This window comes from Muscardinus avellanarius (genome assembly GCF_963383645.1).
Source record: "Muscardinus avellanarius genome assembly, chromosome: 1".
Lineage (NCBI taxonomy): Eukaryota > Metazoa > Chordata > Mammalia > Rodentia > Gliridae > Muscardinus > Muscardinus avellanarius.
In genome coordinates this window covers 225,105,769-225,249,947 of record NC_137786.1, presented here as the reverse complement: position 1 = coordinate 225,249,947, position 144,179 = coordinate 225,105,769, and the positions used below count along the sequence as shown (strand labels likewise).

At 38.6% G+C, this 144,179-nt stretch overlaps 5 protein-coding genes and 1 pseudogene across 6 annotated transcripts; 5 read left to right on the top strand and 1 right to left on the bottom strand.

The window, feature by feature from the left end:
* Nucleotides 1-9,476: 9,476 nt before the first annotated feature.
* Nucleotides 9,477-10,386, top strand: LOC308279693 (olfactory receptor 5B21-like; annotated as a pseudogene). Its single transcript has one exon. The product of its transcript is annotated as an olfactory receptor 5B21-like (transcript).
* A 22,738-nt stretch (nucleotides 10,387-33,124) lies between these two features.
* On the top strand, nucleotides 33,125-34,069 carry LOC308279672 (olfactory receptor 5B12; the record flags this gene model as incomplete). Its single annotated transcript, XM_080719790.1, has 1 exon — nucleotides 33,125-34,069. The coding sequence occupies one exon, from the start codon at nucleotides 33,125-33,127 to the stop codon at nucleotides 34,067-34,069; it is 945 nt and encodes a 314-aa protein (XP_080575916.1).
* Nucleotides 34,070-42,719: 8,650 nt separating this feature from the next.
* Nucleotides 42,720-43,664, bottom strand: LOC308279673 (olfactory receptor 5B12-like; the record flags this gene model as incomplete). The annotated part of the gene is made up of 1 exon (XM_080719791.1): nucleotides 42,720-43,664. The coding sequence occupies one exon, from the start codon at nucleotides 43,662-43,664 to the stop codon at nucleotides 42,720-42,722; it is 945 nt and encodes a 314-aa protein (XP_080575917.1).
* An 11,487-nt stretch (nucleotides 43,665-55,151) lies between these two features.
* Nucleotides 55,152-85,648, top strand: LOC308260304 (olfactory receptor 5B2-like; the record flags this gene model as incomplete). The annotated part of the gene is made up of 3 exons (XM_080691610.1): nucleotides 55,152-55,937; nucleotides 64,958-65,095; nucleotides 85,517-85,648. 3 exons carry the CDS (start codon nucleotides 55,152-55,154, stop codon nucleotides 85,646-85,648), a joined length of 1,056 nt encoding a protein of 351 aa, XP_080547736.1.
* A 260-nt stretch (nucleotides 85,649-85,908) lies between these two features.
* On the top strand, nucleotides 85,909-104,726 carry LOC308260293 (uncharacterized protein; the record flags this gene model as incomplete). Its single annotated transcript, XM_080691599.1, has 4 exons — nucleotides 85,909-86,823; nucleotides 100,961-100,994; nucleotides 101,076-101,166; nucleotides 103,775-104,726. The coding sequence occupies 4 exons, from the start codon at nucleotides 85,909-85,911 to the stop codon at nucleotides 104,724-104,726; spliced, it is 1,992 nt and encodes a 663-aa protein (XP_080547725.1).
* A 14,292-nt stretch (nucleotides 104,727-119,018) lies between these two features.
* Nucleotides 119,019-119,953, top strand: LOC308279704 (olfactory receptor 5B3-like; the record flags this gene model as incomplete). Its single annotated transcript, XM_080719818.1, has 1 exon — nucleotides 119,019-119,953. Exon 1 carries the CDS (start codon nucleotides 119,030-119,032, stop codon nucleotides 119,951-119,953), a length of 924 nt encoding a protein of 307 aa, XP_080575944.1. The 5' UTR covers nucleotides 119,019-119,029.
* Nucleotides 119,954-144,179: the final 24,226 nt, after the last annotated feature.

The window sequence follows — 144,179 nt, the reverse complement described above, 5'->3', positions numbered from 1 at the left end:
CTAAAGCTATTTGAGTACCAGATTCTTGCTGAGCCAAGTTTCTCACATGGTGAGTACAACACACTAAAGGTCTCACTCAAACAACCACACTAGCAATATTGCTGAACTGCTTTTACACAGTTACTACACAGCCTCAGGAAACCTTTTACTGTTTGAAATTAGAGGTCTTCAGAGAAGAAACAGATTTTTCTATTTTTATCAGACTTCAAAAAATCTGATTGTTGAAGTACAATTCTGAATTAAGATCTCATAGTTCCCAAGGACACAGGCATGTTTTCCTTGACATTAAAAAAAAAAAAAAACAGCACTCTTCACACTGTGGGTAGAAATAATGGGTTTACATGGGAGAAAAAGGATCAGAAGTGGTAAAAAAAAAAAAAAGACCTTTATGTTGTTTTTCTGGGAATCAAACCCAGAGGCATTCTACCTCAGAGCTACACTCTCACCTCTATTTTGTTTTATATTAAAACAGGTTCTTCTCACTAAGTTTCTGAGGGTCCTGCTAAGTGTAACATTGAAATCGAGTCAGGAGTCACAAAGGAGTTAAAATCCAGCAAAGGAGTGTGAGATCAGGCCCCTTTTATTAAATTGTCATCCCCAGTCAAGGTCTGCAAACTGAAACTGGGTATCCGTCAGCACAGTTGTGACTAAAAAAGGAAGTGAGGGTATTTAGGTAGCTGGGGACTTGGGGGTGGGAGCTAGCAATCCAGAAGAATGCTGGTCCTCTTGTGACATCTGGAGTCTGCCCTATCTCTTCTTCTGGCTACTGGGGTTCTACCTCTTGTCCCAATCAGGATCCCATTATGGGAGGAGGAGGGATTCAAACTATTATCTCAGACTTTTGGTGATATTTATTGATGACCTAGTCAATAGCTACTTCCTGCTGTCAGAGAGAACATAGTTATAGGGGCCCCTTGGCCAGGAGAGGTAAGGTCATCTGGAAGTGGGCAGGCGGGAGTTGATTGAAGGTTACCCTGGACAGCTTGGTAATGCACATTTGAATGGACTTTAACAGACAAGGGGCTATAAAAAAGAAAAAGCAAATCATGATAACGGGTCCTAGGAGGGGAAGGAGCCAAGCAGATACTGGCCCTAGAAATCATTCCAGATATGAGATAGACTGTCTATATTGTGTTTTTAGATCCTTGCTTAACCTGGTCAGAATTTGGGCATTTTCCTCCACTAGACCAGATTCATTAATATAATAGCAGAATTTTTCCCTGAGAAAGAGACAAACACCACCCTTTTCAGCAGTGAGTAAATCCAAAGCCTGTCTATTTTGGAGGGCTACCCTAGCAAGGTAGTAATTTGCTGAAGGGAAGCCAAAGAATTGGTTGTAGATTCAAGAGCCACTTGAAGTCACCTCTATGTGGGTTAGGCAATATGGGTCAGTTTGGTCAAATGGAAAACATGCTAGAAGTCACCTCTATGTGGGTTAGGCAATATGGGTCAGTTTGGTCAAATGGGAAACATGCTATTGGGTCAGGAGCATCAGTAATAGATTTTAGAGAGAGTTCAATACTTATGGCTATCTGGCATCCAGAGAGAGAGAGAGAGAGAGAGAGAGAGAGAGAGAGAGAGAGAGAGAGAGAGAGAGAGAGAGAACTGCACTGATCCTACCTTGTGGTTGGTCCAACATTTTGTGTGTGTGGGGGAATAGGTCTTCTGCATGGTTAATTTCCAGACATAAAAAGCAGGTGGACCTGCTGAAATAAAAGCATTAAAGAGAATTATGCTGATCTTAGTGGGCCCCAAAACTGTATAAGAGAATTTGTCTATGAGGCTGTTGTAATGGAGCCCATTTTAGCCAAGTTAGGTGATGCCAGTTAAGGTTACCCAGCAGTTTGGCCACAGTAGGTGTGGTGAGGATCATTGTAAAGGGCCCAGTCCACCATGGTTAGAAGCAGCTTGAGGAGGACTTGGTCACCCAGCTTAAGGACCTTGGCTGCAGGGTGTGAAACTGCTTCTTCAGTCCCAGGTTGGGGAAGATATTGGTCAGCATGTTCCCAAAGGAGATGCCTGAGGAAAGACAAATAAGGGAGATAGGAAGCCAAGGGAGAGGGATCTGAAGGGAAAGAGTGATTAAGCAAAAAAGGTGACTATACAACAATTCAAAGGGGCTCATGAAGGTGGGGCTTTTAGAGGTTGTCTGTACGTGGGCCAGAGCCAGTGGTAGGAGTTCAGGCCATGATACCTGCAGCTCTAGGGAAAGTTATGTTAGATGGTTTCTAAGAATCCTATTCATTTTTTCTGCCTTTCCTGATGACTGCAGTCAATATGGGATGTGGAGCTTCCAAAAAATGCCAAGGGCCTATGCCACCTGTTCAGTAACCTTAGAAATAAAAGCTGGTCCATTATTAGACTGTAAGGAGTTAGGGAGTCCAAACTGAGGGATGATGTCTGAGCATAGAGCATTGGCCACCATGCTGGCTGTCTTGTCCTTTGAGGGGAAAGTCTCTACCCAACCTGTTATGGTGTCAACCATGGCAAGAAGATATTTTAGTTTTTTGGTGAGAGAGCATATGAATAAAATCAATTTGCCAGTCCTGCCCTGGCAAATGTCCTCTCATTTGGTGGGTAGGAAAAGAGGATGTAGGCCTCCTTGGGGAGAAACAGCACTGCAAGTAGAACAGGAAGCACTACACTTTACTAATTAACTGTTGCAGGAAGAGAGAATCAAACAAGGGATTTAGGAAATGTTTAAGTGCTGTAGCTCCAACATGTAGGGAATTATGTATTAGGTTAACGACCACTTTGGCCTGAGCCTGGGATAGGGGAATTTTGTTCTGTATCATAAGCCATGGGCAGGAGGGCTTACCATCGATTCCCTGTACTGAGACTGGAGAAGAAAAACTCGTATCCCCAAAAGATGGAAGAACTGAGTAGGTAGTATCTATGTCAACCAAAAGGGAGTTTGACTTATCTACTACCTTGACTTACCCTCGGCTTGTCAAGGGTGATTGGGATTGACGAGTCTGGGAACTGTCAGTCTCTGACCAGGCTGAGTAGGGCCATCGGCAGAGCTTGGTCTGGAAGTGTGGTGCCCCTGTGTTGAGGCACCTGAGGCTCACCACTATTCCAAGGACAATCACTTTTACAGCAGCTCTTATGGCCACATTCTGGCATAGGCTGGTTGTTGGGCATGGCTGAGGGCAGTGTTTAGCTCAGGGTCCTTCCTTGCCACACTTGAAGCAGGCTCCTGGAGGTAGTTGTCACTGTTGTCCTCCACCCTTAGGTGATGCTCATCATCCGGAGAGCTGAGCCACCACCACCAGCCGCAGGGCTGCTACTAAGGTGTGGGCTTGCAAATCTACCTTTTGGTGGAGCCAGATTGTATGCTCCACTTCAGCCTGTTTCCCTTGGGAATTAAAAACTTTAAATGTAATTTTTAGCAAATCTCGAATAGGGATCTGAGGGCTGTCCTCCACTTAACAAAAATTTTTTTTGAATGTCAGGGATTGATTGCCCAATGAAATGGCTGCCCACCCACAGATCCCACCTCAGTAGATGGATCTAAGTGAATATAGAGGGGGAAAGCCTCCTGAAGCCAGTTAAGAAAAATGGCGGGGTTTTCATCTGGACCTTGGGTGATTTCATTAAGTTTATCCTAGTTAACTGCCTTATGGGCAGCAGCCTGCATGCTGTCAAGGAGGCATAGGATCATATCATCTCTATTTTTTAATTCCTCATCCCCACTGTTTGGGGCTGGTTGGTAATCCCAGTGGGGATCATCAGAAGGTACCACGGCCACTCCAGCAGGGAGGGCAGGGTTAGTCAAAGGGGCCTGGTTGGCTCGTTCTTGGGGAGCCTTTGAGATACGATCCCGTTCATTAGGCATTAAGGCAGAGGTTAAAATAACATGCAGATCCCCCCAATGTGAGACTGTACACTTGAATAATATTGGAATTCCTTAATAAAACTGGATGGATTGGCAGAAAAAGAACCCAGTTTTCTTTCAATTTGAGCAACGTCTGGGAGGGAGAAAGGGACATGGATATGGAGCATGCCCTCTACACTGGCCGCCTTGTGGAGCAGGGCCAAGAGAGAAAGAGGATCCTTGGAATGGGTATGAGAACTAATGGGGGAGAGCCAGAGGGAGGTAAGGATTGGTCCCTTAAGGGAGGATGGCGGGGGGATAGCGGGTTAGAGTGAGGGGCTGTCTTAGGGTAGGGTGTTGGTCGGGGCAGTGAGGAGAGCAAGGGTGGAATCAGAAGATGGTGCCTGTAACTCGGCAAAGTCACAAGATGGCGACTGTGACCCAGCAGATTTAGAAAATAGTAGCTGATGGGGGAGACTTGGGTGGTGGAACAGTGGGAACACAGGGAGGGATGGATGTGTGGGAAAAAGAAAGCCTGAATAGAAAGGACTTCCAACCATTTACCAGACCGCTTACACAAGTTGTTGAGATTGGTCAGGATATTAGAATCCAGAGTTCCGTTTCTGGGCCACTGAGACCCATTGTCCAATTTGTACTGAGGCCATGCTGTATTACAATAAAAACAGAGGCGCTCAGGGCATAAATCCTCTGGTAGCCTCAGCATCCAAAGATTAGTGAGGAGACAACCTAGCGGGAACCTGGGATCTATTTTGGAATTTTGACTTCCCATTTCTGGTCTGTGGGTGAGAATGAAGAACAGGAGACAAGTGTCCCCATTATCCTGGTCAATGACTGGGAATGGGGCCATGAGGATGGGAGGGACATCTCCATTCCCTTCTTAGGGCCAGAGGAGCCAAGAGGATGGGAGGGATGTCTCTACTCCCTTCTCAAGGCCGGAGGACAACCTGGTTGTCCCAGGAAAACTCTGATATAGCTGTGTGTTTGGACAAACAGAGGAACCAGAGGTGAGAAGCCGGAGGTGATGGCCCACTGACCAGAGGAAGGGAAGAGAACCCACCCTGTCCAAGAGTGGTTAGTCCAATTAAGGGTCGGAGAGTCCAGGTTCCTGGGAGTAAAGAGGAGGGCTCCCCTCAGGGGCCTGGTGGAATCACTGGGGAGTTATAGGGGCTCAGGGAGGGGTAAAAAATAAAATAAAAAATAGAAAATAAATAAATCCTCCTGAGTTCGGCACCAGATGTAATGTTGAAATTGAGTCAGGGGTCACAAAGGAGGTAAAATCCACCAAAGGTGTTAGATCAGGTCCCCTTTATTAAATTGTCTGTTGCTCCCAGTTGAGGTCTGCAAACCAATATGGGGAGGCTATCAGTCAGCAGAGTCATGCCTGAGAAAAGAAGTGAGGGTATTTAGGTAGATGGGGTCTTGGGGGTGGGGGCTAGAGATGTGGGACAATGCCAGTCCTCTCGTGTAATATGGAGTCTGCCCCATCTCCACTTCTGGCTACCTGGGTTCCTCCTCCTGTGCTGGCTGCAGGATCCCATGAGGAGAGGGAGAGGGACCCAACCTATCACTAAGTTGCTGAGGCTGGCTTTCTACCCTGTGATTCTCCTGTTTCAGCCTCTGATGTACTGGGATTACAGTCGTGTGCCACTGCTCCTAGTTTCTCACCATTTTTAATTTTTTACAGTACTGGGGATGCTACCCAGGGATATTCTACCTTCAAGCTACACCCCCAGCCCTATTTTTTATTATCTATTTTGAAACAGGATCTTACTGAGTTGCAAAGGGTCTCACTAAGTAGCTGAGGCTGTCCGTGAACCATGATCCTCCTGTCTCAGCCTCCCAAATGCTGGGATTACAAGCATGCGCCACCACGCCTGGCCTCTCATCCTCTTTTAATAGAAGGAATTTGACTTGCGTATAGTTCTAAAGCAAGTAAGCATTAAAGTGATTATTCCAACTCCACTGCTGAGATTCTGATTCATTAATTCACTTAGCAGATATCTAAGTCTGTTGCCTACTTTCTGCTGGCTGAGGCAGTGATAAGAATATATGAAACAGTTACAAACGAAATATACTTATCTCTTCCTTCATGGAATTTAGTCAATCCATTGACAATTTCCTTTGGAACTCACAAAAGGGAGTGTGATGGCTGGGAGTGATTCTTCAAATCCCTTTAGAGGCAATTTTAATGAAACTTTTTATCTGCAGACTATCTGGATAGTTAAGATGCCTTCTCCTCTCATTCTAATAATAATCTCTTAAATTGTAATATCTTGGCCAGGCACAAGGCCCCATGTCTGTAATGTCAGTACCTGGGAGGCAGAGACAGAAGGATCCTAGGTTCCACGCCAAGCTCAGCAACTTAGTAAGACCCTGTTTCAGAATAAAAGTAAAATAGGGCTGGTGGTGTAGCTCAGATGTAGAATGCCCCTGGGTTCAACCCCTGATACAAAACAAAACAAAAACATGGTTCTCAACTAGGGGAACTGTTACCCCTCAAGAGACATTTGGGACATTTTGCAATGTCTGAAGACATTTTGGTTGTCTTAAATTGGTGTAGATGGTGGTGGTAGCGGAGTTTCTAGGAGAGGCCAGAGAAACTGCTAAATATCTCGTAGCACACAGAATAGCTCTTCTGTAACAGAGAACAGTCCAGACCATGGTGTCAACAGTGCTTATGTTGAGAAATCAGATCCTGGAAAAGTTTATAGACATCTAGTGAAGTAGCTCTGTAGCTTTGGATAGAAGGGCACTGTGTATGTAGGATCAGGAGACTGCAGAACATTGCTGAATTAGAGGACACAAACCTGTCAAAAGTCAAAAGAAAAAGAGTCAAAACGACCGGATACATTTCATGGAAAGTGCAGCTGGTTGGATGGAAATCCACAAACAAGTGAAAAAGGCTGAAATAGCCGGGCATGGTGGCGCATGCTTGTAATCCCAGCATTGGGGAGGCTGAGACTGGAGGATCGCACTTTGTGGACAGCCTCAGCTACTTAGTGAGGCCCTTTGCAACTCAGAGACCCGGTTTCAAAATGGGTTTCATCCCCAAACCCACAAAAAAAAAAAAAAGAAAAGAAAAAAAGAAAAAGGCTGAAAAGCTTGAAATTCTAGGAATTTGTTCTAAGGGACAAAAAAGTCATGAGAAGACATCTAGGGTAGAAATAGAGCATTGTTTATAAAGATGAACAACTAGAAATGAGGGTCTCTGTCTCATGGGGCTCTACACGCTGTTTGAGATGATTCTTATAAAATCAGACTATCCCTTGCCTGGCCTTCCAAACAGGAGAAAAAAGGCAGGTGGACTTTCTCTCTCTCTCTCTCTCTCTCTCTCTCTCTCTCTCTCTCTCTCTCTCTCTCTCTCTCTCTCTCTGTTGTGAATAGGGGGCTGCTCACCAATTTTCTCTCTCAGCAAGCAGAGACCAAGCAGAGCAGAAGTCTTGTTCTCCTTCTAATTCCTGTTTCTTTCTTTCCCTTCTCACTTCACACAAATGTTCCCTGTCCTGTTCCCTGAATCTTCTCTTGCTTGCTGTGCTACCCCAAGGAGGGGGGTAATAGGGGAGACAGAATCCTCTGAAAAGAGGCTTGAGCCTCTCTCCAGGCCTGAACATCTCCAAACAAATGAATACTTCTTAATATTACTCATACTGTAAGTCTAAGGAAATATTTTGGCAGGAAGTGTGGACCAGCTAAAAAAGAGAACAATAGAGTCTGTTTGCTTTGGAATTAAGTAGCATGAAAAATATTTCAATAACTTGCCACTGATGTTCTCTTCAATTCAGCAAATATTTATTTATGTGTGCAAGGCGCCATGGTAGGCTGGGCGAGTCCAGAAGGAATGGACGAATACAGTCACTGTCTCAGGAGCTCAGACACCATTGAGGAGCTGGGAGATTGTCGAGGTAATTGCGCAACAATCAACCAGAGAGCCTCGAGGGTAAAAGAAGGGAGGACTTAATTGTAAGCAAGATCAACTACATCAACTACACAACTTCAAATAGAAGGTGTGTGTGTATGTGTGTGTGTATGTGTGTGTGTGTATGTGTGTGTATTTATATTCATTTTTTGTACTGGAGACTAAACCTGGGGTGTTCTACCTCCTAGATATACCCCTAGCCCTTTTTATATTTTATTTTGAAATAGGGTCTCCTTAAACTGCTGAGACTGGCTTCAAATTTTTGATCCTCCTGTCTTAGACTCCCAAGAAGTAGGATTACATGTGTGTGCCACCATGCTCAGATAAATTGATAATTATATAATAAATATATATGGATATCTATATCTCTACATATTGCTGTATATAAATACATAGCATAGTACTTCAGCTGAACCACTGAGGAGGAATACATTTGCAAAGACATTAGAAGTTGTGGTTAACATCTCTTGATTTTGTATCAAATAGACCAAGGTTTTCATTCCACCTCCAATATTTACACATTATGTGAATTTTGTTAATAATCACTTAGCTATTATTACTGCTATTTTATAGTAATAGCTCTCCAGTCCTCATGAAAAGCTACACAAGTTTAGGAGAAAGTAGCATGAAAAACGAGAGTAGGTATGAAAGTTACTATCGACCAAGAATAACCTAAAGTAAGAAGGATAAATACTTATTTACACATTTTATGAAGGTAAAATAAAAATTGGAAATGAATGAGTGGAGTGTTATATATACAGTTTTTTTGTGTAAAATGAGTAAAATAATAGGATCAGTCTCAAAGTGTTGGCATGAAAATTTAATGAGTTACATGCGAGTAGAGCATTATCTGGCATATAGTAAAGATATTATCATTCAGATAATTAATACTGCCTAGTTATATGTACACATAGAATTTCAAATAATCTCTGATGAGGCTATATTATTGATGTGGAATAAGGAAGGCAAAAATAATGAATTTATACTTTTTACTTTGTAGTTTTTGATTTTTAAAAATTTGATTAAAGTCTTAAAACTATGTTGCCAGGCACATCCACATAATAATTTGTACTTATATGATGCAAATATATAGAATAATTCATGCTCCTAGTGCATGAACTTTGGTTTAGAAATATGAAGGAATAAACTTTGGTTTTTCTCATCTAATATTTAATGTTGTTTAACATTAAGTTCATGATTCTTGACTTTCTTATCTATAAAACAGGCATAACAATACATGTCTTGTAGGATTCAATGCTATAATAAAGTGGAATGGTCTAGCATTTTTCTTATACGTAGTATATTATCAGTATATGTTAGTTTTCTATTTAATTATTTATGTTTTTCAGTGCTGGGGATCAAATCCAGTGTCTCACACATGCTAGGCAAACACCCTACCACTGAGCTATATCCCTAGCTCATTTTCCTTTCCTTTCTTTTCCTTTCCTTTAGATTGAACCCAGGGATATTTTACCTCTAAGCTATACCCCCGGCCCTATTTTATCTTTTACTTTTAGAAACAGGGTCTTCCTAAGTTGCCGAGGCTGGCTTTGAACCTTTGACCCCCCTGTTTTAGCCTCATATGAACTGGAATGACAGGTGTGCACCACCATGCCCAGATCCCTGCCCAGTTTTCTCTTTGAGTATTCATAGCACCATCCTTTTAAATTACTTCACCGGCTCTTTCTCTTTACTCACCAGGTGAGATCCAAGCTGACTTCAATGGAGAACAGCACCGAAGCAACGGAGTTCATCCTCTTGGGATTAACAAATGACCACAACCTTCAGCTTCCTCTGCTCCTGGTGTTTATACTCATCCACCTCATCACTCTGGCTGGAAACGGGGTGATCTCCATACTCCCATGTACTTCTTCCTTGGTAGCCTCTTTTTGTAGACCTGGGTTATTCCACATCTGTGGCTCCCAAGATGGTGGCTGTGCTGCATTCTGGAAACAAAGTCATCTCCTACAATGGGTACGCAGCTCAGTTCTTTTTTGTGGGTTTTGCCACTGTCAAATGCTACCTCCTGGCCTCCATGGCATATGACCACCATGCTGCACTGTGTAGGCCCCTACACTACACCACCACCATGACAGCAGGGGTGTGTAAACTCTTGACCATCAGTTCCTACACCTGTGTCTTCCCCAATGCCTCAATCCACGCAGCAGACACCTTCAGACTCTCCCTCTGTGGGGCCAATGAAATCAATCGCTTCTTCTATGATATGCCCCCCTCCCCCGACCTCCTGGCGTGCTCTGACACATGCATCAGCAGGTTGGTCATCTTCTACGTGTGGGCTTCACCATCTTTTTCACTGTCTTGGTCATCCTGATCTTCTACTTCTTCATATCCATTGCTATTTAAAACATGTGCTCTGCTGAAGGACGCAAGAAGGCCATCTCCACCTGTGTGTCCCACCTCACTGCAGTGTCCATCTTCTACAGGACAATCATCTTCCTGTACTTACAGCCCAGCTCTGGCCAGTCCATGAACATGGGCAAAGTCGTGTCTGTCTTCTGTACTCTGGTGATTCCCATGCTGAACCCCTTAATCTACAGCTTGAGGTCAAAAGTGCTCTCTGGAAAATACTCAACAAACTTTTCCCCCATCTTCAAGTGTGAGGAGGAAGTAGGCAGCTTACTATGGGGTGAAGCTTCTCTCAGACCAACCTGCCCTCATGGCCTTGGAGGGAGGGAGGTTTGGAAGATTCCAGTTCTTTCTTCCCCAAGAACAGTGGTTACTTACATTGTGCAGAGAAGTTGTAAAAAGCAGCGCTTTGAAATGTCTCACTTGGGAAGATAATCTTAGGTTTAGCAGACAACGGGGGGCATTTAGGCCCTTCTTCCATGAGTTTCTTGATGTAGTTTAAAGCAGAAGGTAAAATCCTATGGCTGAATGTATTGAGCTTTTCCTCCCTGTCTTTTACTGTAAGGTAATTTCTACTTACTATTAAATTTGGTGTAAGGATTACATCTTCATTTATGATATTTGTTAAGTGGAATGCATAGTATTATGTTTTGTATTTCTTTGGTCCAAGGATTTGAACGTTTTCCTCTCTTTTCTTTTCTTTTCTCCTTTCCTCTATTTTCCTTTCCTTTCTATGGTAAGGAGATTGAACCCAGGGGAATTCTACCTCTTTGCTGCACCCTGAGCTCTGTTTTATGGTTTTGTTTTGTAACAGGGTCTCACAAAGTTGCTGGGGCTGGCCTTGAGCCTGCGATCCTCCTGTCTCAGCCTCCCAAGCACTGGGATGATAGACATGAACATCATACCTGGCTCTTTCTTTATTAATAATTATTTTAATTGTATGCATTTATGGGTTACCATGTGATAACTTGATAGGTATATACAATGTGTAGTGATCAGATGAGGGTAGTTATCATTTTCATCTCCTTAACCTGCTATTCTCATACCTTAGCCCCCCAAGTACTGGGATTATGGGTGTGTTTCCATGCCCAGACTGAAGGTCATAATTTAAAGACTAGGGCCCTGGACCAAGAGTCAGGCAATCTGGGGTTGAATCCTTCGAGTCCTTCGCCGCCCACCCCCACTCACACTCACTAGCTGTGCACCTCCTATCCTCCACCTCCTTCTGCTAAAGTGCTAAGATAACTTTGGTATAAAATAGGCTGCCTTGAAAATAAAAATCAGATGCTTCCCCTAAGCAGCAAAAACTAGGAGAAAAGGGGCAACAGGCAGAGGTCGAGCTATAGAAAGGGCCCTATAGTGAAGCGATTAAGGTGACCAATCAGAGGGTTTGGAATAGGGGAGGATGGAGCCTCTTTAAAACGCAGGAGGTACATAAACATATGTATCAAAGTTAATCACCAAACAAGCATGGGATCGAGGGAGGGGGAGGGAACGGGATGGGGGCTGGATGAGGGCTAATTGGATGATGTGTGCTTGTATATCCTCTCAAGTCTTGTATTCCAATGTGATGTATGATTACAATGCACCAATAAAAAAAACAAAACAGGCTGCCTTGTATACAGAAGGCTGGAATAGTTTCAGTAGATGAATTGTTTAAACTTTAACCTGAATGAACATACCTTTCTTTAGGGAGCCTGCACCCTGTTCTATGCTTTTGGTTTCCGTCTAAAATGATTATCAAAGCTTGTAGAAGATTTGAAGGGGGAGGGAAAAAAAAGTTATTTTCCTAAGGCCTTTAAAAGGAGATATTTTTCTCCTGAATAAAATAATTGCATTTCTCAGCACCCTTAAGTTTGCTGAATTTATTAGGGATACATATGCTCGCTCTCTAGGCCGTCTTTGATTTTAGTTTTTCAATAATTTAGCTCACCTCTAGGTGCCTGTTGCATTTGGATGCTCTGTATCGGAATTAAAACAACAGCAACAACAAGACGCCTGGACACTTGCTTCCTGAGTCAGGAGCGGTGCGCGGATGCACGGTGCTCTTTCACCTTCCCGTCTTGCTTCCTGTGCGAAGTGCTGTGAGAAATGTGTGCACGTGGGAAGAGAGTGGTGATTAATTCTGCCTCTCACACATCAACTGCTCGATGGTGTTTATAGCAACAATTAGTCCAGGTCATCATATATTTATGAATTCAATGTCTCAGAAAAAAAAAAAACCTCCCAAGGAAAATCAATTTTTACTTTAAATATGAGACCCACAAATCTTAGTTGTCTAAATCGGATGGCTTAGAAGATCAGCTTGGTTTCGAGACTCTCAAACACCAGCATGCACAGGAAAGCCTGTGCATAAATTACAGGCCTTCTGGAGAAAAAAGAAAAGAGGGACTTTTGGAATAGGGAGCCAACAGATAGAAAAAGTATTTTTCTAGCACATGGCTGCCATCAACTGGAAAGACCAGGAGCTTCTGAATCCTTGGCCTGGATAACCCACACCAGCCTCATCTGTTCTCCTGCCTCCTTTCTTCCTTAGCAGGGAGCCCCGTCCAGCAGTGCACATGGAAGAAGAGCCTTAAAGGCCAGGATGCACCGCACACAGGAGGGCTTCTAGTGACTTGCAAAAGTTACAAAGCAGAAGAATACAAGATTCAGAGATGACTCTGTAAGCAGCTAGCCAGGCACCCAGTGCATTCCACTTTGAGCCTTTCCGCCCCCCCCCCCTTCATATGGTTGACTTGTCTTCCTCTTCCTTTCTGTGTGTGTGTGTGTGTGTGTGTATGTATGGTGTGTGTGTTTACTGGAGATTGAACCCAAGGGCATTCCACCTCAGAGCTATACACTATTATCCTTTTTTAGATTTCTGTTTTTTTTTTTTTTTGTGGTACTGGGGTTCCTGGAAGCCCTTCTACCTCCGGGCTACACTCCCAGACCTATTTTTTTGCATTTTTTTATTTGGAAACAGGGTCTCCTAAGCCAGTGCGCGGGGCTAGCTTCGAACCTGCGCGATCCTCCTGTCTCTGCCTCCCAAGCGCGGGGATTACAAGCGTGCGCCACCACGCCTGGCTAAAGATTTCTGTTTTGAAACAAGATCTCACTACATTGATGAGAATCTCGCTATGTGGCTGAGGCTGGTTTTGAACCTTCAATCCTGCTATCTCAGCCTCTCTAGTATTGGGATTACAGATAAACAGATGTGCCCATCATGCCTGGCTCCTCCTCTTTTTCGTCCTTGTCTTCTCAATCTGTTTATATGCTTAGCCCAAGAAAGAACTTTCCTTGTCACTAAGCCATCAGTTCTCTATGAAAAGAAACCAAAGTCTAGAATCCATTTGTCACAACCCCCTGTGGGGCAGAGCAAGGTGAGTTTCTGGGTGTGCTTCTTCATGTCCTTCACCCAGAGGAGGCAGAATCCTAAGTGTGGCCTTTCCGAGAGTGAGAGACCTAATGCCTACATGGGTCCATTTTCTGTTGAAATCACCTCGAATAGGGGCAGCGTTTCACTGTGAATGGATGTACAAGAGTGCAGACTCTAGTATCAAGATACGGATGAAAATCCTGACTCCTCTTATCAGTTATAGGATCTCAAGGAAGTAATTTAATTGTTCTGCATCCGCTGTTCAGAACAAACTGTGAGGAGAACATGAAATCAAGCATGTGAACAGACGCGTCACAGTGAGTGTAGGATTTGTACAGCTGAGATCCTTGCGTCGGCCCTTTGCCTAGCTGTTCTTTTATCTCCCACGTCGGCTCAGATCTCTCACTCTGTCCACTCTATCCAAGCCCACTCCTTCTATTCTTCTCCCTCCCTCCTTTTCTCTCCCCCTTTTTTCTTTGGATTAAACCCAGGAGGCATTATACACCTGAGCTACACCCCCAGCCCTATTTTATTTTTTATTTGGAAACAGGGTCTCACTAAGATGCTGAGGCTAGCCTCGAATCTGTGACCCTCCTTTCTCACCCTCCCAAGCACTGACTGGAATTATAGATGTATACCGCCACACTTGGCCCTTTACTTTCAGCCCCCGTTTAACTTCCTGCTCTTGAACTTCCCTGTACTCTAGTAGACACAATTTAGGCTGGCATTTACATGAGTATTCATTTATGGAAGCTACTCAGGAGGAGATCGCACATTATCCTCGAGCAGTCAATAGAGAGAGTACACATTACCACGGGGAGCTTTTCACTTCTATGTGGGAAATCTATCACACAGAGACTAAGTGCCCATTAGGTTATTAACAACACCCACCCTCTCCCTGCAGGAGCGATCTGATGAATGAGAGACACCCTTGTGGCTCCAAGCAGTGCCAAAAAGGCTCAGGCAGACTTCCCATAGGAAGTGTTCAAAACAGGAGGCGAAAGCGCTACATCAAGGCAATTCTTTATATCAGGGTGGATGGTTCTTTTGAAAAAAGATTATGGCTTATTTTAAATCTGAGCCTCTCCATGTGCATTAGATAATTTGTTTAATATATCAGGGATAGAAAATTAAAACATCAGAATTCCAACTGGAGATGGGATGGCAGAGTCATAGACTCTAACAAGCATAATTATTATGCCTCAATTACAGATACAATTCTAAAAATGTATAACAAAAAATTTCAGTCAATCTTCACAGTTTACAGTTGAAAACCCCGAGCCTTTCAGTTTAACTTGCTTCAATGCACAGAGAGAGACACAAATCTTGGTTGAGTCCTTTTAATGTTCTATATTGCTTACAGGTATAGATAAATCAAGAGACATTCTTATCCTAGGTATAGTGGTGCACACCTGTGATCCCAGTAATTGGGAGGCTGAGACAGGAGGATTGCAGGTTTGAGGCCAGTCTCAGCAGTTTCTCCAGACTTTCAGCAACCTAAAGAGACACTGTTTTTTTTTGTTTTGTTTTTTTTTTTTTTTGGTGGTACTGGGGATGGAACACAGGGGCATTCTATCTCCAGGTTAAACCCCCAGACCTATTTTATATTTTATTTGAAATCAGGGTCTCATAAGCCAGCTAAGGCTGGCTTTGAAACTGTGCGATCCTCCTGTCTCAGCCTCCCAAGCGTGGGGATTACAAGTGTGCACCACCATGCCTGGCTGAGAGACACTGTTTTAAAACAAAAATTAATAAAAGGGCTAGAGGGGAGCTGGGCGTGCTGGCGCACGCTTGTAATCCCAGCTCTTGGGAGGCTGAGACAGGAGGATTGCACAGGTTCGAAGCCAGCCTCAGCTACTTAGTGAGGCTCTCAGCAACTTAGTGAGACCCTGTTTCCAAATAAAGTATAAAATAGGTCTGGGAGTATAGCCTGGAGGTAGAAAGCCTCTGGGTTCCACCCCCAGTACCATTAAACAAACAAACAAACAAACACAGGGGGCTAGAGGATGTAGCTAGAAAGAATTATCATGGGTTTAATCCTCAGTAACACACACACACACACACACACACACACACACAGATATTCCTCTTTTTTTTCTTTTTTTAAATTTCATTTGTTCACCATAAGATAGGTTTTGGGACTTTAGTTTTGCAATTTCAGTGGAGGTCTCACTTGAGGTACAAATCACTTTGGACACACAGTTTTTCATGAGTTCCTACCTTGTAAAAGGTGCTCTGGAGAATACAAATAAATGTAAGATCAAAAGATATAGTTCCACCTCACTATGATATATATTTACAATATACAAATTTAAAAACTGTACTCTCTACTTCAACAAAGCAGAGCCTCCTGCATATAGGTTGACTGATGTAATGCACGTTGAGGGTAATGACTCTGTTCAATAACCTTGCCAGCAGGAATTGTTTTCTTCTTCTTCTTTTTTTAATCCCCAGAACATGGTGGATCAGGGCACATTTATTTGCAGTCTTGATAGATAGTTGGAGTTGACTCTTTGAATGCTGCAGCCCACAGAAATTGCCAAGCCCCAGCCAATGTTCACTGGCACAAGCTGCAGGAAAGACCTGGTGTGAGATCTGTGAAGGAACAAGTGATATACAACTTTGTTCCTGCTTCAGGAGCAGCTTATAGATAATGCAGTGGGACAAGGCACATATCTTCAGATAGAAAATAGTTTCAGGCAAGCCAGATGTAATGGTGCATGTCTATAATCCTTGTACTTGGGAGGCTGAGACAGGAGGATCACAGATTTGAGGTACTATTCCTCAAGTCTCTTGGGGTCTTATGAAATAAAGGGTAGGAAATCATTTTGAAAACTTCTACCATCTTCCTAACTATAGTATTGCTTTTGGTAATAATATAAACAGAGCTGAAAAGGGAGTTTCTACCCAACCACTGGAACCCAGGTATGCGATGGGACTGCACCTGGCATGTTAGCAGGAACTTGTTAGAAAGTAGATCACACAGATGAGAAGTGAGTGGACCACTGATGTCTCATTTCCTTACTCCTAGAGGCAATTGAGACTTTTCCATCAAACTAAATGAAGAGCCCAAGAGCAAGCACATCCCTATAGAGAAGTCACACTGGTATAGGGGAATTTCTATACTATCTATCACTCAGCTTTGAGGCTCCAAGCCCAAGGATCTGACCTCCTTTTCATAACAAAAGATTTCTCAGTTGTTTGTGATTATTTCACAGGGCCTCTGTGGTGTGTGTGTGTGTGTGTGTGTGTGTGTGTGTGTGTGTGAGAGAGAGAGAGAGAGAGAGAGAGAGAGAGAGAGAGAGAGAGAGAGGATATTTGTAATTTATTTAAACGGCAGAAATTTAGTGTGCATATACATGCATGCACATACCTGTGTGTCTATATATAATAAATATCATATATATTACTTCCCTCAAATCAATAAAAAATAGGCAACTCAATAGTAAAATGTAAAGTTTAGTTATTCAATCTGTTATTCTTGTTTATTTAGTTTATTTCCAATTTGGAGTAATGATGATCGGTGCTGATGTGAACATGTTGAACATGTTGGTCGTATCTTGGTGCATGTATGCATCCAATTCCCTAAGATATAGCCTAAGGTATATTCATGGAAGTAGAACTGCTGAAGAGTAGGGAATACATATGCTTAACTTTACTAAATAATAAAATATTATATTCCAAAGTGGTGGTACCAATTTATATCGTCTGGATATCGTGTAGATAGATATTAGTGCTAGAGGCAAGATCCTAACTACTCTGGGAGAATATTTGGAATAGCTTACGCACTTATATTAAGATGAAGCACTTGTTTCGTGCTTTATATATGAGCATATATCCATTCAAAAAGTGATTTGAGCACCCACAGTAGTAGACATTGGTCATTATTTTGTTTATCCAGAGTCCGATCCCCTGAAATTGGAGAGGGAAGAGTTTCTGAGGCCTCTCCTAAGTCCATGGAAGCCAAGGCCAGGGGCACCTTTCCTTCCCTGCCGCCTGGAGGGTTCTCTGCAGAGGAACACATGGGGATGCATAGACAGGCAGGCTCAAGTCCTAAGCTCAGCTCAGGGAAGTCATCACTTCTCCACATTTGAATCTGAAGCAGAAAAAGCAAAGAAAGATGAAGGCCTGGAGCTTATTAGCTCCTGCAGCAGGACTTCTGTTTCTCAGTCCCCTTGAAATGCCCTCAGTTTCTGACTTTTCCCAGTTTTCCTTTGCTTCCTAATGGCCTTTCAAAGTCTCCTTATTTTTTCTCTAGGTGGTATTGAGGATTGAAACCCAAGAGTATTCTACCTCTAAGCTACACCTCCAGGTCTTTTTATTGATGTATTTTTTGTTTTAAAACAAGATCTCACTAGGTTGCTGATAGTTTTGCTAAGTGGCTGAAGCTGTCAAACCTGAGATCCTTCTGTCTCAGCTTCCCAAGTACTGGGATTATAGGCATGTGCCACCAAGGCCGGCTACTTTATTTTCCTTCTCCTTCCTTCTCCTCCTCCTCCTCCTCCTCCTCCTCCTCCTCCTCCTCCTCCTCCTCCTCCTCCTCCTCCTCGTCCTCTTCTTCTTCTTCTTCTTCTTCTTCTTCTTCTTCTTCTTCTTCTTCTTCTTCTTCTTCTTCTTCTTCTTCTTCGTGGTACTGGGGATGGAACCCTGGGGCTTCTACCTCCAGGCTACACTCCCAGACCTATTTTATATTTTATTTGGAAACAGGGTCTCTTAAGCCAGTTGAAGCTGGCTTCAAACCTGTGTGATCCTCCTGTCTCAGCCTCCCAAGTGTGGGGATTACAAGCATGTGCCACCACGTCCAGCTCTACTTTATTTTCTTTAAGATGCATTGGTTTCTATAATAAAACTTGACCAATGTCTCTAGGTGTAAGAAACACTCTTCTACAGTCTCAATAGTAAACAAGAGATGAGTCACTGACCTCATAAACTGAAAATATAAAGAAATAAAACAGTAGAAATGTAAAATGTTAAAAGAGTAGGAGGGAAATCTTCAACAAATACAAGAGATATCTATAAATTCTCTAAGTAAAAAATCAACAGGAAAGTTAAAAAGAGAAAGCATTGCTACAAAATTTAACTTGGCAGAAAATTAAGTAATTACCAAGGTGTCCATCTTATAAACATTTTTTTTCCAACAGTGGTAATAAAGATCTGAACTTATTGGTGCATAACGAACAAAGAGAACTTTGGGTACTTTTGTCCCACTATCGCATGTTACTGAGAAGGAAGTTGAGGCCTAGGGAGAGGAAGTGGCCTACAAAAGTTCCCCGCCCAGGTCCAGGAAGTGGCTGAGCCAGACGTTGGCCTGCATTCCACCACTGCACACTGCTGCACACACCACAGCTGCTCTGGCTGGTGGCTGCCACCCATTCTGTGCTTGTGAGCACTCATTTGGTTTGCTTCTCCCTGGATGTTTCTGACAGAGTCATCCTTTGTCTTTACAAACATGCTTGATTCTCTGTTCAGAGAAAGGCCACTTCCTATCTGAGTGATACTTGGGCCTGGCCGGAGCCAGGAGAAGTCATGTCCAGCAGGAAGTATGCTGCTTTACACAACCAGTTGCAGCAATCTCCTTTCTTTAGGTCCCTAGGTAGCTGTTCTTCACACTTCCCTTCTTTAATTCCAAGTATATCTTACATCTGTTACAAGTGTCTCCCACAGTGGATGCAGGATGGGCCAGCTGGATCTCACAACTAAACTCCTTCCAGGAATTGCATTCAGTTAAAGGGAACCACCTGCCCCAGGTTAGGCACCCTCCTTCAGCAACTGGTATCTAAAACTGGTCAGCAAGGGGTACAAGGGCCTGGTTCTCTTGTCCTGTTTCCTCGAGACAGCTCCTGAGGGCTGTCTGGGCTCCCAAACTCCCCAGAAGATTGTCCAATGTCTTTGTTGCCACTGCGTCTCAGCCCGATTTCTCTCTCTGTGGCTGCCATCTTTCCCTCACAGGTGCTGTTTCTGAGAACACACCTGGTAAGCCATCTGTGATCACAGTCTGTGAGTCTGTTTCCCAGCGAATCTGATCTAAGAAGTTTCCTTGCCCATTTTCAATTCTACGGGAGCATCTGATATTCAAATAATATTGCTTATGTCCTTCTGGATTGTGACTTGTGTTTCTGCCAATCTCAGAGGTGGGTGAAATCCTAAATCTCTAGATGATTTTTGAGGTTAGCAAAAAACAGTGGCCCTGGGGTTAGTGCACACCAACTTCTCATTTCCCCGGGATGTGAATAGCCTTAGAAGCTACCCCCTTTCCAAAATATTTCCCAAGTGCTTGTTGTGAGCTCTGCTAGGCATTATTAATTTTGTTTTTCATAATTTTCCCATTATCATTTTAGTCATTATTCCACTTTTATAGTTGATAAACCTGAGGCTAGAAGTATAAAGTGACTTAACAGAGACCAAACAGTTGAAGACATATGACCAGTTTCTACTAAATGATAACCTGTGCTTTGTGTGTCAAAGCACCCATTTTGCAGATAATGAAACGGATACTCAGCTACGCAGCTATTAAGTGGTCAAACCAGGATTTCAACCCACTCTTTGGTTAGCCCTGTAAGCCTTCCACTCTATCCTGATTTTCCTACCATCTCATGGTTTTCAGATGGAGAAATTGAGGCAAAAAAATCCTAGCATACCTATCACCACATCACAGAGCTGGAGGAACAACATTGAGTCTAGCCTCTAGATTTTTTCTCTCCTACACTACAATGTCAGATAGCTGTCCTGCTCAGCATGCCCGGATTCGGTAAGATTCCAGCTGTCTTATTCAAACACAGTTGGTGGGATGGTGTTCTCACTTAGATTGCAGAACTCCCCACATATAAGACTGAAAATGTAGGCCACCTGCCCATGTGAATGTATTTCATAACTTAGAGCTAAAAAAAGCTCTCAGCTTGCTTGCCCTGTAGCTAATGTATTGAAAGCTCATATTCCAGATCACTCAGTTCTTGGATTCGTGTTAAGATGACTGCTTTCTTGGCTCCTTTCTCTCACTTCTATCTCACCCAGCAGGGAGTGGATTATGCTTGTTCACAATGTTTTCCTCATGAATAAACAGCTCAAATTTTCAAAGACGGATTTCATGATTCTCATCTACGCTCTTTGCTGCACCTGCAGAATTCATTTTGGAAGGCAGGAGAGGGAAGTGGGTAAGAACATAGTTCTACCCATGGAAGGAGACTGTGCATCCTTGGGAAAGATATGAAACTGTTCTTTTAACTTCCTCACTTGTGAAATGGAATCAAATCATACCTATTTCCTGTGATTATTGTGGGTATTAAGCAAAAATATATCACAGCCCAGTGTTTGTTTAGTGCTCTGGGAGGGGGAGATAGAGAGAGAGAGAGAGAGAGAGAGAGAGAGAGAGAGAAGAGAAGAGAAGAGAAGAGAAGAGAAGAGAAGAGAGGAGAGGAGAGGAGAGGAGAGGAGAGGAGAGGAGAGGAGAGGAGAGGAGAGGAGAGAGAGAGAGAGAAATTGTATAAGTAAAACAAAAAATCAACAACTACAAAGGCATTACTACTTGTCAGCATGACCAACTTGTCTTGGTAGCCTGGGACTTTTTGATTGTAGTACAAAGTTCCAAGTCCCAAGAAACCATTAAATCTTGGGTCGGTTGGAAAAGTTGATAGTTACTTTATTCATCCTCAATGAAATGAACAAAAAGTTCTACGTCACTCATTTATTCAAGATACATGTATTGATAACTAATACATTCCAGACACTTTGAGCATACTTTAAAGGTGAACATGACAAAAATGTGCCCTTGTAGAGCACTCCAGTGAATGAAAGCGTCACAAAAGTGGGAAAATTATGTATGGGCTGACCTGAGAGTTGGCACAAAAAAATGCTCAAAAATATCAATAACTTTGAGATGCAATGCTTCCAAAGGAACAAATTGTAGAAAATTTGTGCCCTGCATACATCTGTCTAATACTGAATTTTTCCCTAAGCACTAATGTTATGGGGAGTTAATAGGGTCATATAAAATAGCATTTGCATAGCAGGTAAGTAAAACAGCTCACTGCTACTTTACAACAGAATTCTCAGCATCTCCAATAGAATAATAAACATTTGATTCTCTAGGAAGGGAGCATTTCAAGTATTGTTTTCAAACTTAAAAAAAATTACTTTGGGAACTCTTTTTTGGTACTGTAGATTGAACCCAAGGGCATTCATTCTACTACTGATCTACACCCACAATTCTTTTTTTGTTTTGCTTTGAAACAGGGTCTCACTAGGTTGCTGGGATTCTTGCTAAGCTGCTGAGGCTGATCTTGAATTTGTGATCCTCCTATCTCAGCCTTCCAGGTACTGAGATTTTAGGTAGGCACTACCATGCTCAGCTAGTTTTGAAACTCTTAGTAGTACCAACATTGCATAGGGCTTTGACAGAGAGAAAAATCTGAGTGAATCCTTGGCATTGAACGTAGAAAGCTCAGATTAGGAAAAAAAAGTGTCAAACTCTCACAGATTGAAGAAGAAGGCATGCTTCAGCCACAGTAGCTGAAGCTGAGGGTCTTAACCATCTTTTGTTTATGAACTTCCTTTCAGAATTCAAGAAACACACAAACGCACAGAGGATAAGAGGTTTCTTTCACAGAGCACACTGGAGAGAGGCTGTCTTCTTAGGAACTGAGAAATCTTATCCTTTAAGTGAATTTTGAGCCCTCATATTAGCTGAGATGGAACAATTCTGCCAATACTGAAATAAATTCTGACACGAGAAAGAAATACCCATTTGAGAAATAGCTTAGGATAAGGATAGTGGAGAATACACAAAAGCAATACTTTGACAAAATAACAGTAATCACTTCTATGTATCGAGTGTTTGCTATTACAGGTATTATCTTATTGAATCATGGTAATTTAGCCTGTGGCTTGTGGAATCAGGCTCCAGGGCTTTGGATATTATTTTTTTATCATTTCCTAAAATTACTGTAGGTCTTATAATTTCCATCTATAAAGTGGCAATCATGATCATATCTTTTTCAAAAGGCTTGCAGAATTCAGATGACAATTGTCATAACCTAGTTCCCGATTCACAGTAAAGCTCAGCACAAATTAGCAAATATTAATATTGTTGTCTGGTGGGTATTATCATTTTCATTTCACTGAGGAGGTAACTGAGGAAGCAATGATCTGTGGTGAATTCATTTACCAACCACACTGACCCCAGAGAGAACCAGTTTATGAGCAGGAGGAGCTGAAAAGCTGTGTCACATATTGTAGCCTTATATTTTTTTTTGTCCAAAGAAATATTAAACAAAGTCTTTGGTCTCTAAATTATTTTTTTCTGAGTCATCACTTCTTACCCACGTGAGGGATATTGATAGCTCTGTGTATCACATTGGGCTCATGTGAGCTGTCTGCTTGGATCAGGTGGCCTTTAAACATGTCTGTTCACTCTGGGGACAGAGATGCTCTTAACAAGAGATATATCACCATGAGACACTTTCTCCTGATTTAGGAGGCATTGCCCTATTTCCAGGAACTGCTGCTGAAGTCATTTCTCAGAGGTTTAAACTCCCTCTGATCTCTCTTGTGCCCAGCCTACACAGCAACAGGAGTGAGAGGGAGGGAGAGACTGTTGGACACCCTTGCAACTCTGGGCTACAAGTTATCAGCCAAAAAGGTCCAGATACGCTCCCCAGATATGATTTACCTGGGCTACATCCTTCAGGATGGAAAGAGATGGCTGTCGTTTGCCAGAAAACAAACTGTCCTCAGTATACCCTCCCCCACTAGCTGGAGAGGGTTGAGGGAATTCTTGGGCTCAGCTGGATTTTGTAGACTCTGGATACTGGGATTTGCTGAGCTAGCCTGGCCCTTATATGAGGGCACAAGGTGCATAGAGGAAACTCACCTGGACGGAGGAGCAGGAACAGGCCTTTCAAAGCATTAAAAAGGCACTTTTAGAAGTGCTGGCCTTGGACCTCCCAGACATCTTTAAACTCTTTCAAATCTTTATAGATTAAAAACAAGGAATTGCAAAAGGGTCACTAACTCAACAATTCCGACCTTGGAAGTGACCTGTTTATCAAAAACCTTCATCTGGGGAAAGCAGGATGGCCGGCATGTCTGTGAATCATTGCTGCGACGGCACTCCAGGTAAAGGATGCTGTTAAGCTGACCTTGGGATAGCCTCTTACTGTCACGACTCCCCACTCTGTGGAGAGGGTCCTTAAGAACCCCCCAGACAGGTGGCTGACAAAAGTGGGGCTGACTCACTATCAGCTCTACTACTGAATCCGCCTAAGGTCACTTTCCTAACTAGCTCAGCTCTTAACCCTGCTATGCTATTGCTAAACCCAGACTAGGATGTTGTCCATAACTGTGTCAAGGTTCTTAAGCAGGTCCAAGGGACGAGGCCAGACCTGAAAGACAGTCCATGGCCAGACCCAGACCTGACTCTGTTCACGGATGGTAGCATCTTCCTCCAGGATGGAGAGAAGAGGGCAGGTGCAGCAGTTGTGACTGAGCAAAGGCTCAGAAGGCTAAATTATTGTGCTAACTCAAACCTTACGGTTAGGAAAAAATAAGACTGGAATAGCAGATATGCATTTGCCACGGCTCATGTTCACGGTGCCATCTATCAAGAACGGGGACCACTGATGGCCAAGGGAAAAGCCATCAAGAACAAAGTTAAAATTCTGGACCTCCTGTCAGCTCTGTGGCTCCCCGACTGGAAGCCCAGGGCAAAAGAAAGGCTGACCAAGAGGCACAAACTGCAGCGACCAGAAAGATCTTGGTGGCATTGCCATCTAGGGGATTGCCGGAAAAGTCTGATTACAGCAAATTAGACCCGGAGTAAAATTTTTCCAGCTGTAGCATTTAGGGAGGATACTGATCCAGGACCTACATCAAAGAATGCACCTGAGAGAGCGTAAAATTGCCGATTTGTTAACTGTCACCTACCGGATTCAAGGACTCAAAACATTACTTTCTGATATGGGGTCTTTCAGTGTGTGCCAAGCTACCAATCCCATCAGTTCTCCAGGACTGGTGTGAAAAAGGGAGAGAGGTAGCTTCTGTGGGAGCTGGATTTCACAGAAGTCAAGCCAGGTCAGTATGGTCACAGGTATCTTAGTTTTTGTAGACAAAACAGCTCAAGTGGTCACCAAAAAATTCCTGGAAGACCTCATTCCCAGGTATGGGCTACCCCAGCTTGGACAATGGCTTTCACTTCTCAGGTTCACAGGCTTCCTCCCGTAAAGCCCCACGGGTTTAAGCCTGGAGACCTGGGTAGGTCCAAAGACATCAGAAGGAAACCTTGGGCCCACATTGGAAGGGCCCATTTCCTGTCATCTTGCCAACTGCCACAGCTGTTAAAGTAGCCGGAGTCTGTATGTGAATACACCATTCTCACCTGAAACCCACACCAGAAGCTGATGACCAACTGTGGCGTGCGTGCCGGGATCCAGATGATGCTCTCAAGATTCGTCTCCAATGCGCCAACTCGGACCGGGACAATGTCAGATAAGCCTCTCAGTTAATGGACACTCACCTCCTATTTTGCTTGACTATCAGTTTCCTCCCACCATAGACCTTGGGGACTCCAACCCTTATGTTCCTAAGCTTTGTACCTGGCATATTTCAGACACCCAAATTGGGAGTAAGACACCGGACTTGAGCAATCTCTCTGATATCCCACTTCTCTGACACCCTTCCTGGGGCCTGAACCTGAATCAATGGTTTGATTTGGCCCATTACTCTAGGGGGGAGTATAAGGCCCTAACAAGAGAGACTCCATGTTTGACCCAGCTGTGACCCCAGTTACTGGAATTTCCCCACTGTGCCCAAGAAGCCAAAATTGTTTAGTAGTTTGAACCTTTTGACAATGCTCCTCCCAAGTTTTTCAGGTGGTTAAAGTAACATCGGTAGAGGGTATTATTTTAAATGTAGCAAGCATAGACCAACATCCTGGTTACCCTATGGTTAACATCCTGGAACACTGAGCCCCACTCCAGAAATAACACTCTCCTGCCCACACAGGCCAATCAGAGGACTTCAAAGTTGCAGTGTTATCGGACAGTAACAATGACACCCATCCTCAGCCACCTGTGCTCGGCTTTTGCCTTTAAAATCCCCTTGTAGCGCTTGGGAAGCAGAGACAGGAGGATCACGCAGGTTCGAAGTCAGCCACGCTGGCTTAAGAGACCCTGTTTCCAAATAAAAAGTATAAAATAGGTCTGGGAGTGTAGCCCAGAGGTAGAAGGGCTTCCAGGAACCCCAGTACCACACTCACACACACAAATCTCCTTGTAAGTTCAGCTCTTCATCCGCAGCTCTGGACTGAGTGTCAGACTGCGTCCCTAGCATGGCTAATCTGTTTTTTCAGCATCTAAATAAACTGATCTTCCAATTTCGGTTGGTCCTCTCTTTCTCCATTCCTGCAACATCAGCCTGGGAACAACAATCATGTCAGATGCTTTGCCTGTGTGGGACCCAGGGGCATCTGTCCTTCTGTAGCTGGCTTAATTCACTTAGCAAAATGTCCTCCAGGTTTATCCCTGTTGTTGTACATGGTAGGATTCCTTCCTTTTTAAAGGCTGGATCTTTATTACAGGTTCAGCATGTAACCATTCATATATCTATCCAGCCCACAAAGCAAAAGCAAGAGATTGGGCATGAGAATGAGAAAGAGAAAGGGAGGGGAGGAAGGATAAAGAGGGAGGTAGATAGATCTATAGAGACAGCGCCGAAACATGAGCACTCTGTGAAACTTAGGCCATTTTATCTATTTTTGGTACTTTGGGACCTAATCATCTCTTAAAGATCTCACTTCCCAACACAGTTAAAACAGCAATTGCATTTCAATGTGAGTTTTGGAGGGGATATTATTTATTTATTTATTTATTTATTTATTTATTTATTTATGGTACTTGGGGTTGAACTCATGAGTGTGCCAACCTCTGAGCTACATCCCCCACTCTATTTTATTTTTTATTTTGAAACAAAGCCTCACTAAACTACTGAGGCTGGTTTTGAACCTGTGATCCTCCTATCTCAGCCTCCCAAGCACTGGGATTATAGGTGTGAGTCACCATGACAAGCTTGGAGAGGCTTTTTATTATATTTTATTTTTGTGGTACAGGGGGATGGAATTCAGGGCATTCTACTCTGGGCTACATCCCCAGCCCTAATTTTATCCTTTATTTTGAAACAGGATCTCACTGAGTTGCAAAGGGCCTCACTAAGTAGCCGACACTGGCCTTGAACCCAGATCCTCCTGTCTTAGCCTCCCAAATGTTGGGATTACAAGTGTGCAGCACCATGTCTGGCTCAGGTTATTTAAACAATAACATGCTGACCCTGTTGTGACTCGGGCCCTTTACTCCATATTCTTTATTTTGCTTGTAGTGATCATTCCCAAGTAGTTTTTTTCTAGTCATTTTTAGGCCTCACTAGAATAAATTTCCCGAGAAAATATTTAGAGCCATCAATATAGATTTCTTTTTCTATTGCCCATGTATAGCTATATGCTTACTTTACATATATTCTATGTATATATTTCCCAAGGTGCTTTGATTTAAACACCATGGATATGAAATGAATATTTATTTTGCATGGGTTTGTATTTCCTGGGTTTAGTTCCTATGGCTGAAACCCACGGGGATCAAAAACACTTGACTGAACTAACATTTCTTCTCAATGGTTCAAACACTTCAGATGAATGAGGAGGTGGAAGGACTGATTCCTGGATTCAGTCTTTAATGACAGAATTTGTGTCCCTCCTAATGCCTATGTCCACTGTGGGCCTGAAGGCCAAGCTGTGGCTTGATTTGTAAATTTTTCAAGAAAATTACTACAAGTAGGCCGGGCGTGGTGGTGCCCAGCATTCGGGAGGTGCAGACCGAAGGATCGCGGTTCACGGACAGCCTCAGCTACTTAGTGAGGCCTTTCACAACTCAGTGAGACCCTGTTTCAAAAAAAGTAAATAGAAAAAGACTAAAACATAGGACCAGGTGTGTAGCTCAGAGATAGAATGCTCCTGGGTTCCATCCCAGTACACACACACACACACACACACACACACACACACACACAAAGAAAATTACTACAAGTAATATAAGCACAGCCATAATCTTCCACAGATGCAGAGCCGGATCCCTATAGACACTGGAATCACCTGACCCCTTGTTAGGTGAGATAAAATGTTTTGTGGGTCTCATGGGCATTTGTCCCCTGAGAGTTCCCTAACTACAAAATTCTCTTCTGTGTCTCTTTTTCAACCTTGCCAGGTTGAACTCCACTTGACTTCATATTAGAGCGAGCCGCCCAAGAACCAGAAGCAACGTTGACCACTCATTTAGTTATCAGATGATTAATAGTCATCTAGCAGGAACTGTCTTCCCCCAAACTGATTATATTACTAAGAGCCCAAAGCAATGTCCAGGGGTAAAAAAAAACCCAGTAGGAAACATGTTGGTTGGGGTTATGATTATAACACCTTTCCAAGTTCTCATCAGGGTGACAGTTTTTAGGCTATCATGTTTTTAGGGCTATATTTTATTATTTCCTTTTTATAAATTAAGATATCAAGGTCAACATGGGTTAAGTGACTATCTATGAAGAGACCGCAGCAACTTTAGGACTCACACATATGCTAGTTGATTGCAAGGCCAGCATCGTCAACTTCTTGCTTCAGTTTCTCCCTGCTTCTAGAGAACTTTAAGACTTTGGGCCGAACACTGAAGACAAGTCTCCAGATAGAGAGGTTTTCCTGCTATTAGGGACTGAATTTCTGACTTGAGACCTGATTGTAGGCAAAGATTCTGGACTTGCCCATTGTGTTTCTCTGGGAGAAAGGTAAGCCCCAGATTGGATCCTCTGTCTGTGTGATGTTGCGGGGCAGAAGTGGCCAGGGAAGCGCATCAAGGCAGTCATTTCTTCCTTGGCTTATTCAGAGCTTTGGCTGGAGTATTTTGAATTTCTTTCTTTCCTTTCTTTTGGTACTGGGGATTGAATTCGGGGGCATTCTACCTTCAAGTTACACCCCCCAGTCCTATTTTATTTTTTATTCTGATACTGGATCTTTCTAGGTTGATGAGAGTCTAACTACTTGCTGAGGCTGTTCTCGAACCTGCGATCCTCTTGTCTCAGCCTTTCAAATACTGGGATTCTTGGTGTGCACTACCACACCCCGCTGAATATTTTGAATTTCAAAAATTCATTTCATATAGCCAGAAGTTTTATGTATAAATAGTCTAAATTTTTTGGAACATGTATATTTGTCATAGAGTATAGAAGAAAACATAAGAAGTTTTTGAGTTCCTGCTTTGTAAAGTGTAAGCTGCTACGACTTCGAACAAATTATTTAATCTATTATTTCAGTTTTCTTTTTCAAAAGAATATGATAATATTAGTTATTTTGAGTAATTCCAGAGTTGTTGAGAGTGATCAAGGGAATACCAATATAAACTGTTATTGTTATATGAAAACTCATATGAATATTTTTACTTATTTTTTTCGGATTTTTTTTAGTGTGTGTGTGTGTGTGTGTGTGTGTGTGTGTGTGTATTGAACCCAGCCCTTTTTTATTTTTTATCTTGAAATAGGGTCTCAATAAATTGTTGTGGGCCTCACTAAGTTGCCGAGGCTGGCCTTGAACCTGTAATGCTCCTGTCTCGGCCTCCCAAGTACTAGTATTACAGGTATGCGTTACCACATCAGGACTTCAAGTTTTTATTGGCACATTGTACTTGTGCATGATAGTGGCACTAATAGTGATACGTTCATATGTGCACATAACATTATTAGGTCTCTTTCCTTTCTCATATATTCCTTTCCCTCTTCTCATCCCTCTTGTGCACGATAGTGCTTTCTCCCATTTAAAAAAAAGAGAGAAAGAAGGAATAAAGATGAATACATAAGAAGTCAGGTTTAGACTTGAGTTATGCATTAAAATGGAGAGGTATACATTTACATAAGATACATGTTATTATGAGAATGAGGAAACATAATATTAAATCCTAATTATGCCATTAAAGACCTATGTGGGTGCTGTTGCTGCAATTTATTAACTATTTCATGGTCTGGTTGATAGACTAAGGTGTACATGAGATCAATCATTATCATGGTATCCTGAGAAAATGGGAAAATGATGCTCCCTACTTGGGAACAGAAGATGAGAATGATAACTGGGCATGGTGGTCTACAGTGGATTACACCTTTAATCCCAGTACTTGGGAGGCTGAGACAGAAGGATGAAAGGGTCAAGAGTATCAGCAACTTAGCATGGCCCTCAGAAACTTAGTGTGACCCTGTTTCCAAATAAAAATCAAAATAGAGCTAGGAGTGTGGCTCAGAGGTAGAACACCCCTGGGTTCAATTCCTAGTGCCACATAAACAAAAATGAAAGAAAAAAAAGAAAGAAAGAAAAGGAGAAAGGGAGGAAAGAAGGAAAAGAAAATGAGAATGGTAACTAATGTTCATCAGTTTAGATGTCTGTCTCAGTCACTAAGCAGTTTGACCTCAAGGAATATGTCTTGTATGTCAGCGTAGGCCCAGAAATTCACACACAACATTGTGCTCAATAGGAAATTACTTAGTGCACATAAAAGAATTAAGACATTGGTAGAATCTTGTTCTTTTCTTGTGGTCTGTGGTCTATTGTTACTAAAGAGTTATGTTCCTTTTTTTTTTTTTTGGTGGTACTGGAGTTCCTGGAAACCCTTCTATCTCCGGGCTACACTCCCAGACCTATTTTATTTTATTTTATTTTATTTTTATTTTAACTTTTTTTATTGAACATAAATAGTGTACATTTAAACTATATTTAGTGCCCTCTCCCCCCCCGCCCCCGTTTTCCCTTCCCCCCTCCCACCAATGGTTGTCCAGGTTAACCATGTCATATTCATAATTTTACACATATTCAGATGTAGACCCTCATTAATCAAGATCAGCCTTCCTCCTCTCCTATCTTTCCATTCAAACTTTGCTGATATTTCCCCTCCATTATCTGGAGTCCCACTGGTATCCTCTGTGTTTCCTAGTTTGGGCATATTAGAGGAAACATACATCTTTTCATGTATCTATTGGCCCTTTGTATCCCTTCTTTTGTGAAGTGTCTATTTAGTTCATTTGCCCATTTCTTGATTGGGTTGTTTGTTTTGCTAGTGTAGTCTTTTGAGCTCTTTGTATATTCTGGATATCAGCCCCCTATCAGAATGGTGGCTGGTAAAGATCTTTTCCCATTCCCAGACCTATTTTATACTTTTGTTTGGAAACAGGGTCTCTTAAGCCATTGCTGGCTTCGAACCTGCGCGATCCTCCTGTCTCCGCCTCCCAAGCACGGGGATTACAAGCGTGCGCCACCACGCCAGGATAGTTATGTTCCTTTTTAACTTCAATTAGTTTTCTTAAAGAGTTGAAGATAGTTGTAAAGATTTGTGGATCCGGTTCTTGTGATTCAATGGAAACTCATAAGTATAGGTTATTTTGATAAAGTCACACAAACCGGCAAGCATATTTATTTCCAAGTTCATGGCTCTCAGTTATCTATATTGATTTTCAATGATGGCGTTAAGCACTTAGTCAGACGAGCAGTCAATTAAATGAGCCCAGTTTGAAGTAACATGTTTAAATAATATTTTATCATGATAAAGAGCCAAGACTTAGACTCAGAATGACTTGACTTCAGATTGCACTTTTACTACTTTCTTAGTTTTATCATGAAACTACACATCAGTAAACTTTAGTTTTCCTAACTGGGAATTGGGAATAATATTTCATCTAATTTGTGACAATTGATTGTGGTAAAGTGGCACAATATCTAGTCTGGTGATAGGAACATAGTAAATACTTAACAAATCATATCTACAACAGCTAAAGTAAAAACTGGTTGTGACTTCTCTATACTGAGAATAGTTCGCTAAGATAAAATTTAATTTAGAGTAATAAAGCAACACATTCTACTGATCATACTGGTATAGTGATATTTGAAGAAGAAGGTTCTAGGTTGGGGAAAACTTCAAAAACACTATGGTATTTGTGTTATTTGAAGAACACATGAGATTTTTATTAGAAGAAACAATATTTTTTTTCAGAAAGATTGAATTTTCTTAGCTTGTCTTCAGAACTAACTATATGACATTTTTATGGAACAAAGTGATAAAAGATCAACAAATACCTTGAAGAAGCTTTGTAGTTCATATTTTCTTTTCAATAGACTAAAATAAGCTGGACTTTTTCTTCCATGAAGATGTTGCATTAAAATCTAAGGTTTCATATGTGGAAAAAATATTTGGTAAAAAGTTTTGAAATGATTCCTAGTGCTCTTGTTTTTTATTTATTTGTTTATTTTTTTAATTTGTGAAGCCTCCATTTGGGGTATTGATTCAAGTGAGCAGTTTTTCAAGGAATGAAGAGGACGTGTTAATTACTCTAGTATAGATAAACCCATACAGATCAGGAAGACCTGGATGTAAAATTTTTAAAAAATCGCCGGGCGTGGTGGCGCACGCTTGTAATCCCAGCGCTAGGGAGGCTGAGACAGGAGGATCGCACAGGTATGAAGCCTGCCTCGGCTACTTAGTGAGGCTCTCAGCAACTTAGTGAGACCCAGTTTCCAAGTAAAATATAAAAAATAGGTCTGGGAGTATAACCCAGAGGTAGAAAGCCTCTGGGTTCCATCCCCAGTACCACACACACACAAATCTATATGAATATAAGAAAAGTTAAAAATTTTATTTTCCAGTGGCTTTATTCCTTGCACATGACTTTCTACTGTGTGTTCCCTCTGTGTGACAAAGTACACGTTCTGCTTACCATGTTATATCATGAGATCATTTAGATGAACAACGAGCTTTGTTTTATATATTTCACTATCCTATAACCCTGTTTTTGTCATAGTAAAAATGACAAGATCTCAGTAGAAGTAAAATTTATTCAGTGTCATATTAATTTTATTAAGTGCTATGGCCTGATTGTATCTGGCCCCCCTCCAGTCCCACCGCCAAAATTCCTATGTTGAATCCATGGCATCCAAAGTGAGGAGGAGGCTTAGAGAAGTAATTATATCATGAAAAAGAGACTTCATGAACCGGACTTGTGCTTTTATAAAAGAGACCCTACAGCTAACATCTTTACCATGCAAGAATGTTCCATCTCTGAGCTAGGATATAAGTCTTCAGCCGACAGTGAGCCTGCCGATACATCAACCTTGGATTTCCTGGCATTTAAGAAGTGAGAAATAAATTTCTGTTGCTTATAATCTATCAAGCATATGGTATTTTTCTGTATCATCCTGAATGGACTAAGACAACTAGACTATATGTGTCCAGGTTTTATGTACAGTGTAATTTTTGTTTCATTGACAAAGTTTGAAATGACGTTGACATATTCCAGTTAGTGATTAATGCGATCATCTTCCATGCATATTTTCTTCCTTGTACTATAATTTGGAAGTTAACAGATTAGAAAGAATTCTCTCTGAAGTCCTTTACTATGGGACACTGTATGGTCTACTAATAATTTAGAGCTGCATTTTGCTGTCAAGACATGTTTCACATCAAGACTCATAAAAAATATTCCTGCAACACTGAAACAAAACAGAGTGGACACTCTGGTGGAGCTCAGCAGAGTTTCCTTCCACATAATGATTCTCCTTTCTCACTGCTACAGGGCAGCCACAGAATTCCCAATGGAGAACAGCACAGAGGTGACCGAGTTCATCCTCCTGGGACTAACAGATGACCCACAACTGCAGATCCCACTCTTCATCATCTTCCTGCTCGTCTACCTCACCACGCTGGTGGGGAACCTGGGGATGCTGGGACTGATCCTGCTGGACTCTCGTCTGCACACCCCCATGTACTTTTTCCTCAGCAACCTCTCCCTGGTGGACTTTGGCTATTCCTCAGCCGTCACTCCCAAGGTGATGGCAGGGCTCCTCACGGGAGACAGAACCATGTCCTACGAGTCTTGTGTCAGCCAGTTCTTCTTCTTTGTCAGCTTCATCACTGTAGAAAGTTTCCTCTTGGCCACAATGGCTTACGACCGCTACGCAGCAGTGTGTAGACCCTTGCACTACACCACCACCATGACCACTCAGGTGTGTGCTCGTCTGACCGTGGGCTCCTACGTCTGTGGTTTCCTGAATGCCTCCATCCACACTGGGAACATTTTCAGTCTCTCCTTCTGTGGGTCCAACGTGGTCGATCACTTTTTCTGTGATGCCCCTCCACTCCTGGCTCTGTCATGCTCAGACAGCTCTGTCAGTGAAATGGTTATTTTCTTCATTGTAGGTTTCAATGACCTTTTTTCTATTGTGGTCATCTTAATCTCTTATTTGCTGATATTCATTGCCATCCTGAGGATGCGCTCATCTGAAGGCCGCCAGAAGGCCTTCTCCACCTGTGGTTCCCACCTGACTGCCGTCTCCATCTTCTATGGAACAGGCATCTTCATGTACTTACAGCCCAGCTCCAGTCACTCCATGGGCACGGACAAGGTGGCATCTGTGTTCTACACCATGGTCATCCCCATGCTGAATCCACTGGTGTACAGCCTGAGGAACAAGGAGGTGAAGAGCGCCTTTAAGAAGGCTGTGGGGAAAGCTAAGTCTTCTATGGGATTCATATTTTAATTATGTAGAATCCACAATAAGGCAGTTTTATCTGCCTTATGTTTCTGTTTTTCTAAGCCCATTATATGGGCTTCCTCAGGGGCCATTTCTATCAACTGTTTTTTAAACCTCTGTTTTTTATACTTTCTTCTTTCCATATGTAACTCTTTTTTAAATTAAAATTTGGGCATTTTGTTTTTAAAATTTTTTTTATTAAATCAGGGGCATTTACCCTGAGCATATGGCATTTACCTTGGCTATATCCCAAGGCCATTATTATTATTATTATTATTATTATTATTATTATTATTATTATTCTGTCGTATTGGTGATGGAACCAAGGAACTTTCTACTTCCGGGCTACATTTCCAGACCTATTTTATATTTTATTTGGAAACAGGGTCTCACTATATTGCTGAGAGCCTCCCTCACTAAGTAGCTGAAGCTGGCTTTGAACCTGCATAATCCCCTGGTCTTAGCCTCCCAAGTATTGGGGTTAAAATAGAGTATTACCATGTACAGTCATTATTATTATTTTTGAGACAGGGTCTCCTACTTGCCCAGGCTGACTTTGAATTTGCCATCCTCCTGCCTGGACTCTTCAGCTGCTGGGATTACAGGTGTGTGCCACCTGACCTGACCTGAAAGCTAGACGTTTAAAATAATGATATGTGCTGGGCATGGTGGCACATACCTATAATCCTCGCGCTTGGGAGGCTGAGACAGGAGGATCGCACAGGTTCGAAGCCAGCCTCAGCTACTTAGTGCTTAGTGAAGCTCTCAGCAACTAAGTGAGACTCTGTTTCCAAATCAAATATAAAATAGGTCTGGGAGTTTAGCCCAGAGGTAGAAAAGCCCCTGGGTTCCATCCCCAGTACCACCAAAAAAAAAAAAAAAAAAAAAAAGTAGAACTGAGGGTCCATCCCCAGAACCACACACACACACAAAATAATGATATGTAATATATTCTGGATATAATTTCCTTCCCTCTCAGAGAAATTTGTTCTTGGTGATGATGATTTGCTTAGTGATTTTCCCGATTACTTATGTTAGTATTTGCATTCCTTGGGTACGTCCACTGAGGTTTCTAGTCAGTAATCGTAGAGGCTGTTATTATTTAGATCTGGATTTTTTCCCAAAGGCTCATGGGTTAAGGGCTTGGATACTAATCCACTCATGTTCAGGAGTTGGGGCCCTTGGGAAGTGAGTGGATCATGAGGTTCTGATCTCATCAGTGGATTAATCCTCTGAGGAATTAACAATCTCAGTGAACTATTGGGAGGTGTTGCAAAGTGTAGAAGGTGAAGCCGAGTAGAGGGGAGTGGTTCCCTGGGGACAATCCCTTGGGGACTGTATCTTGTCACTTGACTTTCTTTCCTTCCTTCTTTCCTTCTTTCTCTTTCCTTCTTTTTCTTTCTTTCTTTCTTTCTTTCCTTCTTTCTCCTTTGTTATTTCTCCTTTTTTTCTTTCTCTTTCTTCCTATCTTTCTTCCTTTCTTCCCTTTCTTTCTGTCTTTCTCTTTCTCTTTCTCCCCTTGTTTTCTGCCAATGGAGCAGATTTCATCCTCTATATAGTTCTGCCATAATGTTCTGCCTCAGCCAAGGCTTGATGCAGTGAAGCTAACCAACAATGAACTGAAACCTGAAAACATGAGCCCAAGTCAGTCTTTCTTCCTTTAAATTGTTTACATCAGATATTTTGGTCACAATGATAAAAAGCTTCTATAATGGTCAGTTGCCTATTGGATATGTTTTCTCAAATACTTTAAACTGTTAATTTTATCGTTTTTCTCTGTAAGTGTTGGAGCTCATCCTCACTGATCCAGCAGTTCAAATTCTTAATCTTCATTACATGTTGTGCTTTGCCTCAAGATGAGTCAAAGATGAAAGATTAAGTCCTTCTTGGGCATGCATAAATAAAGCTTTGAATATGTGCATGGCTTCCATGATCTCTGGGTTCATATTTTAACTTTCCAAAGCCTTCTGTGGATTTTGCTTTCTTCAAAAATTTTCTTTTAGATTTTGGTCAGGTTATTATTTGCTTCAATCGAGATTTACATTTTCAGAAAATTGCAATGTTATACATTCATTGTTCAGTGCTTTGACAAATGCCCTAGGAATAGAGCATTTCTTGCTGAGTGAACTGAGTGAAGTAAATAAAGAAAGAAACTGTAAGTGGAGTTCTTCTAGGGAGCTGCTGGGTAGATGAATTAGTGACATTTCTCTAGGTTTGGGCATCTTAGGAAGCTCCTGACACAGTTTGCTTTCACCAGTGGCTATTAAACTAATATTGTTCTCAGCTTCCATGATTCCTCATCCACTAGCTTTCAAGCCTACTACAGGGCTGGAGAATAGACAAGTGAAGCCAAGTGAAGCCACACAGGAAAAAAGATGATGACTGACTAAGACCCTACAACAACCATCTTACCACAGAAGCACCAATTTAGCAGCTATTCACATACCAAATGACCTTCGCAAGTGTTAAGAAAACCAGTGATGAGACCATAATAGATTGTTTTAGATTAATAATAAGAAAAGAGACATTGAAAAAGGCAAGAGGACCCATCTACAAACTCCAAGCAAAACAGTGTGGAAGAGACCACCTGCTTGGAGGTGGTCTCCACAGTTTCATGCAGAGCCCTGTGGTCCTTGCTGTTATTTCAGGGCTGGTAGACACAGCTTCCTGACCTGCGTTAGATGGTCCAGGAATTACCTCTACCACCTGTCTTCCAACTTCAGCACAGCACAGAGCAAGGCTACATCTGCTGGAAACCAGGGCAGAGAAGCAGGTAAAAGACTTTGCCTTAAATCTGACTACAAGATTTGTAAAAACCCAATACTGGCCGAATCCTGATAGTCTTTGTATTCAAGTCAGTTCCACTAGATGGACCCTCTGTACTCACCTGAGTGCCAGATGCCCGGTCACCTGTGGCCCCAGTCAGATAGATTTTTATTCTGGCCAGCATTACTTGTAGCTGGTTGCAGGAAGTCTTAGGCCATGACTATACCCAAGCAGGATGAAGCCTATAGCAGCATGGGCCTTGGTCCTGGTCTTTTGTTGCACTTGTGGGCTCTGGGTTTCAAGTATGACCTAGCATTTCAGTTGTTATGATTTGCATCTGGGTTGTCCTCTAAAATATCATGTGTGGAGGCTTGGTCCTCAACGCAACAGTATTCAGAGTGAGTGTGTGTGTGTGGGGGGGGGTGTTAGGAAATCATTGGACCACGAGGGCTCTAATCTCATTAGTGGATTAACATTCAACAGATTAATAATTTTAATGGGCTATGGAGAAGTGGTAGAAATTGTAGGCAGTTGTGGCATGGTCCTTCCTTTCTTTTTGCCTCCCAGCTTCCATGAGCTGAGTTTTCCTCTGCCATGCCCTCTGCTATGATGTTCTGCCTTATTTTGGGTCCAAAGCAATGGGGCCATCTAACAATGGACTGAAATCTGTGAAACTGTAAGCCAAAATAAATGTTCCCTTCTTGAAGTTTTTCCCCCACAGGTATTTGTTACAGTGACAAAAATCTATCGTATCAGTGTTGCTGGCCGTGACACTCACCACCACATCCCTCGTTTGACCTCTTGTGATGCAACATGAAGAATAATTGTTTGAGGAAGAAGGGAGAGGCGGCTGTTTAAAATCATTGTCCAGGGGCCTGGGGCCAGTTCCACTACAGTGAGGCTCTGAGACAGGCATAATCCCACAGTAACCTGAACGTAGGACAGCATCTGTGCCCAAGGTATCTGGGTTTATCCTGACCCCAAGTGGAGGCTGGGGATTAAATACCTTTCTGTAGGTGCTCCTTTAGTTCACTCTGAACAACATACCAATTACAGATATGTACAAATGTGGGCTTGAAGTACCCTCTATTGCTGAAATGGTGATAATACTCAAGCTGTGGACTCATGGTAAAATCGGAGTTAGGGCACCATCTAGTGCTGAAGTAACCAAAGCAACTATAGGCTCAGAAAATAAGCAGCCTGCTTAGGATCGCCAGAAACAGTCTCAAAGCCACATTACAAATTCTGGAACAAATATCAGGTCTCCCAACGTACAGATTATGTTGCACATCAATAAGCATTAAGAACTTTCAGGAAAACGTGACTTCACCTAATAAAATAAAGGGCTAGAAATCGATTCCATAACAACTAATATGTAAGGACCCTTGGACACAGAATTCAAAATAGCCTTTTTAGGTAAATTTAACGATCTTCAAAAAGACAAAAAGAAATCAATTCTCTAACAAAGAAATTTAACAGAGAGATTGAAAGAACTGAAAAAAGATCAAACAGAAATCCTTGAGCTTAAAAGTGTACTAAACTAGCCGAGCGTGGTGGCACACGCTTGTAATCCCTATGCTTGGGAGGTGGAGACAGGAGGATCATGCAGGTTCGAAGCCGGCCGCGCTGGCTTAGGAGATCCTGTTTCCAAATTAAAAAAAAATAAAATATAGGTCTGGGAGTGTAGCCCGGAGGTAGAAGGGTTTCCAAGAACCCCAGTACCACAAAAAAAATTATACTAAACCAAATAAAAAATACAACAGAAATCATCAAAATCAGACTAGCTCAAACAACAAAAAAAATCAATGATCTTGAAGACAAGATATTAAAAAGAGTCAGAGGAGAGAAAAAAAGAATGAGTTAAGCTTATGGGAACAGAATTAAAAGGACAAATATTCAACAAATTTCTCAGTTGATAGCTAACAAAGGCATAAAAAAGTGGGATGAGATTTTCGCTGCCCTGAAAAAAAAACACCTGTAAGCAAATAATATTTTACCCAGCAAAGATATCCTTTGGAAATAAGAGATGAAAACATTCTTACACAAACAAAAACAGAGAATTTGTTGCCACTAGATCTGTTCATTAAGAAATGCCAAGGAGCTGGGCGTGGGGATGCATGTCTGTAATCCTAATACTTGGGAGGCTCAGACAGGAGGATCATAGGTTTAAGGACAGCCTCAGCAGGTATCGAGACTCTCATCACCTCTGTGAGACACTGTTTCCAAATAAAAAATAAAATCTGGATGGGGTGTAGCTCAAAGGTAGAATGCCTGTAGGTTCAGTCTCCAGTACTACACACACATGCACACACACGAAAAGAAATGCCAAGAAAGTTTTTCAAATGAAAAGAAATATACTTATGAGTGAGAATAAAACAGGGAAAAGTATAAAACTCACCAAACTTAATGTAAAAGAAACAACAAAGTTACATTTACAATGCCCAAATATTGTAAACATGCTATGTAAGTAATTCATATCTTTCATATCACAACTAAAATATATAAAATGATTAACAGTTATAACTATATTAATATGTTTAGAGATATGTAGTATATAAAGATATAAAATGGAACATTAAAAATCAAAATACAAGAGGAAGGGATAATTTTTTCTTAGTATGGTTTTTCTTTTTATTTTCTATTTTTTATGACCATGCTAATTTGCTATTATTTCAAAAATTTTCATAATCAAAGATTACTTTGTAAGTTTTAAAGTAATCACAAAAAAATCGATAGTGAGCATACCAAAAATCATAGGCAAGGAATCAAAACACAGTACTAAAGAAACATCACTTAACCAAAATGGAAGGCTGTAAGAGAAGGTGAAAAAAGCCGTAAGAATGCATCAAAAATTCCGCCAGAAAACTCTCAGAACTAAACTGTTAGACCTATATAAGAATTCAACGAAGTCGCAGAATGCAAATGCATACAAAAATTAGTAATCTTCCTACATGCCCATAGAAAATTTTATGAAAAAGAAACTAAGAAAGCAGAATGAATTAAAATCATAAACATAAAATCTGAAACATAAAGAGTGGAAGAAAACACTATGGGAAAAATTCAGAACATTGGTACAGACAATAATATTCTTGATATAGATTTTTGTTTTGCACAAGCAAAAGAAGAAAAAATAGACAGATGGGAATCTGTTGAACTCTAAAGTGTCTCTTTTTTCTTTTTTTGTGTGTGCGGTACTGTGGATGGAACCCAGGGGCATTCTACCTCTAAGCTACACTCCCAGCCTATTTTTTTATTCTTTATTTTGAGACAGGGTCTTACTGAGTTGCAAAGGGCCTCACTAAGTAGCTGAGGCTGCCCTCGAACCGCGATCTTCCTGTCTTAGCCTCCCGAATGCTGAGATTACACAGCACAGGAAACAACAACAGAATGAATGAGAGAAATTAACTGCAAAATACATGTCTGAAAGGGGTTAATGTCCAAAATATATAAGAAACTCAACTCAATAGTAATAAAAGAAATAATTAATAAAAATAGGCAAAGGGCCTAAACAAACATTTATCAAAAGAAGACAGAGAAATGGCCAGCAGGAATGTGAAAAGATGTGCAATGATATTAATCATCAGAGAAATGCAAATTAACATGTTGAAGATAATTAAAACAGAATGACTGTGTCATCAACAAGATAAAAGGTAACAAGGTTAGAGAAGATGCAGAGAAAAGTATACCCTTGTACATTGTTGGTGAGAGCATAAATTAGTGTCTAGTGATTATTGGAAAAGGTAGGGAGGCTCCTCATAAAATTAAAAACAGAACTAAGATATGATCCATCAATTCTAGTGGGTAAATATGCAAAGCCGGGCGTGGTGGCGCACGGTTGTCATCCCCGCGCTTGGGAGGCTGAGACAGGAGGATCGCGCAGGTTCGAAGCCAGCCTCAGCTACTTAGTGAGGCTCTCGGCAACTTAGTGAGACCCTGTTTCCAAATAAAATACAAAATAAGTCTGGGAGTATAGCCCAGAGGTAGAAGGCCTCTGGGTTTCACCTCCAGCATCACACACACACACACACACACACGCACACACACACACACACGCACACACACACACACGCACACACGCACACACACACACGCACACACACGCACACACATGCACTCTCATGTTCATTTCAGCATTATTTACAATAGTCAAGATGTGAAATGAATTTACATGTCCTTAAACAGATGAATTGATAAGGACATTTTGGTATGTGTACACAATAGAATACTTTTAGCTCTAAAAGAAAACTGTCATTTGTGACAACAAAGACGAGCCTGGGAGGCAGCAAAATAAATCACGCACAGAAAGAGAAATATCACTACTATGTAACCTCACTAATATGTAAAATGAAAAAAATGTTGAACTCAGAAGTAGCAATTAGCATTTAACATAGTAATGGAAATTCTGTGGGGTGGTGATTGGGGGCTGGGGAGATCTTGTCCAAAGGACGTAAAATATCAGTTAGAGAAATAAGTTGAAGAGATCTATTGTCCTTCATAGTGACTATAGTTATTAAGAATTTACTGTTTACTTGAAAATTTCTAAAAATAAGTAGATGTTAAGAGTTCTCACCGCAAAAAAGTCAAGAATGTGTGATAATGTATGTGGTAATTTGTTTTATTCAGCCTTCCCATGATGTACACATATTTCAAAAATTCATGTCACACCATAAATATATAAAATTTTTATTAGTTAAAAATTTAAAACTTAAAAAAGTAAATAATAAATAGAAATTCAGATCTACAATACGCTTTCAAGTACCAACATATGTGTGCAACTTTAAAAAGAAGAGAGAGAAAAAAGGGCAGAAATAATATAAATAATATTTGGAGAAATAATGGCCCCAAATTTCCTAAATCTGGGGAAAGATTCAATTTTTTCATAATAAGATTAAAAATATTCACATATTTACAAGTATAAGTAATAACATTTTCATTCTTGTTGGGTTAATATAAAAATCAATTAAATGATATTTTTATTTAAGTGAATTAAAATATGATGTATTTAATCATCCGTTTCTTCCTATATTATCATGTTTTTTCTAGTAACATAGTCACACAAGCACATTACTTTTAGGTAATGATTCACTAATATAAAAGTTTACCTTAGAAAGCTATGCCTATATAGGCATTTATTGTCATTAAAAATACAAAGAAGCAGTAATAAATCTATACTTTGGATTTGGGGAAGTCTTTTAATAAAAGTTTATTTTTCACTTTTATAAAAAACATACTGCAAATTTAATTTATAATTTTTATAAAAATTTTAAAGGTCCCAAAACACAGATAGGACAAATCAGTTCTTCTGTTCTACAGCCCAATAGTATGGCCATAGTTTTTAATGAACTATTACATAGTTTATGAAAAATTAGAAGAAACAAGTTCAAAAGCTAAGAACATAAAGAAAAGGTAGGGAGAGGGATATGTTAATTACCCTGATCTCATATGTGTACACTGTATGCATGTGTTGAAATTTACATTATGCCCCATCGACAGATACCATTAATACATAATTAAAAGTTAATTTGAAAATGTTCTCAGTACAGATGGAGGTATTAAATATATAAAATATTAAATTTAGACATCTAAAATTATAAATTAAATTTATGGTGCATTTAATGTCTATATATTTTTTCCACTGAATAAATCAAATTATTTATATTGACTGTGTCTTGAGACATCAAAAAATTGTTTTTAGATTCTACTATAACAACAGATTTATCCTATGCATGTCTTATTTCCCAATCTTTTATTTTTTAAGCCATTTGGTCTGTAGATTTAATAAGTAGCTGGGGAGATTCTTGCAATAAGTTAGAAAGAGGTGGGTCTTATATGTAAAAATTTTACATGTACATGAGGTGGATGAAGGTCCCTTGTGAAGGATTATGTACAATTAAAATACAAATCCTATAGAAGACTTCTCTTTCCCCACAGCCTTCTTAAAGGCGTTCTTCACCTCCTTGTTCCTCAGGCTGTACACCAGTGGATTCAGCATGGGGATGACCATGGTGTAGAACACAGATGCCATCTTGTCCGTGCCCATGGAATGACTGGAGCTGGGCTGTAAGTACATGAAGATGACAGTTCCATAGAAGATGGAGACGGCAGTGAGGTGGGAACCACAGGTGGAGAAGGCCTTCTGGCGGCCTTCAGATGAGCGCATCCTCAGGATGGCGATGAATATCAGCAAATAAGAGATTAAGATGACCACAATAGAAAAGAGGGCATTGAAACCTACAACAAAGAAAATAACCATCTCACTGACAGAGCTGTCTGAGCATGACAGAGCCAGGAGTGGAGGGGCATCACAGAAAAAGTGATCGACCACGTTGGACCCACAGAAGGAGAGACTGAAAATGTTCCCAGTGTGGATGGAGGCATTCAGGAAACCACAGACGTAGGAGCCCATGGTCAGACGAGCACACACCTGAGTGGTCATGGTGGTGGTGTAGTGCAAGGGTCTACACACTGCTGCGTAGCGGTCGTAAGCCATTGTGGCCAAGAGGAAACTTTCTACAGTGATGAAGCTGACAAAGAAGAAGAACTGGCTGACACAAGACTCGTAGGACATGGTTCTGTCTCCCGTGAGGAGCCCTGCCATCACCTTGGGAGTGACGGCTGAGGAATAGCCAAAGTCCACCAGGGAGAGGTTGCTGAGGAAAAAGTACATGGGGGTGTGCAGACGAGAGTCCAGCAGGATCAGTCCCAGCATCCCCAGGTTCCCCACCAGCGTGGTGAGGTAGACGAGCAGGAAGATGATGAAGAGTGGGATCTGCAGTTGTGGGTCATCTGTTAGTCCCAGGAGGATGAACTCGGTCACCTCTGTGCTGTTCTCCATTGGGAATTCTGTGGCTGCCCTGTAGCGGTGAGAAAGGAGCATCATTATGTGGAAGGAAACTCTGCTGAGCTCCACCAGAGGGTCCACTCTGTTTTGTTTCAGTGTTGCAGGAACGTGTTTCCAGGAATCCTGATTTGAAGCATGTCTTGACAGCAAAATGCAGCTCTAAATTATTATGAGATGATACAGTGTCCCATAGTAAAGGGTTTCAGAGAGAATTCTTTTAAATCTCCTAATGTGATAGATGATTGAAACTTTAAGATTCAGAAAATATATATTTACTGGGCGTGGTGGTGCATGCTTGTAATCCCAGCACTTGGGAGTCTGAGACAAGAGGATCGCGTGGGTTCGAAGCTGGCCAAAGCTAGTCAGGCTCTCAGCAACTAGTGAGACCCTGTTGCCAAATAAAATACAAAAATAGGTCTGGGAGTGTAGCCTGGGGGTAGGAACCCCCTGGGTTCAATCTCCAGTACCACACACACACACACACAAAAGAAAAGACATATTTAAGATCATTTTACTAATTACTAAGTGGAAAAGGTTAAACTTCCTCTTCAAACTTTCCAAAAGAAAACTCAATTATTTGTTATATAAGAGTAACTTATTGTCTGAGTCTATTCAGGTTGCTGTAACAAGACGCCATAGAGTACGTAGCTTCCATTTCTTTTTCCTTTTTTTTTTAATCTCTATTTGTGGTATTGGGCTAAAATTCAGGGCCTTTTGAATGCTAGGCAAGCACTGGACCACTAAGTTCCCACCCTGGTCCTGCAGAAAGCTTCTAAACAGGAGAGACTCCTTAATCATAGTCCTGGAGGCTGAGGTCAAGGTCGATGTCTTGGCAGTTGTGGCGTCTGGTTTGGTCTGACTTCCTCATTCATTCTTTTGTTTTGTCCTCATTTGGTGAGAGGGCCTCTTTGGTTTTCCCAAGTCTCTTTTATAAGAGTGCTAAGCCCCATCAGAAGATCAATTTCCACATTATCCAATCACTCTCCCCCAAAAGCCCCACTTGATAGCATTATCACCTTGGGGATTAAACGTTTGACATACGGATTTCATCAGTATACACACAGACCATGAAACTTACTAAAATTAATGCGAAATTCAAATAATTTCACTGATTTTTTTTATTATTTCAAGAAGCATGTTTCATGATAGGGAAAAATAGTTTAGAGAGACATTCTTAGCCTAAAACGTATGATATAATATGGTACATGAGATGTGTAATTTACCACAGTGGGAAAATAGTATAAATTTATGGGCAGGGAATATTGACACCTGTAATAGTTTTTGACTTTCACATCCAGATGTTCTTGGCTTTTGGCCTTAAGCATGGTTCCAGACCAGAAGCATCAGAATATAAATGCCAACTCGACCTTCGCAGCATCAATGAATTTGAGTCATGTGTAACCATCACTTGGTGATCAGATTTCCCCTCAACTCATTATCAAGATGAGGTTGTAATGCTAACCGGCACTAAGTAACTTCTTAAATATTCTGACTCAGTGAGAGGGCGTGGTGTGTCTGTGACTTGAGAGGTAGATAATTTAAGTTGGAGCTTCCAGGTAAAGATGAAATTACTTGTGTCATTTGCTTTCTCCACTACACCTACTCACCTACTACACCTACTTCAGATAGTTTTATCCAATTTTTTTACACAACAATCCTGTCTATATATGTGAGCATCTACTCTAGTTTTGCCAAGTAGAAAAGTCCTCTTATTTTCTGAATATTGCCTGGGGTATAATTTGAACGTGTCTAAGCCTCAGTTTCCCCACCATGAAATGGGGATAATAATATTGTCTGGCACTGTAGCATTCAGTAAATGTATTTATTCTTGTGAATTTTCATTTTGTGCCATTATATTACCATTCTCAGAACCTGAGAAATACTGGATTAAGCCATAATAAATAAGAAAAATATGAACTGTAATGTATTATCACTGATATTATGAAACATATAAGGATTTTAAGGCTATATGAAGGTATTATGAAATCATCTGCATATGATTTTCCTAACTGTAGAAACTCTACAAGATGAATTTTGCAATATTTATCCTCTAAATTCTTTAGAAGAGCTCAGACTTTAAAAATCATTGAGATTAATTCATATTGACTATTTGATTTGATCTTTCATCTTATTTGATGTGAACGGAACACTGCTCCACATACTATGGATAAAAGGAAACCCAGAAATTTCTATAATCTGATTTTGGAAGGGGAGGCAGATATAAAATAAAAGGCATGGGGAAAATACATTGTACGTATGGAAGTGTTTTAAAAATCTAATTGAGGGACAGTTATGGTTAGAGATAGTGGGTATAATATAAAATATTGTCAGGAAAAGACTCATGGATACAAGCAGATGTTTAATCAAACATCTGGAGGAAGTAAGGGTTCCGGTCTCGTGTGTTTTTTTTGGGAAGAGCATTGGAGGCAGAGGGAACAGAAAATACATGGTGGTGGTATTTGAACGTGTCAAGATTATTCCAGAGATGGCAAGAAAATAAATATGGCTATGGTGGAAAAGAAAGCTTCAGACAGAGAAGTAGGAGGGGACTGTAATGACCGCATACACCTGTTTTAATTCTTCAGCATTTATTCAGACTGAGACTACATAACAGGATTGGGCAAAAAGGTGACGTAATCTTATTGTTCTTTACTTAATAATAAAACCTTTTTTATCAATTTATTTGATTTTGTACAAGTAGCCTGTCTTTCTAAATCTCAGCTTAATACAGGAGGATCGCGCAGGTTCAAAGCCAGCCTCAGCTACTTGGTGAGGCTCTCACCAACTTAGTGAGACCCTGTTTCCAAATAAAATACAAAATAAGTCTGGGAGTATAGCCTGGAGGTAGAGAGCTGCTGAGGGTTCCACCCCCAGTACCACCAAAAAAAAAAAAAAAGAACAAAAAGCTCAGCTTAATGACAGGTACCAAACCCACAAGAGAAGTCAAGATTCTGCAAACAGCCATCAAGTCACATACTGTGCTGAATGCTCTTCATTCTTTCACTCTACAATCACTAAGTCTCTAGTGCACAAAATGTTTTGATAATTTCTCAGTCCCCAGTGATATACACAACTCATTCCTGACCTTGGAATGTTTTACGGACCGAGACAAACATAAACCAGTAAGTATGAGTTATTCTTACTCTCCATTATCAAGGAGAGAGCATTGCTTTCTCATTCACTCACAGTTGTGTGGTGGTAGTTGATCTATTTACGTTACATTCCTTATTCCATGCAATAGTTAAAAAACTTGCTTTATAACATCAAATAGCTTTCTTTTTTTTTTTTTTTTTTTTGGTGGTACTGCGGTTCCTGGAAGCTCTTCTACCTCCGGGATACACTCCCACGGGCTACACTCCCAGACCTATTTTTTAACTTTTTAATGTGTAAACAGGGTCTCTTAAGCCAGCGAGGCTGGCTCCGAAGCAGCGCAATCCTCCTGTCTCCACCTCCCAAGCGCGGGGATTACAAGCGTGCACCACCACACCCGGCAATAGCTATTTTTTATTTTTTTGTACTGGGGGTTAAACCCAGGGGGAATTCTACATCTGACCTACATCTCCAGCCATTTTCACTTTTTATTTTGAAATAGGGTCTCACAAAGTTGCTGAGGCTGGTCTCAAATTGGCAGTCCTCCTCTTTCAGCATCCCAAGTACTGGGATAATAAGTGTGTGTTACCACACCCTGCTCAGATAGGTCTTTAGAGGCAGAATTGGAACATGAGGTTAGTTGTATCTGGTGTAATTTTATACCTCTCTATTTCAATGCATTTTGTAATTGGCTCCTAAGATGGATTTATCCCTCATTTATTAATATTTATTCCCTCTTTAAAATACTAATATGATCTTCCAGATTACAATAACATTTTACATTTATACTCCATCTCACTCTTTCAGCAAGCCTGGGATTTATTAAGACAACTAAGATTATTATGGTCCCTGAAAGATAAAACCAAGAATATGGTAGTTTACACAACTAGTTTAAAACCATACAAATTCATACTTAGCAAAGCAGGGACTTTCCATGTCACATGAGATATATGTTATCACAGGATTGCCACAGTATTTGGACATATACAATCTGACTATATGATACAGAATACAAAAAAATACTCCCCAGTCAAGTCTAAGCTACGAATTAGCAAGTGAGAAATGGCTGCTGTCACGCATTTCCCCGATTTCCTGGTTTCCCACAACTTTATGTAGACAGTGCATCTGCCTTAGGGGCTTACCTTCCATGCAAAGCACTACAGCATGCAAGTCCAACACCTTGAACTCACTATCTTCGCCTACAAAAAGAAGACCGTAGAAAGGAGCCCCAGCAAGTCCTTCCTGGGAGGACTGCTGCTCTGCTGAGATAATAAGAGTCTCTGGAATGTCTTACACCTGGTAAGGAGTGAGCATCAGAGTCACAGCCAACAGCACTACTGGCATTCCTTCTGGACACTGTTATAAACTCTTAGTGAGATGGGATTTTGAAAGGAAGGTCATAGTTGGTACTAGGCAACCATTTATAATTAAATGAATAATGAATGGCCAAAGGGACCCTTGTTCTGGGACTACTACCTTTCAATATGAGGCCAAATGTTTCATGGGAACTTGAAATGTTAAAAAAATGGTAACCAGGAGAGAACCATAAAGTCATGAAGACCTCGTGGGACAAATCCCCCATGTGAACTACAAGTCCTTATCGCACACAACAAGGGAATAGGTGATTAAGGGTTCTATGGGGATGTAGCTTTTCTTGTTGAGGAAGATTATGTTCATTATTTTTATTAATTCTTTTTAGTAACACACAAGTCAAGTCACAGCATGATGATTATAAATTGGCATAAACATTGGGAGACAGAAACACAGGCTATGTCATTAAACAAAAATGGTGTATCTCATAAATTGGTGATTCCATTAATTCAGTTTAAATATTTGAACTATTTAGGAGAAATATCAATTCATTTAATTTTGTATTGATCTCAAATGGGTTTTAAGCTAAGTGCTTAGCCTTGGGAACACAAACTCATGCAAAATATGCATTGTTTTCTACTCTTAATCTAATCTAGTTCTACTTAGATCTAATGGAATAAATGGATGATAAACAAGTAAATATGCTTAGAAGCGCATAAGTATATGTAGAGAAAATATATGCATTATATATAAAGGAAATGAATAATTTACATAGAAAAGACAAGAGAGAAAAAAGAATGCTATTTTACATTGATTGGTTAGAATGTTTTATCAGGAATATACACATCTCTCTCAGGCCTAAATATGACAAATAACCAGCATGAGAATGGGCATAAACACACACACACACACACACACACACACACGTACACACAATTACTGCTGGGATTCACCATTAATTCATTTTGTAAACCACTGTTCCCACTAACCTGGGGGCCTGTGCCACTGTGAGAAAAGCCATCTCCATTTCTTAAAAGGAATTTCTTACAGCTTATGGGTTTAGAAACCTGTGATGGTGACATTCTCTGAAAGTCAAGGGTCTAATGTTGTCTTTTACATGTGGAATCTAAAAAGAAAATAGAAAACAAAGGGGGCTTCAGGTAAGTGAGAGAAACCAGTAGAACAGTGGAAGGGGGTTGGAGGAAGGAGTTTGGGGGAGGAAGGAGGATTGAGGAAGAAAATAGTTTAAATAATGCTATGTCAATATATGAAAATATCAACCCTACTAACATGTATGGAAACAGGGGAGGGGGCAGTGGGGGCAGTGGGGTGCATTGTGGGGGGAAACACAAGTTATGGATGTATATAGAAATGTGTCACTTTGAATGTCACTATGATGTATCATTATAATTCATCAATAAAAAATCATAAAGACCCTTAATGTGTGAAGAGTTTTTTATGATTAGCCCAGAGGTATTAGACTATTTCCCCTCTACTCAGTTGAGGTGTGAGCAAATGCCATACTCCTAAACCAAGGAATCAAGCTTGTTAATATCTAATTCATTATCCTACATGACTAATGTGTTTTTGTCCTGTCCTGGTAGGAATGCCTGCTGTTTTTATTACTGTTCATGGCTTGAAGCTTTGCTCTAGGTTCATGGTGTCACTAGAATCTAGACTTCGGTGGTTGTGAGCATAGACAGTGTCTGTCTGAGTTTCTAAGCCAAGTTTCTTAATTCTCTGTGAGATATTTGAAAACAATTCGTGACATTAGTATAATAGTGATATCTATATCATAGAACAATAAATAGTATAGTATAGTATAGAATAGAATAGTTGGGAAGATTAGAATCAATATAATTATATATGTTTAAATGCTAGTATTCCAAGATAATTATCTGGGTTTACTTTAGAAAGTTTATATTTGCTGAATAAAAAGAAGTTAGTGATGCTGCACCTGGTGGTGCACACCTGTAATCCCATTACTTGGGAGAATGAGACAAGAAGATTGCAGGTTTGAGGATTGTTTCTGCAATTTAGCAAGACACTCAGCAACTTAGTGAGACCCTATTTCAAAATAAGAAATATAAAGGGCTGGGGTATAGCTCAGAGGTAGATTACTCATGGGTCCAATCTCCAGTTTCAAGATATATATTGGTATATACACATATACATACACATTTTACATATATATGATTTAAAAGTAGTGATAATCTGGGACAGACTTGTTTTTAAGTAGAGAGGACACTATTGGGTCTTGTAACCATTAGATAGAGATGGCTAGCTCATACTTGAACTTGAATAATTCATGGAAATTTTTATTTTAATCTTTTCAACAGCTATGTATCATCTCATGTCTTCTGTCCTGCTTGGGTTCTGTGTTACACTACATGCACCTTTCTCTCTCCAGATTTTGACATGTAACCTTAGTTCTTTATGAATGAAAGAACGAAAGTACAGAGGGATTCCGTAAACTGTACCTTCTGGATACGAGTTTGGGGAAGTAATGCTGCCAGGGACCACCTCAATTTGTATAACTTTACATCTTAGTTTTCATCACCACTTTCATGATTGTGTCTAATGGCTTCCCAGAAACTTAATGCTGAATATCCTCTACAGACATTCTGTACTATCAGGAAGAAATCACTTCAAATCATGTAAATACACACCAGTGTCTTCCTCAAAAAACCGAGCCAGGTCTCTACAGACATATTAATTACTGCTTCTTTTGGTGACAGAGTGAGAGACTGTGGTAGCCCTCCTGGGCAACCAATCCCTAGAGCACTGTATGTTTGTATAAATCTCATAGGATCTCAGGCATTTGTCTCTAATGCCCCAACATGACTCTGTTTGCTTTTATTTTAGAGCGATCAGCCTGTGTGCTAAAGGCCTTTTGGTTTGCATTATTGATAATAATATAAAAGCTTGCCTATTTTACTAAATGGCTTTACTTCACACTGATATATTATGACGAGCCCATACAGTGTCCAATTCAAACAAATCCCCAGTTAAAAATGATGTCCATGGTAAGTATGATAATTAGAGTTGCTTATCACCTCAGAGAGGGAATTCACAGACTGTCTTCTATTTGTCCTTACTACTGCCCAAATCTATACCTTTTAATCACCTTCTCCTTATATCTCTGTCTCTTGAGATAGTCTTTGCAACTATATATTAAAAAAGTAACGTATTCAGTAGGCACTTTCTCCCTCTTTGGGTGGGATCTGCAATTTGAAGATTTCAGGTAAAGTTATATTACCTTCCTTAAAGAGCAAGGTAAGTTTCTAGCTAAGTTTTGTGTAGGGTCTGGTGAAATTTTGGAGATAGAAGACATGCCATGCAAAGGAACAGAAGAGCCATTTCCCCATGAAGACCTGAGAGTTCAGAGTCCCAGGTTTTAATATTCTCATGCTTTTGTGCTGTTTAGTTAGAGCCCAGATATCTCCACAGCCTCCATTATTAGAGAAAATTATGATTATACAAATGACAGGAGACGATATTAGTCTCTGCATTTAGAATTATTGCACATAGAACACTTAGCAAATGGCAGGCATGCAAGAAATGTTTGTTGATACAAGGTGCAAAGAAAAGAAAGAATGAATGAAGTAAACTATTGAATGGACAGTGCCCTGTTTTTTGAGCACATTTTGAAATAAGTAGTCTTATTTTACAAAGTCCCAGACACATGTGTAACTTTGCAGAGACTATTTAGAAGCATTATTTATTTATTTATAAAATTTGTGTTGGAGCATTGTAATTATACATGTTGAGATTTAAAGGGATACGTTCATACATGCACACATCGTCTGATGTTTTCCTCTGGTTCCTGTTCCGCTCCCCCTGCTCCTTCCTCCCTGTCTGTACACGTTGTGAGATTGGTAATGATACCTTCATATATGAACATAGCATTATTTGAGCTCTTTCCTTCCTCAGTTCTCCTTTTCCCTCCCCCTGCCCCTTTTCTTCTACTCTTCTATTGATCTTTCTTTTCATTTATTTGAAGTCCCTTTCTTATTTCTTATGAAGTCATATTTTCTCTCTAGCTTCCACACACTAAAAAATATGACCCTTGAATTTCTGGGACTGGCTGATTTCACTTAGTGTAATGTTCTCAAGTTCCAGTAACATATCTTGTTTTTCTTTATGGCTGGGCCAAACTCCATTGTGGATATATACAACATATATTTTCCTTATCCATTTAGTTGTTGATATACATACTCTTGATCAAATATTTTAGTTTTTTGTTAATAAGGAATCTACAATAAGAGAGATGATTAATGTTGCAAACCAGCACACATACACACACATACATGTACACACACAGACACAGACACACACATACCTGCACACACAAAACAAAACTTTGCTGAGTCCTCCTTACCCATTCACTTAAAATTCACCTTTACTTTCAGTTCTTTTCTCTGAGTTAATATAGGCAAACACTTGGAAGAGCAGCCGTGAATGCTGCCTGCTACATATGTTAGAAATTACTGCTACTAGCAATGATATTCGATTTAACTTTTGAACAAATGCCAGTTTTGACCCACTATTCGATTTCACCATACTTTAATGAATTATAACTTGCTGTTTTGTAAAATACTGTGTTAGAACAATGCGTGGTAAATTTTCAGAAACTCCCATAAAACAAATTTCAGTTTGCTTACTGGAGATTTAATGAATACAACAATTTATGTTAGTAATATATGTTTAATAATATGCATGCATTTTCATTAAAAGCATTTCATGGACTATTCTTCTTGATTGTGTTCTAGCAAATATAAACACAGTTCTTTTGTGATTTCAATATATTTTCACTGAGTATATTCTCAGGAGAATTTTTAAAAAGCTATTGATATTAACTATATAAAATACAAAAAATAGCTGGGCGTAGTGGCTCACGCTTGTAATCCTTGTGCTTGGGAGGCTGAGACAGGAGGACCGAGTAGGTTTGAATCCAGCCTCTGCTGGCTTAAGAGACCCTGTTTCCAAATAAAAAATATAAAATAGGTCTGGGAGTGTAGCGGAGGTAGAAGGCCCCTGGGTTCCATCCTCAGTACCACCAAAAAAAAAAATACACAAAATATATTGAATAAAATTTTATTAATGAAGATTGTACTCTTATGATAGTATCCATGAAATGCAAGTGATTTCTGTTCCCATTACATCCTCCATCTAGAGTCTCAAGGCAGTTATCATTGGAGATGTTGTTTAATTTTATTTCATCTTCCTCTTTATCATATTGCTTCTCTCCTGCGGGAGGACACAGGCTTTGCTGTGCAGTGTACATGTAGATAGACACAATTTTTTTACCCTTTTTCTGTGTGTCATCCAAGGAATATGATTTTCCTGTAAGAGTGAAAGGGCAACTATTTTTCCTTAGGCTTCAGACAAATTACAATTGCATGGCTGGTGATATTTTTCTTTCTTTTTTTTCTTATTTTATTTTTTTGTGGTACTGGAGATTGAACCCACCCAGGGATATTTTACCTCCAAGCCACATCCCCAGCCCTATTTTATTTTTATTTTTTATTGGTGCATTGTAGTCGTGCATCTTAATGGAGCACAAGCTGGTTAAGTCTTACATGCACACATCACTCAAATGGCCTTTACCCAGTTCTCACCCTGTTTATTCCCCCTTTCTCCTTCTCATGTTTGCCTTAGTGATTGACTTTGATATGTTTGTGAATGTACATCTCGTCCATTAGAGAATTTCCCCCTCAGTTAGGTAGCCTTATTTGCTCATCTATAGTTTCTACGTCAGGGTTTTGCTGAGTTGCTGAGGTTGGTTTCAAGCCTCTCATCCTCCTGTCTCAACCTTTCATGTGTTAGAATTAACAGGTGTACTCCACCATGCCCAGCTGTGATGGTCATCTTAAACTTCACAGGATTTCACACCAAGAAAGACAATGATGTGTCCGTGTTACCTGGCAATTATCCAATGTAGGGCATCTGGAAAGATTAAATGAGATAATACTCTTCTCAGCCTACCTGGCCCATAATGTCTGGTTAAGTAAGCATTCTCTGATTCTGTAATGACAGTTTTTTTTAAAAATCACTGTAGCCGGGCGTGGTGGCGCACGCTTGTAATCCCCACGCTTGGGAGGCAGAGACAGGAGGATCGCGCAGGTTCGAAGCCAGCCGCGCGCTCTGGTTTAGGAGACCCTGTTTCCAAAATGAAAATGTAAAAAATAGGTCTGGGAGTGTAGCCCGGAGGTAGAAGGGCTTCCAGGAACCCCAGTACCACCAAAAAATAAATAAATAAATAAAAAATAAAAATCACTATAAGTTTGACAGTTTTATTAAAATCACTTTTATTTAAAGTAAGTCATTTATAGCAGAAGAAAAAAATTTCAAGCTAAACAAAAATAATAAATTGAAGATAACAAGTGTCATTGGGAATGTCTGAGTGGGGTCTGGAACTAAAGATACAGCACGAGTGTCTACAGATGGTGAGACAGAGGTCAGAGGATTCCAGTCTCGGGGTTATAGAGGACCCACTGTTGGTGATGGGGTCATGGCACAATCATGTCATTTGGGTGACAGAAATGTGCTGTGAGTCATTTCCCATGCAAAACTGGGTCTGGCTGATTCCAGAATATCTACAATACCTACAACATAAGGGAAGTGCAGCTCTCCCCAGACAGAGGTGATTGGAGCCTGGAACTAGCTTGGAGCTTGAAGAGACTCTTTGTTTAGAATTTCCCAACCAACAGTAAACTTGGACTCCCTATAAAGTTATCTTTTCTTTTTCTTTTCCTTTTTCTTCTATTTTCAACAGAGTGAGCATCCATTGAAAACTTTGGCCTAACAATCCGCAAAAGAACCTTGGACGACCAGGGGCAAAAATCTCAAAACAGAAATTTCACCGTCACAGATTTTAAGTATTGAAAGGGCTGAAGGTTTAACTAAAGAATTCCACAGTCCTCCCCTCAGTATGCTGTTGGGGACCCCTGGGGTGAGGGGTAGAATGACTCTTAGGTTGAACTAAGGTTTGGATAACTAAGGTGTATGTGTGGGGGGCTTGATCAGCACCCCAGCGGCAACATTTCTTTATTTTGACAGGCGAAACGCGATTTCAAAATGTCACCGGTGGAGAACGGTACTAAGGTGCATGAGTTCAGACTCCTGGGATTGACTGACACCCCAGAGCTGCAGGTCCCCCTCTTCATCACGTTCACGCTCGTCTATCTCATCACCCTCCTCGGGAACCTGGGGATGATCACGCTGATCCTGCTGGACGCCCGGCTCCACACCCCCATGTACTTTTTCCTCAGTAACCTGTCTCTGGTGGACTGTGTTTACTCCTCGGCTGTGACGCCCAAGGTGATGGCTGGCCTTCTCGCCGGGAACAAAGTTATCTCCTATGGGGGATGTGTTGCTCAGATGTTCTTCTTTGTGGCTTTTGCCAGTGTGGACTGCTTTCTGCTTGCAGTCATGGCCTATGATCGCCATGCGGCTGTGTGTAAGCCCTTACACTACACCACCACCATGACCACCGGTGTTTGTGCTTACATGGCTACAGCCTGCTACGTGTGGGGCTTTGTGGAATCCGCCATCCACACTGGCTTCACCTTCTCCCTCTCCTTCTGCCGTTCTAACGTGGTCCATCACTTTTTCTGTGACATCCCCCCACTCCTGGCCCTATCCTGCTCTGATATCTCTATGAATGAGATTGTGCTCTTTATCTTAGCAGCGTTCAACGTCTTTTTTGCCCTGGTAGTTATCCTGACGTCCTATCTGTTCATATTCATTGCCATCCTGAGGATGCGCTCAGCGGAAGGACGGAAGAAAGCCTTCTCCACCTGCGCATCCCATCTCACCGCGGTGGCCATATTCTATGGGACTGTGATCTTCATGTACTTACAGCCCAGCTCCAGTCATTCTCTGGACAATGACCAGATGGCCTCTGTGTTCTATACCATCATAGTTCCTATGCTGAACCCAATTGTCTATAGCTTAAGGAATAAAGAGGTTAATGATGCTTTCAAGAAAGCTTTGGGAAAGATGAAGGCTTTTTGCAGCACTTAATTTTGACTAGGGAGACTATATAATTTGCATAATCATTTATCTACTGTTGTAACAAACTGCTCCTGAATTTAGTGGTTGAAAACAATGGTTTATTAATTTTCATAATTCTACAGACAGGGAAGTTCCTTTGCTGTTTCCCCCTGTGCCTACTCATGAGATTGTGCATGGTCTAAAAGGTCAAATGATGAAAGGTGCAAGATGGTCTCATATACATCTGGATGTTTACACTGAGTGGACACTGAGACCACCTTTGTTCATTTCTACAAAATCTTTTATTTACTTTGCATAGGCAAGAACACCTTTTTTCCTTCTTTTCCTCCATATATTTCCTTCCTTCCTTCCTTCCTTCCTTCCTTCCTTCCTTCCTTCCTTCCTTCCTTCCTTCCTTTCTTCCTGCTAGGAATTGAACCCAGGGAAATTTTATTTCTGTACTACATTCCCAGCCCCTTATTTTTATTTTGAAGCAAAGTCTTGCTAAGTTGTTGAGGTTAATTCTTAAATGTTTCTTAGAATTAACCAGAAAAAAACTTCTGATCCTGTGCTTTTACTATGGAGAAATTATTAATTATTGGTTCAGTCTCGTCTCTAATTAAGTGATCATCCAGACATTTTACTTTGCTCAACTCACTGATTATAGTTTGTACATTTCTATGAATTTGTGTTTTTCATCTGAGGTACCTAATTTGTGATGTATGGTTGTTCATAGTATTTTTGTCTTTTAAAAATTTCTGTAAGATTGGTAGTAATATTGCAATCTTTGTTCTTACTTTCATAATTTTTATGTTTTCTCTTTTGCTATGGTCTGTCTATAAAGTTTAGTCATTTTGGTTGATTTTTTCAAATAATCAACATTTGGAGTTATTTATTTGTTGCATGGCAGTACTGGGAATGAACCCAGGGGTCTTTTTTTCTGAGCTACACTCCTACCCTATTTAATTTTGAAACAGGTTTATTACTTAATTGCCAAGGATGGCCTCAAACATACAATCCTTCTATATCTGTCTTCCAAGTACTAGAATTATAGGCTGTTCTATTGTGTCAAGCTGTTTTTATTAATTAATATTTTGTTTTATTGTCTATTTCATATACATATTTATTTATTTTTATTTAATTTTTTTATTGGGACATTGTAGTCATACATCTTAATGGAGTACAAGATGGTAGAGGCATACATGCACACATCACCCACTTAGCCCTTACTCAATTCTCACCCCATTCCCTCCCATTCCCTCTTTCTCATGTTTGGCTTAATGATTTACTTTGAAGTTTGTTCATGTACATCATGAACATTATAGAATTCCTCTCTTCCCCCTCCCATCCTCTCAGTTAGGTCGCCTTATTTGCTCATCTGTAGTCTATCCCTCCATGTCTAGAGTTCATCCTATGACCCATTTTCTCCCTAGCATTCGCATATTAGGAAGAGCATCCGACTTTTTGTTTTTTGTAACTAATGTCACGTAGCATAATGTTCTCCAGTTCCATTCATTTCCCTGTAATTGATGTAATTGTGTTTCTTTTTATGACTGAGTAAAATTCCATTGTGTGTATATCCCATAGTTTTGTAATTTGTTCATCTGTTGATAGACACCTTGGCTGGTTCCATAGTTGGGCAACTGTGAATTGTGCAGCTAAGAACATAGATATGCATGCATTAGTTTGGTAGTTTGGTTTCTATTCTTTTGGGTAAATAACCAGAAGTATTATTGCTGTATCATATGATCATATGGTAAGTTCGTTCCCATTCCTCTGAGGATCCTCCCTACTATTTTCCAAAGTAGTTACACTAATATGCAGTCCCACCAACAATGTATTAGGGTTCCCATTTCTCCATGTCCTCTCCAGCATTTGTTGTTGTTTGTGTTTTGAATGATTGGCACTCTAGTTAGAGTTAGGTGAAATCTCAGGGTAGTTTTGATTTGCTTCTCTCTAATTGCTAATGATGTTGAGCATTTTTCATGCACTTTTTGGCCATTTGAATTTCTTCTTTTGTGAGTGTCTATCTAGTTCACTTGCCCATTTTTGATGGGTTGTTTTCTTAGTGCTGAGTTACTAAAGTTATCTGTATAGTCTAGATATTAGTCCTCTATCAGAGGAATAGGTGGCAAAAATCTTCTCCCATTCTGTTGGCTCTCGATTGAGGTTCTTAATAGTTTCCTTTACTGTACAGAAGCTCTTCAGTTTAATGTAATCCCACATATTGATCTGCTGTTTAGTTTTTTATATTTTCCTTTCTTCTTCTAGCTTTGGATTTACTTTGCATGACTTTTTTTCTAGTTCCTTAAGGTTTAAGGCTATTTTATTGATTTGAGATCTTTATTAATTTATGTAGATAATTATAGCTCCAAATATACCTATGAACACTGCTTTTGCTGACTTCCACAACTTTTCTTATGTTATGCTTACATTTTCCTTTGTCTTGAATTACTTTTTATTTTGTTTATTTTTTTATTCCTTCTTAACCAATTAGTTGTATGAGTGTCTTCCTTAATTTTCATGTATATGTGAGTTTTCAAAAATTGGGAAGTTTTTGGTTGCATCTCTTAAAATATTCTTTCTTTCCATTTCTTGTCCTCATCTCTCATGTTGACACTCTCATTATACATATGTCATACTTGAAGGTGTCCAACAGCATCTGTATGTCAAAATTGTGATAAAAATATTTTAGGTTATATGAGATCATAAGGGTGGGGCTTTAATCTAAGGGCATTGGTGCCTCACAAGCAGAGACTCAGATACTAAAATCCATTTCTCTATCATTTGAGGATATAGTGAGAAGGTGATCACCTGAAAGTAAGGAAGAAAACCAGCAGAACTTAACTGTCAGATACCTTGATCTTGGAAATCTAAGTCTCCAGGACAATGAGAAAGTACATTTCTGTTATGTCATCTATTCTGGAGTATTTTATTTAACATGTATGACTCTATGTCAGTCACATAGGTTGTCTTGGGAAGGGGGAGGACCATCTACATGTGGTCACTGAAAGACATAAAATCTGGACCACATACATCTGCACCAGCTGGAATATTAAACCTCCCAGATCTCTGTGGCTGTGACAACCTGAATATTAAATATCTGTTTAAACCCGGCCAGAAATGACACATAGCAATCCCTGACAGAGTCCACTGCCTATAGCTAGTGTATGCCACTTTTGAGTTTCAATGGGATGGGCACACCTATAAAGGCAGGTGGAATATTGGCGTAGTATTTTTGTTACCCATGCTATGTCAACATTTGCTAAATAATAAAATGGTTTTATTTATCCTTATGGAACACTGGGTATGTGTTGGAAACTGCTCCATTTTGTATACATAGAATCTAATATCTTATTAATCCTGTGAGGATCACATTGTATTTTTTTAAATTTTCATCTTACAACTGAGAATCTGAAGTTTCAAGAGGTTAAATCCCTTAGCTGAATTTAAGGACAAGCCATTTGAGGGCATAAACAAATTTACAACATAAAACTTGCCTCACTGAGCAAGGTGTGCTAAGTCTCCTTGGAAGTGTGAGTAAGAGGTGATTCTATAGAGGAAAGGAAGTCTATTCTTGGTATTGGAAAAGTAATTGTGATAGTAAGGCAAGTGAGGAGTTTGAAAATAGATTTTTGCTGAGACTTCTTGAGACACTTTTGTAAAAGAATAAAAAAAACTTAATTGATGTTTTGGCACATCAAAATAATCATTTTATGATTCTTGCAAATAATTTTTATTGATGCATTTCAATTAGAATGATGGATTTCATTGTAGCATATTCTCACATATATACAAACAGAATTTTATTTCCAAATATCTGATCCCTGTCCTCCTATCTCCCCACAACCCTCTTTTTCTCCACTACTGGTCACCCTTCTATTTTTATAGCTTCCCTTTCTTCTTCTAGTTTCAACATACGAGAGAAAACAATTACATTAAAAAAATCTTACAATGCCAAATAATGATAAAAATATGAAGAAATTTAAATGCATTGCAATTGAAAAAATAATAACTGAGTAACTTCAAAAATCAGTTTGGCAGTTACTTTAAATTAAATGTGCATTTATCATGTGATCAAGTAGTCCTTATACAAGTTATCATTTACCCCAGTGAAATGAAAATCTAAGCTCATTAGAAGGAAGGAGCTCTAGATTCCCAACATAAAGAAATCATAAATGTTTACAAAGATGGAAATGCTCATTACTCTGATGTGATCATTATACATTATATATACATCAAATTATCACAATGTACCTCACAAATCTGTATACTTATTGTGTCAAATAAAGAAACTTTAGGCTTGCATTGAGATATATATTCATAAGTTCCAAATAATGGAATCCACACAATGTCTCTCAACTGAAGAATGGGAAAGCAGTTTGTGATGTTAATAAAATGGAATATTACTCCACAATAAGAGATTCCACTACTGATAAAGGTAACACTATCAATGAATCTCTTATGCTTCTTACTAAGTGAATAAAGGAAGACTTAAAGATTACTTAAGTAGAGTTCTGTCAAAGGACCCCCCGAAAAAGAAAAGGAGGTGTCATTCATAAAGAATCTTTGTTTTGTTTTTTTTCTTTTGGCAAGAGAAGTGCTTTTTGCATCTTGGTTGTGGTAATAGTTACATCACTAAAAACATCTGATCAAATTATTAGAAAAATATCCATTAAAAGCATGTATTTTTGTGTTCCTGTTATTCATTAATTAGAAGATATAAAAGCAACACAAAAACATCTGTGCATACTCAACAAATCCAGCGAGGTCCCTGTGGACAGTTTAATTGCTTCTTTTGTAGGAAGGTGGGGAGAGGAACTATAGATGCCCTCATGTAGGGTGTCTCCCGAGAGCTTCACGTTCCTATAATTCCACTCTGCTTCCTTTGCATTAGCTTCTGGGATCCCACAACACTTTGGAGTATCAGAGCGTGTGCTGGGTCCTTTTGTTTATCTGAATGCTAATATCTGTTAGTACCAGCAGACCTTTTCCAGACCTGAGAGTTTGCTATGTGCCTACAACTATGGCCCCATGATAAGTTATATTGAATAAATCTAAAATAATATCTCCTTAGCAAGCTGTTTAACAGAACTCCCCAAGTTTTTTTAATCTATGTTTTATTTCGTGGGTTATGTAGAAAAAGGCAATTTTATTTTTCAAATAAGGAGACCTGACCCATATAAGGGCACAGTAGGAATGAATGATAGATTTGAGAATTGAACCCAGATATATGGGTCAGTGTTAGTGTCTTCCTCTTCATCTTTCTGTTTCTTAAGGACTATGGAATCTCTTGACCATAATCTGTGAAACTTCTCTCACAATATGTATGCATTTTTCCATGGCTGGATTTGTGATTTCAAACTTTCTACTTAGACTTCACTTAAGGTGTTCTGGATCTCGAGTCTGTAGTATCTCAGACCCCACTACTCCATTACTGGGTTGTATCACAGAGTCTCCAACCCAGGGAGTCGATAGAGGCTGCTTTAGACTGTGGGGGGTTCCAGGTTGTACGTTCTCCTACGGTGTGATATCTCTGCCACTGCCCCTCCCCCACTGGGTCAAGTCCCAGGGGATTGACTATCCCTTCTTTTCCAGCAGCAAGGTAAGCTTCTGTATTCCAAATGCATGTTTAATGAAAAGCTTTTTTAAAACCACTTTATTAACCAGGCATGGTAGTACATGCCTATAATCCTAGTACCTGGGAGGTGAAGACAAGAGGATCCAAGGTTCGAGGCCAGCCTCAGCAACACAGTGAGACTCAGCCACTTAGTGAGACCCTTTCAAATTTTAAAAAATAAAATAGAACTGAGCATGTAGCTCAGAGGAAGAATGCCCCTGAATTTCTCTCGCAGAGAAAACACTTTACTGAGGCATAAATAGAATATAAATGGCTTTGTATACCATTTTAGTAGAAATTTTAATTCATACAAAAGCAGAGGGAAAAAGCCGGGCGTGGTGGCACACGCTTGCAATCCCAGCATTCAGGAGGCTGAGACTGGAGGATCGCAGTTCACGGACAGCCTCAGCTATTTAGTGAGGTACTCCGTAACTTAGTGAGACCCTGTTTCAAAATAAAGAATAAAAAATAGGGCAGAGGGTATAGCTCAGAGGTTGAATGCCCCTGAGTTTGATCCCCAGACCCGAAAAAAAAAAAAAAGCGGAGGGATAGCTATACATACTCTAAGTTATTTGGGTGCAAACATATATTGGTGCTGGGTATTGAATCCAGAGGACTTTTAACTCTGAACTATATCCCCAGTCCTGTTTTATTTTTTATTTTGAAATAAGGGTTCAGTAAGTTGAGGACGACCTCACTAAATTGCTGAAGCTGATCTCTAACCTGTGATCCTCCTGTCTCAAACTCCCAAGTACTGGTATTATAAGCATGCACTACCGTGCTTGGCTTGAATATATTTTTTAAGCAGTAAGTTGAGATTGGGGTACTAATGTCAAAAATTCCATCAATTGGAAAAGTAGTGATACTTATGAAATATACTGCTTTCGTATAAAAGATGAACAAAAAATTGATATATGCTCTGATTAAATTTTAACTTTTTCTTACTATCATCCTTCCACTGAAGATAAAACAGACAAAAATAACATAAATATAAAGTTGACAGTCCTTTGATCTCCACAGATTACCAAGATCTGACCTTCATTTTGATCTTTTCCCCATAATTCATGCTTATCGTGAGGTGGCTAGAAGCACGGGTTCTGATTAATTTGAAACTGGGTTTCAATCTTGAATCTTGAATGTTTTTCTTACTAGTTGTATAACTGTTGAAAGCCGCATAACTTTCCAAGTCTTTAATTCCCACAGTTAGCAATGGTACCTAACACACACATTCACACATTTCTGTGAAAAGCTCTTAACATCAGTTGTAGAACACAGAATATTCTAAAAGTGGTTATGTAGGTTAAGGATGGCAAATATAAATGCTTCCAGGGATGGAGTTTATAACTGATGGTGTGGCAAGATGGTAGGGTATAACACTCAGCAGAGGATGGGCGTCTTTTCTAATTTGAAACTCTGTTCCTATACAAGGACTAATAAATGGAGCTTGTCGCCCAAACAGATGTGTGCTAAATGAAGAAGAGCTGCAAATGATATGCTTTAAATCATAAATATTTGTATTAAACTAAGAAATGACAATTTTAAGAGAAAGAATGAGTTTAGGAAAAGAAAGCTCAGCTGGGCCTGGTGGTGTCCATCTGTAATCCCAGTCTTTGGAAGGCTAAGATAGAAGGATCACTAGTTCGAGGTCAGTCTCAACAACATAGCTAGACCCTCAGCAACTTAGCAAGATTCTGTTTTAAAATAAATTAAAAGGGTTGGGGTGTAGTTCAGAGGTAGAATGCCCCTGAGTCCAATCACCATTACAAAAAAAAAAAAAATCCTCTTTCATAGCAAGCAGAAAGAAAACTTCAGCTACTTAATGAGGCCATTTGCAACTCAGTGAGACTGTATTTAAAAAATAAACAATTAAAAAATAGAGCTAGGGGTGTGGCTCGGAGGTAAAACGCCTCTGGGTTCCATCCTCAGTACCACACACGAAAAATAATACATTAATACAAGACATGGCGAAGATCAAGGGAGTCAGTCTGGGTATGGGGGAGAATGAATGAAGGACATATGTACATGTGTAAGAATACCAATGCCAATCTCAATATCTTGTATGGCGAAGGGGAGTGGAGTGGGGAGGAAGCCGGGGGGGAAGGAAAACTCACCAAATGCTATGTAGATGCATGACCCTGTCACTCTAAACTACATTATGATGTGAGACTATATTACACCAATAAAAGTATTAAAATATACCCTGAAAGTGGTCTCATTGATTCTCATTCATAATTTATTATTTATAAATGAGGTTTAGGGAAGCTGAGCAAGACCATGTTGCTCCTATAGTAACCAACGTGCAGCTGTTGAGATAGCCCCAGCTCCATGGCAGACGCTGTATCTCCCCGGCAGACCTGCCTCTGCTGCTTGTGCCCGTATCTCAGTTGCTTCACTGTGAAGCCCGAACACTGAGTTTGGGCCTCTGAAGACAAAGAGTGATTGCCCTTCATTTTTCATTTTTTCAGGACCTCTCATAATTCCCACCTAATGAATGGCGAACTGTACGGAAGCGACACATTTCATCCTGCTAGGACTAACTCATGCCCCAGAACTGCAGGTTCTCCTCTTTATCGTGTTTACTCTCATTTACCTCTTCAATGCGGTTGGAAACCTGGGAATAATCGTGTTGATCCTGCTGGACTCCCGTCTCCACACTCCCATGTACTTTCTCCTCAGTCATCTGTCACTGGTGGACTTAGGATACTCCTCTGCTGTCACTCCCACAGTCATGGCTGAGTTTCTTGCAGAATACAAAGTCATTTCCTACAATGCCTGTGCTGCTCAGATGTTCTTTTTCGTAGCCTTTGCTACTGTGGAGAATTACCTCTTGGCCTCGATGGCCTATGACCGCTATGCAGCAGTGTGTAAGCCCTTGCATTACACCACCACCATGACCACAAGTATGTGTGCTCGCCTGGCCATTGGTTCCTATATCTGTGGTTTCTTGAATTCTGTTGTTCACGTTGGGGACATCTTCAGTCTCTCTTTCGGTAAATCCAATGTGGTACATCACTTTTTCTGTGATGTCCCAGCAGTCTTGGCTTTGTCTTGCTCTGATACACACCTTAGTGAGGTGATTCTGGTTTTTATGTCAAGCTTTAATGTCTTTTTTGCTCTTCTGATTATATCAGTCTCCTATCTGTTCATATTTATTACTATCTTAAAGATGCGCTCAGCTCAGGGATACCAAAAGGCTCTGTCCACCTGTGCCTCTCACCTTACTGCAGTCTCCATATTTTATGGGACTGTCATCTTCATGTATTTACAGCCCAGCTCCAGTCATTCCATGGACACAGACAAAATGGCATCTGTGTTCTACACCATGGTCATCCCCATGCTCAACCCCCTGGTCTACAGCCTGAGGAACAAGGAGGTCAAGAGGGCATTTAAGAAAGTGACTGAGAAGGTAAAAATTTCTACTTAAGAGGGGATTTTATTGAAGGGCATAAGATAATTTTGTTTATTTGCTCCCAGACCTTCCCCAAACAATTTTTTACATTTAAGCTCCACCATGCATAGAAATTCCCGAGTAATAGCCTTTCCTCTTCAGAAGTCTGTTGTCTAGTCAAAGGAAAACCTGTGCATGAGAAAGGCCAAAAGGAATTTTTAGATGTTTGGGGGCTTGCTTGTTGAACCTTAGGAATGACACTTGATTTATTTACCTGTACCATTTATATTTCCCTACAACATTACAATATAAGCATGAATTTTAACCAGGGGAACAAATGTACACATAGGTATGGCTGTGGAGGCACATACACACTGATGTGGGGAATCTGTAACAGGTAAAAGGAGTACAGATAGTTTTGTAATAACAATAATTAAACTTTCTAGGGCAATTTTTTTTTTTTGGTGGCACTGGGGATGGAACCCAGAGGCCTTTTACCTCCGGGCTACACTCCTAGACCTATTTTATATTTGATTTGGAAACAGGGTCTCTTAAAGCAGCTGAGGCTGGCTTCGAACCTGAGTGATCCTCCTGTCTCAGCCTCCCAAGCGCGGGGATTACAAGCGTGCGCCACCACGCCCGGCTTATTTTTATTTTCTAAAGAAACTATTTCCTACATGAATTTTAATTTCATGGAAAAATGGAAAGTACAGATGTATCCCATATACCCTCTTCCCTGACAAACTCATAGCCTCCCCCACATCAATGTGGTGCATTTGTTACAATTATTAAGATATATCATTACCCCCAAATCAGAGTTTACATGAATTCACTATTGGTGTTCTGGCTTCTGTGGCCTTGAACAAACACATGACATGGATCTACCATTAGAGCAAAATCCACAATAGCTTCACTGCCCTAAAATTTATGTTTTTCTGCCTACTCATTCCTTTCTCGTGCCTAACTGCTGGTAGCAACAGATAACTTTTCTGTCCAGTTTTGCTTTTTCCATAAAGTTATGTGGGTAGAATCATACAGAAAAATGCCTTTTCATATTGGCTTCTTTAACTTAGAATATACATTTCTTTCCTCCAAGCCTTTTCATGGCTCACCAGCTCATTTATTTTTAGCCCTGAGTAATATTGCATTGTCTGGATGAACAAAATATTATTTATTCACTTCCTGAAGGATATTCTGGTTGCTTCCAAGTTTTGACAACTATGAACATGTACTTTTTAATAATACTTTATTCAACCTCGCTGGACTTAATTCTGATGTTCATTGTTGACCCACCCGACACTTCTATACTGAACATAGATGTTCTTCAATGTTCCACCCTGGACTGCTTCTGTTTTTATTGAAATTTCAGTTGAAATCTCAGAATGGATGCGTATAACACTAAGCCCTTGCTTATAATCTCCTATTCTAGAATCTGTACTTAATACTACATCTAATCTAGATATTACAAATTAACTAACATGGCTTCCAAGAGGTGGAAAAATTAAACTCTCTGTTGCCACCACTCTCACCATGTCCCATCAGACTTCTTTTTGCTCTGTATCAATAGCAATATTAGTCTTTGTTTCTTTCTTAAACACAGGAAGTACATTCACACTGAATGAAACTGTTTATCCGGGCTTTTTTTGGGCCTGCAATGTTCTTCCTTTATGTCTCATCTTAATTATTATATATCCAGAGAGCCCGATTTAACTACTCACCTAAAATTATCATCTTTCACATCTATTATTATTTTTCAGCACTGCATGTTTTTTGATTGTGACAAGAATAGTTATTATGATATAGTCCCTCAAAATGTTAAATTGTACAGTATAATTTTGTTAATTACAGTTAACAGAGGCTGTTAGCAGATTTCTAGAAATTATTCATCTTGCATAACTGAAACTTTATGCTTATTTAACATCAGCTCACCACCCTCATACCTCCCACCCCTGCCACATTCCCTAAAAACTATCGCCCTATCGCCTTCTCTTTTCTATAGAAGAATTTAACTATTTTAGACACATTATATAATGAAACCATGCAGAATCTGTCTTTCTGTGACTGCCTTATTTCACTTAAGAGTGATGTCCTCTAGTTTCATCCATGTTGTGATGTATAACAGGATTTCTTTCTTGTCTAATATTCCATTGTATGGATATACCATGTTTTTCTAGCCATTAATTCAATGATGAACATTTAGGTTGCTTCTACTCCTTGGTTCTTATAAATAACGTCATAATAAACACAGAGTTCATATATCTAATCAAGACTCTGAGTTCTATTCTTATATAGTTATTCTTTTTTCATTTTTTGGGTTCTTTATAGCAGTTGTGCCATTCCCAACTGTGCACAAGGATTCTAATTTCTCAAAATCCCCACTAACACTTTTTTTTTTTGTAATAATCATCCTAACAGGCAGATTGGTTTGCAGCATTTCCTGATGACTACTGATACTATCTTACCTAAAACCACTGTTCATTTGTCAGACTTCTTTGGAGAAATGTTTATTCGAGTCCTTTGTTCATTTTTTAGTTGAGTTATTTGTTTTTATGCTATGGAGTTGTAGGAGTTCCTTTCATATTTTGGTTATTATGGTCTGGATATTAAATGTCCACCAAAGGCTCATGTGTTGAAGACTGTCCACAGCTGGTGGCTCTTTTGCAAGGTGGTAGAACTTTAGAAGGTGGGATCAGGCAAAAGAAATGGGGGGCACTGGGAGAATGTTCTTGAAGGGGATACTGGGACCCTGGTCCCTTTCTCTCTCTTCCTGTTTCCTCACCACCATGAGATAAACAGTTTCCTTTGCTGAATGCTGCCTGCCATGATGTCTGCCTCTCCACTGGCCCAGTGTCAACAGGGCCAAGTGACTATGGACTGAAAATACATCTTTCCTCCTTGCAAGTTGATTTTCTCAGGCATTTTGTCACAGCCACAGAAAACTATCAGAGTTTTTAATCCCTTATCAGACACTAAGCTTTCAAATGTTTTCTTTCATTTCATAGGTTACTTTTCACTCTATTATTTCCTTTTACTGTACTCCAGCGTTTAGTTTAAATAGTCATATTTGTCTAATTTTACTTTTATTTTCATCCTTGTATTTTAATGTCTAAAATCAATGCAAACCCAGTGATATAGAATTTTTCTATAATGATTTTGCCAGAGTTTTACAGTGTTAGGTCTTACACTTAAATCTACTTTGAATTGTTTTCCCCCCCCCACACACAAACGTCAATTAAAAGTAGATTGAGTTCATGCCTAATTTTCATTATTTATTCAGTTTAATACAGTTCTGACATTATGAGTAATAGAAAAAAAGTGATTCACTTTTAAATAAATGCATTCTATCGCACTTGAGATACAAAATGTCATATCTTAAATGAATTAATGTTTCTGTCTCAACTGTGTCCTTTTACAGAACTCAATGTATTCACATCACAGTTTTCAAAAGCATCAAATAGGCCAAGTGCAGGAGAAATAGAGAAAAATAAAAAGCATTTTAAATTTATTCATATGTGACTAACAAGTTTCTCACACTTTAAAAAATGCTGAGAATATCAGCTATGTGGGACATTTATCTCTCTACAAATGTTTCCAGAGGGTAAGTGCTGTTCATTTATTTATATATTTGTAGAACCACATCATCTCTTGTCACTCCTTCGGTCTTAACCCACTTCATTTACACCAGTCTTGCTATTTTTGACACTTTCAAGCACATTCCTCCCTCAAGCCCTCTCTACTTGCTATTTCCTCTGTGGCTATTTCTCCATTTCCTGCAGGTTTCCTGTAAATGTCACCCTATAATAAAGTCCTTCTCTGATCACCTTTTAAAAACAGCCATCCTCTCGCCCCATGGACATTATCCCCTTGCCCTGTTATTCATAGTAGTCCTTCTCAAAACTCCCTTTCTTAATTATTGGCTTGCTCGCTTTCTTACCTAGTTATCAGTCTCCCCATCTCAAATAGAAACTTCATGAGAGCAGGTAGCTTGTTTTTCTCATTCAGAACATGATTCTTGGGGGCTAAATGAATGTTTGCTTCATAGATTTTCAACAGCTATTTGTTAAATGAATGAATAAATAAATTAAATCTCAAGTTCAGTTGTATGATATACTAAATTACAGCAATAAATATTGTAGATATATTTCCAAAGTATTCAAGAAGTAGAGCTGATTTTCCAACTTGTTGAAATAATTTCTTTTGGGTACTGGGGATTGAAACTAGGGGTATTCTACCTCTGAGCCACACCCTTAGGCCTATTTTTCCTATTTCATTTTGAAACAAGACTTTACTAACTTGCTGAGGTTGGCCTTGAAACTGAGGTCCTTCTGCCTTGAACCTGAGATCCACCTGTCTCAATCCAAGTACTGGGATTATGGGAGTATGTCATCACACCTGTTTTTTTGTTTTTTTGTTTGTTTGTTTGTTTTGGTGGTACTGGGGTTCCTGGAAACCCTTCTACCTACAGGCTACACTCCCAGACCTATTTTTAATGCTTTTTTAAAATTTGGAAACAGGGTCTTTTAAGCCAGCATGACTGGCTTCAAACCTGTGCGATCCTCCTGTCTCTGCCTACCAAGCGCGGGGATTACAAGCATGCATCACCATGCCCGGCATCACACCTGGTTTTTTAAAAATATTTTTATTTACTGATTGGTTATACTTTCTATTTTGTGGCACAGTGTTTTTTCTGAAAACACATAGTCTAGTGGACTATTTACTAGGCCTACTAATTTTTAACTCTGTTATCTGTTCTTTCACAGTACTGATCAATATATTTAATTGTACACTCATCGTTGTATGTGTTTACTTTGTCTTCCCCATAAAAATAAAAATTCAATGTGTACTGGAATAATTCCTCATGTGGTTACTAACAGAAATTCATGCCTGTAACAGAGTGCTACACTCAGAACAAATTTCTTTTAAAGTGAATAAGTAAACACAAAAGGAAATAAATAAATGATAACGGGAACAGAACTGTACCGAAATATTCATCATTCACTTGCAAAAAGCAGAACATGGATAACAGAATATATGGGGTCACTTTGCAGTAACACATCACTGAACACTCAACACAAAGGTTTTGTATTAATTTTTTGTATTAATGTTTGTTGTAACAAAATTGAAACTTGAGGATGTAAATCAAGGGATTCTAGAAGTCAGAAATCTGAAATCAGCTTCCTAAGCTGAAGTTCAGGCGTGGGAACGGTTGCACTCCCTCTGGAAAATGTTGGGAAGACCAGTCCTTGTCTTTAATCTTAACTGTAGTTGCATAAATCTCTCCTCTGCCAACATGAATGAATTGCCATCTTCTGCCTTTATTTCTTTTGTAATCGGCATAAAATCCCCATTATGTAAAATTAAAGTTTATAATTTATTGATATTAAGAACATTCATGATGTTATGCAACCATCACATCTATCCAATTCCAAAACATTTTTTATTACCCCTGAGAAGACTTGAAATCATTAACCAGTAACTCCCCATTTTCTCTGTCCCCTGCCTATGGTAACCATCAATCTGATTTTTGTCTATATGAATATTGCTTTTCTGAATATTTTATTAAATATTCATAAAATCTGTGACCTTTAAGATGTAGCATTTGTATGACTGGGCTACATTCTATTTTATACCATATTTTGCTTACCCATTCATCAGATTATGGATATTTGGATCATTTCTAACTTTTGCAAATTGTGACTAATACTGCTGTGATCAAGTACAAGTATTTTTTTTTTTTTTTGGTGGTACTGGGGGTTCCTGGAAACCCTTCTACTTCTGGGCTACACTCCCAGACCTATTTTTATACTTTTTTTATTTTGGAAACAGGATCTCTTAAGCCAGCGCTGCTGGCTTCGAACCTGCGTGACCCTCCTGTCTCTACCTCCCAAGTGCTGGGATTACAAGCCTGTGCCACCAAGCCCAGCAAAGTATTTTATTTAAGTGCTTAAATATTTGTTTAAATCTTTGGATATGTAACTACTATTCTGTAGTTTTTAAAAAATTTTTATCTGTATATTGTATTCATATATCTTAATGGAGTACAAGATGGTGGAGGCATACATGCACACATCACCCAATTAGCCCTTACCCAATTCCCGCCCCATCTCCTTCCCTCCTTCTCATATTTGGCTTAGTGGTTGACTTTGATATGTTTGTTAATGTATACCATGTACATTAGAGAATTTCCCTCTTCCCCCCTCCCATCCCCTCAGTTAGGTCACCTTATTTGCTTATTTATAGTATCTCTTTCTTTATCTAGAGTTCCTTCTAAGACATTTTCTCCCTAGCTTTTGCATATTAGGGAGAGCATTCAATTTCTTACTTTTCTGTGACTGATTAATTTCACTTAGTATAATGTTCTCCAGTTCCATCCATTTCCCTGTAAATTATGTAATTTTGTTTTATTGTGACTGAATAAAATTCCATTGTATGTATATCCCATAGTTTTGTAATCCATTTATCCGTTGATGGACATCTTGGCTGGTTCCATAGTTGGACAATTGTGAATTGTGCAGCTATGAACATAGATACACATGCATTAGTTTGGTAGTTTGGTTTCCATTCTTTTGGATAGATACCCAGAAGTGGTATTGCTGGATCATATGCTAAGCTCATTTCCATTTTTATGTGGGTCCTTCATACAGTTTTCTAAAGTGGTTCAAATAATTTGCAGTCCCACCAACAATGTATTAGAGTTCCCACTTCTCCACATCCTCCTCAGCATTTGTTGTTGCTTGTGTTTTGAATGATTGTCATTCTAGTTGGAGTTAGGAGAAATCTCAGGGTAGTTTTGATTTGCATCTCTCTGATTGCCAGTGATGTTGAGAATTTTTTCATGCATTTATTGGCCATTTGAATTTCTTCTTTTGTGAAGTGTCTATTTAGTTCACTTGCCCATTTTTTGATTGAGTTATTTGTTTTCTTAGTGCTGAGTTTCCAGAGTTCTCTATATAGTCTAGATATTAGTCCTCTATCAGAGGAGTAGGTGGCAAAAATCTTCTCCCATTCTGTTGGCTCTCAGTTAAGGTTCATAATAGTTTCCTTTACTGTACAGAAGCTCTTCAGTTTAGTGCAATCCCCTGTATTGATTCACCATTTAGTTTGTTGTGCCTTTGGGGTCTTGTTGAGAAAGTTTTTACCTGTGCCTATGTTTGCAGTGTTGAACCTATGCCCTCTTTAAGGAGCCTAAATGTCTCTGGTCTAATTTCCAAGTCTTTGATCGATCTTGAATTGACTCTTGTGCATGGGGAGAAAGTGGGATTTATTTCCATTTTCCTGCATATAGTTAACCAGTTTTGCCACCACCATTTGTTGAACAGGCTATCTTTTTTTCAGTGTTTGTTTTTGGCCCCTTTGTAAAAAAAAATCTATTGGCTGTGTGTGGATTTGTTTCTGAGTCTTCTATTCTGCTCCATTGGTCTATGTATCTGTTTTTGTGCCAGTACCATGCTGTTTTTATTACAATGGCTTTGTAGTATAGTTTAAAGTCAGGTATTGTGATTCTTCCTGCATGGTTTTTGTGGCTGAGAACTACTTTGGCTGTTCTGGGTATTTTTTTGTTTTAAATGAATTTAAGGACTGATTTTTCTATGTCTGTGAGGAATGATCTTGGTAATTTAATGGGTATTGCATTGAATCAGTAGATCACTTTTGGAAGTATGGGCATTTTGATGATATTTATTCTGCCTATTCATGAACATGGAAGATCTTTCCATCTTCTTAAGTTGTCTTTGATTCTAAGGTCTCTTTTCAGTGTTTTATAATTTTCTTTGTAGAAGTCTTTTACGTTTTTGGTAAAGTTTATTTCTGAATATATATATATATATATATATATATATATATATATATATATATATGATTTGTGGGAAATCCTGAGTAGAAGTGTTTTCTATATTTTTTTCCAGTGGATTTATGATTGGTATACAGAAAAGCTTCTGATTTTTAAAGATTGATTTGGTATCCAGACACTTTGCTGAATTTGTTGATAAGTTCTATATGCCATATAGAACTTGAGTTTGTTGAGTTTGTTGGGTCTTCTAAGTATAGTATCATGTCATCTGAAAATATTGAAAGTTTAAGTTCTTCTTCTCCTATTTGTACTCCTTTGATTTCCATATCTTGCCTGATTCTTCTGGATAGAGTCTCAAGTACTATATTGAAAAGAAGTGGTAATAATGGACATCTTTGTCTTGTTCCTGTTTTTTAGAGGAAATTGTAAAAGTTTTTCCCCATTTAATATGATGTTGGCTGTAGGCCTATTGTAGATTGCCCTTATGATGTTGAGGTATGTTCCTTATATTTGGATTCTCTGCAGTGCTTTTAGCATAATTGGATGTTGGATTTTGTCAAATGCATTTTCAGCATCTCTTGAAATAATCATATCCTTTTGGTCTTTGGCTCTGTTTATGTGATGAATTACATGGATTGATTTTCATATGTTGAACCAGCCTTGCGTTCCTGGGATGAACCCTACCTGGTTATGGTGTATTATTTTCTCTATGTGGTTTTGAATGCATGTTGTATTTTGTTTAGCAGTTTTGCATCCAAGTTCATCAAAGATATAGGCCTATAATTTTCCTTCCTTGAGTGTCTTTATTTGGTTTTGGAATTAATGTGATGTTGGCTTCATAGTATGTATTTGGGAGAGTCTTGTTTCTTTCTATTTCATTAAATAGATTGAGGATTATTGAGATTAGTTCTTCTAAAAAGATTTTATAAAATTCACTTGGGAAACGATCTGTTCTGGGCTTTTCTTTGATGGTAGGCCCTTTATTGTTATCTTAATTTGTTTGATTACTAGTGGTTGGTTTAAAATTTTTATATCTTCTTGACTCACATTAGGAAGTTTGTATTTATCTAGAAAGCTGTCAATTTCTTCCAGATTTTCCATTTTGTTGGAGTATATTTTTTTAAAGTAGTTCCTGAAAATACTCTAGATTTTTTACACTGTCAGTGGTAATATCTCCTTTCTTATCTCTTTGTAATTTGGGTTGATTCTTGCTTTTTTAAAGTTAAGTTGGCTACTGGTTTATTTATCTTGTTAATTTTTTAAATAAACCAGCTTTTGGTTTTGTTGATTTTCTGTATTTTTTATTCTCTACTTCATTGATTTCTGTTCTGATTTTTAATAATTTCTTGTCTTCTGCTGGCTTTGGGGTTAGATTGTTCTTTTTGAAGGGCTTTGAGGTGTGTCATTAGGCTATTTAGTTGGTGATTTTCTGTTCTTCATACTTGAGCACTCAGTGCTAAAAAATTTTTCTCTTAATACTGTTTTCAAAGTGTCCCAGAAATTTTGATATGTTATATCTCTATTTCCATTTGTTTCTAGAAATTTCTTGATTTTACCCCTTACCTCTTCGATGACCCATTCTTCATTTAGCAGTGTGGCGATTAGTCTCTACATGGTTATGTGGTTTCTCTGGAATTTCTTATAGTTGATTTCTAATTTCATTCCATTATGGTCTGAAAAGACACAGGGAAGTATGTCACATTTTTTGAATTTTCAAGTGCTTCCTTTTTGGCCCAGGATGTGATCTATTTTGGAGAAGTTTCCATGAACAGCTGAGAAAAATGTGAACTCTTCTTTAGTTGGGTGGAAAATTCTATATATGGCTAATAAGTACATTTAGTTGATGGTGTTCTTTAGGTTTGAGTCATCTTTACTGACATTTTGTCTAGAAGATCTGTCTAATGGTGTGAGAGGGGTGTTGAAGTCTCCCAGTTTTATTGTGTTGGGACGTATGTGTGACTTAATGTCATTAAGAGTTTGTTTTATGAAAGTAACTGAACGTATATTTGGGGCATAAATGTTGACCATAATAATTTTTCTTGAATTTCAGAAATTTTTTGTAGTTTTCAAATATATAATATTATGTATTTGATTAATTTAGATGTTGATGTAATGAAATTACTTTCTTAATTCCTTTTTCAGATCCCTTATTGCTAATATACAGGAATATAGGAACATAGCTAATTTTGTTTGGTGATTTTGAATAGTATCAATTTGCTGAGTAAGTTTTTCAACTAATAGATATTTTTGTATACTCTTTAGATCTTATTCTATGTAAAATCATGTCATCTGAGATAGGTTCATGGCTTATTTTCCAATTTAGATTCCTTTTATTTCTTTTTATTGCCTAACTGTTCTAGATAGGACATTGAGTATAATTGTGAGCCTAGAGGAGAAAAGGACTATTTTTCTTGTACCTATCATAGATGGAAGGTTTATATTTGTGTGTTACTGGGGGTGAAAGCCAGGGACTTTCTACTTCTGGGCTATACTCCCATACCTATTTTATATTTTGGAAACAGGGTCTCACTAAGTTTCTGAGAGCCTCACTAAGTAGCTGAGGCTGGCTTCAAACCGGTGTGATCCTCCTGTCTCAGCCTCCCAAGCACTGGGATTAATAGCATGTGCCACCAAGCCCGGCTGATGGAAGTATTTCTGTCTTTTATTTTTGAATATGATTTGTTGTGTTTTGTAAAAAATAAATTATCTTTTCCAAGATGAAGTTCATCTCTATTCCTAGTTATTTGAATGCTTTCATAATCTCTTTTGTGTAGTAGTGAGTATTAAACCCATGGGCATTTTGCTTCTGAGCTATACACCTAGTCCTATTTTTTTTTTGTGCGTGTGTGTGTGTTTAGTACTAGAGATGGAACCCAGGGGCATTCTACCTCTGATCAACATCCCAGCCCTATTTTTTTATTCTTTATTTTGAAACAGGGTCTCACTGAGTTGCCAAGGGCCTCACTAATTGTAGCTGAAGCTGTCTTCGAACCATGACCTTCCTGTTTCAGTCTCTTAAATGCTGGGATTACAAGTGTGCACCACCACACCCGGTTCCTCATCCTATTTTATTTTTAATTTTGAAACAACATCTTCTTATGTTACCATGTGCTGGCCTCAAACCTTCACTCTTTCTATCTCAGACTTCTAAATATTGGGATTACAAGTGTGTACCACTGCACCCAGCTGATTTTTATAATTTGAAAAAATATTTTTTGCAGTGCTTCAGATTGAGCCTAGGAAATCATGCTAGGCAAGTACTCTACTACTAAGTCACATCCCTTGACTTTTTTTTTTTAAATCATGAAAGTACATAAGATTGTCCTAATTACGTTTTCTAGCTTAAAAAGAGGATTTTGTGCTATTAACATGATTTAGGAGCATGACATCAGCAAGATGGCAAAATAGAAAGTTCCAGCCCCCACCCTCCTACAGAAATGATGATTTAACAATGACATATGGACCAAAATAATTGTGTGAGAAGTCCAGAATCCAATTGTGAAATTGCGGTAATCTAGATGAGTCCAAATCTAAAAGCCACATTTTAATGAGTAAGAAAACAAAGTTCACTTTACTGGCATCAGCTTCTACCTCAAGCTGGCAGCCTTCAGCTCTTAGAGTCATCCTTCTGGCCTCAGGGATAAGAAAGCAGAGCATATCTCAAAGTCTCCATCCTTCAGTGCTTCACCCAAGGGGAAAGCGGTGCTTCTCTTACCAGGGCTGCACAAATCTGAGAGGTGGAGAGGAGATGCACAGCCCTGAAACTTCTCCTTCAGGAGGAAAGAAAAAGAGTTGAACATGCACCCAACAGACCATTATGCCAAATGAAATAAACCATCCCCAGATGGACAAATGCTCCATGAGTCCAACACACAGGGGATATTTAAAATAGTCAAGGTATAGAAGTGCAGGTAGAATGGTGATTGACAGGGACTATGCAGAGTGAGAAATGAGGGGTTGTTCTTCAACCAATACAATATTTCAGTTATTCAACATGAGTAAGTTCCAGATATATGCTATAGTATAGAACCTATTGTTAACAATAATTTAGTGTACACTTAAAATTTATTAAGAAATCAGGTCTAATGATATATTACCACAATGAGAATAATATGAAAAAGTCATTTGTTGAATTGCTTGATTTTCATATATTGAATCACCTTTGCATTATGGGAATAAATTTTACTAAATCATAATATGTCTTCCTTTGAAGATGGCCATAGATTTGGTTTACTAGCATTTTGTATCATTACATCTATATTTACAATCAGTGGTCCTTAGTCTTCTTTTTTTTTTGTAGTACTGGGGTTCCTGGAAGCCCTTCTACCTCTGGGCTACACTCCCAGACCTATTTTTACATTTTTATTTGGAAACAGGGTCTCCTAAGCCAGCTTGCGCGGATGGCTTCGAACCTGCGCCATCCTCCTGTCTCTGCCTCCCAAGCGCGGGGATTACAAGCGTGCACCACCATGCCCGGCCTTAGTCTTCTTTTCTTTGACATTTTTGTTTCCGTAGTGTTTGTCTCATTGAAGTAGAAAGTATCCTCTTGTCATGATATATTTTTTTGAAAAATCTTAGAGAAGAATTTGAATTAATTATTCTGAACATATTCAAGCAGAATTTACTAGCTGATTCAAATCTTCTCACTTTTTAATTTTTTATTTTATTTATTTTTTGTGGTTCTGGGGATTGAAACCAGGGGTATTCTACCTTTGAGCTGTACCCCCAGCCCTATTTTTTCATTCTTTTTAAAAAAATTTATTGGGACATTATATTTATATATCATGATGAAGCAGAAAACTTGTGTAGACATAAATGCACACATCACCCAGCCAGCCCCTACCCAGTGTCCACCCCACTCCCTTCCTACCCCTCCCTCTCATGCTTGGCTCAGTGGTTGCCTATGATATGAACTTGTACATCGTGCATTTTAGAGTTTCCTTCTCCCCTCCTCCCATCCCCACAGTTAGGTTGCCTTATTTGTTTCTCTGTAGGATCTCCTTTTTCACCTGGAGTTCCTCCTATGACCCCTTTCACTCTGCTTTCACATATTAGGGAAAGCATCTGATTCCTTACTTTTTGTGACTGACTAATCTCGCTTAGCATAATGTCCTCAAGATCCATCCATTTCTCTGTAATTGCTACAATTGTGTGTTCTTTTTTAATGGCTGAGTAAAATTCCATTGTGTACATATCTCACAGTTTTGCAATGCATTCATCTGTTGATAGACATCTTGGCTGGTTCCATAGTTTGGCAATGGTGAATTGTGCAGCTATGAACATAGATACACATGCATTAGTTTGGTAGTTTGGTTTCCTTTCTTTTGGGTAGATACCCAGAAGTGGTATTGCTGGATTTAGATTTGTAGATTTGTTCCCATTCTTCTGAGGATTCTCCATACTGTTTTCCAGTGATTGTGCTAATTTGCAATCCCACCAACAATGTTTTAGAGTTCCCACTTCTCCACATCCTTGCCAGCATTTAAAACATACACTGGAAAAAAGATAGCCTGTTCAACAAATGGTGTTGTCAAAATGGTTAACAATATGCAGAAAAATGGAAATAAACCCCACTCTCTCACTCTGCACAAGAGTCAATTCAAGATGGATCAAAGACTTGAAAATTAGACCAGAGACCTTGAGGCTCCTTGAAGAGGGCATAGGTCCAACACTGCAACACATAGGCATAGATAAAAACTTTATGAACAAGACCCCAAAGGCACAACAAACTAAAAGGCGAATCAATATGTGGGATTGCATGAAACTGAAGAGATTTTGTACAGCAAAGGCAACTGTCAAGAACCTCAACTGAGAGCCAACAGAATGGGAGATTTTCACCACCTACTCCTCTGATGGAGGACTAATATCTAGAATATACAGAGAACTAAAGAAACTCAACACTAAAAAACCAAATAATCCAATAAATAAATGGGCAAGCGAACTAGACACTTCACAAAAGAAGAAATTCAAATGGGCAATAAATGCATAAAAATGCTCAACATCTTTGGCAATCAGAGAGATTCAAATCAAAACTACTCTGAGATTTCACCTAACTCCAACTAGAATGGCAACCATTCAAAACACAAATTTCATTCTTTATTTCTAAACAGGGTCTCACTAAGTTGAGGAGGGCCTCACTAGCTGAGGCTGGTCGCAAACCTGTAATCCTCCTATCTCAACCTCTCAAATGCTGGGATTACAAGTGTGGACCACCACACCTGGCAAATCTTCTCACTTTATGTTGATCTCTTTTTCCCATTTTCCTGTGTGAATTATGGTAGTTAGTATGGGTTTTCATATATCTACTGGTGTAGTTATATATCATGGTGAGGGGTCTAAGTGATAAAAACCTATATGCAACAACACTTGGTGTGTTTCCCTCTGGATCCACCACATTCTCCTGCCCCCATTCATGTTAGTGGGATAGGTAGTGATACCTTCATACATGGATATAACATTGTTTGAATTGTTTCCTTTCTAAAGCCTCATTTTCCCTTACAACAACTTCTTCTCCCAACCCCTTCAATGATCCTGTTGGTTCATCCTCCTTTATTGGAGGTCCCTTTTGTTTTCTATTTTCTCCCCAGCTTCCACTTATGAGAGAAAATGTATGATCCATGATTTTCTTATGATGTAAATGAAGTTATTGATTTGAAATATGTAATTAAGACACTTGCAGCTCTAAATTTCCTTAGGAGCACAGGAATTTTACCTTCCGCATGAAATAGTTTGTTGTGTTTTCACTTTTGTTTGTCTCAAAGTATTTTACAATCCTCCCTTAATTTTTCTTTAACTAATTGGCTGTATGAGAATGAGATCTTTTAAAAATTATTGGTGCAATATGATAATACATCTTAGTGAGATTAAAAGTAATAGTTTTATTTTACTTTTTTTGGGGGGGGTATGGGGATGGAACCCAGGGGCATTTGACCTCTGAGCTACACCCCCTGCCCTATTTTTTTATTCTTTATTTTGAAACCGGGTCTCACTGAGTTGCAAAGGGCCTCACAGGGACAGCTGAGGCTGTCCGCGAACCGTGATCCTCCGACCTCAGCCTCCCAAATGCTGGGATTACAAGTGTGCACCACCACATCTGGCTTAAAAGTAATAGTTTTATCTCTGCACACATCTCTTGGTGTGTTTTCCTCCTAACCTTGCTATGTGCTTTCTTCCTTCCCATACACACTGTAAGGTTTTTAGTGATACTTTCATATATGGACATAATATGATTTGGTCTATTTCCTTTTTCCCCTAGTCTTTCTGTAATCTTAAAAATTCTTACAAATTTCAAATTTTCCTTTGGTCACAGAGTTTTAGATTGATTTCTTTGTGATTTGTGAATGCTTCATATAATTTCTGTAGTCATAATTTATTGTGACTTGTTTGGTTGAAAGTATAATATACCATGTTTGTTTCATGTGCAATTGAGAAGAATGTGTATTTTATTAATTAATCTTGAGTGAAGTATTCTGTATGTCTGATAAGTTCTCACTTCCATTTCCCCCTGCCTTTAGAGGCCTTGGAACCATTTGAATATTCCCCAAGACAGTTTCTATAATAGTATTTATACATTAGTACAAGGCAGAACTTTTCATTACAACATACTGTTTAGGAATGATTATGATTTTTCTATTGGCAGACACTTAAGAATATATTCCATCTCTTTTACTAAGAAGTATAATTCATGTAAAAGAATTGGGATGACTATATTTAAATTATGTGAGAATAGAAATAAGTGTATTTAATTTTTTAAAAAGTTTGAGTGTGGGATGTGCATGTCAAGCTTTCTTCAGTAGGGAGTTACAAGATTCTCTTGAAACATCCTGCTATTTTTCAAAGAGAATGAACAAATAATAATACAGATGATGGACTGATAGTAGTTCTTTCTCCTCTATTTACTTTGGCTTCTCTTGGAGGTGAGAAAAACAAAACAAAACAAAAAAAAGAGGTAATTTATCAGTCTTGAGTCTACAAAAGATTCCTAAATAAATTTAATGATATTTAAACTATACTTTAGCATTTTATTTATGTTTTAATGCTTATCATTAGAAAGGCAACTACAGAAGTTGATAGCAATGCACTAAAAGCACAGAGAATTGATGAAGTAGGAAATGAATTGAGTTCTTGAGTTTTGACTGCCTCTCACACCAGAGAAGGGAAGACGCAAGAAATAGTGTCCTATGTGTCTACAAAGGGCTCGGATAACTCGTTGGTTTCAGATCCATGAAACTGATATTGGATTTCTGATTCCCAGACTTGAGAGAGTAAAAACCTGTTGTGAGCCTTAAAGATAACAATAGTGTGTTTCAACAATTACATGAAACTAGCACAATCTCCAGTTTCTCAAACATCGTAATCTTATATTGTCATTACACATTTCCTTGGGAGAAATCACAGGTGATACCATCTTTTCCTGGTATTTTCTTGGCTGAAAAGTTATTAATTATTAATTTAATATTTTATTTTATTGGTATATTTAGATTTTCTCTTTCTCTGGAGTCAGTTCGGGTAATGTGTGTATTTACAGGAGTTTATTTTTTTTATCTGTGCTGTCCAATATGTTGGTGTGTATCTATTCAAATAATTTTCAATAATCTTTCTTATAAGGATATTCTAAGGACTGCAAAACTCCTTGGATCAAACTATGTACTTGTAGTCAGGGGTAGTGGGCTGTAGAAGTTATCAAAGAGAAGCTGGGAGGAACTGGTTTAGGTGATGTGCTAGTGCTTAGGTGAGCTACACTTTGCAAAATTCTTAGAATTATACATTAAAATTGAGGGAATTACTGTAATTAAGTTACACATTATTTAAAAATAAAAAATAAATGAATAATAAAAATTGTACATCTCGAAGCTAACCAACTTGATCCCCACAGAGAGTTTAATTGCTTCTTTCCTAGGAAAGTATGATCAGGAGCTACAGATAGTCTCATGGGGTCAATCTCCAGAGGTCTCAAGTCTGTACAATTCTCTCCAGATCTCCATGTACCAGCCTCAGAAGTCCCACTATAACTCAAAATGACCTATTTTAGAAGGAACAAATGACATGCCATGTTCCTCTGAACATCATTTACTCACACATGAATAATAATCATTGTTAGAACATGTAGGCTTTCTTCTGATTTAAGGGTTTAATATACAGCTTCAAATATGATCAGAGAAATACTCAAAGATAAAAATTGCATTATAGATTTAAATGATAACATCTTTAGGAGATGTTTTATAGACATCCTTTTTTGTTATTTACAGACAAAACTTTGTGAATTTTATAAAAGAAGTAATATTATCATGTTTATTATGCAAACAAGGAGGTGGATAGTGACTCTTCCAAGGAAATAGAAGGAAGTAATTTGGATTTTAATCCATGTTAATGCCCTTTACTGCATTTCCCCCACACCTTAGAGAAGTTGGAACCTTGTGACCAGTGCTTGAGAGAGACCACCTCTAATAGTCTTATGCAATATTTCAGGACCGGTTTTATGATTTCACACTCTGTATTCTGGATTGAATGTTCTTCTCTTTCCATCAAACTGGTAAGTCTGTATATTCCATAAAGATTTTAGTTAGAAGTGTAATTGGTGAAAAAGCAGTAAGGCAGCTGTACCTGGCATGAGTTATTTTAAAAGAGAAATAGCTGTTTTTAACTTGTTTCAAAACAACTGAGCTGAGTCTGAGGTATATTTGAAAAGACACCTATGTGAGAGTATCTGAAAAGTCTTATGAGAAGTCATACTTATATTTGAAAAAAATTAAACCTCTTATCCCCGAACTCATACTTATTATTGCTAGCATACCTGCACAAATGGATAGGGATGGGAATTTGTTTGATTAGGTTTAAAGTGAATTTAATCTTGAATTTGGAGTCTTTTTTTCTACTAGCTACACAACTTTAGAGTATCACTTAATTTTTCAAATCGTCAATTTCCTAAAGATAGTGCTACCTGCATGCCACACCCACACATTTGTATATAAAGCCCTTATCTATAGTTGTGGATCAGAAACAGGCTAAAAATGCTCATGTGCACTAAAAGTTGTAAACAGTGTGTTCAAGGGTAGACTTGTAAAGCCAAGTTAAGGTCGTACAGTGTGTTCAGGGGTAGACTCATAAAACCAAGTTAACAGAGACTTAGGAGAGAGATAGTAAAAAAATAGTAGTTAGTACCACATGGGTATCCTCCTCAAAGCTGCAGTTCCAACAAAAATATTTAAAATACTGTTACTGCACAAGAATAGATTAGAATAAACACTTCACATGGAATTTATCAAAAAGAAACATCTATGGGATAAGATGCCCCCAAACTGGTACCTTTCAACACTTGTCTCTGTGATTTGCCTATGGCATGACAACAGTGAGAAAAATGAGTTTAAGGAAAACGAATTATTTTGCCCACTGTAAAATATGGGTTTCAGAGGAGGATTTTAATAGAAATGGCTCACATGGAATTGCAAGCGCAGCAATCATGTGCTTGCAGTAAGAATGTGCTGAGGATACCTGGAGCACAGAAAAATCTTAATTCCTAGTGTGGGAAGAAAGAAAAATTAAGGAGAGAAGCTTAATAATGTCAAACTCTTTCACAACTGGGGCCCACATCTCCTTATCCATCTCAATCAAATCAGCACAAAGACCATTATCCCATCATGATAATAACATTATAGCCAGTCATTTTGGTGAATTATCTTGTGTATTTATTGATGCCAGATACAGACTGCAGGAGGTAAATTTTTTATATATTTTTGGTGTATTGTAATTGTGTGTTTTAGTTCAAAGTCATACTAATAAACATGCCCACAGGTCTTGGTGTGTTTCCCTTCAGGTGCCACCCAGCTACTCACACCTTTCCATACATAATAGTGAGATTGGTAGTGATAACTTTACACATGGGCATAGCATGTATCAGTTCTTCCTTTCCTCCACCTTATTTTCCTCTCTTATGATTCCCTTCCACTATTTTACAGGTAAAGCTCCTCAATGATCTAAAGTCCTTTTGTTTTTCCCCTATTTAATCTCTAGCTTCCACATATGAGAGAGAATATTTAAAATTGAGGCTGGATGCTCTCAATATAATATTTTATAGTTCCATCTATTCTCCCCAAAATAACATATTTTGATCTTTTTTATTGCAGAGTAAAAATCCATTATGTATACATACCATGTTTTTGTTATCCATTTATCCATTAACGGACATCCAGGTTGGTTCCATAATCTAGCTGTTATAAATTGTGATGCTATAAACATAGACATGCACAATTCACCACTGGCAAACTATGGAACCAACCAAGATGTCCACCAACAAATGAATGGATTACAAAACTATGGAATATGTACACAATGAAATTTTAATCAGCCATAAAGAAGAACAAAATTGTGTTATTTACAGGGAAATGGATGGAAGTGTAGAACATTATGCTAAGTGAGATTAGGCAGTCACAAAAAGTAAGAAAAATCAGACGTTTTCTCTAATACATGGAAGCTATGGAGAAAAAGGGTCACAGGAGGAACTCTAGATGAAGAAGGAGAAACCATAGATGAACAAATATGGCAACTTAACTGAGAGGAATGGGAAGGGGAAAGAGGGAAATTCCCTAATGTACATAATGTACACTCTCAAACATAACAAAGTCAATCACTAAACCAAACATGAGAAGGAGGGAAAGAGAAGGAATGGGGAGGGAATTGGGGAAAGGCTAGATAGGATGATGTGTGCATGTATGTCTCCACCACCTTGAATTCCATTATGATGTATGACTACAATGCACCAATAAAAAATTTTAAAAAACATAGATATACATGTGTCACTATAGTATTCTGACTTTAATTCTTTTGGAGCTATCTTATTTAAATGATATAATTATAATACCTATAAATAGTCTCATAACTATCTTCATTTTGAATATGGAAAAATGATATTCAGGAGAGTTGGATTAGGACCAATGACAGATAGAATGTAAGTGGTAGGATTGATTTACATTTCCTCCCCAAATCTAAGGTGTATGTCCATTAAATCAGATGATGTGTTTCTTTCGGTACTGCTTTTGCAGGGCGATTATGCTTCCACCACTCCAGTTATCCCACTATGTCTACTATGCACAGGAAGGGGACTGGTGATTCAAGCGTTAACCGCTTCCTCCACCTAATGAAAGGTCATTCTTTTAACCACATCATTTTCAAAAAGTAGTTATGCTGTCGATAGTCAGCATGAGACTATGGGGAAAGGCTGAAATACTGCTTAGAGCTTTGCAATTCTTTTAGGACTCTTTTGTAGTCAGTGGACCATTTAATTTACAGCTTTTTGTGTACTTCATGGTTTTTCCTCAAACGAGAGGAAAACAGGGTTAAGAAGATGAAATCCCAACTAATCAGTCCCTTAGTTCACTGTGAAACCCCAAACACTGAATTTGAATCAAAGTAGACAAGGTGCAATTATAAAGCTAAATTAATTTAAATTCAATTTATATCATTATATTTAGGAACCACTCTGCCAGAGTTAAATGTTGGCATGGATTTAGAGCAGAGTTTGACAAATAATAATTGTGTGAATATTAACAATTTTGCTAACTTCTTTTGATTTACAATGTACACAAGTTTAATAACTAGCTAAACCCCAAATATTGTTGAGATGAGATAGTGAATGCGCATAAAAGTGCCCGCAGGTGCTCCTAGCAGGTGAATGGCATGGAAGCGTTAGCTTTTACACAGTTCAGGAAAAGCGAATGGACAGATGGTTTTGTCAAAACAAGTCATTTTGTTCAACTTATCAAATTGCTCCCATCACTGTTAACTAATATGTACATTTAAAATAGAGCAGATAATCTTTATGAGTCATCAGATTCGACAGTAATAAACCAGCTACATAATTAATCCACCAAATATTTTGTCCAACCTCATGCTTTTTTTTTTTGGGGTGAATTTCAAAGTTCAAGTTGCTTCTACAATGGAACAATACACTTTGATCGTATACTCTTTTATTCTATTTTTCTTTTTTTGTCATTTTCTTCCTTTCTTCCCTGGATATAGAAGATCTAGAGATTCTTACATAACATTGATGGAGAACAAGACAGAAGTGACAGAGTTCATCCTGCTGGGACTGACCAATGACCCCCGCCTGCAGGTTCCCCTCTTTGTAACCTTCCTCCTCATCTACATCATCACTTTGGTCGGGAATCTTGGGATGATCCTGTTGATTCTCTTGGACTCTCGGCTCCACACTCCCATGTACATATTCCTGGGTAGCTTGTCTCTGGCAGACTGTTTTTACTCTTCCGCTGTCACTCCCACAGTTATGGTGGGGCTCCTCATAGGAGACAAGCTCATCTCCTACAACTCCTGTGCTGCTCAGCTGTTCTTTTTTACAGGCTTCGCTACTGTGGAAAATTTCCTCTTGGCCTCAATGGCCTACGATCGTTATGCGGCAGTGTGCAAGCCCCTGCATTACGCCACCACCATGACAACAAATGTGTGTACATGCATGGTCATAACATGTTACGTCTGTGGTCTCTTGAGTGCCTGCTTCTACACTGCAGACACGTTCAGTCTCTCTTTTTGTAACTTCAATGTGGTCCATCATTTTTTCTGTGATATTCCAGCAGTCATGTCTCTCTCTTGTTCTGACAGACATGTCAATGAACTGCTTCTTCTTTATGTAGCCAGCTTTGTTATCCTTGTTCCTCTCTTAGTGATCTCCATATCCTACATATTGATATTTATCACAATCTTAAATATGAGCTCAGGTGCAGGGCACCGGAAGGCCATATCCACCTGTTCCTCCCACTTTGCTGCCGTCTCCATTTTTTATGGGACTACTATCTTCATGTATTTACAGCCCAGCTCCAATCACTCCATGGACACTGACAAAATTGTATCTGTGTTCTATACTATGGTCATCCCTATGCTCAACCCCATGGTCTACAGCCTGAGGAACAAGGAGGTCAAGAGTGCAATCACAAAGCTTCTTTGGGAGGCAAAATAATGTTTAAGATATTGATTTAACTGTTTTGAGATGCACACTCTCTATTTATTCCTCTCAGATGTTCTACATCTTGAGATGCACTGTAAGATCCACACTATAAGAGAGAGAGAGACCGCCTCTATTAGCTTCATGTAACATTTCAGTAATGATTTTATGATTTCAGACTTCTTGTTCTGTATTATATGCTATTTTTCCTCCATAAAAGTGGTAAGCACCCATATTTCACAAAAGTTTTATTTTATTTTTTGTGGTACTGGGGATGGAACCCAGGGGCCTTTTACCTCAGCGCTACACCCCCAGACCTATTTTTTTTTTTTATATTTCACTTGGAGACAGGGCCTCACTAAGTTGCTGAGAGTCTCACTAAGCTGCTGAGGCTGGCTTTGAACCTGTGATCTTCCTGTTTCAGCCTCCCAAATACTGGAATTACAAGTGTGTGTCAACATACCTGGCTTCATGAAGGTTTTAGAGACAAGTATAATTTTTATGTAAAAGCACTGGAATATCTATACTTACTTTGCATAATTTAAAAAGAAATATAGATTGTTTCAACATGTTTCCAAGAAACTGAGGTGAGTCTGGGGTATAAACAAGAAGACTTTCATGAGAAATAATCTAGAGATTCTCTTTACCATTATCTCCCAAACCATTATCTATGTTTCCAAACGGATGAATGGAAACTAAGACACATTATGCGCTAATTGATTAGGTAATCATTTAATCTTGCTTACTACAATTTACTTTTGTTTATAGAATTCTTTTTCTTTTTTTTTTTTTTTTTTTTTTTTTTTTTTTTTTTAATTTATTTTTTATTGGTGCAATGTATTCATACATCATAGTGGTATAAATAAGATACTTTTGTAGACATACATGCACACATCGCCCAGTTAGCCCCTACCCGATCCCCACCCCATTCCCTCCCCATCCCTCCTTCCCACGCTTGGCTTAGTGGTTGACATCTAGTATTATAGCAATTTATACAATATTAACATTGATAATCTCACATAACAGTTTCATTTGTCTGGTACCAAACTTTTGATGACTTAAAGATAACATTTCAATATTTCTTTTTGCTTTCTTTCTTACCAGAGAATATTTTTTTTTCTTTTTTTTTTTTAGGTGAAACTATCATACATTTATTTATTTATTTTTCAGAAAAAAAATCTATCCTGATATGGAATATGGGCTCTAGATACCCAAAACAGTCTCAAAGAAGAACAAAGCTAGAAGATGTATATTTTCTGATTTCAAACCATATAAAGCTACAATAATTGAAACAGTGTAGTACTGTTCTAAAGGCAGATATATAAACCATTGGAGCTAAATAAAAGCCTAGAGATAAATTCTTCCATACATTGTCAAGTTATTTTTGACAAGGTTTCCATGAACTTTTGGTGGAGGAAATACTAGTCTTTTAACTAAATATTGTTGAAAAATAATAATAAATGAAAAATAATAAAATTGGACCCTTACCTAACACATATACAAATATTAACTCAAAATAGATAAAGGACCTAAATATAAATCTTAATACTATCAGCTTTTAGAAGAAAATCTGGGTCATAAAACCTCACAACATTGAAATTGGAAGTGATTTCTTGGATATGATTTCAATGGCACAGGCAACAAAAGGGTAAATAAACTCCCTTAAAAAATAAAAAAATATTGTATATCCAAAGACAATGTAAACAGAGTTAAAAGTTACTGATGCTCTTCCAAGAGTTCCTCCTATGACCCATTTCTCCCTAACTCTCACATATTAGGGAAAGCATCTGATTTCTTATTTTTTGTGCCTGACTAATCTCACTTAGCATAATGTCCTCCAGCTCCATCCATTTCCCTGAAAATGATGTAATTGAGTTTTTTTTGATGGCTGAGTAAAATTCCATTGTGTACAAATCCCACAGTTTTGTAATCCATTCATCTGTTGATGGACATCTTGGCTGGTTCCATAGTTTGGCTATGGTGAATTGTGCAGCTATGAACATAGATACACATGCATTAGTTTGATAGTTTGGTTTCTTTTCTTTTGGGTAGATACCCAACAGTGGTATTGCTGGATCAAATGGTAGATTTGTTCCCATTCTTCTGAGGATTCTCCATACTGTTTTCCAAAGTGGTTGCACTAATTTGCAATCCCACCAACAATGTCTTAGAGTTCCCACTTCTCCACATCCTCGCCAGCATCTGTTGTTGTTTGTGTTTTGAATGATGGCCATTCTAGTTGGAGTTAGGTGAAATCTCAGGGTAGTTTTGATTTGCATCTCTCTGATTGCCAGTGATGTTGAGCATTTTTTCATGCATTTATTGGCCATTTGAATTTCTTCTTTTGTGAAGTGTCTATTTAGTTCATTTGCCCATTTTGTTATTGGATGTTTTGTTTTCTTAGTGTTGAGTTTCTTGAGTTCTCTGTATATTCTAGATATTAGTCCTCTATCAGTGGTGTAGGTGGCAAAAATCTTCTCCCATTCTGTTGGCTCTCGATTGAGATTCTTGATAGTTTCCTTTGCTGAACAGAAGCTCTTCAGTTTCATGCAATCCCATGTATTGATTCTCCTTTTAATTTGTTGTGCTTTTGGGGTCTTGTTGAGGAAATGTTTGTCTGTGCCTATGTGTTGTAGTGTTGGACCTATGCCCTCTTCAAGGAGCTTCAAAGTCTCTGGTTTAATTTCCAAGTCTTTGATCCATCGTGAGTTGACTTTTGTACAGGGTGAAAAAGTGGGATTAACATCCAATTTTCTGCATATGGTTAACCAGTTTTGCCAACACCATTTGTTAAAGAGGCTATCTTTTTTCCAGTGTATGTTTTTGGCCCCTTTGTCAAAAATCAATTGGCTGAAAGTGTGTGGACTTGTTTCTGGGTCTTCTGTTCTGCTCCATTGGTCTATATATCTGTTCTTTTGCCAGTACCATGCTGTTTTTATTACAATGGCTTTGTAGTATAGTTTAAAGTCAGGTATTGTGATTCCTCCTGCGTGGTTTTTGTTGCTGAGAACTACCTTGGCTATTCTGGGCTTTTTGTTATTCCAGATAAATTTAAGGACTGATTTTTCTATGTCTGTGAGGAATGATCTTGGTAGTTTAATGGGCATTGCATTAAATCTGTAGATCAGTTTTGGGAGTATGGCCATTTTGATAATATTTATTCTGCCAATCCATGAACATGGAAGGTCTTTCCATCTTCTAAGATCTTCTTCGATTTCTTTTTTCAGTGTTTTATAATTTTCTTTGTAGAGATCTTTTACCTCCTTGGTCAAGTTTATTCCTAGGTATTTTATTTTTTTGTGGGAGATCCTGAGTGGAAGTGTTTTCTGAATTTCTTTTTCAGTGGATTTATGGTTGGTGTACAGGAAAGCTTCTGATTTTTTAAGATTGATTTTGTATCCAGATACCTTGCTGAATTTGTTGATCAGTTCTATAAGCCTTTTGGTTGAGTTTGTTGGGTTTTCTAAGTATAGTATCATGTCATCTGCAAATAGTGAAAGCTTGAGTTCTTCTTTTCCTATTTGTACTCCTTTGATTTCCTTTTCTTGCCTTATTGCTCTGGCTAGAGTCTCTAGTACTATATTGAAGAGAAGTGGTGATAGTGGACATCCTTGTCTCGTTCCAGTTTTTAGGGGGAATTCTTGAAGTTTTTCCCCATTTAATATGATGTTGGCAGTGGGCTTATTGTAGATTGCCTTAATAATGTTGAGATATGTTCCTTCTATTCCAATTCTCTGCAGTGTTTTTATCATAAATGGATGTTGAATTTTATCAAATGCTTTTTCAGCATCTATTGAGATGATCATGTGGTTTTTGTCTTTGATTCTGTTTATATGATGAATTACATGGATTGATTTTCGTATATTGAACCAGCCTTGCATCCCTGGGATGAACCCTACCTGGTCATGGTGAATGATTTTCTTGATGTGGTTTTGAATGCGTGTTGCTAGTATTTTGTTTAATAGTTTTGCATCCAAGTTCATCAGAGATATAGGCCTGTAGTTTTCCTTCCTTGAACTGTCTTTATTCGGTTTGGGTATTAGTGTGATGTTGGCTTCATAGAATGTATTTGGGAGAGTCCCGGTTTTTTCTATTTCCCGAAATAGTTTGAGTAGTATTGGGATTAGTTCTCCTATAAAGGTTTTATAGAATTCACTTGGGAAACCATCTGGTCCTGGGCTTTTCTTTGATGGTAAGCTCTTTATTGCTGTTTCAATCTCTTTAATTGTTATTGGTTGGTTTAAGTGTTCTATATCTTCTTGACTCAGTTTAGGAAGGTTGTATTTATCTAGGAAGTTGTCGATTTCCTCCAGGTTTTCCATTTTGTTGGAGTATAGTTTTTCAAAGTAGTTTCTGATAATCCTCTGGATTTCTACGCTGTCAGTAGTAATGTCTCCTTTTTCATCCCTTATCTTCATAATTTGGGTTGATTCTCTCTTTTTTTTAGTTAGGTTGGCTAATGGTTTATCAATCTTGTTAATTTTTTCAAGAAACCAGCTTTTAGTTTTGTTGATTTTCTGTATTGTTTTTTTATTCTCTATTTCGTTAATTTCTGCTCTAATTTTAATAATTTCCCGTCTTCTGCTGGCTTTGGGGTTCAATTGTTCCTGCTTTTCAAGGGCTTTGAGGTGTGTCATAAGGCTATTTATTTGAAGATTTTCTGTTTTTCTTATGTGAGCACTCAGTGCTATAAATTTTCCTCTTAATACTGCCTTCAAAGTGTCCCAGAGGTTTTGATATGTTGTTTCTTTATTTTCATTTGTTTCTAGAAATTTCTTGATTTCACCTCTTACATCTTCTATGACCCATTCTTCATTCAGAAGTGTGGTGTTCAGTCTCCACATGTTTATGTTGTTTCTCTGAGTCTTCTTATAGTTGATTTCTAGTTTCATTCCATTATGGTCTGAAATGACACAGGGAAGTATGTAACATTTTTTAAATTTGCTAGTGCTCATTTTGTGTCCCAGGATGTGATCTATTTTGGAGAAGGTTCCATGAGCAGCTGAGAAAAATGTAAACTCTGCTGTAGTTGGGTGAAATATTCTATATGAGTCCAACAGGTCCATTTGGTTAATGGTGTTCTTTAGTTCTGAGACATCTTTACTGACCCTTTGTCTGGAAGATCGGTCTAGTATTGTGAGAGGTGTGTTGAAGTCTCCCAGTATTATTGTGTTGGGATTTATGTGTGACTTCATATCACAAAGAGTTTGATTTATGAAAGTAGCTGCCCCTATGTTTGGGGCATAGATGTTGATTATTGTTATTTCCTCTTGCTGGACTATTCCTTTTACCAGTAAGATGTGACCTTCTTTGTCTCTTCTAATAAGTTTGGGTTTGAAGTCTAACTTGTCTGATATCATAGTTGCTACTCCTGCTTGTCTTCGAGTACCATTAGCATGGATTACCTTGCTCCAGCCCTTTACCTTGAGTTTGTTCCTATCTTTACTTGTAAGGTGTGTTTCTTGTAAGCAGCAGATGGATGGATTCTGGCTTTTAATCCATTTTGCCACTTTATGTCTTTTTATTGGGGAGTTGAGGCCGTTTACATTAAGTGTGATTATAGAGAGATAATTTTTAATTCCCAACATGTTAAGATCTTATTTCTGTTTAAGATACTGTTTATTCTTCTTTGCTTAGTTGTCTGCTGGATGGGAATTCTTGTTTCTTTGGTTCTGGCGTGTATTACCCATTTCCTCTTTGCAGTTAATCTCCTTGAGTATTTTCTCTAGCGCTGGTTTTGAAGACATAAATTCCTTCAGTTGCTGTTTGTCATGGAAGCTTCTTATTTCCCCATCTAATTTGATGGATAGTTTTGCTGGGTAGGAAATTTTTGGCTGGAAGTTGTTTTCTTTCAGAGTTTGGAATATGTTACTCCAAGCCCTTCTGGCTTTCATAACTTGGTTTGGGAAGTCTGGAGTGATTCTAATTGGTTTGCCTCTGTATGTCACGTGGCCTTTTGTTTTTGTTGCCTTTAAGATTCTCTCCTTGGCTTCCACATTAGTCATTTTGACAATTATGTGGCGTGGGGATCCTCTTCTCTGATCCTGTCTAAAGGGAGTTCTATAAGTTTCCTGGATCTGTGTATCGACCTCTTGCTCTATGTTTGGAAAATTTTCTGCTATTACTTCCTTGAAGAGATTGATGATCCCTTTGGTTTCACCTTCTTTTCCCTCCTCTATTCCAATTATTCTTAGGTTAGCTCTCTTGAAATGGGCCCATATTTCTTCAATGTCAGATTCCTGCTGTCGGGTTTTTTTTTCTAAATTAGAAACTATGCGTTCATTTTTAGAATGATCATCTTCAAGGAGCGAGATTCTATTCTCCATGTGGTCTAATCTGTTGTTTATACTTTGGATTGAGGCCTTTACTTCATTAATTGCATCCTTTATCTCTTTTTGACTCTCTCTAAATTCTTTTCGAAAGTCCTCTATTATTTCTAAAGTTATTTTCCTAATTTGATCTTCTAGAGATCTTTGGATTTCTGTGTTATCAGATTCTGATGTTGTGGGGTTGTTGGCATTCACTGCTCCATTGTTATTTCTCTTTCCCATGATTTTGGAAGTTTGTGCCTTCTCTGGGTTCTTCCCCGAGTCACTACGAGTTCACTTAAGATGCTCTGGATCTCGTGTCTGTGGTATCTCAGTCACCACTACTCCTTAACTGGTTTGTATCACAAAGTCTCAGACCCAGGGAGTCAATCAAGGCTGCTTAGACCGTGGGGAGTGCCAAGTTGGGCGTTCTCCAGTGGGGAGTTGTGACTATGGTATGATATCTCTGCCACTGCCACTCCCCCCCTGGGCTGCACTGCTAAAATCTCCGACCCAGGGAGACTATCTGCGCAAGTCCCTGGGAGCGCAGTACTGGGATTTCTTCCCTAGGGGTCACAATTTGACTCACGGTTATTGAGTGCGCTGATGGAGCTGTAGTGAACTTGGTGGATTCGCTGCTGCCGCCACTGGCAATATGGCACCACTGCCACGCCCTTGGCCGTGATGCGGCGTATTTCTTCTCTGGTTTTGAACTCCGCTCTGAGTCCCTGCCAGTTGTGCTGTGCTCGGCCCTTGGGAGCTTTAGATGTTCCCTGCACCAACAAAACTGCTGACTGCCGCCCGGCTGTTCAGCACCTGCTCACCTCAGCTCGCTGTCAACCGCTCCTCTCAGGCTCCTGGTGGCTGGTTGAATGGATTGGTCTAGGGCCGTCCGGTGAACTCACCACTGCCGCCAGCAGTAAGACGCTGCTTCTGCGTCCTAGGCCGCGAGGCCAAAGTACCTCCTCTCTGGATTTGAGCTCTGTTTTGAGTCTCCCTCCTCTCTGGAGCCTGGTGCTGCTAGGGGAGATGTAGGCCGCTCCGCTCCGGCCGCTCTGCGCCCGGCTCTGGCTGCTCTGCACCGCGGGTCTGGCCACTCCGGCCGCTCCGGCCGTTCCGCAACGCGGCTCTGGCTGCTCCGACTGTTCTGGCCGCTCCGCTCCGGCTGTTCTGGCCGCTCTGCTCGGCTGCTCTGGCCGCTCCGCTCAGCTGTTCTGGCCGCTCCGCTCCGGCTGCTCCAGCCGCTCCACTCCGCGGCTCTGGCCACTCCGCGCGGCCGCTCCAGGCAATCCGCGCTGCGGCTCTGGCTGCTCCGGCTGTTCTGGCCACTCCACTTGGCTGTTCTGGCCGCTCTACTCGGCTGCTCTGAACCGCGGCTTCGGCTGCTCTGCACCGCGGGTCTGGCCACTCCGGCCGCTCTGGCGGTTCCGCGACGCGGCAGGCCGCTCCACTCTGCGGCTCCCCCCAATCCGCGCTGCGGCTCTGGCCGCTCAGCGCCGCGCGGGCGCGGCACTTCGGGCTGGTTTTTTTCTGGTGTCTTGTTTTTCCAGCCCTTTTTCTCTGTCCCTTGTAGTTACCGTTTTTATTTCTTTGCTGGTGGTGTTTTCTGGCTCTGAAAGGCGCTGGTTTTGTGGTAGTAGAGTTGGATTGTTAGCGGGACTTGTAAGTGCCGCTTTCCTCCGTCGCCATCTTCCCGGAAGTCCTAGAATTCTTTTTCTATTGGTGCATTGTAGTCATACATCTTAATGGGCTACAAGATGATAGAGATATATGCGGACACATCACTCATTTATCCCTTCTTCACTTCCCATTCTAGTTCCTCTCCCTTCCTCCTCATAGTTGGCTTACTGATTGACTTGGATATGTTTGTGAATGTATATCATGTACATTAGAAAATTTCCCACTTCTCCTTCCCATCCTCCTCAGGTTGTCTTATTTGCTCATCCATGAGACAAATAAATTCAAGAAAAGTCAATGGAGCTGCTGGGTTCTCCTGCTCTGGGACTCGATGGTTCCTACTAATCACACTTCGTTCCCTCTTTCTAAGGCATTTGTACTCAGATTTCTACCACCTGCCTTTCCAGTTCACTGGATGGCAGGCAGCATAGCATTGCACTTCTATGCATCCTGGCTTCTAGAATTACGTGATTCCAGAGCCACAATAAATTTTCATCAGCATATGTATACATATCCTCTTTACTGTTTTACTGGAGAAGCCTACTATGAGACTAGCTTAATAATCACAATTCAATATTTAATTTATATATAAGAACATATATTTATAGCTAATATTTATTCTTTTTTCTATTGCTCTTAGAGTTCCAATTTGAGGGAAATCACGATACATTATTAAATGAAAGAATGTATGCTTTTTACTTAGTTATTTTAACAAGAGATATATAAACCTGGCATCCTATATGAATAAATATTTCTGTCATTTTATACAACTAATATTTACATGTTTTAAATTTCAAGGGCATAACATAGCCAGAATATAAGATAATAAAGATAATATAAAATCATTTTAATGTTTTCAGACATTACTCTCATTTTTCTGTTTTGTAATTTTAAAAAATTGCAATGAAAACTAATAATGTGTACTTTTTCCCCTCCTGTTTTTAGACTAGTTATAGTCTATTTTACTAAACCCTGAGCGTTTTACTTCTCTTCATCCTATCTTATTTCCTTGCTACTTCTTTTAAATTCCAACCATCCTCTTGCCACGGGGCCTTTACACTTACTGTTCCTACTATGAAATGCTCCTTGTCCATTTGAGCCCAGTGAAAATGTTACCCGGTCATAGAGTGAGTCCTTCTCTGAGCACCTTCACAAAAGAGTCATTCTTCAAACACCATATAAATGATCTGTTCCAACTATGCCGTTCTTTATTGTTCTGATCAACCATTAAGTACTATGCAGTTAATTGCTTATTTCTTATTGAGGCAGGATAGAAGAGAGAAGTGAAAAGGAATAATAACGGAAGAACAAGGAAAAATGTAACTTTAATATGGAATCCTGTAGAAAAATTTCCTAGTACCCTTAATCCTCAGCCAGGCATGATTTGGAGGAGGAATTCACAAGTCTTCACTCATTACCCTGGTCATTGCTAACTATTCTCAGGGATGTGTCTGTTGATCAGACAATCGAGGTCATGCAAAAGAGTAATCTCCTTGGGCATTGTTAGCCATTCCTTCTGTAAATAGTCTAAACAAAACAACAAACTCTTTTGGCACAGTTAGTTGTTCTTGAATTTTTTTTTTTTTTTGGTGGTACTGGGGTTTCTGGAAGCCCTTCTACCTCCGGGCTACACTCCCAGACCTATTTTTTACATTTTTATATTTGGAAACAGGGTCTCCTAAGCCAGCGTGCGCGGCTGGCTTCGAACCTGCGCGATCCTCCTGTCTCTGCCTCCCAAGCGCGGGGATTACAAGTGTGCGCCACCACGCCCGGCTGAATAATTTAAACATGATAGATACCCATAGATAAAATAATAAAGGCCCTATCATATCTTGGATGATGACTGGAAATTCAGTATATTGTCTTGTGATTACTGGACTGATGTCATCCTCATATTCTTCCTCCCCTTCACACCTCATAAAAGTTCCCTATAATAGAAGAGCTCTGTATTCCCAGCGGCCTCTCTCACTTTTGAGGGACTGCCTTCTCCTTTGAATGTGTTTTTTATTTTTTACTTTCCTATATTATTCTCTGTCTCTGGCACCCGCTGAAGTTCTATTCTGTCATGTAAGTGAAGGATCTCACTGATCCTAAAGTTGCATTCCTCTCTCTCCCCCTCTAGAATCTGCCCCAGATTCTCCACAGAATCAGCCCTTCTTCTGTGACATTATCATCTCCTGGAAGGGAACATGAACTCCAGGATAACACTGATTTTATCTATCTTGTTCATAACATGATCCTAATTGTGAACAAATGATACCTAGCCCCTACTCCAAACTCAGGTACAATGAAAGACTAGATTGCCTCTAAAACCCAGAGAGCCCCCAGGTGATATGTCTGTTTTGTCTTAATGACAATCTTTGTGAAATGCTTTTTCTTTTAACTTAGAGTAATATTGAAACCAAATTCTTCCTTTAATGGGCCCCTTCTCTTGTCCCATTTGGAGTACAAAAATGATGCAAAATTTCTCCTTTTTTGTTCTTGTCTGTGAAATTAATAGACTATAGAAGGGTAAGTATAGGGGTACAAAGATTTATTTTAAGCCAAGGAAGGATAGAAGACAAAGACGTCTCCCCCCACACAAGGGGGAGGTGTTCCTGAAAAAGAGTAACCACTGAAGATCCCAGAAGCTGAGCTTTTATCCCTTCTTGTGGTTCTTCTTCTGGTCTTTTGTGATTGGTTAGAATGAGTTCTTAGAGAGCCAATGTGCTTTGCTCTTTTTCCATTCTTAATTTGAATCTCTATTCCAAAGGTTGGTGGACTCTTTTATCTCTACTTGAAAGGTCTGTCCCTTATCCTTTTTTCTTTTGTCACTTTGGGGGTTAAGTTTTATATTAACTTGCACTGTTATCCCTAGATCTATTAACCTTCCTTACTTCTGTTTTACATACAGGTGGCCTGTCTTAACCCTTCCCATTCTCAGGCTCTCTGCCCTGCTTTAATATCTCAATGTTTCCCACACAACAGGATCTCTAGAAAGCTCACTGAGGTAGATAATTTTCTTGCATTTATTTCTTACTCTGAACTTGAAATGCTTTACTAATAATGTTAGAGTTTTGCTACTTCTTGCAACAAACCAATTACCATAATGTTGTTGGTCTGATGAGCCAGTGTGGTATCTGGTGAAAGGAAAAGGCCCTCTACTTTTCTGAGGATTGAATGACTCCAATGGCCTGAGGAGCTGATGTAGCCTTGAGGGTGGACATTTAAGATCAAAACAGCTGCATCACCAACACCAGAGGATGTGTTAATTGCTCAAACTATGAAATGCCATCTGTTATAGAAGTTGCCATTTGAGTCAAGGCCTGATTTAGCTTACCATAATTCACTTTTATTCTCCAAAGATCCATCTGTTCTGCACAGGCCAAATAGCGAAGCTGATGGTTATGGAGTGAAACTCGTCTGCCATGTATCTTTAGTCCTCAGTGGTGGCATCAATCTTTACAATTCCTCCTGAAATGTGTTACTGTTTTTGCTTTACTACTTACTAAGTAGAGGAGAGGAGTTAGAAGAGGCAAAGCATCTTAGGACAGAGGACCTACAAATGGGAGAACTTAGAAAAACTATAAAACTATAGTGTACAGGGATAACAATAACCAAGCAGGTATAGTTCAATATAAGGACTTCAGGCGCTGAGTCAGAACAAAACAACCCCTCCCATGAGACAAATTCCAAGAACTGGTGTGAGCAGAGTCCAAGGGTAATCAGGAGGGGGAGTGAGGGGCAACACTTGAAGAAGACTGAGAGGGAGATAAAATTACCCAATCACAAGGGGATTGAAACTGGCTTACACCCATTAGGTCCTAGGATCAAAATCAGACAAATCGGGAGAGAGGATAAAAACACTGAAAGGTGATTAAAAACTTGTCTCCCAAGAGTCTTCAATGGCAACTCTCTTTGGGTCACTCTCTCTTGTGTGGTTGCTCTGCTGTTCTTATTCAGTGGTTATGTTTTGCATGGAAATTCTTCATAAAACTGGAAAAAACAACCCTAAAATTTTATGGAACCACAATAAAACTAACTAAATAAATAAATAATAAACAAACAAACAAACTCCAAATAGCCAAAGCCATCCTGAGCCAGGAGAATGAAACAGGAGGCATTAAATTACCAATAACAATATATACAGTAAAGCTGCATAATAAAAATGGTACATGTCTTTGTAGACATATAGACCTTGAAGACAGCCTAGAAGAAAAACTACAAATCTATGAGCACTTGATTTCCAAAGGATGCTAAAACCATGCATTGTAGAAAAAGGCACGTTTTTTCAATAAATAATATTGGAAAAAATAGATATTTATATGCAGAATGTAAAGCCTCCCTTATAAAACTTAAAATAGATGAAAGAGTTACATGTAAGAACAAAATCCATGAAACTACTAGAAATGTCTCAGGACACTGATATAAGTAAAGATTTTCTTTTGGGAGAAGACCCCCAAACACACAGAGCCCAAGGACCAAAATCAACTATAGACAAATGGGATTACAACAAACCAAAATGTTTCTGTACAAAAAAGAGACCATCAATAGATTAAAGAGACAGCAGAATGGGAGAAGATATTTGGAAACTACATACTTGAAAAGGGATATATATGCTGAATATAATAGCAATGCCAAAGCGATGTAAGATAAAAACTCAACTAAAAATGGACAATAAATAGACATTTCTTAAAAAAAGATATGCAAATGGCCAATGGGCATATAAAAATCATGCTTATCACTAATCATCAGGGAAATGTAAACCACAATCACAATGAGATGTCATCTTACCCCATAACGAATGGCCCATAAAAAGGACTAAAAGTAATTAACAATGGTCAGGACATAGAGAAAGGGGAACCATGTTAAATTGTTGGTGGGAATACAAAATAGTGCAGCCAGTACAAAAAGTTGCATGGAGGTTACTCAGAAAATTAAAAATAGAACTATTCAAAAATCTAGCAACCCTCTGACTGAGCATAAATCCAATAGAAATAAAATCACTATGCCAAAAACACCTCTGTATTCCTGTGTGTTTTGAAGCACTATTCACAGTTGCCAAAGAATTGAAAGGAACCTGATCTCACCATTTGATTAATGTATAAAGAAAATTGGTATGTATACATTATGGAATACTAATCAGCCATAAAAAGGATGAAATCCTGTTGTTTGGTCAACATTGAACTGGGAGTGATTAAGTGAAATAAGCCAGAGTAAAATAAAAACTACTGAATGATAGCAATCACATATGAAACTTTAAAAGTTAATCTCACAGAAGCTGAAAATTGTATGGTGGTTATAATATCCTGGAGAGAGTAGGGAGAGAGTGATAGGGAAAGCTTGATGATTTAGTACAAATTTAGAGTTAGATAGGTGCAAGAATTTCTGTGGTGCCATCACACAGTAGACGAACTATAGATAACAATTACACACTATAAAATTCCAAAAGCTAAAAGAGAGGATTTTTAAAGTTTCACCATAAATAAATCATAAGATTTGAGGAAGCAAACATATTTACCATGATCTAAATATTCCACATTGTATATGCCAATACAAAAATCTCATGGTATCCAGGCAATATGTGCATCTCATACTTTCATTTGTCAGTTAAAATAGATTTATTTGAAAAGTAGAATAATAAATTTCATCCCTACAGGCAGTATAATTGCTTATTTCTTGAAACCAGGATGTGGAGCTGCAGTAGTCTCATAAGAAAAATCTCGAGAGGACTCCAAGTCTGTACAATTCTCTCCAGATCTCCGTATCTTAGCCTCCGAAATCCCAGGGTGACTCAATATCATGTTGTTTTAGAAGGGACACACTATATGCCATGCCCTATTGTATATCATGTATTCACCTGAATGATAATCACCATTCCCATACAAGGGCCTTCTTCTAAACTGAGGATTCACTATGAGCCTTCAACCAGGGTCAAGGAAACACTCAAAGATAAAAATCACAGCAATTCACTTTTAAATGCTAACCTCTTTATAAGATGTTTGTAGACTTGTCTTATTTCTCAATTACAGACACTATCTGTGAATTATGGAGGAGAAGTAATGCTTATTTTATGTAGGAAAAGAAGGTAAGTGATTTTTCCTAGGACTAGAAAGAATTCACAGTTGATTCTAAAATGGACTTGTGTTAATGTTTTTCTCCCTTTTTTTGTGTCTTAGAGAACCAAGGATCTTTTGATGATTACCTGGAGAGGTAATAGCATTTATACAACTTTCCTTGGCTGATTTTATGATTTCAAAATCAACTCTGAATTGACTGTTCTTTCACTTCTAGAACAGGGATTATGTACTGAAAATTTCTACTCCATGAACATTTCAGTAATTTATGTCAGTCGTGCAAGAGCAGTGGGCTACCTTTATCTACAGTGAGTTTAATTTGAGAGCAGAAAGATATTTTCAATATATTTTTTAAAACTGAGGTGAATATGTGTATAAATGTCAAAATATCTATCATAGAAACTTTATTCATTCATATGACAAACCATGTTCCTTTTTTCTAAAATATGAGCAAATATTGTGGTAGATAGATTTGATGAATGAATTTGTTTTATTCACCATATATTTTATTCTCATTGAAGATAAAAACCCAAGAGAGTGAAATAATCTTTCTTTAAGCTGAAAAAATGTCTTATATGAATTAACATGCTCTCAATAGCATTGAACATTTTCAGTCTCATATGATTATTTTTGGGGAGGTGGCTTTAACTTGTGAAATTTTAGTCTTTTTCATACTACCTGTTTCAGAGCAGCACAGAATTCTCAAATCCAAATTTCCTTAATGATAAAGTAAGAATAATAATGCAACCTTTCTTAGACATGCACGGACACACAGTGTATATCCATTATCACTTGTGGAACATAGTATATTCTAAAAATAATTATGTGTGTTACGTTTGACAGACATAAAGTCTTCATAGACTTCTCAACTGAAGTTGCCAAAGGCTTAGGAGAAATACAGTTGGGAATAGTAGCTAGCTTTGGATGAGTGTTATTCCAAAAACTTCGATTCTAAAAAGAAATTTTAAGTACTGTTACATGAGAATAGATCCAAATAAAATATTTTACAGTATTGGTTTTGTCATTAAAATGTACCAGTGCAGGGTATGATGGTGTATATCTGTAATCCTAGTACTTGGCAGGCTGGGACAGGAGGATAATAGGTTTAAGAATAGCCTCAGCAACTTATCAAGACCCTCAGCAACTTATTGAGACCCTGTATCAAAATTAAAAGAATTAAAAAAGGATTTTTGGTATAGCTTGGAGGTAGAATATCCCAAGATTCAATCCCCAGTACCAACAAAACAACAAAACAACAACAAAACAATAACAGCAACAACAACACATATTTCTGAGTTAAAGAGAGCACAAACTGGGAACTTTTTGCCTTGGGTCTCTGTGACTCAGCTATGAAGTGTTAATAGTGAGAGAAAAAATGAGTTTTAAGAACAAAGGATTCTTTTGTGGATTTGTTTTTTCATTACTAGAGACCAAACCCAAGGGCACTCTATCACTGAGTTCCATCTCTCTGCCTTTTTTTTTTTTTTTGGTGGTACTGGGGTTCCTTGAAACCCTTCTACCTCCAGGCTACACTCCCAGACACCTATTTTTTTATATTTTAAATTGGGAACAGGGTCTCTTAAGCCAGTGAGGCTGGCTTCAAGCCCGCATGAGTCTCCCGTCTCTGCCTCCCAAGTGCAGGGATTACAAGCGTGCACCACAATGCCCGGCATCTCTCTGCCTTTTTACTTTTTATTTTGAGAAAATGTTTTTCTAAATTCCCAGGCTGGCTTTGAACTTGTGATTGTCCTGCCTCAGTATCTTGAGTTTCTGGGATTACAGTTCTGTGCAACTGCATACAGCTAAAAAAAAAAAAAAAATTCATGGAAGGAAATTTTAATAAAATTGCTCTACATAAAAATGTAAAAGTATCATTTGTTTGGAGTGAGAAGAAGCAACTCAGGAGAGCATGAAAAATCTTCATAGTGAGGAGAAATGGATAAAGAGAAGAGAAGCTTGCAGACTTCAAGTTACCTACCTCAGAAGGCTGAGTGTCAGCATCCATTTGATAAAAAATCATAATTCCATCCTAACATCATGATAGCTGACACTCCTCATCATATGGTTAACACCACCATTTTATTGTTCTTTTCTGTATTATCCTATTTAATTATCACAATATTATGGCACAGCAGGCCCCATGAGTGTCTTTATTTTGCAGATGAAAATATAATGTTCAGAGGAGATACATTGGATCAGTGACCCCTGAGTGGTAAATGGTAGATCTGATATGTCTCTTCTGGGAACTTAAGCTCTATGTTTGCTAGACCACTTATAGTGAAAAGTATGATATTTACCACCTAAGCAATCACTCTGTAGTTTACTGTGAAACAAAAAAAATCCTGATTTAAATTCCCTTTAGACCCATAGACTTAGGAACCACTCTGCATGGGCTTATGGTTGGCATGGGTCCAGAGAAAAGGATGACAAATTATACTTGTGTGAATATGAGTAAATTACTCAACCTCTTGGGCTTCGTAATTTACCTGAGAGTAACAAGCAAGAAAACTCATAATATTGTTGAGAGGCGACAGTGAGAAAACCACGAAAGTGCTTACAGGTGCTCCTGGCAGGTGAACAACATGGTTGTGTCAGCTCTGACCGAGCTCAGAAGTGAAGGGGAAGAGAGGTCCATTTAGACAAGTTGTTTTGATGTAGTTAGCCAACTGTCTACATCTCAGTTAATAAATACTAGACATTTGAAGTAGGGTAGATGATTCATTAGGATCCTTGTATTAAACAGTAGGTGATCCTTTTATATAACAAATGTATTAAATTTGTTGTCAAAACCCATGCTTTTTCTGAGAATCTCAGAGTTCAAGTTGCTGATAAAATGGAAGAGTGCATATTGAATTTATACTCTTCTATTCAATATGATGTCTTTATCATCCTTTTCCTTTCTTTTCATGACTATAGAATAAACAGAAATTCTCAGATAACATTAATGGAGAACAGGACAGAAGCAACAGAGTTCATCCTGCTGGGGCTGACCAAAGACCCAGGACTGCAGATTCTCCTCTTTATAACCTTTCTCCTCATCTACGTCATCACCCTGGTGGGGAACCTAGGGATGGTCCTACTAATCCACCTGGAATCACATCTCCACACTCCCATGTACTTTTTCCTTGGGAACCTGTCTCTGGTGGATTTCTGTTACTCTTCAGGTGTCACTCCCACGGCCATGGCTGGGCTCATTATAAGAAATGAGGTCATTTCCTACAATGCTTGTGCTGCTCAGATGTTCTTTGTCACAGGCTTCGCTACTGTGGAAAACTACTTGTTGGCCTCAATGGCCTATGACCGCTATGCAGCCGTGTGTAAGCCCCTACATTACAGCACCACCATGACGGCAAGTGTGTGTGCCTGTCTGGTCATGGGCTCCTATGTCTGTGGTTTTTTGAGTGCATGCATTTACACCGGAGACACCTTTGTTCTTTCTTTCTGTAAGTCCAATGTGGTCCATCATTTTTTCTGTGACATTCCGGCAGTCATGGCTTTGTCGTGCTCTGACAGATATATTAATGAGCTAGTTCTTATACATTTAGCCAGCTTCAATATATTTTTTGCTGTCATAGTTATCTTAATATCCTATATGTTCATTTTTGCCACCATTCTGAAGATGCGCTCCGGCGCAGGACATCAGAAGGCTTTGTCCACCTGTGCCTCCCATTTCACTGCCGTTTTCATTTTCTATGGGACTGTCATCTACATGTATTTGCAGCCCACATCCAGTCACTCCATGGACACTGCCAAAATCTCTTCTGTGTTCTACACCATGATCATCCCCATGCTCAACCCTGTGGTCTACAGCCTGAGGAATAAGGAGGTCAAGAGCGCATTCACAAAGATTGTTTTGAAGGCAAAATAGACTTTAGGATTTCAATTCAAATGTTTGGAGATGTACATGACCTGTATTCAGCCCTCTTGGATTTTCTCAGGATTCTGAGACACATTTTAAGACCCACAATAAAGTTATTTTCCTGAAATAATACCCTAAACTCTACAAAAAGTGTATTCTCTAGAAAACATGAATATAATTACAATACTAGGAGAATATTCATGATATCTTTTTGGGGCTGCTTGTAAAAATCATTATTAAATATATTGACTATTCAATCATTTCCATGCATTTTCCTGCTATGTGTTAATGAAATCAAATGAAAAATAAGTGCATAAAGATGCCCATGAGTAGAAATGCATGCAAGTAACCCAGGAGGACACATTCACATGGGCATGGTAAATCTATTCCAATTAAATGTAATGTGAGTATTTGAGGTGGTCAAATTGAGTGCATGCATTTACACTTGAGACACCTTCATTCTCTCTTTCTGGACTGGACAAAAGCATACCAAGACAGCCAGAAAAACATTTTTCTTGTGTGTCTATATGGATATTTTTAGAAGAAACTACTGTTTGAGACAGTAGACTTAAAAGACCATCGTTCCTCATTAATATTGGGGTCTATCATCCAATGGAGTGAAAGCTGGATGATGATAGTGAATTATGCCTGCGATAAACATCCTAGTAGAGTGTCTAACGACACATCCAATTTCCTGATTTGTGTGAGACATTCTTTTCTACAGTCTCACTCGGTTCCCACACTCCCCAAGTTTAGACAATATCATTTCCTAAAAAACCCCATCGTGGGACAGATTGTTTCCAACACTTCATAATTGTTATTTTAATAATAATTTAATTTTATAATTATTTTAACTTTATGAAAGATATTATAATATAGCATAGAATGCAGTTGACATATCACTTTCTGGTAGCCTTAATATTGGACTGCATAAGGTTCACATGCTTATTTCTGATATCTGTCACTGTTACTATATTTGGCCAACCAGGACTATGCACATTTGACTAAAAGACTTTTGGCTAGGTGAGAGATCATTGAGATACTCCTTGCATGCTATAAGGCCAATCCCAAGTGTTCTCATATAATTAGAAAAATTTAACCTTAGATGAAAGAGAACTTGGTCATGTGACCATGGAGACAGAGTTGATATGATATGACCACTAGCAGTGGAATCCAGTAGCCACGAGAGGAGGGAAGAAGAAAGAAAAGTGTCCCCTAGAGCCCACAGAGAGACCCCGCTTCTGACAATCTGCTGATCTCATCTCAGTGAGAGGATTTCAGACTTCTGGTTTCCAGACCTATGAAGGAATAATGCCTATTGTAAATGCCTTAAAAAAGTTTGCTGTAATTTGGTATAGCAGCCATAGAAAGCTGGAAAATGTCTTCTCTTTTTCTTTTCTCAGTTATGATCTTATATGACTACTGCATATTAGTCTAGGAGAATTAACAAGTAACACTATGTATTCCTGGAGTTTTTCTAGGGTTCCTTCTGTTACCCATTTCTCCCTAGCTCTCGCATATTAGGAAAAGCATCCGATTTCTTATTTTTTTTGTGACTGACTAATCTCACTTAGCATAATGTCCTACAACTTCTAGAAGAAAATACAGGGACAGCTCTCCAACACATGAAAGCAGACTGGAGTTCCTTAAGAAGGTCACCAAAGATCAGAAAATGAAATCAAGAATTAATAAATAGATGGAATCAAGTTATAAGCTTCTGCACAGCAAAGAAAATAATCAAACACATGAAGAGAAAGCAGATAGAATGAGAATCTTTGTCAGCTACTCTTCTGACAGAATATTAATGTGTAGAATATATAAAGTGAAAGTGGAAGTCTGGCACAGAAAAAACCCAAGGCCAGCCATCGGAGATAAGCAAGCAAGCAAGCAAGCAAGCAAAAGCTTTATTAAGACAGCCCAGCTCCCTTTTATATCAGGCATCCAGAAGGAGGGAGTTTCCGCTCACAGTGGAAGATCGCATGAAGTACGGGCATTTATTGATTGGAAGACCCCTACCCCAGTGAGTGTGTTATCAGAGGACTGATTGTTGGGCATCCCGTGGCCCCCTTTGATGGGCTATGAGGTAGCCAGCACAATCTGGAAGGGAAGCTGGAGAGGCGCCATCGTTGGTGTGACTGGGCTGCTTTTCCTAACATTTCTCCTTTTTTGTTTTTATAGGGGCAGGTGGCATCTCATAATCGTTCTGACTACTTCCTGCTGTGAAGGGGCGGTGATGGGAAGGGGCTGGGAGTAGTAGGGAAAGCAGCCCCCAGGTCCAAGCCATAAAAAAGTAAATTTCGTCGGGGTGAAAGTTGATGAATGTTCCCTGAAGATGCAGATCCCACAAAGACATGAGCCAGTCGTCAGGATGATGGATAGGAAGTATCATCCAGCTGTCTTCCAGGAGGGCTTGTATCATAAGTCTCCATCGCGAAGGGATCCATCTCTGTATGCTGTCAGTTGTCCCTGGGAATCGGTATCTCCCAAGTTTAGAAGCTGGTAGTTTCTAAGGAGAAGCTGGTTAATAGTCTGATTAGATATTTTATTTACCTGGTTTTGTATGAGCTTAGTTATGCAGAGTAAGAACATGCAGGCAACAAATATAATAAAAAGTGGACCCAGGATGGGCCATATCCATGTAAGTATCAGGGACTGAAACCATGTGGAAAGGGATGTTTTTTGAGATCCTTTTAATCTTATTGTTAGCTCATTAAGCCTGAGTATATTTTGTTCTACTATGCCTAATTCATTAACATAATAGCAACACTCTTCCCGTAAGAAAACACAGGTTCCACCCTTTTCAGCTGTCAAGAGATCAAGGGCCCTATGCTTTTGAAGCATTACTTGGGCCAGTGACAGAACCTGTTTCTGTAACACTGAGAGTGATTCAGCAGTTGATGTGAGAGCACTTTCAAGTTTATTACCTAAATCATCAGTGGCCCATAAGACATAGCCCAGGGCCCCTCCTGAAAGTCCATTTCCAATGAGGGAGGAGGTCAAGAATACCCCAACCAGAATAGGGAGAAAAGAAGTCCTTTTGTAAACTTGGGTGGGGTAATCAGATATTGTAGTTCAGCATAGCTGTAGAGAGTCAGTTGTGGGACCACCGTGACCAAGAAACAGGGAGTGGTGGAGTTGGGATATATGACATTGCTGAGAGTCCTGTTGCACCAGAAGAAATGGCCTGGTTGGGTATAACTGGGACTGGCAAGAGTGATAATGTACTGACAAGTGGGATCTTGAGAGGAAGGTAATGTCACAAAAATGTAAACTCTATTTGGCTGGGTGATATTGTCTTATTTGGGTTCCCATAAGGGAATATTTTGGAGAATATGAAATGAATTAGTTTGAAAGGCGAAGGCATACCGAGAGGCGTTTATAGGTACTGCTGCCAACAAGGGCCAGACAAGCAAAAATGCACAAAGGAAATAGTTTGAGGGGCTCAGGGCGGGAGAGATGAGATTTAGAACTGATAGAGTTTTAGTAATTAACTGAAACCACATATATGTAGAGGAAGATGGAGTGGAGTTAGAGACTTTTTGGAGAGAATTAAGTACCACCTGAACTGAGTGTTGGATATCCATGGAAACTTGTGAAATTTGGGTGTCAATGGATATATATTTATGGAAGACATAAAGTGAACCTCAAGAGGTAGAGGCATATCCGTTACAGTAAACCTTGGCTGTAACTCCAGAATCCCATCTTGGATCCCAAGGGTCAGAAATAGTATAGAGGTAGGTTTTAGTTTTGGGGTCAAATTTAAAATTTCCCGATCCTAGTTGTCCTAGATAGGCATTGTGGATTTTGCATGACCAGTGTGGGCATCCACCATATATATTATCCAATTTGGGTTGCAGCAAAAACTTTCAGTTTGATCAAAAAGAAAACAAAGATAAGGGTAGGTAGCTTGATGGACTAACTTAATGGTAGAAGAGAAGGCTAATTGTACACAATGAGAACATCCCATCAGGGGGCAATCAGCCATTGCGGCTAGTTCGGTGACCATTGTATTGTCTTCAGTGTAGGTTTGCTGAACCTAGAATGTCCAGACAAAAGGGGAGGAAAAGATTATGGAAAAGCATATGAAACTAGTGAATACAAAAAGGTAGTTATTCATTTTCAGGTATGGGAGAATCCAAGCAAAGTCAAGATATTTGGAGTTATAGGGGCTTATGGGGGGAAATAGTGGACATATAAGTTGGTTTATTATCTTGACATGTTTGGTGCTTTTGTGAAGCTGCTGAATCAGGTGGTCGGATATATTCTGGAGCTTGTTTGAGCCTAGAAATATGAATTCAGGGAGTATATTGGTTATCATTCAAATTAAGTTTTGCAACAATAGGAGTACATAGGATAACCTGAGCTGGGCCATCCCATTTTGGTTGTGAGGTAGGTTTGTCTCCTGAGGGGTTGAAATAGATCTGCTGACCTATAGTTAAGGAGGAGATGGTGGGTGCCTGCTTGGGGTCAGGGAGTAGCCAGTCTTGATATTTCCAAAGTTCTGATCTGAGATGGGATAAGAGAGGAAAGTCTATTTGTGAAGGAAGGACATCAGAATGGGGAGAAATTCCTGGGGGAAGTAAGGGACAGCTGAACATGATTTCAAAGGGTGATAAAAGGGAGGGTTTTATTTGGGAGGGCCCGAATGTATAAAAGTGCCAAAGGAAAGTTAATTTTATCCAATCTAAATGTGTTTCTAGAGACAGCTTTGTAAGGACTTCTTTGAGGGTGCGATTTGAACATTGTACCTTTGCTGACACTTGAGGACGGTATGGGCAATGAAAATGCCAAGGCAGAGATAGAGCTTGGGCTACAGATTGAGTTATCTGGGAAGTGAACTCAGGGCCATTATCAGATTGTAAAGAGGAAGGCATGCCAATGCGGGGGATAATTTGAGAAATTAGGAGATCAGAGACTGTAGAAGCCCTTTTATTGGAGGTTGGGAAGGCCTTAAAAGGGCAGTATCCGGGATGGAAGAAGAGGCCCCCATGGTGAAACGTTATGAAAGAGGGAGAGAGAGGTTAAAAGAGATAGGATAAGGATAAGAGAGATATAGGGAGCGGAGAGTTCTGGTGTTTGAGGGGGAGTGAGGGAGGGAGAACGGTAAGTCCTGGACCGGTAAAGGAATAAAGGACCAACATGGGCGTCCCTAGAAGGCCGATTATTCCCGGAACCCAGTAGGGTTGGAGTGGCTGGAGATGTTATCAGGTCGTCACCTGAGAACAGTCTGCCTAGGCCGGAGCCAGAAGTCATGGGACACCTAGCTCCAGGATTTTCGAACTGATGGTATCAGAATGGTGTCTCTGAATGGTGTCTCTGAATGGTGTCAGATGGACAGGATTTTTGGATGGACAGCATCAGAATGGTGTCAGAATGGAGTGTTAGGACGGGGAAGGGGGAAAGAACCAAGAATGGAGAGAATAGCAGGGCCTGTTCTTCCTTCCCGTTATCCCATCATTAAAGGAAACAGTAGACTATCATGGGAGTCCACCGTAGCCTTGCAGGCCGTGGTGGGGTGCAGTCTCCCCCCAAGCCTGGCATCAGAGTAGAGCCGGACGATCATGGTCAGATACCCTGCTATAGCCAGGCTCAGGCAGATAGCCTAAAGGGGACTTACCCAGCTGGAGTGGAGTGACAGAGGTGGTCGGATGGCTAGTGGTGGTGGATGTGGAGTGAGCGCCCAGAAAGGAGGATGAGGATGGCCAGCCAGGGGAGAGCCAGGAGGAGGGAGTCCTCTAGATAGAGGGTCTCCCTCCCGGGTTTCAGCACCAATGAAAGTGGAAGTCCTGCACAGAAAAAACCCAAGGCCAGCCATCGGAGATAAGAAAGCAAGCAAGCAAGCAAGCAAGTAAACAAGCAAAAGCTTTATTAAGACAGCCCAGCTCCCTTTTATATCAGGCATCTGGGAGGAGGGGACTTCCGCTCACAGTGGAAGATCACATGAAGTACGGGGCGTTTATTGATTGGATGGCCCCTATCCCAGTGAGTGTGTTATCAGGGGACTGTTTATTGGGCATCCTGTGGCCCCCTTTGATGGGCTATGAGGTAGCCAGCACAATCCGGAAGGGAAGCCGGAGAGGCGCCATCTTTGGTGTGACTGGGCTGCTATCCTAAAATAAAGAACTCAAAAATGTTAACAACAAATACAAATAACTCAATAAATAAATGGAAAATTGAACTAAACAGATATTTCTCAAAAGGAAAAATACAAATGGTGAAGAAATATATAAATAAAGATGTTTCACATCTTTAAGAATTAGGGAAATACAAATCAAAACTACACTGAGATTCTAACTCCAGTTAGAATGGCAATAATCAAGAATACAATTATAAATTCTGGTGAAGATGTATGGGAGAAGGAAAATGTAAATACTGTTGGTGTGAATGTGAATTAGTACACTTCATTAGTAAATTAGCATGGGGATTGGTATAGAGATTTTTCAGAAGACTAGGAATGGGATCACCAAATAACCTGGCTGTAGCACTCCTCAGTATATCTCCAAAATAAGTAAAGTCACAATACTATAGTGATACCTGTATATCCATGTCTGTAGCAGCACAGTTCACAATAGCCAAGTTTATGGAAATAACTAGGTGGCTGTCAAGAGTTGAACAGATAAAAAAATGTAGTATATACACACAATAAAAATTTACTCCATTTTAAGGAAGAACAACATGTCATTTTCAGAGATGTGGATGGAATTGAAGAATATCATGCTAAATAAGATCAGCCAGACCAAGAAAAACAAGGGTTATGGTTTTTTTTCTTTAATGTGTGGAAAATAGAAAGAAAATGACCCTCATAAAAATTAGACCTGTACAGTAATGGAAAGAGCTCAGAGGAAGAAGGGAACAGAACGGGAAGGTGTGGTTTAGAAATAAACCAAATAGCTGAGCGTGGTGGCGCACGCTTGTAATCCCCACGCTTGGGAGGCAGAGACGGGAGGATCACGCAGGTTTGAAGCCAGCCTCGCTGGCTTAAGAGGCCCTGTTGCCAAATAAAAAAATATAAAAATAGGTCTGGGAGTGTACCGAAGGTGTAAGGGCTTCCAGGAACCTCAGTACCACAAAACACACACACACACACACACACACACACACAAAAAAAAAAAAAAACCCGAAGAAACAAACCAAATAATGTTTTGTGCAAATATGGATGTATCATCATGACTCTCATAATTAAGTACAATTTTAAGCACTCATAAAACTATATATGTGGGTGTGTGTGTGTGGGTGTGTGTGGGTGTGTGTGGTACTGGGGTTCCTGGAAGCCCTTCTACCTCCGGGCTACACTCCCAGACCTATTTTTACATTTTTATTTGGAAACTGGGTCTCCTAAGCCAGTGTGCGGCTGGCTTTGAACCTGCGCGATCCTCCTGTCTCTGCCTCCCAAGCGCGGGGATTACAAGCGTGCGCCACCAGGGAAGAATTTAGCTCTAGGCTTGTATTTAACTCCAATGGTTTATATATCTGCCTTTAGAACAGTACTACACTGTTTCAATTATTGTAGCTTTATATGGTTTGAAATCAGAAAATATATATCTTCTAGCTTTGTTCTTTTTCAAGATCGTTTTGGGTATCTAGAATCCATATTCCATATTAGGATAGATTTTTTTCTGAAAAATAAATATATAAATATATGATAGTTTCACCTAAAAAATAGAAAAAAAATATTCTCTGGTAAGAAAGAAAGCAAAAAGAAATATTGAAATGTTATTTTTAAGTCATCAAAAGCTTGGTATCAGACAAATGAAACTGTTATGTGAGATTATCATTTTTAATTTTGGATAAATTGCTAGAATACTAGATGTCAACCACTAAGCCAAGCATGGGAAGGAGGGATGGGGAGAGAATGGGTGGGGATCGGGTGGGGGCTGACTGGGTGATGTGTGCATGTATGTCTACAAAAGTTTGTATCCCACTATGATGTATGACTACAGTGCACCAATAAAAAATAAAAATAAAAAAAAATTTTTAAAATGACAAATAAAATAAGACTTAAGTAAGCAAAATGAGAGATAAAAATGGAGGCACTATAATTGACATCAGAGAAACAAAAAGGAACATCACAGATTATTCTGAAGAACTATTTTCAAACATTTTTTTGTAAACAAATTTGAAAACATGGAAAATGTTGGACACATTCCTAGACATATATACCAAAGAAGATTGAATAATTAAGAAGCATAAAAACTAAACAAATAACCATGTGAAAATGTTGAATTAGTAATACAAAATCTTCAGATGACTTTTCAGATGAAACCAGATGACATTTTGCAACAATGGTCTTGGGAAAATTTGATATACAAACACAAAATGATGAAACTAGACCATTTTCCTTCAGCGGTTTGAAAAATCAAAGTACATTAAAGTTTTTAATGCAATTTCAGAAATAAGGAAAATAATACCAATAATGCCATGAGGCAAATTCTTTTTTTTTAATTTTAATTTTTTGCTTTTTTGTGCTACTGGGGATAGAACCCAGGGGCATTGTACCTCTGAGCTATACCTGCAGCCCCATTTTTAAAAAATTATTTATTTATTTATTTATTTATTTATTTATTTATTTATTTATTTTTGCGGTTTTGGGGATGAAACCCAGGGGCATTTGACCTCCGAGATAGACCCCCTGCCCTATTCTTTATTCTTTATTTTGAAACAGGGTCTCACCAAGTTGCAGAGGGCCTCACTTAGTAGCTGAGGCTGTCCACGAACTGCGATCCTCTAGTCTCAGCCTCCTGAATGCTGGGATTACAAGCGTGCGCCACCACACCCGGCTCCCATTTTTTATTTTTTATTTGGAAACAGGATCTCACTAAGTTTCATAAGGCTTCACTAAGAAGCTGAGACTGGCCAAGGCCTGCAATCCTCCTGTCTCATTCTCCCACGTACAGGAATTACAAGCATGCACCACCACACTCAACTCAGAAAATTCTTAAAGGCATTGGAAAAGGAAAATATTTTTTGGGGGGGAGAAGACTTGAAAGCATAGGAAAAAAATCCATGTGTGTTTATGGGTACGTGTGTAACATACACAATTAGAAATTGAGCAATGACTTAGACATTTTAAAAAGAAGATAGAAAAGTGGCCAATGGTTCATAATAAATGCTCAATTTCACTATTCATAAAGGAAATATAAATCAAAATGTCAAGGAGACATCACTTCACGACAGAAAGAATGGCCTCATCAAAAGGACTAAAGACTATACTAGTGCTGGTAAGGAAATGGAGGAATCTCTTCCACACTCTTGTTGGGAATACAATGAGTAAGCCAGGATAAAACCATATGGAGGCTCCTCACAAAATGAAGAATAAAACTACTGATGTACAGCAATTCCCCTGCTGAGAATAAACTCAAAGGAATTGGAATCAATGTGCTGAAGAGACCTCTGCACTTTAATAATCTTTGAAGCACCAGTCATAGTAGCTAAGAAAAGGAAAAAACCTAAGGCTTGTTTTATTACCTGAGAAATGATTAAAGAAAATGTGGCAATACACAGTCATGTATATGTGCGATTCAGCCCAGACAAGAATGAGACCCTATCATTTGCAACCATGCTGACTGAATGGAGGATCATTATGTTAAGTGAAATCAACCAGGCTAAAATGAAAATTAATTAATGATATCAACTATGTGGTATCTTGAAATACTTATTTCATAGAACCTGATAATTGAATCATGCTCATCTGAGGCTGGAGAGTAGATGAACTAGGAAGGGTTCAAAGAAAGGCTGGTTAAGCCAGGCATGGTGGTGCACGCTTGTAATCCCAGCATTTGGTAGGCTGAGACAGGAGGATTGCACAGGTTCGAAGCCAGCCTCAGCTACTTAGTGAGGCCCTTTACAACTCAGTGAGACTCTGTTTCAAAATAAAGAATTAAAAAAAAAATAAGGCTGGGAGTGTCGCTCAGAGGTAGAATGCCCCTGGGTTCTATCCCCAGTACTGCAAAAAAGGCTGATCATTTGCTATTAATTCACAGTTTGATAGTAGCAAGAAGATCTGTGTTATTGCACAAAAGGCTAATGATGGATGAAAATAGTGTATACTTTAAAAGGCTACAAAAAGAATTTAAAATTTTTGCTATATAATGAAATAAGCGAGGAATCAAACATGTTTAACCCAACTTAAACACTACACGATGTGTATGTGAATAGAAACACCTCATGGTAATGAATAAATATGTACCATTGTTTTTCATCAGGAATATATCTTGTTAAAAACTGCAAAAACTATTTTGATTACTGAAGGTAGTTGAATTGTTTCCTCCTTTGAAAGGATGATAAGAAGCTGTAGTTAATCTCACAAGGAAAATCTCCAGAGTTCTACAAGTCCATATAATTCTCAAATCTCCATGGATTGGCTTCTAAAATCCCAATTACTCAACATCACATCATTTTAAAAGGGACAGTTGCATACCACACTTCATTGTACATCCTTTCTTCATGTGAGTAATAGTCATTGATAGTACACACAGACATATTTTTGGTTTGAAGGTTTGCTAGGAGCCTTCAACCATGGCCAAAGAAAACACTAAAAGATAACAACGACATTGATGTGCTGTTGGATGCTAATAATTTCACAAGATGTTTATAGATCTGTATTATTTTCTTTTTATAGGCACTGTGAGTTATGGAGGAAAAGCAACCTTATCATGTTTATTTTATGTAGAATGAGGAGGTAAGTGATTCTTCCTAGGACATGGAAAGAATTAATGGTAGATTCAGAATTGAATCTGTGTTCATTTTCTTTCCTCCTTTCCCTCCTTCATTTAGAGAGCTGGGAACTTTTCGATCATTGCCCGAGAGATACCTACTCTGCTGGCACTTATACAACTTTTATTGCTGATTTCATGATTTTAAAATCATTACTCTGGGCTGACTGTTATTGCAGTTCTAGCACAGTGGTTAACCTATTTCACGAACATTTCAGTGAGAAGTGTGTTGTTCATGCAAGAGCAGTGGTCTACCTTTACCTATGATGGGTGACCAGAAAGCAGAAAGACTTATTTTAAGAAATATTTCTAAGTCTCAGGTGAGCTTATGGTAAAAATGTCAAAATATTGATCATAGAGAATTTTATTGATTCAGATAGCAAATCATGCTTCTTTTTTTTCCAAAATATGAGCAAAAAACTAAGACAAATGATGTTTTGATTTCTTAGTGACTTTACCTTGTTTTATATATATTAGGCTTTATATCAGTTAAAGCATAAGAACAACCAAACAAAATCCCAGAATTGTGAAATGATCCTTCTTTAAACTTAAAAAGGGTTCTAAATGATACTATGAACCACATTTAACTCTTCCAAATTTGTCTCGTGTTTTTTCTTGGGAGGTAGGATTAATTCATGAAACTTGAGTCTATCATACTACCTGTATAGTTTTAGAGCACAAACTAAGTTCTCGGTTTCTTTACTGATAAAGTATGAATGATAAAAAGTACCTTAGATATTCCCATGCCATTTATCAGTAAATCCCTCATTACATATTGTTGATCATAGCATATGCTAAAAGCGATACAGTGTGTTCGATTTTGCAAGCAAAATGTCTTTATGGAGCTTTAAAACTAAATTGGTCAAAGGTTTAGGATTAAAAGGTAGAGAAGAGTAATCAATTTGGGGTGGATATCCTTCCAAAGTTTTCAATTCTAAAAATACAATTTTAAATAGTTTCTAAAGGAGAATATATTCAAATAATATATATTACATTAGGGAAATCCCCACCAAAACAGATGTAGGAGATAAAGACAGCCTCAAACTAGGAACTTTGAGCCTGGATGTCTGTGATTTGTCTATGTGATGACACTAATGAGAGAAAGAATAAATTATAAGAATATTCCTCACACTAAAATATGAAGTCCTAAGGAGAAGTTTTTTGTATTTTTGTTGGTGCAATGTAACTTTGCATCGTAGTGAACGGATATAAATATACATGAACACAGCAGTTGACATGACTCCCTTTGGATCTCACCTACGCTCCTTGCCCCCAGGCTTGTTAGTGAGGTTGTTAATGGTATCTTCATACATGGTCATGGCATATTTTGAGCTTCTTCCTCCATCCTCTTCCTTGCTCTCCTCATCCTCTTCCCCCAATCCTCTTCACTATTCTACTGGCCTCACTCCTCATTAATCTGAAGTCTCTTTTGTTTCCTATTAACTCTCTAGCTTTCACATGTGAGAGAAAATAGATGACCCTTGCTGTTCTGAGACTGGCTGATCCCACTTAGCATAATATTCTCTAGTTCCTTTCATTTTGCTGCAAGTGGCATAATTTCGTTTTTTTTAAAGAGAAAAAATTTAATAAGATTGACTCAAATGGAATGGCAGGAGCAGCAGTCACACGGTCAGGGGAGGACAGACTCGGAACCACTGGAAAGCCCAGGAGACATCAGTGGTCCTAGCAGGGGAGAAGAGGAAAATGGGGGAGAGAATCTCAAGACTTTAAAATCATCTGCAACTGAAAACTACATGTCTACATTTCCTCTTGATAAGAAAAGAAAAAAACCATTACCTCACCCTAATAAAAACATGATAGCTAACACTCATCAAATCATACATAACACCCAGAATTTTATTATGCATTATGTATTACCTTGTTTCTCACAATAACATTTCAAAGTAAGTCTCATTTATGCATTCATTTTTTTAGATTAAAATATCATGTTCACAGAAGTTATATTAAAAATAGAAATTCTTAAGTGGTAAGTAGTAGACGCTGATATGTGTCTTCTCAGGGGACTCAAAGCCCTGGTCGGCAGTATCTCATGAGGTGTCTTCACTCAGATTGCCTCTCCCACCACCCAAGATATCCCAGCACATCTACTGTGCACAGATACAAGCTTCATTTTTTCTCAAAAATTATAATCATCTTTAACCTAAGCCAAGTTTATGTTTTTAGCTACATCCCAGTCACCAAGAGTAGACATATTAATGAAAGTAAGTTTTGAGTGTGTGGGAAAAGGCTAGGGAAATTCAGAACTAGCTAATCACTTTAGAATCCTTTTACAGTTGAAAGAAGTGTTATTAAACTGTTGTGAATTTTTATTTGCCATTTGTGTTTATTTTTTGGAGAAATCCATGTGTAAGCCCTTTGGTGTATTCATTTCAAGTCACCCCCTCATGCCAGTTTGGCATGGGGCTGTATTTATATTTTCTGTATTTCTATCTTTCTAATAAACTTCTTTAAATCTTTAAAAAATAAATAAAATATCAAATTAGTGCATTGTAGCTATACATCATAGTGATATTCAGAGTGATATGTTCATCTGGGCATAGAACATATTTTGTTATGTCACTCTGTCTCCTAGACCTTTATTCCCTTCCTGTTTTCCTATATACACTAATAAGATGGATGGTGCTACATTTATATACAAATAAGACATTATTTGGGCTATTTCCTTCCTCAAGCTGATTTTTCCCCTTTTCTCTTCCCCATCCTCTTTTATGCAAATTCTCTCCTCATTTTCATGGGTCCCTTTTCTTTCCTACTTTTTCAGTGAGATCAGCCATTCTCAAAAAGACACGTGTCATATGTTATGGATTTTTGTTTGCTTGTTGGTTTTTTTTTTTTACCATGAATTCAATGCAAACATATAGTAAATAAAATAAATTGACCACCTAATCAATCACTTCTTCAGTCCACTGAGAAATCTCAAATGTTGGGGGTGTACAGCAGACAATAATTAGCTATAAATTGAGTAACTTCAGTCTTATTTAAATTCTGTTTAGACCGTCAGTCTTAGGAAGCGCTTAACATGGGTTACAGGTTGACATAGATGCAGAGCAAACATTGATAAATAATGATCATGTGAATACGATTACAAATCTCAACTTCTTGGGCTTTATAATTTATGTAAATGTAACAACTAGCCAAACTCATAATATTAGGGAAGGAGACAATGAAGATGTAGACAACGTGTCTATAGCAGTTCTTGTCAGGGGGTCAACAAACACTGATCAGATTGTACAGATCACAGGTGAAGGAAATAATTAATCCAAAAACTTTCTGATTTAATAACCTTTGATAAAGTTACTAAAGTGTCTACACCCTATTCAACAAATGTATAACATTTTAAAATAGGGTAGATGATCCATTATGATTCTGGTTTCAATAGTTCATTATCTTGTTATATAATTATCATACCAAATTTGGCTTTCATGCCCATGATTTTTTTCTGGAGAATCTTGAACTACAAGTTATTACTACTTTGGAACAATACACCTTTTACTTATACTTTCCTAGTAAATTTATTTTTTAATCATTCTCTTCCTTTTTTCATGCCTATAGAATATCTACTGACTCTCAAATATTCTGATGGAGAACAGGACAGAAGTGACAGAGTTCATCCTGCTGGGACTGACCAATGACCCCCACCTGCAGGTTCCCCTCTTTATAACCTTTCTCCTCATCTATATCAGCACTCTGGCTGGGAACCTGGGGATGATCCTGTTGATTCTCTTGGACTCTCGGCTCCACACGCCCATGTACATTTTCCTGGGGAACCTGTCTCTGGTGGATTTGTGTTACTCTTCTGCTGTCACCCCCACAGTCATGGTGGGGCTCTTCATAGGAGACGAGGTCATTTCCTACAATGCTTGTGCTGCTCAGATGTTCTTTTTTACAAGCTTCGCTACTGTGGAAGTTTTTCTCCTGGCCTTAATGGCCTATGATCGCTATGCCGCAGTGTGTAAGCCCCTACATTATGCCACCACCATGACACCAAGTGTGTGTACATGTCTGCTCATTAGCTGCTATGTCTACAGTTTTTTGAGTGCCTCTTTCTACACTGGGAATACCTTCATTCTGTCTTTCTGTAAGTCCAATGTGGTCCATCATTTTTTCTGTGATATTCCAGCAGTCATGGCTCTCTCTTGCTCTGATAGAAGAGTTAATGAGATGGTTCTACTTTATGTAGCCAGCTTCAATATCTTTTCTGCTCTCCTAATTATTTTAATATCCTACATATTGATTTTTATCACCATCCTGAAGATGCGCTCTGGTGCAGGACATAGGAAGGCCATGTCCACCTGTTCCTCCCACTTCGCTGCAATTTCCATTTTCTATGGAACTATTATATTCATGTATTTACAGCCTAGGTCTAGTGACTCCTTGGATACTGACAAAATCACATCTGTGTTCTATACTATGGTCACCCCTATGCTAAACCCTGTGGTCTATAGCTTGAGGAACAAGGAGGTCAAAAGTGCATTCACCAAAATTGTTTTGGAGAGAAAATAATCTTTAATATTTACGTTTTACTTTTTGAGATGCACAACATCTGTAGTCATTCCTTTAATATCTTCTCTGTGTAATGTGTCACATTTAAAAACATTCCAGGAAATTAAGTTCCTGGGGTAATATGCTTATCTCTGCAAAAGTTTGTTGTCTAATGAAAAGGAAACATTATGTTCAGAATATAATACTTGAATAAAACTATGATATATTGGAGTTGCCTAGTGAAAACACGTATTACATATTCTCTATGCAAGTTTTCTATCACATGTCAACAGAAATGTACACAGAATAATCACATAAAGAGGCCTATGAAGAGAAGATATGGGTGCAGGTGTTCCACAAAGACACACACACACACACACACACACACACACACACACACACACACATGAATATGGCATGTTTTTCAGAATTAAATGCAATGTGGTTATTAGTGCTGTTTAATTTATTAATTTTTCTGGATTGAGGAATACCTAGATAGGCAGTAAAATATCATTTCTGTCTGTGAGAAAATTTACAACAGATATTTCTACTTAAAGAATAGTCTAAGTAAAGAAAATTTTCTCTCATCCATGTGTGTGGCCACCTATTGTAGGCATAACTGAATAGAATAAATAGGTAAAGTACAAGTTATCTGTTTGTCTCTCTGTTCCTTATTTAACTGGAACATCCTTCTGTTCTCATTCATGAATATCAGAGCTGGTTGCTGTCAGGAATTTGTCTCCAGGACTTACCTCTTTCTCAGGACTTTGAACTCAGAATCGAGTATATCCCTTGGCTCCCTGCTTCCCATAGCCGTGATAAATCTCCTCGTATTAGTGTATTCATATTCTATTGATTGTTTCATTAAAGAACTCTCAGTATATATTCGTGTTTAATAATCATAGTTTAATATTACATGTATTAGAGCATGAATTTATAGCTAATATTTTTATATTTTCCCTACTAATATAAGCATTGTAATTTGAGGAAAAACTTGATGCACTATTGAATAAAAGTGTGTGTGTGTATGTTTACTACATATTTTAACAAAGGTTACATAATTCTGGTATCTTATTGCTTTTCCTATTTGAGTTATTGTATTCAACCAGCATGTTCATGTTTCAATTTTAAAAAGGATAACATAATCAGAGAACCATAAAAATGTAGAGAAAAATCAGAGTATTTTGCAATATTCATATATTACTGTTTTCCAGACTATTTAAAAGTTGCACTGAAAAACCAATAATGGTGTGCCTTTATCTTAAAAAGTGCTTATAAATGGTTAATGCTATCTGTTCTTTGTCATACCTTTGTTGAGTTACGTTCTTTTTACTACCCATACTTTTTGTCACTTTATTCTCATAACTTTCCTTGCAATTACTTTGCAATTTGAACCATTCATGCCAGGGTGGTCTCTGGACTTGCTGCCACCTGTGTGAATTCTCTATTTCCACTCAGGTCTTTGCAGAAATGTTACACTGTCATAGAGTCCTTCCCTGACCACCTTTATAAGACAGTCACTTACTGCTCACCAGAGAAATTTTCCTCTCAACCTACATCATTCTCCGTTGTCCTAATCAATCCTTGCTTAAGATATCATTGCCCACTTTCTTCTTATCTCCTCCAAATAGAAGGCAAACCATGATAGCAATGATTTATTCTTTTTCTGGTTTGTTTACAACATGTTCACCACATGTACTTTTGTTTCATAGTAGATTATAATAAATATTGGTTAAATAAATGAATAAATTAATAGATCTTGAATGCACTTCCCCCACTACATTGACCTTTGAGTTACTGATAATCATATTGAGTTTTGCATGAGATAAATCTTCTAGATAAACAAGCAGTGTACTCTCAGAGATTCAGATAATTTCTGTTATAAATATTTTTTCTACACTTGCAGTCCTTACACTTTTCATTTTCAGACAAGAGGATTATATAGAAATCCCATGAGAGGGCAGATAATTTAAATCCATCTCATAAATTTTATTTATAAATGATGTCTATATATTCATATGCTGATGGACACCTATGTTGGTTTTGTAATTTGGCTATTATAATTATGCTTCTGTAAACGTAGATATGCATGTATCACTATAGTATTCCGACTTTACTCCTTTGAAAAAATACCAACGAATGATATAGCAGGATCATATAATGGTTCCATTTCTAGTCTTTAAAGTCTAGCCAGACGTGGTGGCTCACGCTTGTAATCCCCGCACTTGGGAGGTGGAGACAGGAGGATCGCGCAGGTTCAAAGCCAGCCTTGCTGGCTTATGAGACCCTGTTTCCAAATAAAATATAAAATAAATAGGTCTGGGAGTGTATCCCAGAGGCAGAAGGGTTCCATCCCCAGGACCACCATAAAAAAAAAGAAACTCTATAATGATCTTCAAAATAGTTCTACTAATTTACAATCTACCAACAGTATGTAAGGGTTTCTTTCTTGCCACATCTTCCCCAGAATTTGTTATTATTTGTATTTTTGATTATTGGCATTCTAACTGGAGTTAGAGGGAAATAATTTTGACATATTTTGCCCTGATTGATAATAATGATGAAAAGTTTTTCATATATTTAGTGTCCTTTTGTATTTCTCCTTTTCAGAAGTCTCTACTAGCTGGGCGTGGTGGTGCACACTTGTAATCCCAGCATTCGGGAGGCTGAGACAGGAGGACTGTGGTTTGCGGACAGCCTCAGCTACTTAGTGAGGCGCTCTAAAACTCAGTAAGACTCTGTTTCAAAATAAAGAATAAAAAAAAAAATTGGTCAGGGGGTGTAGGTCAGAGGTCAAATGCCCCTGGGTTTCATCCCCAGACCCGCCAAAAAAAAGAGGTCTCTACTCAGCTCAATTGACCATTTTAATTTAATTTTTATATTATAGATATTAGTCTTCTATGAGAGGAGTAGCTGGCAAAGATTTTCTCATGTTCTGTAGGCTTTTCATGCTCATGATTTGTTCCTTTGCAGTGCAAAAGCTTTTCAAATGTCATTGCTTATTTGTTGATTCTCAAGTTTATTTTCTGTGTTTTTGGGAGATATTATTTTGAAGTTTTTATATACACAAAGTGGAGTTTTACTCAGCCATAAGAAATAAAATTATGTCATCTGCAAGAAAATGGATGGATCTAGAGAATATTATGTTAAGTGACATTAGTCAGTCTCATAAGTCAAGGATCATATAGTTTCTCTCATATGAAGAAGTTATAGACAATATAGAAATTGAAGGAAATTTTATAATGATAAGGATTGAGACCAGTAGAATAGTGCAAGAGGGTTGGAGAAGGTAAGAGGTGGAGGGAGAAAGGAGGCATGAGGAAGGAAACAAATCAAATAATATTATGTCCACATATGAAGATGTCACTAATAACTTCACCAACATATACTAAAAGGTGAGGGGAAGGATTAGGAGTGAATCACACTAAGAAATGTTGTGGGCCTGTATGATTACTTTGAATCTCATCATGATTCATAATCATATTATACCAATACAATTCTATAAATAAGCTCTTATGTCTTATTAAATGGTGAATAACACACCAAATAAGTACATTTGGAAGTAATAAGTACTTTAAGCATAAGATTATTTAAAGGTTCAGTATTTGGATATGTTTTGAAATTATTTCATGAAATCTAATTATAAAATAAACTGAATTCTATGTAGACATGTGGAATATATACATAATATTTATCAGTAGTAAACATAAGACACATTTGAAATTCTAATACAAAGCACAATCAGGTTTTTTGTTTTTTTGTTTTGTTTTATTTGTTTGTGTTTGTTTTTGGTGGTACTGGGGTTCCTGGAAACCCTTCTACATCCGGGTTATACTCCCAGGCCTATTTTAATATTTTTTTAAATTTGGAAACAGGGTCTTTTAAACCAGCCAGGCTGGCTTTGAACCTGCGCAATCCTCCTGTCTCTGCCTCCCAAGCACAGGGATTACAAGCGTGCGCCACTAAGCCCAGCTACAATCAGGCTTTTAAACTCTATCTCCAGGGAACTCCATATTATTCAAACCTAAGTACAGGAATACACCTCCATATGTAAGCTGTTATCACTGTGCAATGGGAAGCTTCATTTTAGCATATATACATAAATGTATATATACACACATATATACATTTTAGCATACATACATACATACATACATACATATATAGCACATACATAAATGTGCTAAGACGGCCATGCTGGTCCTTATGGAGCTGTGTGGTATAACACCATAATTCACTCTGCACCTACATTTCTCCTATTAGATCATTTCCAATTATTTTAATTTTAGAAGCATTTTGAATTTATGGAGAATTTATAAAGATAGTCCATAGAGTGATTGACATATTATACTCCATCATGCTCAATAGTTTTCATAAAATATTCACATATTCATTTATCAAAACTTTCAATATGATTCTATGTGACCAAGAAGGGCTATGCATACACAGTATAGAAGGACTGTACAATGCAATACTAGTGCAAATTAAAGGACTATGCAGATGGGAAGAATTTTAAGAATGAGAGGTAAATAAGATTATCTTACTGTGTCTCAGGATCAGCCCTATATATTCTCATAAAAGAATTCAGGACAATTTTATCATAGACAAAAGAGGTGTCTGTAATGTGAACCCAGAAGCAGCATTGATGTGATGTGACCACAGGCCATGGAGTTCCTACAGCAACCAAAGAATGAAAGACAGGCATGAAGTGTTCTCAAGAGATTATCAAGTGAAATGTCTCTGACAGACCATGGCTTTCAAACTCAGCGAGACTGATTTCAGACTTTTGATTTCCAGAACTCTGAAAGATTGGTTGTTGTAAGTCTCCACATTAGTAGCAGTTTAGACAGAAGCCATAGGAGACTAATAAAAACCATTGCCTGGTTATTCTCTGTCATAATCATGTATTACTACTATATATGAGTTTGAGAGAATTCACAAGTGAAGCCATCTGTTCTGGGGTTTTTCTTTGTTGGAAAGTTATTTATTATTAATTCAATTTTTATACTTGCTGACAGTATAACAAGTGAATCTTTTTCTCTAGAGTCAGTTTTGGTGGTGTCTTTTTAGAAATTTGTACTTTATCTTCTTACCCAGTATTTTAGTATATATTCATTCATGTTTTTCTAATTATTACTTATATAGTTCAATAGCTATATCCTTACATTGATTTACGGCTGTATTATGTTGATTTATGACTGATTTATTGGGGGTATCTTTTTATAGTCAGTGTGGATTTTTTTCCTATGGGGATAATCTTTATATAGATTTAAGTTTTGTTTTTGCTGATTTTTGCCTCCCTTATTCTATATACTATTTTGGTTTTATATGTTCTAATATTTTTCTTTTTTCCACTTTCAGTTTAATTTTCACTTTTAATATATTTTTAAGGCTGGCATAGTATATTCTCTTGAGATTGTTCTCTCTCTCTCTCTCTCTCTCTCTCTCTATATATATATATATATATATATATATATATATATTAATGTTATTGATTTCTACACCAATTGTATTGTGTTTGGTTGTGTACTGGGTCTCCTTTTTTGTCCCATCTGGGGGTCCAAAATGCTGCAAATTTTCTCCTTTTATTGGCTTCTGTTCCATGGATGTAAGGATGGCCCAACATATACATATCAATAACTGTGATGTGCCACTTTGATAGATCAAAGTACAAACCCCTTAGGTCAATTCAACAGATGAAGAAAATCCATTTGATAAAACTTAAAACCAATTTATAATAAAATACACAAAATAAACTGGATATAGAATAAAGGTACCTCACACTATAAAGGCCTCTTATAATAAGTCAACAGTTTATACTATACTGAGTAGTGGAAAGGTAAAACTCTCTAAGATCTGAAAAAAGACAAGAACTCTCATCTTCACCATTTTTATTCAAAATAATATTAGTAATATGGCAGAACAAACTAAGCATCATTCTTATTGGAAAATAGTGAGTCAATTTTTTATTGTTTTCAGAGGATATTACTCTAGAACCCTCAATCCCATGAAAAGTCCACAGAAAAGCTATTGGAACAAATATGTGAATTCAGAAAGTTACAGGACACAAAATCAACACACAAATATCAGTAACATTGCTACATGCAAAAGTGAGTTATATGAAATAGAAATGATCTGAAATAGAGAGATAGCAGCTCAATTTATAATACTACAAAATAAACTACCCAGAAATTAATTTCAAAGAAAGTAAAAGATTTTCATAGCCAAAGATATACAATATTTAGAAAAAAATGGAAAGACATCTCTGTTCATGTATTGAAACAATCAATATTATTAAACATATGTATACTACCAAAGCAACCTAACATATTCAATGCAATATTTATCAAAATAACAGTGATGTTATTCAAAGAATTAGAAAAATCAATTTTAATTTTCTTTATTGAAGTACAAAAGTTCTAATGACCAATGTTATCTTGAGCAAAAAGAATATACCAGGAGACATTAAATACCTGACTGAAAAATATACAATAAAACTATAGTATTCAAACCTTTGTGGTACTGGAATAAATGCAGACTCATAGACCACAGTAGAAAAACCGAGCACAGAAGTCAATCGATATCTCTACTGCCAGCTGATTTTTGACAAATGTTCTAAGACCCCCTCATTGGAAAAAACAAAGTTGTTTCAAAATCTTTTGCTGGCAAAATTGAAAATCCATACACAGAATGTTAAAACTAGACTAGTTCTGGGAAGATGGCGACCGAGAAAAGCGGGGCTTAAGAGCCCCACTAACAACAAATCTCCATTACCACAAAATCAGCGCCTTTCATACCCAGAAAACACCATCACCAGAGGGGAAAAAAAAATCACCAGGCTCCAGAAGGAAAGCGGACTGAGAACAGAGACACAGAGGAGATCCTTAAGCCCGAGGACGCAGCCTCATGCCCGAGGATGCGGCAGCAGCGCCATACTGCCGGCGGCACTGGCGAATTCACGGGACGGCTACAGCAAGCCGAGGAACAGCCAGGCGGGATTTATCGGCACAGAGAGCACCTAAAGCTCCCAGTGGCCGAGCTCAGCACTCGCTGCAGGGATTCTGAGTGGAAATCCAAACCAAGAAGAAAAACTCCAGCCCCACAGCTGAGGGTGTAGCAGCGGCGCCATATTGCCACCAGCGGCAGCAGCAGAGAATTCAACGAGTCCAGTACAGCTACATCTGCGTACTCAAGAACAGTGAGTCAAATTGCAGGCCACAGAGGAGAAATCCCAGTACTGTACTCCCTGGGACTTGACCCAGTGGGGGAGGGGCGGTGGCAGAGATATCACACCATAGGAGAACGTGCAACCTGGCTCCCCCCACAGTCTAAAGCAGCCTCTATCGACTCTCTGGGTCGAAGACTCTGTGATACAACCCAGTAAAGGAGTAGTGGGGTCTGAGATACTACTGAATCGAGATCCAGAACACCTTAAGTGAAGTCATAGTGACCCAAGGGAAGAACACAGAGAAGGCACAAACATCCGAAATCATGGGAAAGAGGAATAATACTGGAGCAATGAATGCCCACGACCCCACAACATCAGAACCCGATAAAACAGAAAATCAAAGATTTCTAGAAGACCAAATCAGGAAAATAACTGTAGAAATAATAGAGGTGCTTCGAAAAGAACTCAGAGAGAGCCAAAAAGAGATAAAGGATGCAATTAATGAAGTAAAGGCCTCAATTCAAAGCACAAACAACTGATTAGACCACATGGAGAACAGAATCTCGCTCTTAGAAGATGATCATTTCAAAAATAAATGCATAGTTTCTAATCTAGAAAAAAATATCCAACAGCAGAAATCTGACATTGAAGAAATATGGGCCCATTTTAAGAGAGCTAACCTAAGAATAATTGAAATAGAGGAGGGAAAAGAAAGTGAAACCAAAGGGATCAACAATCTCTTCAAGGAAGTAATAGCAGAAAATTTTCCAGACATAGAGCAAGAGGTCGATACACAGGTCCAGGAAACTTATAGAACTCCCTTTAGACAGGATCGGAGAAGAGGATCCCCACGCCACATAATTGTCAAAATGACCAATGTGGAAGCCAAGCAGAGAATCTTAAAGGCAACAAAAGCAAAGGGCCAAGTGACATTCAGAGGCAAACCAATTAGAATCACTCCAGACTTCCCAAACCAAGTTATGAGATCCAGAAGGGCTTGGAGTAACATATTCCCAATTCTGAAAGAAAACAACTTCCAGCCAAAAATTTCCTACCCAGCAAAACTTTCTATCAAATTAGATGGAGAAATAAGAAGCTTCCATGACAAACAGAAACTGAAGGAATTTATGTCTTCAAAACCAGCACTAGAGAAAATACTCAAAGAGATTAACTACAAAGAAGAAATAGGTAACACACATCAGAACTAGAGAAACAAGATTTTCCATCCAACAGACAACTAAGATTGGTTATCTGTGGAGATTCATTATTTATGTTAGTCTTTTACCTATCTCTAAATGGTATTGTTTGCCTTTATTGTTGTTAATTTTTAGGATTTCTAGTTGGAATATTAATATACCTTCAGATATAGCATTTGGAAATATTTTATCCCATTCTATTAGCAACTGTTAACTCTGTTTACATTGTCTTTGGATATACAATATTTTTTTTATTTTTTAGGGAGTTTGTATACTCTTCTGTTGCCTGTGCCATTGAAATCATATCCAAGAAATCACTGCCAATTTCAATGTTGTGAGGTTTTATGACCCAGATTTTCTCCTAAAAGTTTATAGTCTTAAGATATATATTTAGGTCTTTTATCTATTTTGAGTTAATATTTGTATATGGGAGTAGGTAAGGGTCCAACTTTATTCTTTTCCATGTAATTATTATTTTTCAACAATATTTAGTTAAAAGATTATTATTTCCACCACCAAATGTTCGTGGAAACCTTGTCAAAAATAACTTGACAATATAGGGAAGAATTTAGCTCTAGGCTTTTATTTAACTCCAATGATTTATATATCTGCCTTTAGAATAGTACTACACTGTTTCAATTATTGTAGCTTTATATGGTTTGAAATCAGAAAATATATATCTTCTAGCTTTGTTCTTTTTCAAGATCGATGTGGGTACCTAGAGTCCATATTCCATATTAGGATAGATTTTTTTTCTGAAAAATAAATATATAAATATATGATAGTTTCACCTAAAAAAATAGAAAAAAAATATTCTCTGGTAAGAAAGAAAGCAAAAAGAAATATTGAAATGTTATCTTTAAGTCATCAAAAGCTTGGTATCAGACAAATGAAACTGTTATGTGAGATTATCATTTTTAATTTTGGATAAATTGCTATAATACTAGATGTCAACCACTAAGCCAAGCATGGGAGGGAGGGATAGGGAGAGAATGGGGTGGGGATCGGGTGGGGGCTGACTGGGCACTGTGTGCATGTATGTCTACAAAAGTATGTATCCCACTATGATGTATGAATACAGTGCACCAATAAAAAAAAAACTAAAAAAAAAAACAAAAAAAACCAAAACTAGACTATTTTCCAAGAGAGGTTAAAAATCAATTTAACAAAAATCAGCAGTTTAATGAAATCAATACAGTAGCTGGGATTGTAAGTCAGTATAATTACTATAGAGATCATTCTGGAAATTACTCAAAAGACTATGAATAGAACCACCATATGACCCAGATTTACTACTTCTTTGTCTCTTTCCCAAAATAATTAGTGAGAATAGTATAATGATACAAGGATGTCCATATTTATAGCAACACAATTAACAATAGCCAAATTAGGTAACCAAGCTAGGTGTCCATCAATACATGAATGGATAAAGAAAATGTGGTGTATATACACAACAGAATTTTACCCATTCATAAAAACAATATTATGTTATGTATAGTATGATGGGGATAGAGTAAATTGGGCTAAGTGAGATTAGTCAGTCTAAGAAAGTAAAGGGGCAATATGTTTTTTTCTCACATTTGGAAGCTGGAAAGAAAACAAAAAACAAAAGAGACCAGTTAAATGAGGAGAGAGTTCAGCGGGATAGTGAAAGAGGGTTAAGGGAGAGAGATGGGGAGGGGAAGAAGCTTGAGTCAGGAATCAGTTTAAATAATGATATGATGAAGGATGGAAATTGTGTGGAGGTTCCTCACAAAATGAAGACTAGAACTTCCATATGGTCCAGCAATTCCCCTGCTGGGAAAAATTCCAAAAAAATGGAATCAGTGTGTCAAAGAGACCTCTGCAGCTCCATATTCCTTCAACACTATTCACAGTAGCTAAGAAATGAAAACAACCAAATGGCTTATCAGGTGAATGCATAATTAAATGTACACATACCTGTTGGATACTACATAGCCACAAATAGAATGAAATCCTGTCATTTCCCTCAGTTTTAACTGAACTGAGGATCATTATTTTAAGTGAAATCAGCAAGGCTAACCTTGTTACACTATTGATTGATCTCACTCATATATGGAATCTTGCAAAGCTGATCTCATAGAATTTTAGAATTGAACAGTGGCTACTCACGGCTAGAGTTTGGGGAAAAGGAGGCACTGAGAAAGATTGATCACTGTGGACTATTTAAAAGTTAGATAACAGCAAGATCTGGTATGCCATTGTAAAGAATAGTGATGGTGGATAACAATAATGGGCTGTATGTTTAAAAAAACTAGAAGAAAGAATTTTAAAAGTTCTCACCATAAAGCAAAGACATGGTTTTGAGGAAGTAAACATGTTTAACTTGATTTAAAAATGGTACTACTTGTATATTAATGAAAAAATCTCATGGCATCTAAATAATATGTACAATTTTATGCTCTCATTTATCAGTTAAATATGTTTATTTTAACTGATAAATTTTATCAGTTAAAATATGATTTTTTATCATTTATCAGTTAAAATATAATCAGTTAAAATATAATCAACTTGATCTCCAAAGACAGATTGCTTCTTCTCTTGAAAGGAGAATCAGTAGATGAAGACAGTCTCATAAAGAAAATCTCCAGAGGTCTCCAAGTCTATAGAATTCTCCCCAGATCTCCATGGATTGGCCTCTGAAATTTTAGTGTTTTGACATCACATCATTTTATTTTTTTTCTTTTAACATTTTTTTTATTGGGCATAAATAGTATACATTTAAACTATATTTGGTGGCCCTCTCCCCCCGCCCCCGTTTTCCCTTCCCCCCTCCCACCAATGGTTGTCCAGATTAACCATGTCATATTCATAATTTTACACATGTTCAGATGTAGATCCTCATTAATCAAGATAAGCCTTCCTCCTCTCCTATCTTTCCATTCAAACTTTGCTGGTATTTCCCCTCCATTATCTGGAGTCCCACTGGTATCCTTTGTGTTTCCTAGTTTGGGCATATTAGAGGAAACATATATACCTTCTCCTTCTGTGCTTGGCTGATCTCACTTAACATAATGTTCTCCAGGACTTTCCATCTTCTTGCAAATGATATAATTTTGTTCTTCTTTATGGCTGAATAGAATTCCATTGTGTGTATTTCCCAAAGTTTTGCTATCCATTCATCTGTTGATGGAGATCTGGGTTGGTTCCATATTTTGGCTATTACAAATTGTGCTGCTATGAACATAGGTATGCATATGTTGCTGTATTTATCTGAATTCAACCCCTTTGGAAAGACACCCTGGAGTGGTATAGCTGGATCATATGGTGGATCTATTCCCACCTTTCTTAGGAATCTCCACACAGATCTCCATAGTGGCTGAACTAGTTTGCATTCCCACCAACAGTGTAAAAGAGTTCCTCTTTCCCCACATCCTCGCCAGCATTTGTTGTTGTTTGATTTCTTTATGCTTGCCACTCTGACTGGGGTTAGATGGAATCTCAGTGTAGTTTTGATTTGCATCTCCCTGATGGCCAGTGATGAAGAACATCTTTTCATGTATCTATTGGCCCTTTGTATCTTTTCTTTTGTGAAGTGTCTATTTAGTTCAGTTGCCCATTTCTTGATTGGGTTGTTTGTTTTGCTAGTCTTTTGAGCTCTTTGTATATTCTGGATATTAGCCCCCTATCAGAATGGTGGCTGGTAAAGATCCTTTCCCATTCTGTAGGCTTCCTCTTTAGGTTATTGATAGTATCCATTGATGAGAAGAAAGAAAAGACAGCCTTTTCAACAAGTGATGCTGGGAGAACTGGCTAACTGTTTGTAAATAGATGAATCTAAACCCCTATATCTCACCAAACACAGGAATCAACTCAAGATGGATCAAAGACTTAGAAATTAGACCTGAGACTGTGAAGTTAGTAGAGGAGAGCATAGGTTCAACACTACAACATACTGGCACAGGCAGTAACTTTCTCAACAAAACCCCCAAAGCTCAGGAAATTAAAGCAAGAATAAACAAATGGGATAGCATCAGACATCACATCATTTTAGAAGGGACACCTGCATGCCATGCTCCACTGAGTATCCTTTATTCATCCAAAATGTAATCATTTTTATATATACACAGCTTTTTCTGACTTGAGTATTGGCTATGATTCCTTGTTCAAAAACAAAAAAAATCACATTAATTCACTTTTAAATAATACCATATTCACAAGATGTTTATAGAGCTGTCTTATTTCTTATTTATAGGTACTATCCATGAATGATGGGGAAGAATTATTGTCATTGCGCTTATTTTACATAGAAGGAAGAAATAAGTGACTCTTCTTAGGGTACAGGAAGGATGCATGGTAGATTGGATCAGTGCTAATGCTCTTTGATCTTTTTCCCCTGTCTTAGAGAACCTGAAATCTTTTGATTACTACCTGAGAGGGACTTCCTATAATAGCACATATGCAATTTTTGATGGCTGGTTTTATGATTTCAAAATAACTACTGTGGATTGACTGTTCTTTCACTTCTAGCAGAGTGGTCTTTCTATTCCATAAACATTTCAGTGAGACACGTCAGTCATGCAAGAGCAGTGGACTACTTCTACCACCGATGAGTTAGAGAACAAAAGATGTTTTCAAACTATTTTAAAAAAAACTGAGCTGTCGTATAAATGTCAGAATACCCATCAATCATAGAAACTTTCTTTGTTCAGATGGCATATCATGCTTTATTTCCCATAAAATATGTACAAAAATCAGACAGATGATTCTTTTATTGATAAGAAATTTTTTTGTGTTACTGGGGATGAAACCCAGGGGCATTCAACCTCTGAGATATACCCCAGCCCTATGTTTTATTCTTTATTTGAGGCAGGGTCTCACTGAGCTACGAGGATGATCCTGTTGATTCTCTTTGACTCTCAGCTCCACAATCCCATGTATTTTTTTTCTAGGGAACCTGTCTTTGGTGGATTTGTGTTACTCTTCAGCTGTCACTTCCACAGTCGTGGTGGGGCTCCTTATGGGAGACACGGTCATTTCCTACAATGCTTGTGTTGCTCTAATGTTCCTTTCTACAGACTTTGTAACTATGGAAAATTACCTGTTGCCTGCAATGGCCTATGATTGCTATGCGGCAGTGTATCAGCCCCTGCATTATGCCACTACCATGACACCAAGTGTGTGTGAAAGTCTGATTTTTAGCTGCTAAGTCTGTGGTTTCTTGAGTGTCTGCTTCTATACTGAAAACACATACATTCTCTCTATGTGTATGGCCAATGTGGTTCATCATTTTTTCAGTGGTATTCCAGCAGTCATGGCTCTCTCTTGCTCTGATAAGCATGTTAATGAACTGGCTCTTATTTATGTAGCTAGCTTCACTGTCATTTCTGCTCTCCTTGTTATCTTATTGTCCTATATCTTGATCTTTATCACAATTCTGAAGATGCGCTCAGGTGCAGGACATAGAAAGGTCATGTCCACCTCTTACTCCTACTTCACTGCAATTTCCAATTTTTATGGTATGATTACCTACATGTACTCACAGCCCAGGTCTAGTGATTCCTTGGACAATGACAAAATCACCTCTGTGTTTTATACCATGGTCATCCCCATGCTGAGTCCCATGGTCTATAGCCGAGAAACAAGGAGGTCAAAAGTGCATTGAAAAAGATGTTTTTGAGATAAAATAATCTTTAGGATTTAGGGGGTTTTAATTTTAATTTAATTTAATTTATTTATTTATTTTTGCAGGTCTGGGGATGGAACCCAGGGGCATTCACCTCTGAGCTACATCCCCTGCCCTGTTTTTTTTTTAATTTTTAATTTTTTATTGGTGCACTGTATTCATACATCATAGTGGTATACAAACTTTTGTAGACATACATGCACACATCGCCCAGTCAGCCCCCACCCGAAACCCACCCCATTCTCTCCATTCCCTTACTCCCATGCTTGGCTTAGTGGTTGACATCTAGTATTATAGCAATTTATCCAAAGTTAAAAATGATAATCTCACATAATAGTTTCATTTGTCTGATACCAAGCTTTTGATGACTTAAAGATAACATTTCAATATTTCTTTTTACTTTCTTTCTTACCAGAGAATATTTTTTTTCTATTTTTTTCAGGTGAAACTATCATATATTTATATATTTATTTTTCAGAAAAAAAATCTATCCTAATATGGAATATGGACTCTAGATACCCAAAACAATCTTGAAAAAGAACAAAGCTAGAAGATATATATTTTCTGATTTCAAACCATATAAAGTTACAATAATTGAAACAGTGTAGTACTATTCTAAAGGCAGATATATAAATCATTGGAGTTAAATAAAAGCCTATAGCTAAATTCTTCCCTATATTGTCAAGTTATTTTTGACAAGGTTTCTAAGAACATTTGGTGGTGGAAACAATAATATTTTAACTAAATATTGTTGAAACATAATAATTACATGGAAAAGAATAAAGTTGGACTCTTACCTAATCCCAAATACAAATATTAACTCAAAATATATAAAAGACCTAAATATAAATCTTAAGACTATAAACTTTTAGGAGAAAATCTGGGTCATAAAACCTCACAACATTGAAATTGGCAGTGATTTCTTGGATATGATTTCAATGGCACAGGCAACAGAAGAGTATACAAACTCCCTAAAAAATAAAAAAAACATATTATATATCCAAAGACAATGTAAACAGAGTTAACAGTTACTAATAGAATGGGATAAAATATTTCCAAATGCTATATCTGAAGGTATATTAATATTCCAACTAGAAATCCTAAAAATTAACAACAATAAAGGCAAACAATACCATTTAGAGATAGGTAAAAGACTAACATAAGTAATGAATCTCCACAGATAACCAATCTTAGTTGACTGTTGGATGGAAACTCTTGTTTCTCTGGTTCTGGTGTGTGTTACCTATTTCTTCTTTGTAGTTAATCTCTTTGAGTATTTTCTCTAGTGCTGGTTTTGAAGACAAAAATTCCTTCAGTTTCTGTTTGTCATGGAAGCTTCTTATTTCTCCATCTAATTTGATAGAAAGTTTTGCTGGGTAGGAAATTTTTGGCTGGAAGTTGTTTTCTTTCAGAGTTTGGAATATGTTACTCCAAGCCCTTCTGGCTCTCATGACTTGGTTTGGGAAGTCTGGAGTGATTCTAATTGGTTTGCCTCTGAATGTCACTTGGCCCTTTGCTTTTGTTGCCTTTAAGATTCTCTGCTTGGCTTCCACATTGGTCATTTTGACAATTATGTGGCGTGGGGATCCTCTTCTCCGATCCTGTCTAAAGGGAGTTCTATAAGTTTCCTGGACCTGTGTATCGACCTCTTGCTCTATGTTTGGAAAATTTTCTGCTATTACTTCCTTGAAGAGATTGTTGATCCCTTTGGTTTCACTTTCTTTTCCCTCCTCTATTCCAATTATTCTTAGGTTAGCTCTCTTAAAATGGGCCCATATTTCTTCAATGTCAGATTCCTGCTGTCAGATATTTTTTTCTAGATTAGAAACTATGCGTTCATTTTTGGATTGCTCATCTTCTAAGAGCGAGATTCTATTCTCCATGTGGTCTAATCAGTTGTTTGTGCTTTGAATTGAGGCCTTTACTTCATTGATTGCATCCTTTATCTCTTTTTGGCTCTCTCTGAATTCTTTTCGAAACACCTATTATTTCTACAGTTATTTTCCTGATTTGACCTTCTAGAAATCTCTGATTTTCTGTTTTATCGGGTTCTGATGTTGTGGGGTCGTGGGCATTCATTGCTCCATTGTTATTCCTCTTTCCCATGATTTTGGAAGTTTGTGCCTTCTCTGTGTTCTTCCCTTGGGTCACTATGACTTCACTTAAGGTGTTCTGGATCTCGAGTCAGTAGTATCTCAGACCCCACTACTCCTTTACTGGGTTATATCACAGAGTCTCCGACCCAGAGAGTTGATAGAGGCTGCTTTAGACTGTGGGGGGTGCCAGGTTGCACTTTCTCCTATGGTGTGATATCTCTGCCACCGCCCTTCCCCCACTGGGTCAAGTCCCAGGGAGTACAGTACTGGGATTTCTCCTCTGTGGCCCTCAATTTGACTCACTGTTCTTGAGTTTGCAGATGTAGTTGTACTGGATTCGGTGAATTTCTGCTGCTGCCGCTGGTGGCAATATGGCGTCGCTGCTACGCCCTCGGCCGTGAGGCTGGCGCATTTCTTCTTGGTTTTGATTTCCACTCTGAATCCCTGCAGCGTGTGCTGAGCTCAGCCACTGAGAGCTTTAGATTCTACCTGTGGCAAGAAATCCCGCCTGGCTGTTCCACAGCGGCTCACCTCGGCTTGCTGTAGCCGTCTGGTGAAGTCGCCGCTGCCGCCGGCAGTATGGCGCTGCTGCCGCTTGTGTATCTCCTCTGAGCTCTGTTCTCAGTTCGCTTTCTCTCTGGAGCCTGGTGATTTTTTTGTTTCTCTGGTGATGGTGTTTTCTGGATATGAAAGGAGCTGATTTTGTGGTAATGGAGATTGGTGTTAGCGGGGATCTTAAGCCCCGCTTTTCTCGGTCGCCATCTTCCCGGAAGTCCTCCTGTTTTTTATTCTTTATTTTGAAACCAGGTCTCACTGAGTTGCAGAGGGCCTCACTAAGTAGCTGAGGCTGTCCGCAAACCACAATCATCCAGGTCTCAGCCTCCCAAATGCTGGGATTACAAGCATGTGCCACCACACCCGGTTAGGGTTTCTTTCTTTCTTTCTTTTTTTTTTTTTTTTAAGATACACATCTGTCATCATTTTCTTAAGTCTCTATGAACTGCATCACAATATAAATACACAGTGAAGTCAACTTCCTGGAATGATACACTTATCTCTATAAAGTAATTATACAGAAGACAGAAAACATGTTCAGAATTTAAAACTTGATTAAAACTGTCTATGAAATGTTGGGGGTCAGCATTTCAAGCCCTTAATTAGATGCTGGTTATTCCACACCTATCTGTGAATATTTTCTCCTACATATCAATGGGAACATATATAGAACAATTTCATAAAGGAACACATGAGTAAAATCATGTGGGTGTAAGTGTTCCATGAGGACACAAACACACACACACATGGGCATGGCATTTTTGTCAGAATTAAGTGTAATGCTGTTTTTTTGTGGTTAACGTATTTGTTAATTTATCTGGATTAAATAGATAGGCACTAAAATATTTTACTTTATGTGGGAAAATTTTTCCAAAGATACTACCATTTGAAGCAGTCAAAAGATCATTTTTCTGCCAGTTATGGTGGCACATACCGGAAATCTCAGTACTTGGGAGGTTGAAATGGGAGGACACAGGTTCAAGGCCTGCCTCGGCAATATACAAAGACTGTTTCAAAATAAAAAGGCTGGGAGTGTAGCTCAGAAGTAGAACTCCTCTGTGATTAGCCTCTAGTATCAAAAATAAATATATAAACCAGAAAATATCTTTTTCATCATTATTTGCAGTCATTATCCAGTCCATTAAAGGCTTATCTGCATAGAACAAATGGGTAAAGAATGGACAAATTACCTGTTTCTGTCTTTGTCTTACTCACTCTATCATTTCTTTAAATAGAACACCCTTCTTTTCTCACTCTTGGTCATTGAAAATAGCTGGTTTCGGGATATTGGTTTCCAAGACTTAGGTCAGTCAGGTATTCTAGTCTAGAACTAATTCAAGTCACACCTCATCTTACCTTTACACTCAGAATGAATTATACTCCTGACTCCCTGATTCTCCAGCTTTATAAACAACTGAGCATGGTACATCTGTTTCCATATCATATGATCTCATAGTCATAATAAATCTCATTTAATATGTGTAGACATATTCTGTTTATTGTTTCACTAGAGTCTGAGCTGGTAGACCAGTCTTCAGTAGTCATTAAAATGCATTAGTGTACAAATTCACATGTAATCATTTTATATTTCTTTCTCTGATATTTGAAGCTTCATAATTTGTGAAAACATATGATACATTATTGTTTGAAACTGCATTTCTATTACATATGCCACAAGGGATACATAGTTCTGGCATCTGATATGAATTAATCTTTTTATTTGAGTCATTTAATTCAACCACTATCTTCATATTTCAACTTTAAAAATGATAAAGTAGTCAGAATATCATAAAAGAAAAGGGAAAATAGAAATATTTTGATGTATTTATATGTTAGTGTGACTTTTCAGACCATTTAAAATTACATTAAGAAACCAATGATGTTACGTTACTTACTATTCATCAGGAAAATATAAATTTAAATCTCAATGAGACATCACCTTAACACAAAAAGAATAGAATTATTAAATGAAATTAAAGATGAACAGTTCTGGAAAAGACAGGGGAAACCCCTTCACAATCTTGTTGATAATTAATATTTCCAGTAAGAAAACCATATGGAGTATATTCACAAAATAAAGAATAGAACTCTCATATGGTTCAGCAATCATTCTGCTGAGAGTAAATTTAAAGTAAAAGAAATAATTGTGTCCAAGAAACCACTGCATATTCTTATTCCTTGTAGTACTCTCATAGTAGCTATGAAAATCACCTGTACATTCATTCATGTAAATGGGGCAAATATACCTTATTAAATGATACTCAGACACCAAAAAGAATGAAGTCTCATCATTTGTAAAAATGGTGACTGAGCTGGAAGTCACTTTGTCAGGTGAAATCATCCAGGCAAAAATGAAAATTATTGAATGATCTTACTCATTCAAATTTTGAAAAGTTGATCCCATAGAAGTTGAGAACTGAACAGTTGATACTTGAGGCTGGAGAATGTAGGGAATGGGGAATTATGTAAATGCTGATCACTGGGTGCTAATTTACATTAAGAGAGGGACAAGATCTGGTATGCTATTGTCCAGGGTGAAGACTATAGATAACAATTATGTACTGTACACTTCCAAAAGCTAGAAGAAAAAAATTGTTAAACTTGTTACCATAAAGGAAAGATAAGTGCTTGAGGAAGCAAACATGGTTAAACTGACTTAAAAATTACTCAGTGTGTTTATGTACAGGATATTCTCATGGTACCAAATTGACATGCACAATTTTGTGCTCTCATTGCAAGTTAAAATACATTTGTTTAAAAATAAATTAAGCAGCATGATCCCTTAAGACATAATAATTGTTATTCCCTAGAAAGAAGCATCAGAAGCTAAAGGCAGTCTAACAAGAAAAATCTTCAGAGTTCTCCAGATCCATATAATTCTTCCCAGATCTCCATGAATTGACCTCTCAAATCACAATGACTGAACATCACATTGTGTTAGAAGGGATACCTGCATGCCATGATCAATCGGGCATCACTTATTCATCTGAAAGGTAATTATTATTACACGTACAAGCCTTCTTCAGATCTGAGTATTGGCTATGGGTGCTCAATCTTGGTTAAAAACATTCAGATATAAAAATCACATTGATTCACTTTTATATGATAACATCTTTAATGGTTTAGATTTATAATGCCCCCATATCCCTCAAGGAAAAAAGGTAGCAATGTTAGAAGCCAGACTCGGTTACTAAGGAGGACCCCTTGGGGTACATGGCCTTGGGGATTATAACAGGTTTTCTCCTCCCCTTGGTCTCCAATTTTTTCTTCCTTCTATAATGTGAGGAGCAGAGCTTGTGTTCTCTTCTCTCTCTCTCTCTCTCTCTCTCTCTCTCTCTCTCTCTCTCTCTCTCTCTCTCTCTCCTCTCCCTCTCTCCCTCTCTCTCTCTTCCTCTACTTCACACTTATCCTGCCATCAGCTTTTATGGTCAGGCTTTTTGGATTATGACATTGAGAATGCTGAGACAGACATTGGTACTACAGATGTTGATTCCCTGATATATCTATGTCTGACCATGTGCTTTGTGTCTTTGGAACTGGTTTGTGAGAGGAAAATGGAAGGCCAGAATGGTTAGAAATGCAGATGGTAGAGATTATGCTCAGTGTATTTTAAAGGGCAAAGTGGACTTCATAGGAAAATGTAGTAGAGGCCTTACCTGTTACATTCTAACAAAGAACTTATTGGCATTTTTACCAATGTTTTGAAACTGTGTGAGGCCAAATTTAATGATTATGGATTAATTACACTGGAGGATGTAATCTCAAAAAAGCTGTATATCCAAACTGCCTTATAAATATCGATGATCACATTCAGTGAATTGTATAATGAATTTTGGAAGTAGGAAGCAAAGCAGAAACACTTTATAGATTTGCAGTTTGGGCACAAAGTTGTGTGCCCAGAGAGATGATCCTGTGAAAAACATTTAGATGGCTGAGTGGAAGTCAAAAGAAAGAAAGGCAGTCAGGACATTTTAAGATTTGCATACAAAAAGAACAAATTGAGGTCAGGGAAGTTTGGAACCATGGAAAGAAGGGTGATGATTTTGAAGGAAGACACTCAAATTTATTCTCTGTGGGCTTGAAGGAGGCAAGCCCAGCATCCCCAATGATGGAGACATGCTCACTATGGTAGAGATGGAGGAAGGCCTACCAGTAATAATAAAGAATGCATGACTATCTTTCCCACTGGGAGTCCATCTTGGTGCTCACATAATGCTGCCTTTGCTGAAAACAAATAAACAAAAAGGGCCATAAGGTCTTTCCCCTAGATTTCAAAAGAAGGTCTGAGAAGCCAGGCAAAGTGTGGCATGATCAGAATCTCTGCAAGCAAGCTGGGTGTGGTGGCACATGCTTTTAATCCCAGTACTTTGGAGGCTGAAACAGGAGGATCTGGGTTCTTGACCATTTTCAACTACTTAATGAGGTCCTTCACAACTTAGTGAGATCCTTTTTAGAAATAAAAATAAAAAATAGGGCTGGGGGTGTATCTTGGTGGTAGAATGCCCACTGGGTTCTATCCCCAGTACCTAAAAAAAAAAAATCCCTGCAAGCAAGCCAAAATGGGGCACTTTGTGAAGCTGTGAGGGTGAAGCCAAGATTGAAAAACATAAAAACAAAAACACCCAGCCCTGCAATTTAGAAATGCTTGAAATGTGGAATAGCTATGAGAAAAGGCTGCAAGGTGCGAGCCACGGAGCCAGGCAGGAAGGAGTATGCTGGCTGCTACTATCAACCAAGACACAGTAGTGGGGCAGCCAAGGCTCCTGGGAGTTTGCATCTCACCATCATGTACCCAGAGTTCCAGAAATGGAGTTACAAGTTCAAGTACGTGCCCTGTTGAATTTTGATACCCTTTTGGTACCATTTCTCCTCTCTGTGGCTCTATTTCTCCCTTTGAAATGCAAATGTTTACCTTTTGCCATTGTACACTGGATGCATGTAGGTTGCTTTTTATTTTTATTTTCTTTTGCGAGGGCTCATAGCCAGGAGTTCACTTTGAGTCTTAGAGGACTTTGGGGCTTCTTTGTGCATTGTCTTTATACATCATATTGGGGTACAGAGTGACAGAAAATACATGCGCAACTCTTAGAGGATTTCCCACAGGGTCCTTTCCCCCTTCTCCCTCCTACACATCTTTGAGATTAGAATTAGTAATTTTGTACACATTCATAGCATTATTTTAGCTGTTAGACTCTTTATGTCTCCATCCCCTCTCTTTACTTCTTATCCCACCTCAATTACTCCATTGAAGTCTCTGCTCTTCTACCTGATGTTATTCTTATTACTGAACATCTCTCTAGATTCCACACATATAAGAGAAAATATACATCTACTTGTTTTTTGTGGCCAGCTAATCTCACTTAGTATAATTTTCCTGAGTTCCATCTATTTCCCTAAAAATGGCACGGTGCAATTTCTCTTAATGGCTGAGTAAAATTCCATTGTTAGTATATACCAAAGTTTTGTGATCCATTCATCTGTTGATGGATACTTAGGCTGGATTCATGATTTGGCTATTATAAATTGTGCCATTATAAACATGAATATACAAGTATCACTATAAAACTCTGATTTCAGTTCGTTTAGAAAGATACTCAGGACTGCTATACCTGGGTCATATTATAATTTCATTTCAAATCTGAGGAGTCTTCACATTGATCTTCATAGTGGCTGTGATAGTTTATAGTCCACCAACAGTGTAATGGAGGTCCTATTCCTAGACAGCATTGCCAGCATTTATTATTGTTTGTGCTCTTAATGATTGCCACTTTAACATGAGATTGATGAAATCTCATTGTAGTTTTGATGTGCATTTCTCAGATTACTAAATATGTTGAATATTTTTTCATATATTTGCAAACCATTTATATTTCTTATTTTATTTTTTGAAAAATGTCTATTCAGTTCAGTTTCCATTTTTGATCAAATTATTTTTAGTAGTAAGCTTTTTAAGCTATTTATATATTCTAAACATTAGAACTTTGTCAGATGGTTAGCTGGCAAAAATATCCCATTTTTAGACTTCCTCTGTAGATTCTACATGGTTTCCTTTTTTGTAAAGAAGCTTTTTAATTTTATACCATCCCATTTACTAATTTTTTTTTAATTTCCTAAGCTTGTGGGATCCTATTAAAGAAATTTCTACAAGTACTTATATGTTTTAATGTTTGTCCTATGATCCATTATAGAATTTTCAAATTACAAATTACTAAAGAAAGAAAATAAAGATATCAGAATGTGGAACGTCCTCTAATGCTCTTGGATAAGCAGAATAAAAATAACTAAAATGGCCAGCGTATCAAAAGTGATCTATGTATTAATGCAATATCTATCAAAATACCATAGTCATCTTTTACAGCTCATGAGAAATCAGTTATGGAATTCATATGGAAAATCTAAAGACCCAGAATAGCCAAATCAATTCTCAGCAATAAGAACCATGCTAGAGGCATTATAATACCTGGCTTCAAATTATACTACAAAATGATAGTAATAAAACAGCATGGTATTGACACTAAAACAGATACACAGACAAATAGAACAGAAGACTCAGAAACAAAGCATCAAATTTATAAGCAGCAGATCTTTGATAAAAGTGCCACATATACTGGCGAAAAGACAGCCTTTTCAACAAGGGATGTTGAGAAAACTGGTTATATGTACCTAGAAAAATGGAATTAAGTCCTAAACTCTCAACCTGCACAAGAGTCAGATCAAAATGGATCAAAGTCCTAGAAATTAGATCCGAAACTTTGAAACTGCTAGATGAGGGCATAGGACTTTGGGACTTCTGAGTGGTGGTGGAACTGTTAAGACTGGGAACTTTTGGAGATACACTAAATACATTTTGTATGATGAGGTAACAGTGAGGTCTATGGGGCCAGGGGTAGAGTATAATGGTTTGAAGTTAGATTTTACCCCATCCCTCATGGAAACAAGGGAGCAATGATGAAAGCTGGGCTTGATTACCAAAATGGGTCCCTCGGGGTGTGACCTTGGAAATTATATCAAGTTCTTTTACCCCTTGGAATCTCATTTTTATAGCCTCCATTATGGAAGGAGCAGAGTCCGAGTGCTCTCTCTTTCTCTACATCCTGCCACCATGCCCTGAGCTTCAGTCTCTAGCCTCACATGGATTCCACCAGGAATCTAAAAAAAAAAAAAAAATAAGGCAAATAAATATTCCTTTCTCTAAGTTGTGTGATGGTGAGACTGGATTATGGAATTTAGAATGCTGACTGATACAACATCTTCACAGGATGTTTTATTTCCTATTTACAAAAAATATCTGTGAATTATAAAGAAGTAAACTTTTCATCTATAGTTTACATAGAAGGAGGAAGCGAGTGATTCTTCCTAGGGCACAGAATGAATTCACAGTATAGATTCCACACTAAATCTTTGTTAATGTTCTTTTCTCTTTTTTGTCTGCCTTATAGAACATGGAACCTTTTCATCACTACCTAGGAAAAACTTGCAATAGCACATATACAACTTTTCATGGCTCATCTTATGATTACAAAGTCATTATTGTGGATTGACTTTTCTTTAAGTTATCTAGCACAGTGGTAAGCCTTTCTATTCT